At 45.6% G+C, this 102,567-nt stretch overlaps 3 protein-coding genes across 12 annotated transcripts; 1 reads left to right on the top strand and 2 right to left on the bottom strand.

Annotated features, from left to right (window-relative positions):
• Positions 1-2,780: 2,780 nt before the first annotated feature.
• Positions 2,781-5,034, bottom strand: LOC119442689 (polyubiquitin-C). Of its 3 annotated transcripts, none has more exons than XM_049662314.1 (3): positions 4,879-5,034; positions 3,620-4,289; positions 2,781-3,391 (listed from the first exon to the last, which is right to left on the bottom strand). In XM_049662314.1, exons 2-3 carry the CDS (start codon positions 4,277-4,279, stop codon positions 2,906-2,908), a joined length of 1,146 nt encoding a protein of 381 aa, XP_049518271.1. In that variant the 5' UTR covers positions 4,280-4,289; positions 4,879-5,034; the 3' UTR covers positions 2,781-2,905. The 3 variants fall into 3 exon arrangements, with proteins under 3 accessions (XP_049518271.1, XP_049518270.1, XP_037563585.1); XM_049662313.1 differs by having other exon boundaries at positions 2,781-3,547; positions 3,776-4,289; XM_037707657.2 differs by having other exon boundaries at positions 2,781-4,289.
• Positions 5,035-6,510: 1,476 nt separating this feature from the next.
• Positions 6,511-64,821, top strand: LOC119442687 (major facilitator superfamily domain-containing protein 12). 6 transcript variants are annotated; one of them, XM_037707651.2, is made up of 14 exons: positions 6,511-6,623; positions 7,819-7,980; positions 23,672-23,829; positions 25,223-25,372; positions 27,408-27,649; positions 30,736-30,943; positions 32,736-32,871; positions 40,558-40,734; positions 45,776-45,868; positions 46,853-46,945; positions 48,113-48,295; positions 52,260-52,354; positions 55,948-56,093; positions 60,063-64,821. In XM_037707651.2, exons 4-14 carry the CDS (start codon positions 25,308-25,310, stop codon positions 60,185-60,187), a joined length of 1,563 nt encoding a protein of 520 aa, XP_037563579.1. In that variant the 5' UTR covers positions 6,511-6,623; positions 7,819-7,980; positions 23,672-23,829; positions 25,223-25,307; the 3' UTR covers positions 60,188-64,821. The 6 variants fall into 6 exon arrangements, with proteins under 6 accessions (XP_037563579.1, XP_049518266.1, XP_049518268.1 ...); XM_049662309.1 differs by lacking the exon at positions 7,819-7,980; XM_049662311.1 differs by lacking the exons at positions 6,511-6,623; positions 7,819-7,980 and adding an exon at positions 23,286-23,362.
• On the bottom strand, positions 16,947-22,967 carry LOC119442688 (uncharacterized). 3 transcript variants are annotated; one of them, XM_049662315.1, is made up of 4 exons: positions 22,221-22,966; positions 20,862-21,248; positions 19,995-20,458; positions 16,947-17,308 (listed from the first exon to the last, which is right to left on the bottom strand). In XM_049662315.1, exons 1-3 carry the CDS (start codon positions 22,455-22,457, stop codon positions 20,051-20,053), a joined length of 1,032 nt encoding a protein of 343 aa, XP_049518272.1. In that variant the 5' UTR covers positions 22,458-22,966; the 3' UTR covers positions 16,947-17,308; positions 19,995-20,050. The 3 variants fall into 3 exon arrangements, with proteins under 3 accessions (XP_049518272.1, XP_037563582.1, XP_049518273.1); XM_037707654.2 differs by having other exon boundaries at positions 19,995-20,455; positions 22,221-22,958; XM_049662316.1 differs by lacking the exon at positions 16,947-17,308 and having other exon boundaries at positions 19,993-20,458; positions 22,221-22,967.
• Positions 64,822-102,567: the final 37,746 nt, after the last annotated feature.

The following is a 102,567-nucleotide window of genomic DNA, read 5'->3' as shown; positions in this document are numbered from 1 at the left end:
CTCAGTGAGAAGCTGTGATGGCAGAGGCTGTTTCACGTCATTGGTGTTACGGGCCGTCATGAAGTTCTTGTTTGGCCAGGCAAAATTAGCAAAGGACATTCACACTGAGATGTTACAAACACTGGGGGAGAAGTGTCCTACCTACAGCACTCTCAAAAACTGAATATCTCGTTTCAAGGCTGGTCATTTCACCAAAAATGATGAGCCCCACCGTGGACACCCCCCAACATCAACTGACCCTGTAACCTGCAATTCTGTCCATGAGCTCATTATTGAGGACTAGCGATTATCTACACAAAAGATAGCACAAACACTGGACGTCTCATGGGAGCATGTTGCGTTAGTTACTTCCAATATCCTAGACATGCACAAGCTTCCAGCGAAGTGGTTTCCGAAATGATTGAACAGTGATCGAAAGAAGGAATGAGTTGAAGCATCTAGAGCCATTTTGGCCCGTTTTGAAGATGCACAAGAGAGAAAAGATGCATAGAAAGGCTGGGAGGTTAATCAGAGGTAGTACCGGTTGGCTATCCTTGAAGATGCACAAGACTTTTTGGCTAGGTTAGTGATCGAGGATGAAACCTAGCTCCACATCTATGATCCTGAAACAAATATACAGTCAAAAGTGATGTCACAGTGGGTCACCGCGAGCGAAGTTTAGCACTCAGAAATCGACCAAAAAAGTAATGGCATTCCTCTTTTGAGATTAAGACAGTATTGTTTGCGGACTACCTACCTCAGAGCTCTAGTTTTACCGGACAGTATTATGCTAACCTGGCAAACCAGCTGCAGGAGGCAATTAAGACAAAACATCCTGGAAAGTTGACCAAACGGATCCTTTCCTTTTTGCACGACAATGCACCTGTACACACGTCCAACATTGTGGCTTCCAAATTGAACAACCTGGGTTTCCAATTGGTCCACCATGCCCCCACTCACCTTACCTGGTCATTTGACTATTATCTGTTCTCGAACTTGAAGAAACACCTGAAGGGGCAATGTTTTGAGGAAACATGCTGTTGAGAGCGGGTTTGAGGCCCAACAAAAAGAAATTTTATAGCCTTCCGAGACCCAAACACAACTATGTGATATAACTGGTCTTCAAGGCGGTATATTTTCTACTGTTATATTATGAACTTGAAAAACTATTTTAAAAATTGAAATACCACGGTTAGATGCCAAAAACCCTCCATGTACATGAACATCTCCTCATGTTTGCTATGGTAAAAACCATTTCATTGCTTAAACGCAGAGATGAAGATGGAACTACGTGTAGTCAATTACCACGTTGCTGGTGCATCTGGCATTTTTACGCAATCTCAGTGATTTCGAAACACGCCTCAAGGCTGCTTTCAGCCGTCTGGGACAACACAGAGGTGTAGATCAAGTGAACATCAAATTCCTCGAAAACAGATGACAAGAATACGAGTAAACCACTTCCTTACATTTACACATGCACCATACTTTATACCCAGAATGAATATTTTGCGTAGTCACTTCAGAATGAGGTTATAAAAAAGTGTAGAAGGCAATGTGCAATGTATTGTACAAGGGGTCTTAGGAGGATAGAAATGCTGCAACTGGGCTCACAAGCAGGGGTCGCAGGATAATTTTTTTTGCATGGCATTTGATTTACAAGTTTTTTTTTCATTGCCAAGCTGAGGATGACGAAAAGGAGCAGTTTGCATTGTCCCCTTGGGCAGAACCGCGTACAAAACTATGGACCAGTCCAGAGTCACATGACTCGGACACCAATGAATGCTTCAATTTAAGCCAGCTGTGGGAACTACATATGCTATGAGAAGAGGCTAAATTTATATTTAATAAACTTTATACGTAATATTAAAACATGGTGGCCATGATATTGCTTCTAGCAGCTGCGCCATGCAAAAGCATGGCATTCAAGATTGGTTTTCATTACTCCAGGGGAGCCGGATGTGGAAAGTATTGACATCACCTATTCCAAGGTACTGTGTACTTTTGAGTTGCTTTTGACTATTTTAATTAAAAGCAAAGCTTTCTTTACCTACCTCCACAGTATTCCATGTGGCAGCTGCGTGTTGTGGTTCGTTTCCCATCGTCATTCTGTGTCATAGCACCAAATGGCGCTAGACAAATTGGTGCAAGCTAGCACACTTGTTCTGCACGAACAATAAATCACTTGGCTCAAGGGCACCATCAATGAACGATTTCTTCAAACTTGTATTTGGGGTACCTCAATCTTTGGACCACTGGGTATGTTTCTAAATACTAGGTCGAATCCCAAGAATGCAGCATACGTACCATTAAACACAAGGGGTATCAAGCCTTGTGTTCAGTCCTTCCTCCTAGATACAGCTAACAGCTTTTATCCTTCAGGTTGACAGAAGTGGTGCTGGTACTTTTAATTTCTTTATGCAAAATGCACTCCCACCTCAGATGCAAGATAATGCAGCAAAGGTGCTCACGCAGTCCTGTTGGGAACGATGTGAATTACCATGGAGCAATTTCACGATCTATGCCTGCACAACAAATCAATATTGTCATGCAACCACTACTGCTTTTATATATGCACAGTAGGTGAGCAAATCACCAAGATTTAACTGGCTAAACATCTAAACGACAGCAACATTAATCTTAAGCTTGCTATTGGTCACTTAATCCTAAAGCAAACAGTCTCATGTCCGAAACGAGGGCCCCAACGGATTGAGCTGGAATATGTAATACGCAAAACATGCCATAGCTCAAGCTGCACCGTACACGGCTCTGCGAACTTGGCAGTAACAGTGATACAATGCAAATGTCCGGCAAGAAATTTTTATTGGCAGACTTTCACGCCCGGTTCACGTGGACCCTGGTCGGCACGGAACCACCGATTCAAAAGTTCACCGGACCATCGCACCAGCAAGTAAAAAAAAAAAAAGTTCTACTGGCCACCACGGAGCCGCAGGACAAGGTGGAGGGTAGATTCCTTCTGAATATTGTAGTCGGAAAGAGTGCGCCCGTCCTCCAACTGCTTGCCTGCAAAAATCAGACGCTGCTGGTCTGGTGGAATACCCTCCTTGTCCTGAATTTTAGCCTTCACGTTTTCAATGGTGTCGCTAGGCTCCACTTCGAGGGTGATGGTTTTGCCAGTGAGCGTCTTGACGAAAATCTGCATACCTCCGCGCAGCCGAAGGACAAGGTGAAGGGTCGACTCCTTTTGAATGTTGTAGTCGGAGAGGGTTCGGCCGTCTTCCAGTTGCTTGCCCGCGAAGATGAGACGCTGCTGGTCCGGAGGAATGCCTTCTTTGTCCTGGATTTTTGCCTTCACGTTCTCTATCGTGTCGCTCGGCTCAACCTCGAGTGTGATCGTCTTGCCAGTGAGCGTTTTCACGAAGATTTGCATACCTCCGCGGAGCCGCAAGACGAGGTGAAGGGTGGACTCTTTTTGAATGTTGTAGTCGGAGAGTGTGCGGCCGTCCTCGAGCTGTTTGCCGGCGAAGATGAGACGCTGCTGATCGGGCGGGATCCCCTCCTTGTCCTGGATTTTCGCCTTGACGTTTTCAATGGTGTCACTTGGCTCGACCTCCAAAGTAATTGTTTTGCCGGTGAGAGTTTTAACGAAAATTTGCATGCCTCCGCGGAGACGCAAGACGAGGTGAAGGGTGGACTCTTTCTGAATGTTGTAGTCCGAGAGTGTGCGGCCGTCCTCGAGCTGCTTGCCGGCGAAGATGAGACGCTGCTGATCGGGCGGGATCCCTTCCTTGTCCTGGATTTTCGCCTTGACGTTTTCGATGGTGTCACTTGGCTCGACTTCCAGTGTGATCGTTTTTCCGGTGAGCGTCTTGACAAAAATCTGCATTCCACCACGGAGTCGCAGCACCAGGTGAAGGGTGGACTCTTTCTGAATGTTGTAGTCCGAGAGAGTGCGGCCGTCTTCGAGCTGCTTGCCGGCGAAGATGAGACGCTGCTGGTCAGGCGGGATTCCCTCTTTGTCCTGAATTTTCGCCTTGACATTTTCAATGGTGTCGCTGGGCTCAACTTCGAGCGTGATGGTCTTTCCGGTGAGCGTTTTCACAAAGATCTGCATGCCACCACGGAGTCGCAGCACGAGGTGAAGCGTCGACTCTTTCTGAATGTTGTAGTCGGACAGCGTACGGCCATCTTCGAGCTGCTTGCCGGCGAAAATCAAACGCTGCTGGTCGGGCGGGATGCCCTCCTTATCCTGAATTTTCGCCTTCACATTTTCTATTGTGTCACTTGGCTCAACTTCGAGCGTGATGGTCTTTCCAGTGAGAGTTTTCACGAAGATCTGCATAATGGCTGATCTGTAAAAGAAATTAAAAGGCAAGAGTCAGGAAAGTAACGAAACAATGGGGGTGTCGGCAGATCAGCAAAGATGGCGCGTAGGCCTAGCTGACCCCCGTTCGAACAGGCTTCAGCGGGTTCTCAGACGCATAATTTAACAAAACTTCCATAAATACTAGCCACAAAAGCATCCAGTAATGCCCATATCACCACTCATAGAAGCCAAATACATGGTAGATACGTCGAAACTACATGCGCCTTTACAACCGCACCCATAAGGCGAACGGCGCAGTAGGCCTAACGAAACACTGCAATTCTGACAAACGGCGCCGTAATCGTTCTGCAGTACTTGCGAATTATCAAGAAACGAGGACACAATTAAATCGAACCAATGAAAGATTTCGAAGCTATCGCGAGAGCCGAGTCTAAATCAGCATACAGTTAGCTACCACATCGGTCTGGTCTAATCCGTACCTGCACGTCCAGCGAAAATTTCGAACGCTCGCACCGACAGCTCGCACCAACAGCACGCACTACGAGCCTCGAGCCCGCAGTATGCGTCAACTTCGTCGCTGCAGAAGAACGCGCTAACACAAAAGAGTTGCTTACCTGTTTGCAGCAGCACACAAGAGAACACACGGGCGCAGTCTCAATGCAAAATGTCGCCTTCCTGCGGGCACGAAGGCTAAATAGGCCGAGGGAGAATACGTCGCAGCCTACGATTGGCCAGACGAGGCCAGCAACAACGCGGTTTTTCTGCCACCCACCAATCAGAGGACGGAGCTGACGCAAGTTTGTCTGCGTGTTCGTTTTCGAGAAAGATCCAGCAACTTCGATGACGTCATTTGCGGTTTGTGCGCCATCTCTTGGGATGAAGCCAGAAATTTCTGCACATTGTTATCGCGAGGTTTGAAGACCAAAAGGCTACTTTATGCGTTTTTATTTTTGAAAATGAGCTGACTTAATGTAAGTGACAATTTATTTTGCCAGATACAATGCGCATTTTGCATTTATAAAGTTGTATTGTAACACAGGGCGCGCTGTTGGCGTTGTTGCTGTTTATTTTTGGCGGCGTTTCCGTGGCTTCGCTCCCGGTCAAGTCACTCATATTCATATCTTTACCGTTCTTTCTTGTCCTCAAATTATAATTTTGATTGTGATGTGCTTCTATAGAGGAAGTGTGTGATCTCTGCTTCTTGATAGCGGAAGCTAGGTCAAGTTATACCAAGACTTGTTGCTTAGCTAAGTGTTGGGCTTGCTTGCTTGCCCAGCGGTTTTGATCCAGCGGCCGTGGTTAAACGAAAACAAAGGCTGCATGCGATGAATCACCTCTGTTGACACCGCTGAGTGTTGCACTGTCTAGCTGCGCACGCCATAGAGTTAAAAGAACCAATGGCACAAGCGGCCGTTTCTGTCATTCTTTGAATCCAATAAACTAGGAAGCCAGTTTCCTTGAAACAATGCGAAACGACAGTGGCCTCACGCGGGTGCATATTGCAACAGTAGGAGTGCGTTTGCGCAATTAGCCCAGGACAGTAACGAGTTTTCCTGCACTTCGCGTGAAGGTGGCTACAGAAAATTTGAACAATGAAAGGGAGGTGTCACACAGAGCGAGACAAAGAAGTACAGTAACATGCCCGATGGGACTATACATGCTGTTTTGTTGTGTGGTTGTGAATACCAGTGTTTTTGGTTTTGCTTGAGTCTTTAACATCGTGTTAACAGAAAACGACACGCGCAAGTTTGTTGTGGCCTTTGCCATGCCGTCCTCTGTTCACTCGCCCGTGTTTTCTTCTGCTTGTGTCCCCGAAAACATTTGAAGTTTTACTCGTTTAAACACAATTACAAGAAAACGCTCAAAATTGCACTCCAGTGTGTTCATGGATCCGCGACACAGTGTTGTGCGTTAGCTCAACACAATAATATATTTCAATTGGAACGTCGGACAATGAACGTTCGAACGCAATACAAACGTGGGTCGCTCACGCCAGGGGCGCCAGGGTGATTCATTCGCACGACGAAGCAAGGTGGACGAAGTGTCAGTGGCCGAACGGCCGATTATCGGGCAACGTTTTGTATCGGGCGCTACTTTGAATCTCGGTTATTGGCCAGTCATGTATCCTCTGTCATTGCATCGCAAAGTAAATTCCATCCCGCCAATTTAGCAAGTACTAGACGCATAGAGTAATAGAGTTCGTCACGTACACGACGATGCGAAACCGAAACTGTATTAAAGCTTCAGAGCAGCACCTTGGATGGCGTCATGGACGGCGTTAAACGTCATACTCCACATGCATGCACTTTTCCGCCCCTTTCGCCCTTTCTATCAAATCGTCTGCTATACCTTTGAATGAGTAAGTTCCCTGAACCAACAAATTTTGCACAGTGCGAGTATGCCTTGGTGAAGTGTTCTGCGCGTAGTTATTTAGTCATGTGTAAGTGACAACGTCGCATCTCCGTAATACCATTTTAGCCTGACACGTTGAAGCCTAAAAAATACTCGCTCAGTACCTTGCTGAGAATGGCACGGAGTTTAGTTAGCACAAGCGTATGTCCTTGTGCTTTTTTCATTGCTTGGCTACAAAGGCGTTCGCACGATATAAGCTTATAAGTAAACGTTGCCATAGGTATCTACATAGGGACATCCGGTATGACAAATTGTGACTCAGCGATGAGCCGGTGCTTCATTAGTAGAGTCAATTTAGCGAGAATACTTCCTCTGGGTTCCAGTAAAGGTACAGCTTACACAAGCAGCGCTCTGCTTTGTAACGCCTTATTAGCGCAACTGTTACTAGCATATGCATATTATGTACGACAATCTGCTTCCGCTGATAAGGTTCTAGCTACACTGACGTTTGTTGGGCGTTTGGTCTGGGCCGGTATTTTGTAGCGATGCCTTATGACTTATTCTATAGTCTTACCATCCACCGCTCATGGCCGGCTTATCCCGTTGATAACGCGAGCGGACCGTCGCTCTGACTACTGACAAAGCGCGATAAGCCCGAAAAGGCATTAGCACCGGAAAGGCATCTCTACAAAATACCGGCCCTGCTGTCTCTTCTCAAAGAACAAGTCTGATAGCGCACATAGCACACGGGGTACTTTCGATCGCGATTGAGCCCGATCGGGATCGAATACCTCGATCTCGAAAGGTTCCTTTGCGCAAGCTGCTGAAGGGACCCAGTCGAAATCAAGAATTTGGATCAGGTTCGAGCGATCGAAAGTGCCCCGTAGGACAGGAGTATATATATATTTCTCGGGACGACGCAAGATGCTCTCGTGTTTGCGAGCACTCTTGTTTCCACCTGAACTGACATCCGCATTCCGTCGTTTTTTATTCAGTAGAACACAGTTCCTAGCTGCAATCGCGCGGTATTGAGCGCTAGCTTTTGCTCGCGTGGCTTCGGTATCGGCGCGCATGTTCTCTATCTGCCGCACTGCGAAATGTCTCGTGTCGCGTCACGCGCGCGCGGGGCTTTATGGCGAATATCTCGAAACGCTTTTGTCTTTTCGGCGAGATACGATTCTCACCGGAAGCCCTCGCCTCAGATTGCGAAAAGTCTGTGGCCACGATAATGATTGGTGATAGGAGGACACATCACCAGTCATGTGCTTGGAGCTTGCCTGTGCACATGGACCATTCATCTGTGTAGAGCCTGGCACCGCAAGGAGCTGCACAATTTTGAATGCTTGCGACCACATGCAACTGTGGTGAGTTTTTTTTTTTTTTTTGTTAATTAACTTATTCTATATAAGATGCTGAATTAAGCTTCGCGTGTCTAAAACATGCCCTGATAGGTTAGCTGCTAAGCAGTCATAATTACCGTATCACTCATTCAGACGAATTGATGGAAACTTGTCACGTGAATCCAAGTGTACATTACCTGCCGTGATTAAATGTTATTTAAGGGATAGAGAGAGAAAATTCATCTAACAACTAATGGTTAATGAGGTTGGACTGAGCACAAGGTATAGACTCCTCAGCTTGCCACTTTGCTGTACTGGGGATGCGAAAGAGATACGAGGTGTGATGATGATGGCAGGCAATATATGATGGGAAGTTGAGAGCTGCACTGCTCAGGAATTCCGGCAGTGTGTAGATTGTTCTGCGACTTAAGTAACAGTCTTGCCAGTGTCTCAATAGAACCGCTTCTCTCACCCGCCAATTTACATGTTTTGTTGTTGAAGCAGGCAATGCCTATAGCACTCATACACATGCATATTGGAGGTAAACACAAAGAATGTGATGAGCAGTTTTGGCATTGTCAAAAACATAACAGCCTGGAAGGTGTGCTCATTAAATATAATGCAGAGGTCATTTTACAAAAGGTCTTGCTTAGTCATAATTTATGTACAAGGCGTACACGAATGTGCTGAATGCCACACAGCATTCAGCCGCAAATCGGGAACTTAAAATTAGGCCGCATACAGAATAGCATAGCTCAAAGACGAAAATGCTCAGCAGCAACTTAGTGACATTTATTTCAGACCTGGGTGGGGCTGTGATTTGTATTAAATGGTAACGAGACTCAACAAGTGCAATGTAATCTCTATGCGAGAGTTCTCTTTATATGACCAGAGATCTCACACATTTCACAGTGTAGTTTGCATCGATTGTGTGACAGTGTATCCAGTGACAGCACTTCCGCAGTTTGCCAAAAAGGAAACGAAACAGGTAATGATAAAATCACGTAAGTTGCCACCGGAGAAGAGCTTAAGGTTCGGACTTCATGGCACTCATTGTCCAAAATCATTGCGTAATAAACTTTTACCAAGATGTCTTACTTCAAGGTAGTCATTGCCCTAAACCGTTACATAATATACACTCACCAAAATGTCTGACTTCAAAGCACTCACTGTCCTGAACCTTTACACAACAGACATTCACCAAGATGTCTGACTCAATTAAAGGCACTCATTTTTCTAAACTATTAAGTAATAGACGCTTACCAAGATGTCTGCCTCAAGCCGACCAAAACACACTCACTCCACGAAACCAACATTAGTTTCGTGGGCACGAATGTGACCCAAATTCTTATTTTAGTTTCTCCTTCAATTAGCCAGAATGTAAGTGCTATCAGGCATTAACTTGCTCTGAACATATTACAACTCGCAGCTGATGCCTCGAAATCTCTTATTTCTCAAGGTGGAGGGAGTTCTATGAAAGATAAAAATTATACATATCGAATGCACATCTTGAAAACTATGTGAAGTGAAGCTTTCGTGAAGCGGTTAATAAAATAATGTAATGTTTGCCCATTTCATTCCTGCATCTTTGGCACAAACAAACCTGGCGTGCGTGCATCTGCTCTTGTGCACCCAAGCTATGCAACGTGACACATGCGGCGATCATCTCAATGGGCTAGGTGGCGTTGGCATGATAGAAGTATACATACGATTGAGGCCTACTGGTTAGATAATTGGGCTGCTGTGCTGGGAGATTGAGTTTCAGTCCCATCATCGGGCACGTAATTCAATTTTTTAAAAAGTGTGAGCAATGTGGCAAGACAGCTGCAGCAGCCATGGTCATGAAAGTCCGGGAGGGTTTGCAAAGAAAGCTTTCCTTTAAAAAATTGTCATCCACCTAACAGTAACACGAAGCTACGAAGGAAACCTATACAGGTTTCTCAGAAAGAAAGCTTTGCAGCTTACAAAAAATTTGACCTAGTCTGGGGTTTCCTTTGTAGCTTTGTGCTAGTCTCAGGTGGATAGCAATTTTTCCCTTGCATGAAACGATGGTTCATGCTAAACTGGAATGCGCATCCCTGCTTCAGAGCCCTCATCAGACTTGCCTAACAATATTCATGAACTTGTTCATGAATTTGTTCAAAATCATGCTGCCTGGTTCATCATACCTATTTATAATACTCGGTATTCTTAAGATAAAGTTGTGTCTAGAACTTCCCACATTATCTGACAGACGCAATATATCATAACTTGTTCTATTCTACATATACGCATGCATACTTGTTTATCTGTGTTTGTTGGCCGCATTTCACCGGCTGACAAATATCAAACGTTATCGCTTGCCGCAGGATTCGCCTGCATGTATTGGAAGTTTTGCAAATGTTATTGATGGTTTTAAATTTTATCCATTGTATGTGGTTGACGAACCTTGTATGATCTGATTGCATGCACGGCACGAATTGCGTAGTAGTTTCTGGAAGGCACGCGGGTACCAGCGAATATGCTGGAACTTTCGACGACTGATGTATAAAAGCCGACGCGCTTGACCCGCAGATCAGATTTCGCCGATCGCCGACTGTGCTCGCCTCTATCGTTCTGCTTTGAGTGTCAGCTTGCTTTTGTGGGCACAAGTTCGCCCAATAAAACATTAGTTTCATCATTCACAGTTTTACTGCTGTGTTCTTCGCCGTCACTACTTTGTGACAATATATTACTACAAGGTCGATTCAGAAAGTAATGCCTCCAAGCCCACTACTTCGCCAATAGTACTGCAAGCATTTTGAACTCTTTATCATTAATGCACTGATGTTTAAGCTATAGAATGTCACTTGCCTCACCTTCATATCTCTTCTCGTTCCAGAGTAATCGAGCAATCCATGGCATCCAGTGGTGACATCCGGTTGAAACAGCGGGCTGTTATTGAATTTCTGACTGCAGAAGGTTGTGCGCCCATCAACATTCATCACCGTCTGACTGCAGTTTACGGGGATGCCTGTGTTGACATCAGCACTGTGCAGAGGTGGGCAAGGACTGTGGAAGACCATAATCCAGCCGCATCAAATCTCCACACAAGCCACAACCTTCCGCAGTCAGAAATTAAATTACAGCCTGCTGTTTCAACCGGACGTCACCACTGGATGCCGTGGATTGCTCGATTACTTGGGAACGGGAAGAGATAGGAAGGTGAGGCAAGTGACATTCTATAGCTTAAACATCAGTGCATTAATGATAAAGAGTTCGAAATGTTTGCAGTAATATTGGCAAAGTAGTGGGCTTGGAGGCATTCCTTTCTGAATCGCCCTCGTATTATACACATTTACACAGGCTGACTTCTACTTTCACTCCTTTGCATTTCTTATCGTCTTTTTATTTCATGAACATTAAATGTCATTCTGATAAGACTGTTGCGTTCATCAAATAATTGTTGCCCATCACTATGGAGGAATGGAACAGCTCTCCTGATCGCAACATTGCTAACTGCAAACAGACTAAATTCATGACACTTTTAAGAGTGCATTGAAGTTTATGAATGCCACCTCAGCTTTGTTTTTATGAAATCTCTACGTTCTCTTTCTTCGTGATTTGTATTGTTCATAGTTGATTATTTTGTTCTTATTTACAAGATTGTCCAGTTGTGACAGTGAGTAGTGTTACACTGATGCCCTTGCACCTTACATATTGCTTTAAATAATGATGATGATGACAACAACAATTATTGCTGTACAAAGAATGCGAGGTGAGAAAATAGCTTCGGTAAGATTGTTCGAGCCAGAAGGATGAAGTTTGGACAAATCTGTGTGCCACTGATCACTCCCATGCTGGTTTAACAGCTGTGCTTGCTACAGATGCAGTCCCTAAGTTCCTATAGTACCAAATTGCCCTCTAGTATTCTTCGTGCATGGACTCGGTAGCAATAGTAGTACATCTACCACTGCCTGTCTGGAATGTCTGCAGCAGCCATTCCTTTGCTGCAGAAGGGATGGGGGATTTTTGCCCCTTTTTCAACTTAACTGAATTTATGAATATCGTCGGATTTGTCATGCTTCAGTATAGCATTTGATTCAGTAGAGATACCAGCAGTCATAGAGGCACTGCGAAATCAAGGAGTACAGGGAGGGATACGTGAATATCTTGGCAAATATCTACAAGGATTGCAGCAACCTTGGTTCTCCAGAAGAAAAGTAGAAAGTTACCTATCAAGAAAGGGGTCAGGCAAGGAGACACAGTCTCTCCAATGCTATTCACTGCTTGCTTAGAAGAAGTATTCAAGCTCTTAGACTGCGAAGGCTTAGGAGTGAGGATCAACAGCGAATATCTAAGCAACCTTCAGTTTGCAGATGACATTGTCCTATTCAGCAACAATGGAGACGAATCACAACAAATGATTGAGGACCTTAATCGAGAAAGTGTAAGAATGGGGTTGAAGATGAATATGCAGAAGACAAAGATAATGTTCAATAGCCTGGCAAGAGAACAAGAATTCAGGATTGCCAGTCAGCCTCTAGAGTCTGTAAGGGAGTATGCTTATCTAGGTCAATTACTCACAGGGGACCCTGATCATGAGAAAGAAATTTACCGAAGAATAAAATTGGGTTGGAGTGCATACGGCAGGCATTGCCAAATCCTGACTGGGAGCTTACCACTGTCGTTGAAAAGAAAAGTGTACAATCATTGCATTCTACCGGTACTAACATATGGGGCAGAAACTTTGAGGTTAACGAAAAATCTTGAGAACAAGTTAAGGACCGCATAAAGAGCTATGGAACGAAAAATGTTAGGCCTAACGTTAAGAGACAGGAAGAGAGCGGTGTGGATCAGAGAACAAAGTGGGGTAGCCGATATTCTAATGGACATTAAACGGTAAAAGTGGAGCTGGGCAGGCCACGTAATGCGTAGGATGGATAACCGGTGGACCATTAGAGTTACAGAATGGATACCAAGAGAAGGGAAGCGCAGTCGAGGACGGCAGAGAACTAGGTGGGGTGATGAAGTTGGGAGATTTGCAGGCACAAGTTGGAATCAGCTAGCACAAGACAGGGGTAATTGGAGATCGCAGGGAGAGGCCTTCGCCCTGCAGTGGACTTAAATATAGGCTGATGATGATGATGAGTATAGCATACAAACATGAAAATGTTCTTAGTCGCACTAACAGCGGGATATGCAGCAGGCCTTATTTCTTAATTATGAATGAGTGCTATTTTTGGTGACTGATATTATGGGGCATGTGCTTGCCACAATGCAGGTTAATCTTGGAGAATGAGTGTATGCAATATTGCCAGGTAATTATTTGCACTGGAACTTTAAAGGCCACTAACCCACCCTCCTGGTTATGCATACCTTGGTGTCAGCCAATGCTGCTGCATAATTGTCTGAGTAATGCAGTCGCACTTGCTGGGGTTGTGTATTGGAGAAACATCCAACTTTATATAATGTCTGGCATGATGTAGTGTGACACGTATATGTGCACTTTTATTTTATTGACATGAAAACAAATAGAAAAGTTGTAGTCACCTTATAATGGTAATACCAACTCCTTTTCATGTAATAGTAATATGTAATAATAAAATAATTGTATGTCATGTCAGGCTCACCATTGAGGGCAGTGCATTTCCTTGTTCTTGATATGCAATAATTGATTGCGCTCGTGCGTTGTGGAAAGAACATGCATGCTGTTATCGCCGCTGCGCCGCCCAGTAACAGATGAACAGCTTGCTTAGAGTGTTTGATGGCAGTGCTACCCCATGTGCACAGTTGTGCAGTCACATGGTATATTTCATATTTTGCGCTATTTCTCTCTTTGCCGGAAAAAGAAAACACGTGATGTGTACCTTGCAGGAAACACCTCATTTTGACGTGTCTTACAATTACCTACAACCGCCTAATTGACATCTTGACAATTACAAGAACAATTAAAAAAAATTGTCCCAGTTTCACCCGAAAGGCGAATCATCAATTGCGATAGCAAATTAGTAGAGAGCTATACGGAGTAAGGATAGTAGTTTTATGAGCTGTATAAACTTGGACATGCAGCAGCACCAGCAACGCGCAGAACTGTCGTCGACGCCGTCGGCGTTTTGCCCGCGTTCAGTGCGAACGCGCGCGGCGTTGGTGACTGTTGCCGGTTCCTCTGGGGGCAGCTTGGAGGTTTTCGACAAGATCAGAACGGGACACTCGTCAAGCAGCGTCGGAAGCCTTTACCACCTTCTCCCCTCGCAACGTTTTTATATAAATAGGCATTTGGTGCTGCAGCTAAACGTCGCCTCCCCTCCCTCCCTCCCGTCCCCCCACGGCCTTTCGCGCGACGGAAGAAGTCGTGTTTGCTCTATATATATGGTGATTGTAAAGGAGGAAAGAGACGCTTAATTCTGCAGCCTTTCATGGAGCACTGCGCAGAACGCGCGTTCGCTCCCCGTGAAAGCGCGCGTCCCTCGCGCCCTTTCACTCGCACATACGGTGCGCGCCGACGATTTAATCGCCGTTGGCGTCATACGGAACCTCATGGCGACGCTGATGGCAGAAAACGGCTTTGGAGTGTCCATATAATTGTTATCGCAATAAACGGTCAATAATTACCTTTAAATAAATAATTGGATGTCAAGCGCTAAAAAAATTACTGGCGGATTCTCAACAAGACTCTAAACAACATGCACATGGTCTTATTCGCATGGAATAATTTATGTTTTCTTTAAAGCTTGGTGCATGGTATGTAGTTTAGACACCCTGTATATTAGACAAGAAGTGCACTTAAATACAATTGATGAAAGCAGGTCGCGATTGCATGACTCTACTCACTTTCTTGTTGTGTGTTGCTCTGGTACTAGCAAGTCTAGTGTGACTGGTTTCTTAATACGGTTGGGGGCCAACTTGACACATATTTCAGGGATTGCATTTCTAATAGAATAACGATGGTCACTTAATCTTCACATACGATTGTGTTCAGCCTTGAAATGATAGAAGTATACTCTAACATAAATCGTTAGAGTGCTTATGCATGCTGGCTCACCACTGCAGCTCACTGGCTATTTAATTTCACTGTGCGGCAATGATGATGATTTTATTCTCACTAATTACACTTGCAGTTGTGGATTAGACTTAGAAAACGAATTCTGGAGGGAGCAAGGACACACAAATATACTCATGTGGTGACATTTTGATGCACATATAATTAAATGAATACAGACAGACAAATCAGAAATTGTCTGATCAATTTAATTTTCACTTCTACAGTTCCTGCACAGCCCAAGGACGCTGAGTTCAACCTGTTAGGCAATATTGGCAGATTCACTCATGTGTTATTTGATCTAAGCTTGGCCAAATATCGCAGTTGTGAAGATAAAGCTGGTGCGAAGGCCTTGAGAAAAGTCCACCACACAAGGTGCAGGCACGTCATTCTGCTTGTATACAAGTTTGCAGTACTTCCTGGTTCAATACAGACTGCTAGAAAAACATAGTGCAGGCTCTTGTTGTTGCTGCTACTGCTCAAGAGGGGAGCTGCATTTCTCTTTTTTCTTTTACACATGCACAGAAAGCACATTGTGGAAATGCAAGGCCCCTGTTTGTGTGTGTCTTGCACAATGTTATCTTAGTGTCGTATCTTGGCTTTTGTCGCACGAAAACTGGCGGTAACTGACGTGAATTAGAGTGTTTGGTGACCAGTCACAGCCATGCACATATTTGGCCGTCTGTACTTTGTGGTGCCAATCTGCTGCATCATGGGCAGTTTAATGTTGCACTGGAAGACTTTCTGGACATATTAAGAAAAAGTTTCTAATCAATGGTGCTATGACTATGCGAACCAGATATTACTCCACTGCATCTAAAAGTGCTTACAATCTTGCATAAGAGATCCCTTACTCACTCCTGCTTTCCAAACCCCAGATTGTTTTCCATTTTAGGCTTTTTCAGCAAGAACGTTTCATGAAGCACAATGGCCCATAGATGCCAGCCATTGAACACATGCATGCTCAATTCTGTGAAAAGAGGGAAGTGGCTGTTAACGCATCCCGCTCATATTGTCACTGTCTATTTGGTGCTCCTGTGTGCCTTTGTCAGACACCATCCCTTGAAGGTTACCGCAAGTGCACCACAGGAAGAAGAGAAGAAAGAAGTAAGAAGGGTATCGCTTTTGACGCGCTGCCCCGCCTCTGAGGAGCTGATGACGAGGAATGGGCAGAAGAAAACATTGCATTTATTATATCTCCACTCATATTAGGTCCTTTCTCAAAATCTTTTCAGGAATATATTCCTCGAAAGGCATCACACTAAATCGTACATGTTTGGCTTCAAGAAAGGCTATTTGAGACCCCATTAAGGTAGTTGACTATCTAGTTTATTCCCCAGATATTTTGTAGTTGCGAGTAGTTGCACAAATGCAGTTGTTGGCAAACTCGTACTTAGCAGACTTGCAAAGATGCCATTTTTGGGTGCTGGTGGCAGCACTCCAATGCAGCTGAAGTGCAGAAACACTCGTGCACTTGGATTTAAGCGCATATCAAGCTACTCATGGTAGTCATAATCCTGGAGCGCTTTACTTTGGTGTCTGTCAAAGCCTACTGTGCAAGTATGGGGTGTAAAACAGATTTTTGGTGAAGTAAGTAGCTGGTCCCTGCAGATATGAGGCTACCATCCCAGCGCAGCTTATCAATACAAGAGCCAAACACCGAGAGCTACCACCACCAAGATGGCAAAATGCATCAGCATTATTAATGTGCAACTTGCTGGTCATGTCATATACATACAACGTGGTTGCTACGGTAACATGCACATCTTTCCTTTCCTCCGTCATGCCTCGGCATGGTTGCCACTTGACACTCCATGGTTTAGCCTGGATTGAACATGCATAAGATCAGTGTGCATCAATCAATGCATGAAGATGTATTACCTCGCGTAAACTGCGGTTTTGCCTCACCTAAACACCTTTCTCGAGGTTTTAGGCAGGTGAATTGTCTCGGACCTTGCTCAGAGTACAGCCAGCTAGCAAACCACACATGTGAACTCGAAAGTAACTTTATTTGCACACATTATTCATTACTGACAGCGGGATGCCGGCTCTTGACAGGCAGGGTCATGTACATGTGCAGCAGAGAGAGTCCGTGGTGCGCGGCCGTGTCCATTGCGTACTAAAAGAATATGCGCAGAAGGAGTCGCACCACGGCCACTTGCGAATAAAATGCTGATCGGTGATGACCCTGCGCCGTTTCTCCTCTTGTCGCTTTTTTTTTTTTCCTTGGTGTTTACAAAACAAAAACTGTTTTTGGCAGTGGTAGACCAGGTCCTGTCACTGCCTTTCTGCTTTTTTTTTTTCTTTTTTCTTTCTTTTTTTTGGGGGTGAGGTGGGCGCTGCAGCAGGTACCTGCGTAGAACAATTGTAGTGAAAAGTGTAATTAATAGCTGCGGACATGAAAACCAATGAAGTGCTGAAGTCTGGGAGTACAGAAAGATTTCAGTTGCGAATGAACACAAACAGCACAGTGCCCATATTAACAGTCTTTCTGTGGTCCTGTAGCAGGTGCCGTTTCTTCAGAACATCTATGCTCTACCAAATAATGAACATTGCACTTTTGTATAGCATGATTTTTTCTACACTGGACACCTCCTTTCACAGCAATCGCATCTGTTTCTGTCTGGTCCTGCAGCTAATGCTGTTCTTTGGAATGTTGTAAAATGAGCAATCGATATACATAGCTCTTCTGATGATTATATACAAAAATGACTAAAGGGAGGTCTGGTGCTGCAAGTTTCCTGATGACTGCTCTAATCTCTTAGTAACAGACTTAAGATTACTGAGTCACTGGGAGTGTATCAATTGCAACCAACTTGGCTAATATGCTTTTTAGCACTCCTGGCATGACCACACACTGGTAACGTGTTTTCCTAACAGACTTCTGAAAGCAAGACTGTTCTGACCACGTAAAGCAGATTGTTAGCTTGACGTCATTGGTCATAATGGGCAATTTGTGCCACGGAGTCATCATTCTATCTAATAAAGGGATTTAATATTTATTCTAGACATTACATGTTGCTTGTCCCGTTATGCCAGCAGTTTATGACAGCCTTGAAAGCTTAGATGACTAATTACTCGAACAGTACAATGAATAAGTAGCAACAAATTATCTTCCACTCGGCTAAATGAACCTTGGCCGCAATTTTGTAGTGATTGCCCCTTCCTGCCACTCTTAGCATCCACCATTCACGGCTGACTGACCCCAGTGATTACGCAGGTGGTGTGTCACTCTGACCACTGACGAAGCATGAAAGGGAATAACATTGGAAAAGGCATCGCTACAAAATTGTGGCCCCGAAGTTCATTCAATTAAGAGGAAGCTTTAGCTCGGCTATCTAAATACATGTAAAAGGAGAATTCGTTTTTCTCAGCAACCACTGCACCAAATTTGACGAGGTTTGTTGCATTTAAAGGAAAACATTTTAAATCTAGTGACTGTTGGTTTCGAATTTTTGATTTACATCGTCAATTTTTTATTAAAAATTGGTGGAAATCTCAAATTTTCAGAAAACGAAACTATAAAGTTTACAACTCTAACTCAGCAATGAAAAATGATATCACAATTCTGCGAATTGCATGTAATAGTATATCTAAAGCGGACGAAATTGATATTAAACATGAATCTAAGAAAATTTAGCAATATGGAAATACAGCTTTTGCAAAACTCTTACACACAACGTAACGAATTCACATAAGCGGACATATCCAATTTGTCCGCTTTGAATGATCTAGTGGATTCCACTTACAGAACTGCGATATCTGCCTTGATGCAGAGCTATTAATTTGTAAACTTCGTGCTTCTATTTTTTTCGAACTTTCAAATTATTGAAAATTCTGTTTAAAAATCCAGGCCTTAAATCGAAATTTCACTTGCAACAGTCACTAGAACTTTCTCTCTCAAATGCAACAAATTTCATTAAGATCGGTCCCGGAGTTATCTAAGAAAAGTGTTTCTGCTTTTTACATGTATTTGAATAGGCCGTGTCGGAGTTGGGCCCGAGCTAAAGCTTCCTCTTAAGACGACTTTTCATTGCCATGGTGCTGACTAAACCAGCACTTTCACAGCTCCTGCAGCTGCAGATGTCAGATTTTTGCATAGAACAGTTGTTTTGTGCTTCCTATAGTAATCACAGACACCCCTGTGCCTTTCTGAGTCCTGATGTCTACCAAATGCGTTATACCAAAGCACAATGGAAAGTTCCAACTAGACAAATTCGTAACACTTTTTACTAGAGCCTTCTCTCTGCAACACATGAAATTATTATACCTGGACTTTGCAAATAAAACGTATCTTGATGTCAAGTGACGAAGAAAAACTCATTGAGATAGCCATGAAAAATAAAAAGCATTTGTATGAATCTTGGAGACGGCACCCTCCTTCCAAGCAACATCTAGAAGCAATGGCTGTTGCACTTAGGCTATGTAAAATCAAGGACAAGAGATTAAACACCAGCATGTCGGCCTTGACTCCCAAGAGTGAAGGACAGTACTGCTTCCTTGGCTGAGTCACTGTTTCGCTAAGATTTTTCTGTCAAGCTTTCCAAATGTGCTCAAGTGGGAGGAAGCTCTTCAATCAACTCCTTATCAGAGAAATTGCTGAGGAGCATTATTGTGTTGCATGACTATTTCAGAACTAAGTGTAGGGATACATAAGAATGCAGGAGGCATCGCAGTACACTCTCTATTGCAGGACACTGCTTTCAAAGTTGCTGCAAAGTAATAAGGTGGCACCCAATCCAGCTTTTCTTTTCTGTACATTCTTTTCCCGCCAAGTCTGCGCAACGTCACTTTTGCTTGCTTCTTTGTTGCACTTTATAAAATCTTGAGGCATTTAAAAAACTTCTTCACTGGCACAGAAACCACATAGGTAAAGCTTCATTTGAAGGTACAAGGTTCCAATAGATGCAAGACCATGGCCAAGTAGTTTACAGAACTGAATCCCTGGCTGCAGACATGGAGGCCACAAGTTTAATTTCTAGGAATGGGACATCATATCCTTATCTTTCCCTCTGCAAATGAGACAGAACACACTCACCTGATGATGAGGATGACAGATGTGAACAAGATGAGAGGGAAGGAGGTCAGGCTGCATCATCGTACCGCCGAGGAAGGCCACTCCTGGATGAGGCGCGACACTTCCTCGCGGATCTCGCTGATGCGGAGCCCAGTGAGGCCACCGTTTTGCGAGCGCAGTGTCTCCAGGCAGGCCACCAGCCGCTCCTCGGGCACCTCTGGCATGCGCTTGTGCAGCGTGCGTGCAAGACGCAGGTAGCCAGACTTGCGCACCGAGCCGAAGCAGTTGGTGTTGCTCACAGAGCTGCCACTGCCGCCTCCACCTCCATTGCCACTGCCACCGCCACAGAGAGTGCTCGCTGGAGACAGGTTGCTGGCACAGCGCAGATACTCGAAGTCCGCCACACTCTCCGACCGCGAGATGGGGGAGGACAGGCGCAGCCTCACCAAGTCCAGGATGCGGTCAAAGCCATAGTCAGGCTCCTGCTGGCCATGGCAGTTGTGATCAAAGAAGGAAAAGCAAGCGGCATGGAAGAAAACAGAACAAAGAACAATGGACATGTCCACTATTAAAACTTTGTTGAAACCAAGCAAGGCACAACAAAGCATGGTACTTAGTGATTCTTTTCATTGCTGCAAGCGTTGATAGCCAAAATGCAAACATTAGATTTGCATCTCCTGCTCAATTTCTGCAAGTCTTTATTTGTGCACTGTGTTCTGAGAATCTCTGCTGCAAAAATATCCTAAAATACAGAGCATCTGCAATGACCAGCATGTGGAATGACCTGTAATAACACTCAAACTGATTCTAAAGAAGCTGGTTTAACAAACCACAGTAGCTGTCCACTTGGGAAACCTTAGCTGCATGCAGTAAAAGAAGAAGACATACCCATGTGAGCTGAAAGCCTGCAGGGGCTGGCAGATCTTCAACTTCTATCTTCTTGCGGCGGCTTGCCCTTTCAAGGCAGTGCGTGAAGACACGGTCTGTGCGGTCCCGCTGCACGGCCAGCAGTTCAGCCCATCGCCTCCAGGGATCTGTGAGTTCACTGAGCAGCTGAACGTTGCCATTGGTCTCTCCAAATACCTCAAAGTACAGCTTTGACACTGCAGCATTGCGCCTCTCGGCAAGTTCAATGGCACTGGAAAGGTTTTCAAGTACTGTGGAGCGACAAAAGTGGAGAAGCTTCACCGCCTCTTCATGATTGTGTGCACATACTTCCAGTTCGTGGGATGCATCTTCAAGGTCAGAACGGTGTTTGTCAAGATCTACGTACATCTGAAATGGAAGAAAACAACATAGAAACAGCTCGACATTGCTTGCTATGCTACTGGATGTATGCAATGTGCAAGAAGCTGTATATGTGGCATGCAACCAAAGCTGTTTGAATACACAGGAGTGGGTTGAGTGTTAACCTGCGATAGCAATGGCTCAGTCACTACCTATGTGTTCTTGTGTGCTTTAACCACATTTATGTAGCTTTACAGCATGTAAACCAGATATGCTGCATACAGCTTACTTGCTCATATAAGCAAGAAGCAACCGAACCGGCACATTACAAATTGTTGCGCAGCAATCACATGCCACCACATGCATTGCTGAAGATGAAGAATGCTATGGTAATAAGAAAATGTGGCAGAAAGTGCATATGCACACCAATTATGAAATGAGGCAACATTTAGCTCCAGTCAGTGGCATAGCCGGGGGGTGGCACACCGGTCATGTTCCCACCCTCCCCAATATTTGTTTTAGTATGCAGCCTTCCAAACCCCTTCCCCCTTTCCTGTCCCCAGTCAAATGGGTGCCCCTCGCGAAAAAAAATTTCTGGCTACGCCACTGGCTAGTGCTTTCACTGCTGTTGGATTACTTTTACTTCAGTGCTCCTTCTGGCCCTCTGCAATAAGCTGTAGGCAAGTGCATAGAGGACAGGCGAGCATTAGCAGGACACCGATTTGTCAACCATGCCGCCAACCTTTTCCTTGGAGAACAAAGCCATGGTGTCCTAGGAATTAACTGTCAATTGACCCCGTGTGGAGCAGCTATAGCTTATATAGATGGAATGTAGTAGCACGAATTCCAATGATGATACTGGCAAAACCATTTTATTTTTGCTTGTTCCACGTGAATTCCACTTGAAAATTATTGACCAGTGTTGGCCATAGGGCCCGGGAAGATATAGCTTGAAAGAACTAGAGAACTGTATGTATAAGGGGGGTGGGCTATGTGAGAACTCAAGTGATCGCTGCTCACCTGCGCCTGGCCCTCGCGCGTCGCCGACGTGTCCTCGAGCAGCCTGGTATCGCTCTTGCTCGCCCGCGCCCTGAAGTCGGCCAGCTGTCGCTTCAGCTTGCGCTTCTGGTTCTCCAGACTGTTGAGCTTGCGCTCGAGCTGCTCGACCACGCCGAGTTCAGCCACCGGAGCGGCTCGCCGCAGCACCACGCCGATCAGGAGCGCCAGCAGGAACAGAACGATCTCGTAACTGGCCATCGTCGCGATTTCGACAAGGGGGGTGCTTACGGGGTTCGCGCGGTGCGGTACTTCCAACTAGTGCGCAGCGAAGTTGGGGACAGTCGTGTAGCGTCGCTGCTGGTCCACCGGGACAATCACGGTAGTCGCAGCGTTTTATATACTAATACTACAATCGAGGAAACACGACGATATCGCGCGACGGCTCTTTTGCAGCTAAGGGTCGCTTGGCCAGGTATAAGTCAACCGCGCTTCGAAAGAACTCCCGCGAGGCGCTGCTTCTTTTTGCTTGGCAAGAAAGCACGGCACGCTGGCGTTCGGCCGTCGCGCGGCTGGGATTGGAACCGAAGCTCGAGCCACGCGCGACGCCGGTGGCGCACTGCATGCATTGCTTGCTTGCATGGCGCATACCCACTACGGGGGCAAAAATTGGCCATGAAGCGGTGCGACTGGCACACGTACAGTGCCGAACCTGAAGACGAAATTTCTGCAGCCGAAGTGGCCAAACCAAAAGACTGCACAGTCGAGGATGGAAAAAAAAAAAAAAAAAAAAAAAGTGACCGACACAACTTTATTCGTCCACGTGTTGCATATTTACTTCTGGCCAACGTCACTTGAATGGGTTTGATCATTTGGCACGGCAAACGGTCGCTGGCTCGGGTAGTTAAAGCTTTCGTTGTGGTACAATGCGCCTGCAGATGTTCGACTGTTGGAAAGTGCCGTGGCGGATGACGCCGGCGGTCGAGTCATGTATCCTCGGACAGCGCCTAGTTGCCCTCTTAGTTATGCGCTCGCATCTCAAACATCTCAAACGTGCGTAGACGCATTCTAACCAGCAGCTGTACGCAATCTGTTCCTCGGCGTTTCGAGCCTCGCAAAGCGAAGGACTACGTCTGGGTCGTGCTCTTTTGAAGTATTCCGTTTAGGTGCATGACCGGCTGTTTGAACATTTGTGATACTCGCGTTAACGCATGCGCGCCGTACAATTATGGTCATTTTAAGTGATCGTAATTTCCTACCGGACATGTCTACGTGTTCCGGTTCGGTTGCCCACTCGTGAAGGTTTGAATGTATACATGTGTATAGTTCAGTCACAGTGGTACGTGCTGATCGTTTGTGTGCGCAGCTGTAACATCCTTTTTGCACAAGCAGACCGCGCGTAATTTTGTCGCGCCAGATGTGCCTGTCTGGTCGTTTTCATTCGTGTTCGTCTTCCCTTCCCATTTGTCACACAGAAAGAAGTACTGCTGCTCGGAGATCCTACTGCATCATGGTGAAAGTGTTGAGTCATCTTTCCCGCACGGCGCAATCGTCTCAACTGGAGCCTACTGTCGCCGGCGGTCGGTCCTGCCGCGTTTGATCGACCGGGCCACTTCGCTTCCTTCATTGCTAGGTTCGAGTTATTTGTTTTCATTGTCTTTTTCTATGATTTTTTTTTTTTTCATAAGTTAGCTCTAATGAAAATGTGACTTGAAAGTGATCATGATCGAGTCATCACGTCATACCACGTCACAGCCTTTTTGCGACTGACAACTTTTCTAAAGGAAGTGTGCTCTTTAGAAAATTCGCTCTATTAATTATGCATGGGTTTGTAATAGCTGTGCATTAGTTTGTCTTGCATGAAATGGTTTACTTTGCTCACTTGAGTTTTACATGCCATACTCACAAAACTGCTGTATAATAATCAGTTTTGCCCACAGAATAAATGCAGCTTACAGCATTTATGATATCCTTTTTTTTATATATCGATTTGTTAACTTGCAGCATCCTGAACTTATTAATATATAAAAGTATATATCTTCAAAAATTTTTGTCTTTTTGCAATTTTAACAGTTAAGAGAGAGAGAAAAAAAATTGAGTGTCAAAAACTGCTCCTAACAGTTATTTGAATTTATTCTTTGCTTTTAAGTACAACATATTTGTTCAAAATGGTGTAGGGCTCTTCCCCCCCCCCCCCCCCTTTTTTTTTTTTTTTCACTGTGAGTGTGTCATGCAAAGTTTCAGCCTTTGAGTGAAGCTGAAGAAAGAGAACATTCCATTCATATATGAAAGCCAACAGACTGTCAATAGTCTCTTAATATCTTCTGATTTGAAATATAATATGGTAAGAACTCCCTTTCCTTTAGGCCCGTCAAGCTCCAGTAGTTTCACTTAATGGGCAAAACTAGGCTCAAAAGTGTGAACTAGATTAGTCAAGCACAAAGAGTGCGGCTCCCTTCACACTTGTCTGGAGCATGCAAACAATTTGCTACAGCTGACAAAAGACATTAACATCTGGCAATAAATACTATGTTTTTCAGGCAAGGTATATGTTTCTGTCTAGCTTGTTGTATGTACATACATGTAGCAGTATTTGTGTGCAATTATTTCATCTTGAACTTATCAACTGTGGCACGATGTAAGCTAATAATATGACAAACCAAATGTATAGTCATGATTGTCTTTGTGACATCCTTGTGTTGGCTTTCTATTCCTTAGCTTGGCAGAAATTCTGAAGGCCTTCGTTGAAATGATCATGACAGCTGGTGTGGTACTGTATTAGCTGTCATGTTTTCCTCTGATGTTTAGGCATTGACACAGCAGCTGCATTCTCAAAATTGCCATTTTTAGGGTTGTTATGCTAGTTACCGCAACACTACATGTATTTTTTCTTGCTCAGCATAAATAATTTTTGTTGCTTAGTTTGGCATCAACTGGCAACTGTATGCACACAAGATGTAGAGGCCTATGTTACCTGAGATTATCGGTATATAAATTTACATACTTTTTTTTTTCTTTTGTTTTAGGCTGTGCTTTCTGGTGCCCCTTGCTGAACCCAAAGAAGCAAGGGAAAGCGAAGCAAGCAGTCAAGTGCCGTTTCAGCTTTGAAGCATGGGGGACCAAGTGGTTGCTAGCTCTGGGGGCCCCACTCCACGAACCCACCTTCTGCCTCTTCGGTAGAGCTTCATTCGCTTCATTAACGATAACAGATGCTTGAAGACATTGCATTGGTTTCATGTGCTGTCAGCATGAATTCAAACGTGAACAAGTTGAAAATGACAAGAATGCATTGTGTTTTCAGGCTCACCTACATTTGTAGCTGTGGCTTAATTCAGGTTCTGAAAAATACATTTGGGATTATACTGTTATGAGACATTAGTGCATGAATGCGCTGACAGTGCAGCAGTACTTTGCAGCACAAAGAAGACAAGAGAGAAACAAACGCTGTGCGAGCTGTTGGTTGGCCATACTGTTTTGACAGCCATGTATATATTGTGAAATACACCCTCTTATCGTGTTGACGTATGTGTTATCCCTGTGACATTTTGATGGAGGTGGGGGTTATCGATCTCCCTACCTCCTGTATGCTTAAAAATTTGGCCACAGGGGTACTGCACATCACACTCTGGTGTATTTATGCATGACAGACATTCTCATATTTTTTTTCTGCTTGCACTTCAATTTATGCTGTTGGTACCACCATTTTTAAGCGGATTTGAAGGAGTGTTCTGGGACATTGAGGTAGGGGTGAACTAGTAATTGTTTTGACAACTCATTGTCAGCAGTGGCATTGGACATTGAAAACTGCACATGCTGTAAATCAGTTTGACTAATAAGTGCTCCGTAATTGTCATCTTTATTAGTGACTTTAGTGCACATCTTTCTGTCATGGAATTGAGGGTAGTCTGCACACAGTAAGTGCCCATTTTCTGAGAATCTGAAGGTTAGTACTAGTTTCAAGAAAAGGCGTGAGAAGAAGGCAGTCAGTGGTTCAGCAACAATGAAGGTGGTACAATTATGCACAATGCACTTGAAAACCCTAGGGAAAGTTAGGTCTCATATCAAGAATACCAAAAAAGTTTACAAATGTCAACTGCGTTGTTCTCTTGTATTCTTCTTTTGTCTGCACCAAGCTAGAGTTTAGTTCTGTTGTATGGAACTGTATTAATTTGACCAATGTGGCTATAATTGAGTGTGTTCAGCGGCGTTTCATTCGTATCCTGTACAATCAATTTCTGGGACGCCGTGTATTTTATGCCCATGAGCGTGTACTGCACATGTTTAATATTACACCCCTAGAAATAAGGTGAAAATATTGTGATTACTTATTCTTGCATAAACTAATTCATAACCATTTTTCCTGTCTGCGGTTACTGTCAGCTGTAACGTTCTGCGTGCCTCGCCTAAACTTGCGTAATCCCAGCACTTTCTACGTAAAATCCTCTTGCACTATAACGCTAAACATGTCTTGTGACACAGCAAAATACCTTACGTTTTGATGTTGATATTTTCAGCTCTTGTATTTGCTCATTATCTGACTTCTGTCATTGACGCAATTAATCTTTTTGTTGCATTTTCGCACTGTTCTTTCAGGTGTTCTGTTTTGTTTGCTGTTTTTTGTTTTCCGTTCTTTGTTTAACACAAGTGCACCAATATTAAGGTGTAGAGCTGTTCTTGGGCACTTTCAGAAATAAATGAAATGAAATGAAAAGGCAAGGGGGGGGGGGGGGGGGATTGACCAAAGAGGAGACACGAAAGACGATTTGCACTATAAGCAGAAGCACTGTAGAACAGTGAATATTGAAAAGGGGTGAAGAGAGTGATCACCTTCACCTCTCATCTAAAGAATTTCTTTACCACCCACTCTGGGAGCATGAACAGGTCTGTGCAGCTGCCAAAAAGGTGCACAGTGAAAGGCAGAGTGGCCCAGTTAATTTCTTCATAGAAGTGGACATTGCAACTAATGAGTGAGCAGGCCCCTTGCCTCCCACCAGGGTTAGGAGGTTCACAGCACTGTAATGTCTGAGTAAGGCAAATGAGGGGCTGTGGACAGTAAGAAGGAAACAGAGGGAGTAAGCTACTGAAGGGATTGGCTAGCGCACGTGTACCTGTCGCCTATGAGAGACATTTGCCACTGGCATTCTTGACCTGTCACTGAATGTAGGAATTTTCTTAACCCTCACTTTCCCTTGTCCTTTTCTTGATCTGCAGGGTTCGGATAGCTTACAGTGTTGGCCATGTGCTCAACGACCTATGCGCCTCCATGTGGTTCACCTATCTGCTGGTGTACCTGACGTTCGTGCGACAGCTGCGTCCAACGCTGGCTGGTGCGCTACTGCTGGTTGGTCAGGTAGCAGATGCGCTGGCCACCCCATTCGTCGGCATCGAGTCGGATAGGGATGATGACTTCTGGCTCTGTCATTATGGCCGCCGGAAAACGTGGCATCTTATTGGTATGTCTGCACTTCCCAGTACCATTTCCTTTATCATCTGCTTTTTTTTTTTTTTTAAGTAAGTGTATAAATGTGCATAAATGAAAGAGGATTGACCACAGAATCCCAAGCTTGAATGACACTGAAGCACCATAAGATCTGGATTCAAAGCCAGCTACAATTAGTGCATTGTGGTGCATTTCCCTTGTGGAACCACTGCGGTTTTATTCAAAGAAGACTTGCACAATGTGTTATATCCTTTGGCGCCTGTACTTAGCACAAAAGGTTGAATTTCAATATGACATAATTTCAATGTACAGTTAAACCTCGATGTAACAAACTTCAATACAGTAGACTTCCAGAAAATTGACACCGGTAATTAGATTTTTTTGTTAATTCGACCCTGGCAGAAGGTCCCAGCCAGCGCCCATACATTTTTATGGGCCCATACTTCCGTTATTTCGATCTCAAAATTGGCCTTCCCTGGATAATTCACTTAACTGCTCAGCTTCTGTATTATACGGTGAAGCATACCAAGAATAGAAAGGGACCACTATCACGGGACATTATTATGAGGTTTTTAATTATACAGGATAATTCGTCCAGTTTCGTTGGTCCCAGTCAGGATTCAATTAATGGAAGTCGACTGTATAACGAAATTTTCAATGTGATGAAGTAGTTAACTTTTTATAGCTTTTTGTCCTTAGAACATTGTGAACTTCGAACGTCAATTTAACGAAGTGTGTTTATACACAATTTCAATATAAGGAAATTTCACTGCTGCCGTGAAGGAATATAACTAGACAATAAATTGTAACCCGCCGAGGTGGCGCGCATCTCCTTTTCTAGCGCGGTCATGGCTATCAGCATGGCTGAGCGCATGCGCAGCTCGTGCGCCCTGTTTTAAAGGTAATCTGCCGCATGTGCGCAATCTCAAGTTTCAGAGATGCAACGAGAGGCAGACAAAGCATTGGCTCCTCGCTGCCAGTGCTTTTCATGATAGCATCGTCCCACTGCAAGCGACACTATCAGCCGCGAGAACAGAGTGGATGTGAAAGCATGGCTGGCTTCGCATCGCGAAAATATCTGATGTGAAGATATCATCGACACGGCATGAAACCATTTATTTCATCGAAGACTCTCAACCAGATAATTTTTTTCTCAATCATACTTGCTTTTTTCCGGTTGCCCAATAATTTGGAAAATATTGTGGCCCCTTTCATGTAAGAAAAACCGATCAGCGACTGTACTTACTTGCATAAAAGATAGAATTTCAATATAATAAAATTTCGATACAACAAAGCAAATTGCCGATCTTGCCGACTTTGTTATATCGAGGTTTAACTGTATAATGAAGTAAAGTGCCAACCGACATCGTTAGATCGAGATTTTTCCCTATTAGCTGTACATTTCTCAACTCTACCTAGTACAGTATAGGCCACTTATAATATAACCGTTTATAGTGCAGAACTGGCTACAACGCAGCCTTTTCTGACTCCCGTTTACCCTCCCATAGAACTTCATGTATATGCATACCGCTTACAGTGCAGCCGCGTGAGATGAAATACCAGTTATAATGCAGCTTCCGCGGGAAAATCTCGCCGACAAGGACGGCAGCGAGCACGCTTCTCAACAAGGTGCGTGCTCCCGGCTGGCATATGCATTATTCAATGCAATCAAACTCTTGTTAATTCGGACTTATTTGGCCGCACATCGGTTAATTCGGACTACTTTTGAGCTTGCTGAGCGACAAGCGCCGCAAATGTGCGACGCAAAAGAGCAAGAACGGCGCTTGCGTCCAACCGAAACGAAGCGGCGGAGTCCGCATCGCCCCAGCCTTCAGTTGAAATCGTACGTGAATGACAGCAATGTCGGAATGCTTCGAGCCTATTTGTGTCTTTGAAGCCTGTATTCTTGTGTTTACCACCGCGCATAACACTGCGTTGGCCGCGGGCTTTCGTAACTGAGTAGTCGTCATCCACAATCACGTCGATAGCGGCCGTGGTTTTCTCCGCAGCGGTTGTGGCGAACAGTAGTTTCGTTTTTACTCGGTACGCGCATCGGCCGCGTGCCTAAAAAACTGTGTAGTCGCCATCGATGATCGCATAGATAGCGACCGCGGCAAAAACGTAATCGTGATGTGTGCGCGATAGTACAAAGCGTGCCTACAAGCTTGGTCTACATGTTTTGCATACGTGCAGGGCTTGAAAATAGTTGTTTTGGTTATAGTGCGGTACCGTTTATAGTGCAGATATTCGCGACTCTGGCGACTTACGTTATAAGCGGTCTACACTGTATATAGTGTTTGTCACTATATACACTGTATATAGCGTTTGTCAGTTGGCACGGAGGCCGCATAATGTCCCGCATGCTGCACAAGCTTTGTTATTTGGTTCACCGAATTCTCTGTCAACATGACAGAGAATTCGCTATCTTATCTGGAACATCTAGTAACAGTTGGGAGAAGAGGCCATAGCCTGTATGTGTCCCCTAATCTTGAACTTCTGGTGGTGTCTGCTCATGTCCGCATAGCTTGCCGAATACCATGCTATCCTAATGACAATCAGCACTAAAAGCTGGTGTTATCTGTGCATGGCAGGAGGAAAACAGAGCCACTGCTGCTTCTAAAATGTTTATGGTAAGTTATTTATGCCTACACTTGTCACCGTAAGTGCAAAAGTTGTTTTACTTTGGGTAGACAAGTGAAAATGGTGGCACTGCCAAGGTATAGACAGGCTATCCAGTGTGATGTCAATGAGATGAGGCTGTGTTGCTGTTGCTTCGAGTGCAAACAAAAGATGTGCCTGTGCTCATGGAGAGACTTTTGCAAATGAGCTTTCAGCCCAGTCAAGACGAACTCTACCGGTGTGAGTTGTCTCACAACACTAGGTTAAAGAGCCAGTTGTCAGAATCTTTGTTCAAAATGGCACATAGTGAAGAAGGCGTTGAGAGCCAATACATTCATCTGTCCTGCTTTCCTAGAAGCACTTTTTCTACACCATGTGTAACAGTGGACCCTTCGTTTCTTTGGACATGCAGCTTGTCTATTACCTGTTGGCCTCACTTGCTGGCTGTGGCAAAAACTCAGCCACCTCTTTGTAATGCAGGCACGCTGTGTGTGGTTGGAAGCTTCCCATTCCTGTTCTCCAAGCCCTTGGGCAGCCACCCGAGCAGCCAGGAGGCAGAGTTTGTTTACTATGCGGCCTTCATCATCATCTTCCAGTTCGGCTGGGCATCCACCCAAATCTCCCACCTTTCTCTCATCCCAGACATCACGCCCATTCCCCATGAGAGAGTTGAGCTCAATGCGATGCGGTGAGGACACCTATTGCGTACTGTGCAATGGCGAGACTGTTAATAATTCATGTTGCCTAATTTTAATTCTTTCTCCTCTGAAAGAGTGACGGAATGGAAACACTTTTCTCAGTTGTGATATGAAAATTTCAATTAAAGCTCCTGCTTTAATTGAAATTCAACATACTTCTATTCAGTATGCTTACTGTATATTTCCTTTATATCATTGCTGCTATGTATTGCTTTAGTATATTGTACAGTATAGACCACTTATAGCGTAACCACTTATAGTGCAGGACCGGATATAATACGGTCTTTTCAGACTCCCGTTAATTTTCCCATAGCACTCTATGTATATGCGTATCGCTTATAGTGCAGTTGCGGGACAGGAAATACTGGTTACAGTGCGGCTGTCTGGAAGTGCGGCAGTCAACCTAGACGGCTAACGCTCCCCTCAAGCCACAAATACCGTATTTACTCGAATCTAACATGCACTTTTTTTTCCGATAAAACAGGTCAAAAATTGCGTGCGTGTTAGAATCGAGTACGACCCTAAATCTGCGTTACTATATAGCCATCGGCATTTCAATATGGCCGCCTCTCACGCGCGTCGAGCCTAGCTACTCTCAAGCCTAGCTACTGCAGCTTCCTCCATGTGCTGCAGTACACGTGTTTAGGCAATAGTCTACCGTCTGTCTTCACGTTCTCTGGGTCTACTCTATCAGCATGAAGTACCGAGTTCATCATGATGCCGCATTTAAAAGGAAAGTGATCATGTGTGTGGAGACGGACGGAAATTAGGCCGCATCCCGGGCGTTCGGGCTTTTGGGACTGGTGCAAACAGAAGGAGAGGATTTTCGCCAGCAAAGCAATGCGGAACGGTTTCAGTGGACCGAAGCAGGACGTAATCTGCGACGATCCACTTCGGCGATACGATCGCCTTGGCCCTATTTTGAAAGCAATCTGTGACGGGAAAAGTCCGCCGCGCGCCGTGTTTTCGCCGCTTGTAGGTCGCGTTGAAGCGAGAGGCATGATAGCACGAAGGTCAGTTCGCTCGGCGCGCTTCGTCACTCGAGCGTTTTGACAGTTCGTTTCCACGGTCAACGAGCGAGATGTGTTCATGTTTGCTTGTGCGGGCGTGACACCGTGCTTGTTAATTTATTGAGTAAGCGAATACAGAACCTAGATCGCGGTGACAGCAATGGCAGAAATGCGCCTGGATTGTCCATTATCGCTATAAAATAGTTGTTTTGGTTTTAGTGCGGTACCGCTTATAGTGCCGATATTCGCGACTCTGGCAACTTACTGTTATAAGCGGTCTACACTGTATGTGTATATATATGCCTAGTTGTGTAGTGCATGTGGGTATGTTTGTACATGAGTGTACAGGCATATATTTTCTTCTGCTTGTGAAACGGGTGTTGCAGTGCACCAGTTTTATGTATCACTTGTACCTTTAGCAACGCCCTTGAGGCCATGTAGATATTGTGAAATTAAATAAATAATAAGATAGCACTACGTTGCGGGTTCGGTTTCTGACATCGACTGGGAACTTGCAGTGGTCATATTGTGATGACAGCATGATGCAAGAACACTTGTGGAAATTAAATGTCCCCAGGCAGTCAAAATTAATCCAGAGCCCTACATTGCAGTGGCTCTCGTGGTCTTCTTTCAGGACATTAAGCCCAATTGGTCGCTCATGTTCATGATGTGGATTTGTAGCATGGTGATGTGCTGTATCTGCTTGTCATAGAGTATTCACTTTGGCTTTATTCTGACCAATATTACTGCTCACTTTTCTTTTGGTTTGCAGCTATGCTTGGACAGTGGCGAGCAACATAATTGTGTACACGGTTACCTGGGCAGCCCTGGGCATATCAGGTGCAGACCACGAAGCCCAAGTGGGGCCCCCCGATGGCCACGTTTTCCGAGACATTGTTCTCATTGTGGTCAGTGCTCACCTTTTGACTTTGCACACATTCATTTTACCTTTGCTTTGTGGTATTACAGATGCACTATTAAAGGGGCACTCACCTGAAAAAATATGACAGTTTCCTCCTACAGGTGAAGAGATGTACAACTCATACCCGTTTTCATACGTAGCAGGCAATGTTGTAGAGGCTAGAGCAACTTTTCACACTATCTGCATGCGCAGCCAAAAAATAGTGCCTGCTACGTGGCAAGAATAAATTGCGACATTCTATGTAATTTGGCACAAGGTTAACTTCATATGTTGCAGTCACAACATATGAATCAATTGTCACACAAAAGGCATTGCCCCAGCGAGAATACCACCCAGCTGCATAATTGGTGTACCGTGTTGTGTGCCATGTGCTGCTTGAGCACAACAGACTTGTTTGCATCGCAGCGTGCTAACTGTTCACTTTGACTGCATTGTTGTTTCGCCGGTTTCACACCAATCAGGAAGTGAAATCGAAAGACCAACTCATTGGAACGGAAGGAGGCTATCGTATCAGTACTTGTTTCTGGGCAAGTTGGTTCATTTTATTACGCAATATTAAGACGCAACTGAGGGCGGTTGTGTCTTAAAGACTGTTGCGTCTGGGGACAGAAAGTTGCATGTTGCACACACCGGAGATTCTTTTGCTGTTGTTTCATGAAAATTTCACCACATATACAGCTACATGTGGTTTGGCGGGTTGTGGAACTGTAGTGTTCTTTGCATGTTAATGTTGTGCACACCATTGGGCATATACTGCGGTAAAGGGCGATAATCGAAAGAACAATGTAATGGACACAACAAAGTTAATTTCAGCTACCCTTTCAACTTTGTTATAGAACCCCGCTGTTACTTTCCTGGATGCTGCGTTTTCCCGGCTGTTACGTCGTTTTCGGCCGGTCCCGGCACAGCTCCCATAGAACCCAATGCATTGGTAACCCCGCTGTTACGTCGCAACTGTGGGACCGTTCCCGCATCATACGTTGCGAACTGCCACACCACACCGGCCCGAGTGGCCATTTTGACTTTTCATGTCACTTGGCTTGGTTGCTTGACAATGGCATTGGCCACCCAAAGTGCCGGGGGCACGGAGCAAGAAACCTTTAGGAGTGGAAACTCCGCCAGTTGCGGCGACCAGAAAATGTCACAAGGCCGCGGAGCCACTATCATGCTGGCGGCACCTCGTGGCCGAGAAAGAAATTATTGCCGTATTGGGTTGCCAGGGCAACCGCTCACGTGTGTTACTAATTTTCGCGGCCGCGCACATTGCTCCCGTTCGGCCGCGCGTCTCCGCAAGTTCTACTGAGGGCACTTGCGCGTCCCACCTGCGTCCCATCTTAGGCTAGCAAATTGCGAACAAGGGTACACTGCATGTATGAGCGCTGTAAGTATTACAGCCCTCGAAAAGACACCGACAAGAACAGTTGCTGTTTCACTTAAAATCCCATGAGAACAACGTTAAGGCGTGCACGCTGAAACGAACGCCCGTGTCGTCTGCTTTGAGCGGGAGACACGGGCACCACCGAAGAGAACGCACCCGAGCAGCACCACCAGGCTTCTGCTCTTTTTTTTTTTTCGCTGCTGCTTGCATGACGCGCCGCAAGGTTCTGCCACTGCATGCGCCCCCGTCGGCGCATACTAACGTGACATTATCTGGTCGCACGCGAGCGCCCGTGCTGACGGGAGTTTCTACTCCTAAATAATCTTCCTCCGTGGCCGGGGGCGACACTTATTACGTATTTTCGGTTTCCGCCAGCAAAAGTATGGCCCTTGAGATCCGCATTTGCTATCTAAAGATGGTGTCTATGACGCGTTATGGCCCTAAAATTGGTTTTGGCTCATAGATGTTCCCTATAAAGTCCAAGGGCGATAACGCCGTCGCCACGCACCGTATGCTGTATGTGCGAGTGAAAGCATGCGAGGGCAGCCGACGACAGCATCTCGCGCGCGAAAGAAAGAAAAGCAGGGAGGAAGCGCGCCTTCTTCAGTTGCGCTCGAGGCACCAACGAGGGGGGAGGGATAGCAGGCAGCGTTGTGCTCTGGCATCATACTGCGCGGCGACGCGTGGTCGTGCGGGCCGTATCTTGAAAGCGATCTGCGTGGGGCAGAGTCTATGCAGTGTCGGTGCGTCAGTGGCTCGTAGCTTTGTGCGGGCTGTGTGTTCTCGGTGCTCAGTTTGCGTTGAAGCGATAGACAACAACATGAAGGTCACTTCGCTGGCTTCTGCAGAGGCGCTTAAATTCCTCACGCCAGCGTTTGACAGCGCATGTCCGCGCTCATCGAGTGTGATGTGTTCATGTTTGCCTGTGGGTGCTGACACCATGCTTGTTAATTAGTTAATAAGTGAATATTTACTAGTTTATACGGACGATAAAACTACTATTCTCACTTTGTATAGCTTATCGTAATTGATACTTCGGCTGTCGGGTGAAACTACTTTTTTTCACACGTAAGAATTAAAATAATATGTGTGCTCCCAACACTACTCCCATTTCTCAATTTTTCCTGTTTCCCGGCTCTTACGTTTTTTCTTTAAGGTCCCGTGAAAAACGTAACAGCGGGGAATGAGTTTCCAGTGTAGTTCGGATACATCAAGAATTTATGTCAAAGTCAAGTAATATGTCAAGAATTTATGCCAGAATGAGACATTTCTGTGACCGTGCTATTTACGTAGCTTCCGCAGTATTACCTGCTAAGTATGAAATCGAGTATACCAGAGGCAGATTACGTCGATGTCTGTGTTGGGTGTGATGCGTTTTGCTGGGCCACTGTGAACCTTCCGAACGCATGCAGCAGAAGGGCCAAATCTAGGGCTGCGTCAGTATGTTGCACGCATGGCTCAGATTATGAAGCACGCATCATAACACACGCATCTGGCTATTTTTCATTAGCACAATAGGTGTCTCAAGTGAACAGGGCCAGTTTGGTTTTGCAGCATAGTGGTTCGTTTACAAGCCTACATGGCAGCTTGTCACAGACCCCGGTGAACGAGGCGCAGACGCCGGACTAAATTCCAAAGCTGACTTATCAGCTTCCGAAAATAATCCCACAAAAGCAAGGACAATGAAGGGGGGACGCGGCTTTCGCATCGCGATATTTGGCCAAAAAACCGATTTTTTGAAAATCACATTTTCAGTTTGTATGACTTCTTTTCTATTTTATTTCAAAATTTCGTCACGGAAAATCACGCGGAAATGATGTAAAAAATGTTTATCGAAGCTAAGGTGGCGAGGAGTTTCTCGAAAATAGCGAAAAAACGGCATTTTTCAAGCCGCGATATCTCCGCAACCGCGTAACCTAGCGCCACCATCTTGGTCTCTATGGATAGCGCGATTCTCCGTCTTCAAATCTGGCGCCTCGGCAAGCTGCACCAGGCAAGAGCAAGCGCACAGCAAGCAAAAGTTTCAAGGTCTCGCGGCGGTTTCTGATCGGCAGCGCGCGCCACGCGGCTCCGGATTGGTCTCCCGGGCGGTTGCCCTTAGCAACCGGCGGAAAGGTCGTCTGCTCGCCGCGCTGACGGCGCTGAGGAGCCGATTTCGCGTCTTTTCAACTCGTCGCGCCGTGGTTTAGAGATCGTATCTCACTCATGATAACGGACCGGCGCTTGCTTGTTAGAGAAACGAAAAACGTTGTCAAGCTCGGCCCTTCTTAGCTTGGAGAACGGCTCTCGTCTGTTATCATGGGCCGGCGATTGTTCATGATGAAACGCAAGACTGCGCATCAATTTGGTGCTCGTAAGTCGAAGCCACCGATCTCTAAAACAAAGTTTGCTCCGGCGACTTCAGCAGTGACAATGACGGTGGCATGCAGCGCGACGCGGACGTGCAGCTGAGCACCTCAAGCACGGATGGAACATCGTCCGCGCGTATTGGCGAAACTGTTCAGGAACCCAGCCGAAAAAGATGCAATGCGGAAAAAGAAAGCTGCAAAATCTCATCAGACCATCAGGTCAGATGGTCAAGCGATGCCGCATCGCAAAGGACACAAAGGACTATAACCGTGGTGCCTATTAAATTTTGACAACTTTGAACCTTGTTTTCTCAGTACAGTTTTTTTGGCATGTTGCTCAGCTCGTGGAGCAGGTATCTTGGTAACTACTTTACACATTTTGATTGCGTTTGTTTTGTCAGACTCACTGAACTGTACTTTAGGGGATAGCGCTCTTCTTTTTTTATCCTAGTGTTTTAAGAATTCGTAGTAGGGTTCCTTGGTTGCAGTGTAAGCGTGCTCACTGCAGTGGGACTGGAGAAAACATAAACTACAAATTTTAGTGTTGAAAAAAAATTATTTCGAGAACGCTATTCCCTTCTGCATACATTTGGCTGTGCATACAGTATTTAACAAACTTTTCACTTGATTTCGTAAATCCTCCTGTCCCTCCACGAGGTTCAAGAAAGAAATAATTTGTCTAGCAAAAAGTTTTCATGGTACCGCTTTGAAATTTTTATGAAAGCATCAGAGAGCCATTCTTCTTCTATGTACCAATTTTCATTGACATCCACCAAGAAACAAGAAAGTTGGTACCGAAAGCCGCGTCCCCCCTTAAGAGTGGGCCCTCTGGTGCGCCAGCGAACGCTGGTTGCTGTCCAAAGACCGAGTCAGAGCCCAGAGTTGTCAAAAACACAACAAAATATATTCTTCACACAAGGCAGTTACACACAAACTTGCACACTTAGGCTAGACACAACACAATACAAATCAGATGGGTATTAACAAACGCAAGAAAATAACGACAAGCACTGAGAGTCCAACACATAAAACACAAAATAAAAAGGAACACTAAGTGTCCAATCGTATTCACCAGTGTTGGTCTTGGAAGTCAGACGATCTCGGCGTAACTTGGGGGCAAATCTCGAAGAAAGAACTTCTTCTGGAAACGCAGACGCTCGATGAACTCGTCGACTAGCTTGCCGGGGAATCCCCTTCTTCCGCAGACGCTCGGTCTTCGCATTACATCACTTCACCGGTGCGAACTGAACTCCTGAATTCCTGGATTCCACCCTCTGATTCTCGCACGGCGGTTATATAGCTTCCACAGGCGTTCTCGAACATTTTTATCGGTGTCGTGATCTCGTAGCATGGCCAATGCTTGGGGAAGCTCCGAGTCATTTCTCGTACCTTCGACCGCCATCTGAGTGTTGCGGAGGGGGGGGTGATGATGACTCATGCTGTTGGCGCGCGCGTACATGCTGTGGTTATCTCTCTCTCGACCCGCCGGGTGAGAAGGTGTCTCGGCGCGCGCGCGTCTTCTCTCTCTCTCTCCGGTTAACGTCGCTCTGTCGAGTCTCTTCCAAGTTCCAGACGTCTCGGCGCCGTTGTTAGCGTTGTTGCTTGAGCGTTGCTTGAGTGTTGCTTGAGTGTTGCTTGAGCTTTAGCGTTGCGCTCTCCCCCTCTGTTGAAGTTGCCGCGGGACCGGCGTGTTCTTTCGCTGGCTTACGTAACATGCGGTGCGCGCTTGGATTACGCGCTCTTTTGTGACACAGCTGTTGAACGCTCACCCTTCCATGCTCTCATTCTGCTAAATTTATCTTGCAGCAATGAAATCCTTTGACAATTTCAGCCACATGTCACAAGTCTGTCAGATTTTTCTTTTGTAGCAGTAGAGGGACACTTGTGACAGTTGACGTCATGCATGCTCCTCGGAGAACTTTGTTAATCATTTTACTCATTTGAGTACATCTTAAAGGAATTCAACTGTGAACTGCCTAACTGAGGTTCTTTAGCTCAGCATTTTTTATTGTTGTTGTTATGCAGAACTTTGAAAAAATTAGGAACCTCGATTATACGACCCCCGGTCATGTGACGACCTGCATTTTACGGCGAATTGGTTTGGTCCCGGCAAAACGCTGATAGAAATAACGTATTAAAAACCTTGATTATACGACGCAGTTTTACGCCGACCCTGCCTTGTACGACGCCTCTCTGGTACCGTTCGAGAAAAAAGAAAGAAAAGAAAAAGAAAGCGCTAAGCAGACGCAGGCTGGCACGTGAGTACACTGCAGCCGGCTGATAATGGGTGTTCAATACTGCGTTCACCCAAATGCAACGCGACCACGATTGCAACGTGAGGGGCGACATTCCAGTCACGCGAAATAAAAAAAATAAAACTGAAAATGTAGCGCGAGATGAATGGAAAATAAATGCTACCTTTATTTAAGGAATCGCAATTCGGAAACCACTTCTCTTCACTTATCGTCGTCTGAAGAGAAGACGGAGCTTTCCTTGGGTGGTATTCTCAGGCGATTGCTTTGTGAAATTTTGCATTATTCGGCAGTGAAATCGTCCCAAACAAGTGTTTCTGGCACTGTCCTAAGCTCGCTATCTGTGCCAAGAGAGCTGTCGGCCGTATAAGGGTCCTGATTATTTCGCTGCGCCTGTTCGAAAAAGATTTTGCACTCACAGCTGCACTGTTCTTGCTCAAATTTTGCAGAACGATCGAATTTTGGAGTCTGCTTCATTTAGTGTAACACTTACCACAATTAATTGCCTGGTTTTTAAGAAAAAAGTGCAAATTTGCTTTCACTTATGGGAAAACAAGCTGCTGCAGTGACGGCGCTAGCATAAACTTGTGTTGCCGCCTGCCGGCAGCTGCAGAAAGCAGCCGGTCAGGGAGGCTTGCCACATGTTGCGCACTCCTGGAGAGAATTTTTTTTAATAACCCATGGGGCCTTTATTGCTGTTACAGTGGCACTGTTTCTTAATCTTGTGCTTAACAAACACCTAAAAAAATAAAAGCAGGAGCAGACCTGCTAGTTAGAACGAAAAAAGGGGTTTGAATTGTGATTGAGACTTCTCTTATTTGAGCATGCAGCTGTGCAATTGGCTATCGTCACAGTGTGGCCATTTGCATGTATCGTATTTTCTGGTCTGTAAGTCGCACCTCCCTCAAAACAGCAGTTTTTTTCAAAAAAGAAACGTATATAAGTCGCATTGGTAGACAAGATGCACCTGTTCATTCCGTAAGTGATTTAAAAAAATTACAGTGACGTTTTACTTTGTGAATGCGGGTCATGTGCAAGCGTATGGATGCCATTCCTATATAATTGCGATAGTAATTATATATAGACACTCCAGGCGCATTTCTACCGTCGTGGTTGCTGCGATGTTCTGTACGAAGTCCAAGGGCGATAACGTCGTCCCCGCTTGCCATGTGCTGTATGTGCGAGTGAAAGTGAGCGACGGTGAGCCGAATCGCACACAAGGGAGGAAAGCGGGAAGGAGGAGGGATGACAGGAAGGAGGATGGTAACTTGTACTCTGGTAGCAGCTGTGTAGTTTGCACAGCAGCACCCGGCCGTATCTTGGAAGTCATCTGCAGATGCGACGACTTCGGAGTCGGTCGACTCGTGGTTGGTCTGCGACCGCTTCCGTTGCTGCTCCGTCTTTCTAGCACGGCGCTCGGTAACTCGATCACGAGAACCCGGTGCCTCCATAGCGCGCACAACTCATAGCAACTGCCAGACACGGTCAACCCAGCGCTCTTCGCGTGGCCATAGCATCCAATCTGATTTTGACGGCAGTTTTCCCGAAAAAAACAAAACAAACTTATATAAGTCGCGCCATTATATAAGACACACCAATGAAAAATTCTGAAAAAAAAAAACGCAGCTTATACTGTGGAAAATACGGTAAGTTATTCGTGACATTCAAGAAAATACTTTTGTCTGGGACCGCAGGTTGCCATTGGGGCCTTCTTCTCGCTCATCTTCCATTTGGTTGTTCGTGATCCATCACGAGGTGGACGCCGGGAAAGCTGCTCTCGTCATACGGACGAGTACATCCGGTCATTAGTGCTTGACCGCTCCCACCACTTTGTGTGGAAAGACTGGTTCAGGGAGAAAGGCTTTTACCTGGTGTGTACTTTTTTGGCCCTTTTATTTATTTATATATTTGTTTGTTTGTTTGTTTTTCCTCGTGTGTAACTGCATTTAGCGTAGTGAGAACACCTGTTAAGGAGCCTCTATAACCCAGTCGAAACAATGACGTCCATATCCATGTCCTACTGCTAGGACATGGATATGGAGATGCAGGTTGTTAGTTGCAACGCACTCTGTGTGACAGATGCAACGGGTAGAGCGTCCTCGCATCAAGAACAGATACATTGTGTGCACACGTTATGTGCGCATCATGTGTGCAGAAGTACAGCATACTCCTCATTCTTCTAGGCCTTCCGCCAAGTGCAAGTAGCTTATTGAACTAATTGAAATTTGCAAACTAAATTGCATCAGAGAATTTATAAAGTACGGCGTAACACTAGCTGCAGACGTGAGAGCTTCAGATAGTAATTCAAACATGCGAGAGAACATAATTCTGCTATGAGGAAACTCAGACAAAGCCTCAGTCGGAGGAAAAATATTCACATGTATTTTCAAAAAAGGTCCATGTGAGATAACCTTGGGAAATCCTTGGTAGGATATCCTAAACAAGTCCATGCGCGATATTATTGGGACATCCATGCTAGGATATTCAAAACTGGACATCCGGCGGGTATCCTGTCTATTTCCAAAATGATGCTTGACCATTGGGAAGAGTTTTCACTGGGAAGTGGCCTTAATGCTTTTGGCTGTGTAATGAGGCGGGCTGTGTAAGGAGACAAAAATATCTTTTAACATGTGCTTATTTGAAGAACCCCACAATATTTGCTTTTGTACAATTATTATTCGGAGACTTTGTATTGTAATCATATGCTATAAATGCCAATCACGAAAATAGTATTATTTTTAACAACCTAGTTTCACTTTCCAGAAAATTATGTGGGTGCCATAAGACATAGCACGAGAGGCAGAAGGTATTAAAGCTCAGATATGTGCAGAGTAGAAGGAAAATGTTCTGTGTAGTACAGATGAACCTTGTTGATACGATCCTGTTATGTACGATTTCCCAGTGCCAACGTTTGCGATTGAGAACACAAAAAATTACCCAATTGAGTTATGCTTATTTTTTACCAGTTCATACATTCCTGGAAAACATGATCTTTTGGCACCAACATTCAGTACATCGCCAAACTGCGATTGTATGATACGTTTTTGGGCTGCTAGATCGCATGTAAACAAGAAAATGTGTGAGGCGAGCGCGATTGAAAACAGTAGCCACCTGCTGTGGCACGTTCACCGCAATACTCATCCAGCCATCTCATGTGAAAACGCAGGTGCGCACTCAGTTTCCTATTCCGGTACCAGCAAATCTTCTCCTGGGTCATCACACGCCGCCATAGTTATCGCTGCCAACCCTATTGTGATAAGCATCTTCACTTAACTATTTCACAGCGCATGGTGTCGGTGAAAGCGTACTGCATGCTTTTAATAGACGATAACCAAAATGCACTGTCTTTCCCTGCTGCAGACTGCGATTGTATGATATGTTTTCCGCCCGTTAGATCCCGTGTAAACAAGAAAAGACGCGAGGCGTGCATAATCGAGCACAGTAGCCGCCCGCTGCATCAGTTTTCCCGCAATACTCGCCTGCCTGTCTTACATGAAAATGCCGGCGCACTCAGTTTCTTATTCCGGTACCAGCAAATCTCCTCCTGGGCCATCGCACACTACATTAACAGCTATTGCTGCCAACCCTATTGCGATAAGCATCTTTGCTTATCTGTTTTACAGCACGTGGGGCATAGTGCCACTGGAAGCGTACTGCACGGTTTTAGTAAGCGATAACTTAAACGTGTTACTGTTTTCTGCAGCAGGCGGCGCGATGTCAGCGTCACGTTTTGCTCCAGTGGCATCCGGCGTCACCCACCAACTCTATTTCGTTTCGGTTTCCCGTCGACATCTTAAAACACTGCACAATAAAAAAACAACAAAACGTGACTCAAGCGCGTTTTGTTGTTTTCTATTGGGTTCCACCAGCGTGACTCACATCAGGGTCTTGTGCCTCGTGCCACAACGATTCGCACAACGTTTTGCATTACGTAGATGTCAACTACAGTTGAGTCTGTCAGATTTTTTAGTTACTTCAGATCGTACACTTTCCCGGTTAGTGCGTGTTATCTTGCATTTTCTTTCCATAGCATATGGACGAGGTTCTACTGTATACAGTCGAGTCCTGCTACAACAAAATTCACGGGACATGCGCAAAATTTCGTTGTGGCAGAACTTCATTGAGGCGAAATTGGTATGTATATACAGTCGAATCTCGTTAATTCTAACTCAAAGGGGCCCGAAATTTTGTTCGAATTAAAAGAAGTTCGAATTAAAAGAAGGACTTATTTTTGAAGTATTCGTGCACCATAGCTAGGACATACGAACGGTGCGAGTCGTGAAATATCGCGGCGCGCAAGCATATAGCGAGCGAGGGCCGTAAAACTGCCCACGTCGGCCAACGCTCGCTTCCTGATAATGGCAGAGAGCGAAACTTCAGGGAGCGGGCGACGCCAGCACAGCGACGGGCTCGGGCGGGGACCATCGAAGGTGAAGGAGGAGGGCGGCAGGGAAGGGGATTTGGCCTCGGTGCGGTTAGCCCCCGTAGCCTCGGCAACCCCGTCGCTTCGGTGGCAGAGGCTTTGGTGGCTCCCCTCGTGCTCCCTCTCAACTCGCTCGTAGCTTCCTCACCCTTGACTGCCTCCGTGCGTATCGCCGCCGTGCCGGCGCCGCCGCTCCCGCCGGCCCGGCGTCAGCTTAGTCCGCTCCCTGAAGTTTTGTTTTCTGCCGTTGAAGCCAACGTTGGTTGAAGCAAGCGTTTGGCTGGCGTGGGCAGTTTCGTTGGCCGGACTGGGCCTCCGCCGTTGCTTCCCTATGCGCTGCAGCCGCAGCGTTGGCTGAGACGTCGGCACGTACATGCCTGTTCCGGCGCAACGCATGTGTGAAACGGTGACCTTGCCATTTGAGAGAGTGAATCTTCCGCCACAGTTCTTTTCCTTTTTTTTTTCTCTCTCTCTCACTCTTTTCTTTTTCTCCGCACGGTGTTGAGGGGTCTCGCCTCCTATGGCGGTGTCGGAGCAATGCCGGTCGTAGGCGCCGCCACGTGATTTGGTGCCCTGCTGAGAGCATTGTCGGTGCGCGGTGTGTTCGAATTAACCGCCGCAAATGCTTTCGCGTTCGAATTACCGGGCGTTTTCGCCCATTAGATTAAGCTTAACTTTGACGGGACGACAGCGTCAGTTCGAATAAGCCGGAATTTTGAATTAAGCGTGTTCGAATTAACAAGATTCGACTGTATGTACGCTAAATGGCAAAGCCGAAAATGGAACCGAAACCATCGTCCGGGAAATCTTCGCGATGGCGTGGGTGCAAAGGTTGAGATGTACTGAAGGCAGTCAATAAAGTGTCACCTGCACGAGAGAATGCATTTCACGCTGCTGTTACAGCATTTTTCATACATGCGCGTGCCTGGCCGTTCGCGCAACACTCATTTTGGGCACATACACCGTCACAATGAAGCGGTTTGAATTATCACAATTTCACTGCATATTTATAACAAAGTCGGCAAGCTTGGCAAGCTTGCGCTTACCGGAAGTTTTATTCAAGAAGTCGGTCAGCCAGGATTTCTTACGCTTCACGGTAAGCAAAGGCGTTACACGAGTCTCACAGTCTGTTAAAAGAGCCATCACAATGTCTTTGTCATGGGTTCTGATAACTTTTCTGATGAGTTGAAAAGGATCCATTACTTTCAAAGCAGTCGCCGAAGTCGGTGTGTCTAGCGGATTGTCATTTTCCCCAGACGACGAGACGTTAGCATCTTGTTGACAACAGCGGCTGTAGGTGCGGCTGCTCGGGCCTCATCTTCAATGTGATCTGCGATGTGGGTAAAGTGCAGCTAGTGCCAGTAGAGTCGTGTGCGCTGTGCTTTCGACATTTAGTTCGCGGTGAAGCGAGAGACGGCACGGAGGCCAATTCGCTCGCTACTGTTGCCGCGCCTTCTCACTCCAGCTTGTTGACACCGAGTTTCCGCGGTCATCGAGTGAGATGTGTTCATGTTTACCTGTGCGCGCGTGCCACTGTGCTCGGTAATTTAGTTAGCGAATGTTTACAAGTTTATGCGGCCAATAAAACTACTATCCTTAGTTCGTATAGCTGTCTACTAATCTGCTATCGCAATCGATGTTTCGCCTTTCGGGCGAAACTGCACAATTTTTTTCCTTCCGCTTTCTGCCTCAGCGATCATATGTGCCTTCTCCTAGAGAGAGAGAAATTTACGCTTCTTCGTTGGCGTAGCCATTTCGACCGGACACAGATCACAGAAAACAGCAACGATTGCGGTGATCCCCTGCAGTCTCGTGCAGGCGTATGATGACCACGTGTGGCTATGGATTGCAGTGGCTTAAATCGGTACTTTTAATTTGATTTTGTTATCGAAAACCTTGTTCAAGCAGACATACGATCGTCACAGCTTTCGAAGGGCCTTCTAATTTGACTACTCGGCAGTTCCAATTTCAATTCAGTCCCAGTTTTGTTCTCGAAAAGTTCGTTGAAGCGGAAATACGGTATAAAATGCCTTCGTTATGAAGGGACTTTTTTTGTATTACTTTCTATGGGCAGCTGACGGAGAATCGGAAAATCTTCGTTGTGGCGTAAATTTCGTTGTAGCGACATTCATTGTAGGAGGATTTGACTGTATAACCCTTAGTGTCATTAAACAGAAACTTCAGAGAATCGTACTAATTGTGACTGATCAACTGCACGCTGTCTTGTGCATAATCTTTATAACCAGATATTCAGGAGGTTCGTAGCATTGCATATAATGTACACTCTGGTTGACCGCCTTTCCCCTTGGGCAGTTCATGCTTGAGCCTGGAGAGACAGAACAAGTTACATACTGCGCAAAATATGACAAAGATAGGACAGAGCGCAGGCTGCCAATTTTATTGCACAAAAGGCCTAGGAAGTCAGGAATGTAAAGGCACACTTTATATTTGGAGACTGTGCTTTGCCTTATTTGGGGCTGTTGTTTTAGGTGGCCCTCCTCTACATGTTCACTCGCCTCTACGTCAACCTGAATCAGGTGTACATCTCCATCTACATTCAGGACACACTTTTGCTACGAAGGGTGAGTAACATATTGGTCTACTATTGCGTTCAATGTGAGCTGAAACGCGGTGTGCATGGTCGAAGGGGAACCAAGACTGCATGGCAGCACCGGCACACGAAAAATTGGAAAACTAAACAATGTTCCACTTACTGGCATTTATTAAACCAGCTCTTGGACAACTAACCTACTTGTCTTTTAACAGCGAAGCTGTTTATACTAGCCATAAAAAGTATGGTGTTTCACAGAAAGCCAGCCGTGCCATAGCTATGGCAATGAGCGTCGCCGCAGCTGCTAGAACACATGGCGTGACCTACCGCCTGTGTACTGCGCATGCGCCAACAGCGAGCAACGGCTATGTATGCTCGTGCGTGGCAGCGCTCAATCAGATGCAGCCATGGGACTTTTCCCGCTTTCGTGCCGGGGAAACGTCCCACTCCCGCTAATAACAGCCACGCAGCATGTTGCCTGTGCCCTCTCAAAACACCGACAACACTGCAGGCTCTTAATTGCGGCAGTTGGCCATATCGGGCCCTTTTTTTTTTCTCTGCATATGACGAGCGAAGAACACACTACAGTGATGCAAATTTTATATAACGCTGTCGTATTGACAGGACCTGGCAGTTACTGATCCTTCTTGTGCACTGGTTTTTATTTCCTGAAGAGAGCACTGTGGAAAACTAGGTGCAATGTGTTGCTGAGACATTAATTGAATGCACTGTATGCATTGCAAGATAGGCAAGTCAGTGTCCCTGTCTGTCTCCTGCTCTCTCCATTGTTATACATCTGACGGGGCTGTCATCACGGCTTGTCAAAGATGCATAACTGACAGAATGTCTCAGTGCTGTTAAAGGGATTGTTGATGTGCTACAGCTATTTTCTCCTCCACCTCGCCTTTCCTTCTTTTCAAGGTTCAGTACAAATGTAAGTGATGCCGAGTTGGTTCTGTTCATCCTTGAAATAATGTTGCTTGGTTCTCGTAGTGATAATCACTTGTGTTTGCAGGAAAGCATAGCAATCATTCCACTGGTCATGTATGTGAGTGGCCTCGTGTCATCGCTGCCCATAAAGCTTGCTGCAAAGCACATAGGAACAAAGGTAAGCAGTCATGTGTTTACGCATAAATCATTAAAAAAAAATGTTATGAGCTTTTTTTTTTTGCAGCAGCAGCAACGTTGAAAAGTTTAGTTTTGTCTTCCAGGCTGATGTGAAAAGTGCTGGTTTGAAAATGCAGCATGCAAGTTCGAGAAGGCAGCATTTTCTCGAACATAAAATGTTGCTTAGGTTTAAGCAAACACCCTGTTCACTACACAGCTGCTGGTAAAGCTGAGAAAACTTCGCTTTCTTACCGGTTTCCTTGCTTTCAGTGGCCGTTGGCATCTTCATTATCTTTATTTTAACTGGCCACTGCTCCCCCCTGATTTGTTTTTTTTTTTTTTCACAGAGCATAATGAGCTTATAATCATAATGATAAATTCATTAGCCTGAATTCTTCATTCCTGCAATAAGATTTGATTACACATAACTGGAGATAACGCTGCAAGGAGCTCTACCGTTTGCTCTGTTGGCACCACCATGCCAATAATGATGAGCAACTGCGATGTAATGCGAGATTTGTGGGAGAGTCCATTTATTGAGCATTTGTCATCTCAATTATGCAACAAAGATAGTGACCATTCTTCTTTTGATAGACAAGTCTTTTCTGATGGTACACTGAATGTGCAGCCTTAGTGATGAAATCCATAAGCTGCACACATGCAAGCTAACTAGGCCATTTAGCTTGCAATTACCCCGCAAATGAAGAGATGGACAATGAACTCAGTGTATAGTATTCACATACTTATATGTTGTAACTATTCATTAACACACATTTAAAAAAGCTGCACTGTCTCCATCTTGCTGCAAGCAGGTCATACCTGATATGATCAGGGTACTTAGTTGTGGTGGCATGTTGGTTTTCACAGCAGCATTACAAACGTGGGTGATCACATCGAGCAACTTTGGTGCTCTTAGCGGAGGGCTCTATGCAGGCCTGTAATAGTTGGGGTTCTTAGCTTTAGTAGTGTGTTTGTAACCATTGCAGCGTTCATGCTATGCTTGTAAGCGCCATTGACTTTTGTCATATTGATGAATAGGAAGGGTTAAAATATAAACTTATTATCTGGAGGGGGGGGGGGGGGGAGAGAAAAAAAAAGGAAGAAATAAGAAAGCTTTGGCATAAGTTTACTAACAGTTAGCTCTGTCTTTACTATTTTTCTTTCACAGAATGTGCACATTCTTGGTGGTGCATTGGGTATCAGTGGTTCCTTGTGGATCCTTTTTGGCCAGGTGTTGCCTACATACAAAGATTACCAGATATATGGTGTTGCCGCTGTTGTGGGTGCCGCGAGCACGACCATGCTGCTTGCCAGTCTTGCCATCACAAATGAACTCATCGGCGGTCACACGGTGAGCATTGCATATTGGCCTGGGTTGGCGAGTGGTGATAAGGTTTGATTTGTGCTGCCTTTGAGTGCCTTTGCCATGTTGCGTGACAGTGGATGAACACCTGTTTACCTGTGGTTCAGTGTTGCATAGCTTTAAGTTACACTTGTGCGTAGGGGTGCCTTGGCTCAGTCAGCCAAAAGAAAAATAAGATCGGGCGTTCATAAAGTTTGTGTTATCGGTACCATAAATTTGAAGGAGTACATGATAGACATCAAAATAATTGCACGTATCTGTAGCTTTAGTGGAATACAAAAATTGTGTTCTATATAGTGCTGAAGAATGGTACCTACTAGGCAATAAAACAAAAACGGCAGCGTCCATCGGCAAACTTTGTTGAAGCACGAGCAGTAATCCACTTTCTGCATTTGAAGGGACACAATGTTAAGGAGATTCATGCCAAGCTGGTGGCAGTGTATGTTGACAATGCCCCAGCTTATGACACTGCTGTGAAATGGTACAGATGATTTAAATATGACCAAACAAACCTGGACGACAAAGAATGGAGTGGCCGACCGTTGCTTGATGAGGAACCACAAATTGATGCACAGGTGGAGGCTCTAGTGCTTGCTGACCGGCAGATAACTGTTGAACAAATAGTGCAGCAAGTTAACGTCATTGTGGACTCTGAATAACTCCAACCAGAGTCTCATTGCTTTATCTCTGTTCCTTCTTGACAATAATAAAAACTTTGTGAATGCCCCTCGTATGATATCCTCAGTAGCTTCTGGGTGGTGTGACATTCTCTTCTCTTGTCCTTGGACATAGGTTTGGTTGTATACAGTAAAATTGTAAAATCTCGATGATGCGAATCTCGCGGGGTCGCGTCAAATATTTGTATCACCCAAAGTTCGTGTCATCAAAACATACGTAAAATCAAGAAAAAATGTATTTTTCGCAGAAAAAATTCCTAATAGTGGAACGCCGTTGAAGCGTTTCTCGCTGCTGCATTTTCTCGGCTGCTACGTCGCGTTTTTGTGGTCCCGACCTAAATCCCATTGACTTCCATGTAGTAAGTTCCCCTTGATACGTCGCCAATCTAATTTTCCCGCATCTTATGTTGCATTTGAATGTGGCGGTCACGTAAATTTAGTGGTGCAGCCAGCTTGAATGTTGCAACAAGTGACCGGTGTGTTGCAACAAGTGACCGGTGTGTTGCAACAAGTGACCGGTGTGTTGCAACAAGTGACCGGTGCATTGCAACAAGTGACTGGTGCATTAAAACAAGTGACTGGCGCGTTGCAACAAGTGGCCGGCATGTTACTGATACGGCGCGGCCATGCGGGCCTAGTGCCAAATAGTTTCGTATGCGCTTTGCTTTCGACGTTTACTTCACATTGAAGCGAGAGACAGCGTGAAGGTCAATTCACTCGCTGCTGCTCTCACGCTTCCTTACTCCAGCGTTTTGAGAGTGAGTTTCCGTGGTCATCGAGTGAGATCTGTTCGTGTTCACCTGTGCGCGAGTGACACCGTGCTTGTTAATTTAGTTCGTAAGCAAATGTTTACAAGTATATACGACCGATAAAACTACTATCCTTACTTCATACAGCTGTCTACTATTTGATACCGCAATCGTTGCTTCACCTTTCGGGCGAAACTGCGCTTTTTTTTTTTTTTTTTTGTGGTCCCTTGAAAAACGTATCAGCGGGCCTCTACTATCCATGTGCGTTTTCTTCTTGCCCGAATCCTCAACGATCGCCTTCTGGAAGGCATAAAAGTGCGTGCACGTGATCTCACGAATGTTTTCACACGCCTCAGCACGTCGAGTGTAGGAAGCATTTTGGCCATCATGTCTGCTGCCGCGGTCGTCATTGCTGCAGTGGTCCTCGTCTTCTTTCTTGCTGGTCGAAGCAACAGCTAGGCTGTGATGTGGTCCGGTCCGCTCGATGAGGGAACCAATGAGAGATTGCGCAGCCGCGTGACATAGCCGGTTGCTTGACGACTATGGATCGCCCCCAGATCTCGCTGTGCTGATCGCTCCGCTGGCTCGGCCGCTGCCACCGCTGTTGCTCACGCGTTCGTATGATTCGTAGCGATGCGGCAACGCGTTCTTAACAGCCGATGTTTTTCGTATTGCGAGCGATGTATTTCAGCTGGGGAATGTTACGGATTCGTATCACACCGAAATTTGTACCAGCCGTGATCGTATCACCGGGGTATGGCATGCTTCATTGCCTTAATTTAAGCAGTCTTGAAAAGTGAATACTACAGTCTAACGTCCCTTTAATGAAGTCATGTTCGACACAAGCATATCTCAGTTATAACTTATATCCGCTTAAGCATACATTTGTTACATGCTGATATAAGCGAGAAACATTTTAGATTTACTTTGTTATCTCTGATAATTTGTTACATCTCTGTTCGTTATGTTAAGGTTTGACTGTACATATTTCAGTGAAGTGAATTCTGAAAGTCACAGGCGATTCATACGAAGTCAATGTGGCTTCTGGGGAAGTTGAAATTTGGTGTGAATGAGTGGAGGTCAATGGTTATCTAGCGAATTTCAGTGTACAAGGATGCTGCTAGCTCAACCTCCCTCCCTGGTAATCTCCCCCCCCCCCCTCCCCCCCATCTCCAGTCACGTGCGTGCTGCCTCCTCCCAAAAAGATTCCTGGATACGCCACTGGTCAAGTGCCACGCACAAACTGAACTCATGTGCACAGCTTCGTGATAAAAAACGTTGAGGACAAACTACCGTAAAATTCCGAGCAAGCGCCCCCACCCGTGCAAGAGCCCCCCCCTAACTTCACTGCTAATTTCAAATTTCCGCGCCGTTCCGGGAAAGCGCCCCCCCCCCCCCCCTCACCCCGCTCCGCACCAACACTGGCCTGCCACATCCAGTCCACGAAAATGATGGAAAATTCGGCAAATCGCACCGGTGCGCATCGGGCGCCCGGATGAGCCATTTCATCGAATCATGGTCGTACCTGGACGCCCCAGTGGGCACGCGAGTGCATCGGGGCGAACTGCGGCTGGCGGTCTGTAGTTCACGGACCGCCGGCTGACGGCGAGATCTGCCTCTCGCACGGCACAAAGGAGTTCCCTGCGGCACAGTGACGTGACCACTCGGTGACTGAGGAGTGGTCGCGGCTACGCTCTGGCATCGCCGGCAGCTTCACCGCTGCTAATCACTCGCCACCGATATCGTCGCTAGGCCTTTTTCAGTTCACTTCGAATCTGTAGCAGACGGCGCTTCAGAACGACCCGCCAACGCTCCCAAGCAGCAATGTTTTGTTACCGTCGTTGCCGCTTTACCCTCTCCTCGCAATAATTTCACACGATAAAGAAAACATGCTGATATTTGCGGCGCCACCAGCTGCGATGCGAGCATGGCCGAGCCGCGGTTCGCTGTCCGCCGTCGGTAGCCATGCACTGCAGCTGAGCTTCACTTGTATCGGAACTCTCATTAGTGCTAAACGTTTCACCGTGGACATGGTTTTTAATAAAGTGAACATTACGCGTCACTTTACTCTCGCGGACATAATTTTGCCTGGAAAAGAAGTTGCATAACCAATGTTCGCGTCGCCGGTCGCGGCGACGCGCCGGTGCAGCGTCGATGCGCTTTCTGTAGTTCTTTTGGTGGTTTTGAGTAACGGTGGTGTTGAGAGTGATAAACACCACTAACAAATCTTTGGCTTAATAAAGTTCATGCTCAATAAAATTTTAATGCTATTCCAACTGCGCTTCTTATACTCTTTGTATTGTGTGTTGTAAAATAGAAAAAAATGCTTCAGGGAGTTGGAATTTCACCTTCCTGAATTTTTGCCTGTTTGTGAGCAAACAGCAGCAGAGTAAAATAATTGGCACATAATGCTGCTTGGTGTGCAGAGAGTAAAATGGTAGGATGTGTGAAGACTGCGGACTTGCAATTAGTAAATGCTTGAAACTTGCCTTTAGTGACAAGGTCTTTCTTTGTTCTTATTCTCAGACAAGTGGTGCATTTGTCTTTGGAGCTATGAGCTTCATGGACAAGATGGCCAATGGCATTGCTGTGATCATTATCCAGGATGTGCACAAATGCAAGTAAGTAGCACTAGTGTCATATTTCTGTGACATCAGTTAAGAGCTTAAAACTAGGTTTGCTCTAGCTGTCCTTGCCGTTACACTATCAGTAAAGTGCTTCAAGGGGGGCTTTGTGGTTTTCTATGACTGTTCTTCTCTGATGTTTTCCTTCTCCTTTTCTCGTCCTTAGCTTTAGTGAATTAATTTTAGTCAAGGCAGCTGATCTCTAAACAAAAAGCTGATTTAATTTCTAACGGAAATAACAGGAACAGTGAGGAAAAAATAAATGATACAAGTAGTGTCAGTGACAGAAAAGTACAACTGAATCGTGGGGATGGTCCATTGTCCCAAATTTGTGGGCAGTCTGTCACCGGACAGTATGGAGGGCCTCCGCCTTGACTAACTTTTCAGGTGCACACTTTTTTCCACACATACCTGTGAAGGGGATTAACAAAACAACAACAGCATCGAAAAGTGCAGTGAATACAAAAAAAGAAGCATCCTGCAACTGCCCCAGGTTCATGGACCAATATATATGACTGGCTCCATCGTGGGTGACATACAATGGTAGCATATACAGTAACTCTAGCATACAGAAGATGCTTGCGCCTAGATTTGTACATGTACAAAGAAAAAAAAATAACCAATTACAATTGCAATTATATATCATTTAAAAATGTAATTGATTACAGTTACCAATTACTACCACACAAAAGTAATTGAGGGATTACTCAATAGTAACCGATTACTTATGTTACTTTCCTCCAAACCTTTTTTAACATTGCATGGATTCAGTAAGCAGAGCAAGCTGGCCTGGCCCTTTCAGTTAGTCCTCTGCAGCCCTTCATACATAGATTATCTGCATGACAATTTCTCTTAAAACATTTCATTGGTCATTGCCCCTTGTTTTTGTTGTGAAGAAATCAGCGACAACCCTGAAAATTTGCTTGAGGAGAGACAAAAAAAAAGAGGGAAAGGTAGGTAGGTTAGCCAGTTCGCTTGATGTGCACGCTGGGTGGTAGGGCAGTGTTGTAACGTATATGGATCTTGCACACAATATCGTGGTTGCTCAGCATCCGAGTCCTCAGTGAAGCACAGTGCTTCTTTGTTGCTGGCACTTTGAAAATACGCTCATGGCTGGGCCAATGGAAAGCTGAAAAAATGGTCTGGTATTTGATTTCCTGACATTACCAGTGGCCTTCACTATCAAGACATACCAGCAGCTGTTCAATTCATTGACATACATCTGGACCATTAAGATGAGGAAACAAATACTGAGCCCTTAGGTGTGCCTGTCGGAATGTGCGCATTTGCGAGGCTGCTGCATGGCACAATCTCGGGCATTCTAGTGTCATTTTTGCCAAATTCAGGTTCTCAAAGCTGCATTGCTTGTTACAGCTTGTTTTGTGAATAAAGTAACTGATTGCATGTAATTGATTACTGGAAAAAGTAATTCAATTACAGTGAGCACTACCGAGTAAACAAAGTAATCATTAAATGACAAAATTACAAAAACATGTAATTGATTACAAGCAATTAATTACGTGTAATTTGTTTCCTACAAGTCTGCTTGAGCCACTTTGTGCTGGGACTCAATACTTAGAGGACACAAATTGGCCCTGTGATCGTTGGGGATAAACGAGAGGTGTGTTAATGTAAATCGTCACTCGGGCCTTAAATACCAGGTGTTCCAAGTAGGGATGTGACCTGGTCAGAAACCACAGGCATGTGCATACGAAGAGAAACACTTAATGCAACTTGAGGGCCATACACCATTGTTGTGTTGTCGCCATCATTGTACACCGCCTTCTCGTGCTCACCAGCATTTCATCCACAGCCCCATCATAATCATTGTTATGAATTTATGTCCACTGAAAGACGAAGGCCTTTCCTAGTGTTCTGGAACTACTCCTGTTCTTGTGTCAGTCTACTTTATCCTATGCCTGCAAATATCCTTATTTCATCACACTGTCCTTTACTGCGTTTCCCTTCCTTCACACCCATTCCGTCATTCTAATAGATCAACACATATCTGCTCTATGCCATTACATGGCCTGCCCAAGTCCCATTCCTTCTTCTTAATCTGAACTATAATATTCTAGTTGAATAGAAACTCAACTAGAATAGAGCATCTATTTGCTCTTTAAAGGGGCCCTGAACCACTTTTTGTCGAAGTGGAGAAAAACATTTGAGGTGAAAATAGGCTATTTGAGAAATACTTTGCTGCAAAAAGTACTTCAATGCGTTCAGCAGAAGCGGTGTTATTGGCAATCAAACACAGCCTCCGCTGTGCTCCCCCTCCCTTCTTCAATGCCTTGCACTGCGAAGGCTATGGCGGAGTGGGGCGGGGCCACAACGCTACGCCTTCAAGACGTCGCCGTGACGCGCAGTTAAAATTTTTGATTTTGGTGTCTACGCCGCGCTAAACGTAAGCCAAACACGGTCGTCCTCAGAGAGCCGCAGTGCGCTTAGCCAGTGGACTCGTGGCGGCACCCCGCGGCGGTCGCCGTACAACCGACCGCAGCGACAAATAGCAGCCGCGTATTGGAATGTGCTTTATTGCGCAATAAAGCACACAGAAGAGAGTCAGGATCATGGCTCTGTTGAAACAAGGGTGTTTGAGAAAAAGGTGACTTCGCGCTCCACTTGCGAGCTCCGCGCACCGCGTACGACAGCAAAACTTGGCTGAGATGTTCAGAGCAGCGTATGCTACCCGCGGACTATGTTATTTCACCAAGCCCAAGAGGTGGTTCATCATCATCATCATCATCATCATCATAATCATCATCATCAGCCTATATTTTATGTCCACTGCAGGACGAAGGCCTCTCCCTGCGATCTCCAATTACCCCTGTCTTGCGCTAGCTGATTCCAACTTGCGCCTGCAAGTTGGAGAGGTGGTTCAGGGCCCCTTTAATCCACACCACTGTCTTCCTACCTGTTATCATTACGCCTATCATCTTTGTTGCGAAAGTGTCAAATGGCCGATTGAGCGAAAAAGCCAGCGGCGTCTGTAGCAGCGAAATTTCCCATTGGCTGTGACGCCATGTCACGAGTGCACCCCGCGCGCATGTTATGCTGGCTCGCACTTGCTGGTTCGGGTCTTGACTGAGCAGAGCGGGCGAAAGGGAACACCTGCTGCCGTGTTAGCACGCCAGGTGTTGCGTGAGGGGAGAGGGCATTGCCGCAATGCCACGTCACCCTCGCTCTCGCTCTCGGAAGCCTGTGTTATCCGTGCGTTCTTTGTCCACGCAAGCTCTCGCCTGCATTCTAACTGCACCTCGATAAGGCCAAATCGAAACACGCCAAGCGCCTCAACGTGAGGATTTCATAATTCGATGGACCGCTCAGCGGCGTTCAAATGGACATTAATGCTTTCGCATTCACAACTCATAAGTGCTTAGGTGTCCTCAGATTTTTTTTTGCTTCACGGCTCGTTGTGCACTCATTAGCATCTTCTCAAGCTTGTTTGTTAACCTCCAAGTTTCTGCCTCGTATGTTACTACTGGTAGAATGCATGTACACTTTTTTTTTACACCTTGGTATACACTTAAACAAACGTGCTCTGTTCCCATGTTGCCAGAGGTGCAAAACTGCGTTTTCTTGTCTTCTAGCTCATGCACTGGTGTGCGAGACAACTACTACCAGAATGTAATGGTGTACATCTGTGGTGGAGCTGCCGTGGGTGGAATCCTCTTTGCTCTTTCGCTATTCGTAGTCAACCACGACAGCTCAATGAACACCAGGAATGGTGGTGGAGGTAAGTACAGCTGCCATTCCATTAAAATAGCTATGGCTCATCCATTTAATATATGTGGCCATCTGAGGCAGCTTTGAGACTTAAGAGGAAGATTTAGCTTGAGGCCAACTGTGACTTCCCTATTCAAATTCAGTTCAATTCAATGCTTTATTTGTCTTTCTGTGAACGAAAGAAAGGAGCAGTCACAAAAAGCTACTACAGCGAGTAGCTTGACGAGGTGGCTGCCCCCTCCTAATGACAGCAACGGGCAGTTTGCAGAACAAAAGAGAGTACATAGGGAAAATATTACAAAGATAATAAAGATAATTGAAATATTTTAAACCAAAGAAGTGAGAGGCAACATTTATGTCTAACAAGCAATTTTAGGGAAATGAAAGAAATTCTCCAGAAATCGATAACGCGACAATGTAATATGTTAACATATGAAACAGTTCAACAGTGAAAAGGATGAAATACATGTAAAACGAGAAAAAGGGAAATACATGTAAAACGCAGAAATGATTTTGTGAGAGAACCGCTGAATCAATTTGGACTAAGTTTGTTGCACTTAAGAGAGAAAGATAAACTCCAGGAAACATAATTTTGATTTAGGGCCTCAGATGTTTTTTTGTTTTTTTTTAAATTGCCTAAAATCAGTAAGATAAAAAAATATATAGAAGCATGAGGTAACTCTGCAGCGAAAGCAGATGTAACAGTTTTGTAAATTGCATTTGTAAATTGCAGAACCTCAAGTGAACAAATTTACAGCTCATGTGAAATTGTTGCAGTGTTTACGACGGTCTTTCAAAAGTCCTACTCACAAATTAGTGGCATATTTCACAGCATTGTATAATTAGTTTACAGAATTGTGATATTGTTTTCCATTGCTGAGTTGCAGAGTTGTAAATTAGATAGGTAGGTAAGTTTGTTTTAATTTTGCAATTTGCTAAAGTTTTTCTAAACATACATTTATGGCCTAAATAAAAAACTGTGCTTTCTGCAGTAACTAGATTATAAAATTTGTATATATATTTTTTAAATGCTATGAACCTTATCAAATTTGGTGCAATGGTTGCCGGGAAAAATGATTTCTCCCTTCCCATGCATTTAGATAGAAGATCCCAAACTAAGTCTTCCTCCTAAATACTCCCAGTCAAAAGAAAATGGACAATATATAAAAATGCAGCAGGGTTCTGTGTTCAGTATTTTAGTAGCACTATCTTTGTAATAAATGTGAGCTTAAATGGGCACCAATGGGCAACTGTGCAAGGTGATAGGGCCCAAAAGTGATTTTGATGGAAGTGAAGGTACATGTCAATGTTGTTGACTACATGACTATACTAGAGGGTAGTGAAAGGACAAACTATATCGCATATAGACACTATTTAAAGGTACTACAGTTTGAAAAAAAAAAAAAAAAGATAACAGGTCAGGATAAAGCAGAACCTTGGTTTGGACATGCTGTTACTCCTGTAAAAGGAGTCAGTGTTACTCTTTTTACCGATACTTTCTTCAATCAATAATATACACTCTAAGAAAAGTTTGCACCCTTTGAGGCGCATCTTGTCCCCAAAAAATAATCGTCATCTATCTTGCGGGCCTTTCATTTCTTCAACGCTGTGTGCCCAGTACTTCCAGGTCACAAATGCCATGTCAGCATGGCATAGCATTCTTGACAGGAAAGTAGCGAGCGCCTAGTTTCCAGGAAAGGAAACTCAATCTAGACAGATTAATTGTTGTTTAGGGACAATATATGCAATGAAAGCAGGGGCGTAGCGAGGGGGGTGGTTGGGGGGGTTCAACCCCCCCCCCCCCCCCCCGAATTTTTTTGCTCACCCCCCCCCCCCCACTTACCCCCCCTTTTTTCTCGTCACTGCGTGCTGACATGATTCAAGAAACCGGTGCTACTATCACAACTTCATTCCTGGGCGCTTCCGTTTGGGTTGGTAATTTACAGTGAATCATGTCTGCATATGGAAAAACGTGTCGAGGTGTTTGTCAAGGCTTTGGCACTCTGTGAGGTTATGGGCGAGAATGCGCAACAAATGAAGCAACAAATGTGGCGGCCGCATTTTAGATGGGGGCGAAAATGCTCGAGGCCCGTTTACTTAGATTTAGGCGCACGTTAAAGACCCCAGGTGGTCTAAATTTCCGGGGCCCTCCACTGCGGCGTCTCTCATAATCATATCATTGTTTTGGGACGTTAAACTCCAACAATACACAATTAAGATCTGTGTTTTTAAGACTGTTCGAAAAATCTCAATCCCGGAATAATTTTACTTGACTTTCTTGCTTGATTTTCTTATAAAAGGGGGCTTATGAACACAGAACACGAACTGCCCAGCAGTACGTGTAGGCAGCGTATTTCAAGGGGGCGACTTCACATTGCGAGGAAGCGAAGCACTCGGCAGAGTTCGGGCGGTGACACTGGATGCGAGAAAAGAGAACTTTACCGACTATACATGTCCGCTGGTAAAGTTTCGCCTTAAACACAATCGTTCATTTCTCCCCTGGCGGAAAGGTTCGCAGGTATAAATTTCCAGTGCTTCCCTTCAGGGGTCGCGCTCGCGCAATAGTCTGTGCGTGAAACATCTCTTGTTTGCGATTGCACCCCTACGGAAGGCTGGTAGTCGCTGTTGTGTTGTGGAATCCCAAACCAGCAATGTACAAACGAAGGAGTTGATGCCAGCAGTGAAATTCCACCGACTCGCAACAGAATGCACGAAACAAACAGCCGACAAGCATGGATTACTACTATGCACAGTACAGCGTAAGTAAACCCTTGTTGCATGCGCTGACAGTTCTCGTCGGAGTTCACGCGTCCTGAGAAATTGATTATGTGCACTATGCACTGAATAAGGCCGGAGTTCATTCCTACATCACTAGTGCACCGATCGGTCGAGATTCTGTGAGGTACGAGGCCGCTTTCTGTTCGCACCGGTGTAAGTGAAGCAGAAATGAGTTGCACGTACTACTTAAAGCTGCGTACACATGCCATATCTATGCTGTGCAGTGAAATATTCTGGACAATTCTGAATCTGTTGACGTAAAGGCAAATGACGGCTGCATGCTCGCACACACCGGAAAACACAGTGGCCTATGCCCTTGCCGCAGGAAATGCAACACTCTCCTTTCAGGGAGCAGGGCGACGAAAGCTTTGAAAAAAAAAAAGGCATTAAGCGTTTTTGCGCGTATTTAAGTTTTCTAGCGCAAAGACGCGGCGAACAAGCTATTGCTATGTGAGCAGGTATAGCCTGGTCACATGTGCATTTTCACGTGTATAGCCGTCCTTGACTTGTGAAGCCCACTTCGCCCTGATGAGGACGATGCCATCTACGCTTAAGAGAGATTAGCGATTAACTATGTCTTCTCCGATCGGGCGGGTCGTCTCAATGATGCGTTTTCGAAGACTGGTCCATTCAGTGGTGCGATGAGAGGCCGTTACTCCAAACGCCCACGGTACCTGTCGTACTTACCTGTATTTTACTGCGCTTACATTACTTTTTACCCAATTTCTTCACAAGCACACGCGCACATGAGGGGGCGGGGGAGGTCCCATGTCTTCGATATACATGTATAGAGTCTGCTCAAACTACCAATATTTATTATAGATCACGTCACATAGGGGAGAGCTGACACTTGTCCCCCCCCTCCGAAAAATATTTCTGGCTACGCCCCTGAATGAAAGGGTGTTAAATTTTTTTTAGACTGTAGCACTGACCATGGTTGTGAGTCTGGCTCTAAATGTGAAGAATTATGAGGAGTGAAGTTCTCTGTTTTTTTTTTCTGTTTCGCATGCATCCGGGATTGACCCAGTAAATGTTTTACAAAAGTGCAGTGGTGCGAACTGCACACAAACAACACAAATTAGCTAGCTCACACAAAGTCAGGGGGCTTTGAATGTAATGGTCCCATTAATACCGTTACGGTACAGTAAAATGCCCTATCGTGCAACTGACCCCTGTGTTCTAATTTTTTTTCACTTTCCAGTGTCAACGAACACTAGACCAGGTGACGTTGTCGACGTACGGTCTTCTAGTCCAGCGGAGTATGAAGAGAGCATTGGCAACTTTTTGCCAACATCACCACTTTTAGGATCAACGTCGAGTGCATAGGTCCAGTGAGTGTGTGACTTGCACCGTGCACGTGTGACATTTGCTCATCCAAGGACGCACGTCTGTGTGAAGCATTCCTTCGGGTACATTCCTAGGGACACTTTTCTCATTGTCTTCCATCAGCGCTTCAGGCACATCTGTTGTGTGCAGAGGGTGGTAAACCCAAAATGAAATGTGACAGAGCCAAGAAACGGGGTTTTGACAGGGTTACTGACAAATTTATTGTGTTGGCCAAGGCATTGTGCAAAACATGACGCTGCTTGTATTGCTATTTCATTTCTCTTCTTTTTTCTTTTTCCAGGCTGGTTTCAATTCATGACAACAAATATTCAACCAGTTGGTTTTTCAAAGTGTTGCAGTTGTGTTTACGTTGAACTGCATACATTATGCATGTCACTTTATTCCATGCATCCCTTTTTTTTTTGTTTCTCCATGTTCATAAAAAAAAAACCTCTTTTTATTTTATTTTTTGCTGCTGTTCATTTTTTTCACTTTTAATATCCCTCCCTTTCACTTCTTAGACATCTGTTGTCATGGGAGACTATGGCATCTTTAATGTCCTCATTTATTAGGTTCGACAGGTTCGTTAACTTCAAAGCCGACCTTCAAAGCAGCAAACGTACCTCGGTGTCTGTGCAATTTCTTTAGGTAGGGTAACATAGTACTATAAGTGTTTAGCGAACGTTCATTGTATTTTTTTTATTGCAAGAAACAAAAATAGCAATGAGCTTTATGCTTTAGCATTTTTTTTAACTTTGGTGTGGACTGGCACCTGCCTATCTGTTTGCGAAAATATTTTTATGGTAACTAAATACACGTTTCACTGATTTAAAAATGGGTTCTTCGTGTGGTGGTTGCGATCAACACGACTCCTGCCTCAGGACATGTTTTCATCTTTCAATCTATATAGCTTTCTCTAGCCAACTGTTGCTAAGTAAAAAAAAAATGAACAAATGCTCCTTGCCACTGTTTTCATTTTTTTCTTGCAAGTATTTCGCTGAAGTAAAATTTGGAACCAGCTTGAATACTCAAAGTATTCTCGTCAGTCCACCAAAAATCTGCGAAGAGTAGCATTAGATGGCCGTTTTACAGAGCAACAGCATCAACTAGTGGCAATGCTGCAAATGTTAAAGGTTATGTGACACATAAATTTCTATTGCATTATACTTTTTACATTGGCAGCGAGGCATTTTAAAATTTGCAATATGTGCATTTTAAAAAATGCACATATTATGAAGAAAAACATGCCATAAGGGCTGCGTGAACAAACATTTCATCATAAAGTCGATGGCCATTGGGTGAACTTTAAAAAAAAAGCAATAAAGAAGTCTATGTCGTGAGAAACGCCTGCTGCAACTCGGTGCTCTCAGCAGTGCCACATGTCGCGTGTGCCGTGGAGCCCCTTGTGCTCGATGCTGCCCAAGTGAGAGTGCGAAAGTTGGACTGCTTATCCGATAGCCACGCAGATCATGTTGTATACGTGTCGACGAACTTCACGCCGCCTTCAACAGCCACCAATCTAACGCACATGCGTGTCCTCAGGACCAATCACAGATGAGCCACCCCTGCGAACATATTAGCGGCAAGCATTCCGCAACTGCTTGCAGCCCGTTACCACATCGGCCAGTGGCGAATTTTTGTCACGGCTACACTGCCTAGGCCATTAGGCCTAATCGGCACTGTTTCACCCGGTGCCGTGTTTCTATTTGCACCCAAGCCCAGTGCTTGACCGCTGGCGCCGCCATGCGCCGCTCGCGCGTACCATGTTTCTAGCCTGCCATCGTTGGAACGGAGAACACGCTGGGCTGGTGGTGACTAGGCATGACTGTGGCTGCTGTTAGGGGATCGATGGTAATCCTAAATAAACGCATCACTGTTTTTATGATCCAAGTATAATCTCACTATCAGGGAGGGAGCAGTCTACCTGACTGGAGCAGTATTTTTTTTATTTGGGGTGTTGCGGAGCGTAGTGTAGCAACACCCCAACAACCGCCGCTTCGCATCGGTGCCCGGCACCGCGGCGGCACCGGGGTTCAACCGACCGCGCTGGCAAACAGAGAGAGAAAAAAAAAAAAGAAAAGCGTGATACCAAGAAAAAAAATTCTAGCCAAGGCGGTATTCGAACCCGCGTACGCCTTGTCTCAAAGCGAGTGTCGTAACCACTAGGCCATACAGCCACGCTCCCAAAGCATGCATTCATGCGAACCATATGATTGCGTTCGAGCGCCCTTGGCGAAAGAAACCACCTAGAAACGCAGTACGCGTGAGCAGCGCATGGCGGCGCCAGCGGTCGAGCACTGGGCTTGAGCGCAAAATAAACACGTCACCCGGTGACCACGACTAAAGTTATTCTTTGGTGCCGAATACGCGCAGATCTATTCACAGCAGCTGCACGATTCTCGGAGAGCCAACAAACCGCCTCGCAAACGAAAGCGAGTGTACGGGATGGCAGTGTACGGAAGCTATTCACAGCCGCCATCTTTGCGATACAGTGTACGGCGGCCTCTCGTTCCCGACGCCATTCGTAGGTGTGCATCGGTGTCCATTTGTCGTGCAAACTTGCCCTGACCCCTCAGATTTCAGAATATTTGACAGGTGGCAAATCACGCGCCGGACCTGACAGTGAAACTGCGTGGACGACGCCTGCTCTTTACCGTCGGCACCATCTATGTGCGGAGCTGTGACGAGTCACGTGATGCACGGTAATTTCGTCTGTTGCGCAGATTGGCCTTACGACAACCCACATGCCATAAAGTTGGGACAGATCTTCTGTATCTTGGAGAAAAACTCGAAAGCAAAACTTTCTATGCAATAAATAAAGGATTGCCGCAAAACACTGGTCTACTACTAAACTGAGACCCTCATTGGTATTCAGTACAATAGAACGTCTCTAATTCATTAGTTTCAAAGGAAAAAAAAGCACTTGATTCTGTTCAACAGAAATTCTATTGATAAAAAAATGTTTGTTCCATACCTTCATATACTAGAACTGAGCTGTAAACAGTGCTAGCATACTAATTTGGTGTCCCCTTTAGCAAACGTAGACCAAACTGTATACATTGATTTCTGTGTAGCTAGGTTACTGATAGCTTGCTACATTCTTGGTATGCAAGGCTAGGAGATTCCCTAGTGTGTACGGTACCGTGTTTTCTTGCCCAAAATTTGAAAGCATTAAAGTTAGTGAAACATTTTTGATATTCGATATTAAATTCGCTATTCGGCTTATTTCTTGATTCGATTTGATATTCGATTCGAAATGTACAATTCAGTATTCGCACACCCCCACTATCACTTTTTCTTGCAAAGATAAAGCATTCAAATTTTGCTAAATATTTTTCTGAATCTGCTAATAAAAAGTTGTGGTGTAAATGTGATAAAAAGTCTATTGTCCAATTAAGCTGCATATTTCCTGCTAAAACCAGCCTGAATGTTTTATAATATGTCAAAAAGGCAGCAATGGTGGTTGCCACATGGCTGTCAGCCTCTATTATGTATAATACACAAATGCAGTATGTTGGCAGTTGTGCTTATTGACTTGCAAAATCATATTTGAAGACACCACCAACACTTCATGTTATCATAAGAACCATCTTGAAATGCAGCGCAACGGGACGGCACAACCGAGAGGAAGACGAACACTCGGTTGTGCCGTCCCGTTGCGCTGCATTTCAAGATGGTTCTTATGTCAAAATACCAACTAGCCCAACATTCAACTTTTTAAACTTCATGTTATATCTATAGGCAGAAAAATTAGCCGTTCACATGGCAATCCATCTTTTTTTATCATCATGGCCACACGTGCTGCTTAAGACGTAAGAAAGGAGAGGTTAGAGGCATTTTCTCTACAGGAGAGTTTTTATCTAATTCACCTGATAAAACATGCACACAGTAAACTTGGCAAGTAATATTGTTGTCTCTGGTGTTCAGGATTTTTTAAAAGTCTGAAGTCGTGCTTTGCAAACTTGATTTTAAACTAGACGTAATCTCTTAGCAATGTGAAGGTTAGCCTTGTTTGCGCAATTGCACACCATGACAGCTTTCTCATGTCATGTCCTGAAGTGCCTGTGAAAACTGTGCGATGTGTGCTTAGTTTATGTGTGGCAAACTCGTCAAACAAGTCTTAATTTACTATACTACCAGCCTTTCTTTTTTGGTCAATGACATCTAAGTTAACCAGTCAGTCAATCCATAATTTAGCTCTCTATTTATGGAATTAGTGTGCGAGTTATCAAACTAGTTCTTTTACTCACAGCAAATGAGATTATTGAGCCTCCCACTGAATAACAGTCCAGAAAATGACAAGTACAAAGATAGTTTGCAATGTTTCAGGCATTATGTGTTACATGATTTTTGCCCTTATTTGTACTGGTGGCCCTCATTTTCCTGTTACATTGTCCCATTTTCTTTCTTTTTCTGAAAGGGGCATTTGATTCTATTTGTTGGCTTATTTTCTCTTTTGGTACACCATTGTTTAGGGTGTGAAGTATTTTTACTGTTTCTAGTTGAGTATGTGATAATCTCAGTATATTTATAAAGTGTACTTATATAAATATATATTGATATGTATATGTACACGTATATACATATTATTTACCCCAAAATGTGATTAATAAATGTAGGTGCTTCTCATGGTTTCTGTTGCTTGTTTTTCCATCTCACGATGGCCTGCACTGAACTCTGGTGTGACAACGAAATTATTGCTGTGGAGGAACTGCAATTTTTTAGACTTACGGGAATTATGTTATATTGACTCACCACCTATATACAGCTTGCATTTAGATTTTAGAGTATTAGCATCACAAACTTTGTGTTATCCAGGTGCATTTTCTACAAAAATAATTCCTGCAGATACATCAGGTGACACCTTGAGCTTGTAGATTGCTAGGCTTTGCAATGTTGCACTTCGCCTTTCTTATTCAGTGATGCTTAGCATTGTTAAGATCACATATCTCTCTGCTAGATCTACACTGTTTTGATTAAATGGCGAAGCAGCCATACCAAAGCCTCCAGTTCTAGTTGTGCCACTGTTGAGACCCTAAATACTTGACCTCACCGACCTGGTGGTCACAATTTTGTGGCATATTCCAAAGCGTCTAAATTGGAATGGGGTACTTACGCGAGTGAGTGCTTGATTCTGATGTCATTTTTAGTCGTACAATAAAAAGGCGCGGTTCTGCCCTCAAGGCAAAACAGCGCCTCCCACTAGCCTTCACGCGAGCCTAGAGCTGGAGGTCGTGTAATAAAGTTTCGGAGATGCGTGTGTTGAAGCCAGAGGCAGCACGAAGCGTCACTCCCCTTTGCGTTCTTCACTGCAGCGTTGTTACAGCGAGCGTTTGCGGTCCTTGAGTGACATATCTGCGCATGTTTGCCTGTGTGTGCGTGACATCATGCTTGTTAATGTAATTAGTAAGAGAATGTTTGCTGCAATTTATACAGCCGATAGAACTACGAGTCTTACTTCGTGTAGTTGTCTAATACATTTTTATCGCTATGTAAGCTTCGCCTTTCAGACGAAACTGCAGCTTGAAAAAAATTATTCACATGTGCAAGCTTCTTAATTGACTGGACGTTCAGTTCTGAGTGGCATTACTTGTATCAGTTGATCTAAATAAGCCTTTTTCTTTCTTCTTTTTTTACCTGACGGACTCTGCTCAACATTCGTATTTCATTTTGGGGCTTGGGCTCACTTCACCATGTCATATTTCTCGTTGTAAAAACCCGGGCTTGATTTACCCTATTGAGAAAACAGAGCGGGGGGGGGGGGGGGGGTAGAGGGGGCTTCCTCCTGTACTTCTAGCGTTAATATATTGATGAATGAATAATGAATGATTAATCAATTAAATGCATCCCACAAGACAATCTTCATCGATGTCCACCTCTCATTTAATCGAAATTCGGTTGTGGCCTCGTGGTTAGAGCATCGAATCGCTGCGTGCGGGGCCGAGGTTCGAACCCAGCCGCCGGATGTGCTTCATTTTTTTTTAAAGGCGAAAGCCTTATATGTATCGTTTTGAGGTGACCTTGAAAAAGTGGAGCCATAAATTAGACAAAAAATCGGTAAAAGATATGTAAAAAAAAGCGATAACTCAATAAGATCATTATGAACCCCGTACTATTATATATCAGTTGATAGGTAATTACATGAGGATTATAAATAACAATAAATTATCATGATAGCCGTTCAATTATGATGAGCATGACAAAGCAGAAAAATGGGTCAAAAAAACCCAAAGTGGCAAAGAATCAAGAATTAATGATGGTAATAGGTGCAAGTATGGTTATCGTAGTAACGATAATGATAGTAGGATACAATAATGACTCAATAACGACCATGACTCAGCAGAAAATGACAATGACTCAGCGAAAAAAGATTAATACTCAAAAACCACTGGAATGGGTTCGGATGTGGGCACTAAGTGGAGGAAACACTAAAGGATGATGGTAGAACTCAGTCATGAGCATGGCTCAGTAAAAATGACAATGACTCAGCGAAAAAAGATTAACACTCGAAAACCACTGGAATGGGTTCGGACGTGGGCACTAAGTGAAGGAAGCACTAAAGGATGATGGTAGAAGTCATAGTCATGAGCATGACTTAGCAAAGTGACAATGACTCGGCGAAAAAAAGATATACACTCCAAAATTACTGAAATGAGTTCGGACGTGGGTACTAAGTCAGGGTGCGTACAGGTCCTTGAAATCCTTGAAAACCCTTGAAATTGAAGTGCATTTTCAAGGCCCTTGAAAGTCCTGGAATTTTTTTATTTCATTGAAAATCCTTAAACTTTGTGAGCAATGCACTCTGATATCGACATTGCGACCTTCTTTCTGTGGTAGATTGGCGTAGATCTAACAAACTCCCCATTTCAGAAACAATACGCCGGTGCGAGCGCACATCGTTTTGCAGAACTGCGTGGAAAAAATAAAAGGCTTTACCGCGTCGAACCGCGAGGCACGTGCCGCGCTTCGGTGCTGGCATCTATTTGTTGTAATACAACGGATGTGTAGCAAGACTACATTGATAGTGTTGGAAATGTTCGGTAGACTTACCCAGTTAACCCTGGAGAAGTCAGAGTAGCTGTTAGGAGTGTTCATTGTGTTTTGTTAACTTTTTTTTCGGTATTGTGATCTTGCAAAGTGATCATGGCTAGACATTATTAACATCATTGTGATATACATTTATTTATTTTTATATTGGTGCAATGACACTATACTGAATGTTTTCAATATGTTTGGTGAACTTTACCCAGCCTATACTGGAGAAATCGCAGTCACTGTTGTAAGCGTTCATTTGGTGTTGTGACCTTGAGGAGTTATCAAGACCAGTCATTTTTATTATAATTGTGATATACATTTATTTATTATAAGTGCAATAAAACTAGTCATTTTCGGAAATTTTAGAGTGAAAAAAAATCCTACTTTGGATGCCACTTTGAGTCCTTGAAAAACCCGTGACAGGTCCTGAAAAATCCTGGAATATGCTTGAATTTTTGCCACGGAAACCTGTACGAACCCTGTAAGTGAAGGAAGCACTAACTCTAAAGGATGATGGTAGAAGTCATATATAGTCATGAGCATTACTCAGCAAAAATAACAGTGACTCAGCGAAAAAAAGATTAACACTCAAAAACCAATGGGATGGGTTCGGGTGTGGTACTAAGTGAATGAAAAGGCTAATGGTTGATGGTCGAAGTCTTAGTCATGAGAATGGCTAAGGCTAGCCAGGTTCATGACTGCTGCAAGCTATTACAAAGTACAGAACATCTACGGTCCAAATTAAGCCTTGTGCGCGGCAAGAACAAACCTATCGCAACTGCGCACACCCGCCAGCGATTAGGCAAAAAAAAAAAAAAAAAAAAAAACACACAATCAGATAGTGACCGCACCGAGGAACTTTACTGAGTCAGAAACATTACAAACCGCTGCTTCGAAGTTTTTGCCAAATAAAGAACGAAGAGCAAAACGCACTGATCTTGATTCAGTTCACAAGCAGAAGGTTTGGACCGCTAGAATGCATTTATATAGCCCCGCTTTTAGTACAAGCACCGCATACGCTGCTCGTGCCGTTTGGACAAGGCGTAATGAGCTCCGAAAGCGCTTATATGCCCACTGAAGCTGTATTCAAAGCTTCATGTCGTTCACCCAGTCATATCCACCGAAATGGAGGTTTTCTCAGCCGTACCGGGCGTCATGCAGAACCATTGTAAACACGGATTCAACGGAGGCAGCTGGGGTAGCTGGGGCAAGCAATGGACGCTTCACCACATGATCAAATACGGTGGCGCCTATTGGATCGCTGTGAAAAGGTTATATATGCTTGTTTTTGCTTTTAATGTATCAACATGCCTTTTTGGAGCTCTCATTGCGTTTTCAAAGTACAATCGGTTACTGCTTTCCACAGGAGCTCGTGTCATTGGCAGACGCTGTTGCTAATGGAAACAAACTTGGCAATGTGCACATAGCAAATAAACAGGCGTAACCATGAAGTTTTTTCGGGGGTGGGCATGCACTTGACCGGGGACAGCGCAGAAAGGGGGGGGGGGGGGGGGGCTAGCTGTGCAGGTGGTAACCTGATGCACAGAAATTTCGGCGTCACTTTCTCGTTCTCTTTCTAGCTACGTACGCCACTGCAAATGAGCGCTCCAGAGCCTCTCGCCATCTACTTCACACGAACTGGTTGGCACTGCCAAATAGAGATCTTCAACTCTTCACCGGCATTGGACACTCCACTCCGTGTTGCACTGCAGGCGGGGATTTGAGATAGCAAGGCGCATCATTTTGAGAAAGGTGTACTGTATGCAGATCGCACCCGCCGTGGTTGCTCAGTGGCTATGGTCTTGGGCTGCTGAGCACGAGGTCGCGGAATCGAATCCCGGCCACGGCGGCCGCATCCCGGCCACGGCGGCCGCATTTCGATGGGGGCGAAATGCGAAAACACCCGTGTACTTAGATTTAGGTGCACGTTAAAGAACCCCAAGTGGTCCAAATTTCCGGAGTCCCCCCCTACGGCGTGCTTCATAATCAGATCGTGGTTTTGGCGCGTAAAACCCCACAATTTGACGTTTTTATGTAGATCGTAGCTTGCAGATATTGTTGATTGTAGATTGCGCTGCGCGTGGGTTGGGCTCTAGCCTGCGGAGTCCGCTGGAACTCACTTTTAACTGTAGTCACGTTTTTCGTCGCTTCCACTACTGTTGGGGTTGAACAGGCACACCAACCGATAGCGTCTTATCTAAACTCCGCAACAGTTCAGCAATGAACTCTACCGCTCAATCCGCCCTCTCCTGCTTTTTTTTTATATTTAAATAAGTGTACGCAAGGAGGTATTTACTGACATTACTGTTGTGACCCAACGTGTGCCAAAAATAACGTGTTACTGTTGTTCCAACTTTTACAAGAATTTGTAAACGAACACTATCCAGCGCTTCTTTTCTTATTGAAACATTTGTTGACTTCAATTCATTAGACACGGAATGTAGCTTGTCTTACTAACCGTTTAGCAGCTTTCCTAGCGTATTTCGTTGTTTTTCGTGCCTGCTCCACTTGATACGCCATTGTAAGCTGGAAAGTTTGACTATAAAATATGCACTATCTGCATGTAGCGTCGAGCAAATGCATTAAGCGTGTTAGCAGCAGTATGCGAACCGACAAAAGAGCGGCCTCCCGTGTGCCTAGAAATGGTCTGTGAAGCCATGGCTTGCGCAATATGGTTGTTTCCTTTCAGTCTTCACAAGTGAACGCTAACTCAGTTTCTCGGCTTGAAAATGGGTTGTACGCATTCAGTACATAAACCAGTTCGTGGTTTGCGTACAGTTTATAGTACGTGCCTATTGCGGCTGCTATTGAGCCTAAAATTAAACTCCAAGTGCTTCTTGTAGGCACCTAAAACCGAGCTGTTTAGTGCCTACATATCCAGCCTCTACTGACAAGCATGGATAGATTACCTGATAACTTCAAGCAAGCTAGGTGACTATCTGTCACCGCCCCGTTTCGAAGGGGATGCTAATAAATCATCATCATCATGGAATTAGTGAGAACAATTGGGCTAATGACATGTTTCTTTTTTTCAAGGCTGAGACGTAATTAAGCGACAGAGGAGGCAATTTGTATAAATTGTCTTGAATAATGAATGAATGAACAAGAACAAACAGACTGGACAGAGCGATAATGCCACTTTCTTCTTGTACATAATTTATATGTTATAGTTCTGGTTCTGCGCGTTTTCTGAATATTACGACAGAACGGGTAAAAGAAAAGAAAAAAAAATCACCGCCCAAGCACTCTGTACAGATGGGTAACCAGCGAAGCTGAAACGTGCCCGCAGTCCTGCCGTTGTCGCACTGCCGCTTGCGATCCTTGAAAATTAAATCTGTCCTTCACGTAACACAATGAATGGCTCACACCCCCTTAGGCAATGACTCACACCCCCGTAAACCCGGCCTCCCGATTACGACGACAGAAGAGAAGTGAAATTCTACGCTGGAATGATGAGCGGCAACGGAGCCAGCTGCGGAAGAAGACGACGAAGACGAACGCGGGAGCAATGGCACGGGCGCGTTCGCGCGGTTGCGCCGAGGGGCGTCAAGGTACGATCCAGCTGTGGAAGAGGACGACGCTCGAGCCATTGCTGATGATGATAGTTTCTGCGCACATCGGACGGACGGATTTTGGTTTCGCCTAGCCATATTGACCCTTTTCGCGGCACTCCCGTGGGCGCGGCCATGTTTGATCACGTGGTGACGCATCCATTGCTTGCCTCAGCTACCTCCGTTGCCTCCGCGTTTACAATGCAAGCGCGTGACGCCGGTGCGGCGCATTAAACCTCCGTTTCGACGCATATCGTAGACGGTGGCTTTGTGCACGACACGAAGCTTTGACCACATCTTTAGAGGACATGTAAGTGCTTTCAGAGCTCATTACGCCTTGTCCACATGGCGCGAGCAGCGTATACGGTGCTTGTACTAAAAGCGGGGCTAGAAATGTATTCCAATTAAGCTGTCGAAACATTCCGCTTATGAATTAAATCGGGATCGGTGTGCTCTTCGCGTTCTTTATTTGGCAAACATTTTTAGGCAGTGGCTTATCATGTTTCTGACTCAGTAAAGTTCCTCGGTGCGGCCACTATCTGGTTATTGATTTTCAGCCTAATCGCTCACGGGTGTGCTCTGCTGCGATAGATTTGTTCTTGCTGCGCATAAAGCTTGGAAGACCCGCCGGGGTGGCTCAGTCAGTTAATGCGTTGCGCTGCTGAGCACGAGGTCGCGGTATCGGATCCCGGCCGCGGCGGCCGCATTTCGATGGAGGCGAAATGCAAAAACGCCCGTGTGCTTGCGTCGTGGTGTACGTTAAAGAACCCCAGGTGGTCAAAATTAATCCGGAGCCCTCCACTACGGCGTGCCTCATAATCGGAACCGGTTTTGGCACGTAAAACCCCAGAAAGAAGAACATAAAGCTTGGAATGTAAATGTTCTATACTTTACGGTAGCTTGTAGCAACGACGTTTTAACGTTAGTCCCTCGCTTACTCTGTGGACTGTCACGAAACGTTCAGCTTCGAACATTCGTGTCTTGTCGGTGTAGTCACTCATGCTTCGGCACATTGGTTCAAGTGTACGCTCATTCACTTATTATTGATACGTTGGCGATAGGGTGGACGTACGTTTGCATGCGAGCAGGCGTGGATGAGTGTAGATAACGTACGTGCGAGAAGCTTACTATGCCAGTAATTGGCGCTACTTCTTTTTCTAACGAGCGGTACTCCCTCTTATAAGTGCCGACGCTCCGGAGTTGAAGCGCTTTCTTTGGAGGTTAGCTATACAGCGCTGGCTGATGAATTATCTTTTTTGATCCTCGAGGAAAGCCGTGCATCGCGAAGGGCTGGCAACGCAGGCAGTCCATATATGCAGCAGGGGTGTCACAGGTTGATTCCATTCCGTGAATCACTATTTTTACAGCGAACTACCGCACATGTCTTCCCTTTATCGTTACACATTTTGTAGCATGAATTGGGCACAGTGCATTAGCGAACACCTGGTTGGCATTTCCGACAGCTGATCGCTCAGTAGCAGGACAGAAGCAGTAACGGTTTTGTATTCGTGCGCATTCGCTGAGGCAACGTATGTCGCGCCGCCGAAAGCGCCACCTCGTTCCTCTAGAGCAAACTGCTCCGCGAAAAGGGTCAATACAGGTTCGCTGTAAAAAGCCCTCAATTGGGATCACGTGACCGTGCAGTGAGGAGTACGTTTGTGGGAGAAAGTGGGAGAAGCTAAAGGGCGTTCGTCGTGGCAAACTCCTCGCACAACCTGCTTATCACGTTGAGATGAGTGAGTGAGTGAAACAACTTTATTGAGACCAGCGGATTGAGGCCTGGGCCCAGGCCGCGCCTGGGGCGGTAGAGAGACCCTGTCTCTCGGCCGCCTCTCGAGCTCGCTGGATGGCCCATAGTTGATCTTGCGGATCTGAGCTGATCAGCGCGGCTTTCCACCGTGCCCCAAGCTGTACTGGGGAGACTGAATTTTTATCTTGAACATGTGCGCAATCCCATAGAATGTGTTCTAGGGTGGCGTGTTCTGTCCTATATAATTTGCACAAGTCATCGTTCGGGGTAGATGCGATGTAGGTGTACCGGGTTGGGGAAGGTTCCAGTTTGAAGTCGCCTCCAGTCAACCGCGTGAGATCTGCCTAATTTGGAGCAAGGAGGTGGGAATATGAACCTCGACTTTTGGTAGAAGCGGATGATATCGCAGGATCTGAACATTCTGTCCCTCTCCTTCCAGGTCTCCCCTCCCGTTCCTTCGGGCATAGCCTCAGGAGGCTATGCTTCGGGGGAAGCTTCTTCGCGAGCGCTGTAAATGAGACCTCGCGCGACGCGGTGGGCTTCCTCGTTGAGGTTGGGAGCGGGGGACTCACAGGAGGTGTGGGCTGGGAACCAAATAATATATCTGTCTTCGAATTCCTCTGATGATATGAACTGGGCTTTCCCGTGGAGTATGTTAGCGGCCTCGGGTGATATTCTTCTTCGCGCATAGTTTCTGATGGCCGACTGCGAGTCGCTTGGTGACGTATCTACATTTGGGGAAATTAAGGCCTGAGCGATAGCTACTTCTGCAATTTCACTGTTATTAGAGCGTATCGAGCACGCGCTTATGCACTCGTGGTCGGAGTTTATTACTACTGCGACGTGGGATTCGTGAGATTTCCCAAAAACTTCGAAGGAAGTGTAAAGGAACTAGAAGCTGAGTCTATTCTTTTGCAAGATGGTGTGATGTGTACCTGCCATGCACCTCCAGGCGCTGCTAGTTAAATCGATGAAATGACGCATTTGAGGCAACATTTGTGCGGATGTCGACTACATGCTTTTTTTTTTCAATTGATTTTTATTCTAGTTTCCTTATACAAGAAACCAAAGGGTCCCGGACAAAAGGTGCTTCCTTGCACCTGACTGGGTCCGGGGCCCTATACAAACTGTACACGGAGGAAACAGCGATATACAAATCAAGAACATATTTCAATATCTACTCACATAAAAAAATGTGCATAGAAAGCAGCAAACAAACAGTAAACAGAATTCAAAACACTGACGGTATCCACGTCTTATCTCGCGACACACAGGCACAATTATGAGGAACCAGTAATATGACGCCAAAAAATTGATCTGTCACAAAAAAAGGGGGAAAAAAGGAAAGGGTATGTTTAAAACAACACTCAATAAGTTTACCGAAGAATTGCTTCGGTTAAATCACTCTTAAAGCAGCTACTGACGAGTGCCGTTCTATTATTGTGATAAGATCCTTATTCTCGTTCAAAAGTTTAGGTATTTGATATTTTAGACTTTTTTCACCGTAGTTTGTTCGCAATTTTGGCAATCTGTATTTTATTGTTCTGAGATCAAAACTCCAATTCATTACCGTGAACGAAAGTTCAAAACTTTGACGGTCTTTTTTGATTTCTGTATGCATGTAGGTCGCAAACTTGCGTTTGTAAAGCTGGTCTACCCTCAATATTCCGTGGCAGTCTCGGAAAGACTGCGTGCTTTCGCTGTGTTTTAAACCTTCTAAAGCTCTAATTGACTTTTTTTGTGCAATAAAAATGTTTTCAATATTAGAAGCAGTATATTGGTACCCCATATCAGGAGACAATAATAAATATGAGCATGCAGTAGCGCACCCAGGATCTCTGCCAGGGGGGGGGGGGGGGGGGGGGTTGACAGTTTGCTAATACCATCTAAACAGCACTAATTTCGATTTCTTCACTGGAAATTGTCAAAAAATGCGCTTTTGCGAGTGTGCAGACGATTGCGCGTCTTATTTTAGTTGCAGTACTCAAATGCGTAAGGAAAGGGGTTAAACAAAAGGGGGGGTTATGTCGGCCTCAGGGGGGGGGGGTTACAACCCCCGAATTCCCCCCCCCCCCCCCCGTCGTTGCGCCACTGTGAGCATGTATCATTGAAAAGTAAAGAATTACTCTGAATTTCCAGAGAAATAGATTTCTTATTTTCCACAATGCTCCTATTACTCTGGATAGTTTTGATTTCAGGTAACTAATATGTGTATTCCATGACAGGTTCTGGTGAAAAAAAAAAAAAAAAAACGCCTAAGCATTTAATAGAATCCACACGCTCTATCATGTTGTTACGAAAATGTAAGGAAAGATTGTTAGCGACGGTCTAACGAGCTCTAAATAGGACGCACTTTGTTTTATTTGTATTCAACTCTAATTCATTTGCATCTAGCCAGTCAGAGAGTTCAAGTAGCCATCTGTTTCTAGTCTTGACAGATTCGTTCCAGAAAAAAAAACAAAAAAAAAAAACGGTGTCGTCGGCATAAAGGAGTATTTTTTTTTTTTTTTTGTTGTGGGATAGAGCATATATCATTTATGTACGGAAGAAAAAGTAGTGGCCCCGTTCGATAACTTTTCGAAAAAGAAATACCTAGCACTGATATCGGCCGGTAATTGTTGAAATCATTCTTGGCGCCTCCTTTGTGAATAACACTTACCTGGACTAATTTGAGCTCATCGGGAAACCGCCCGTCTTGAAGCACGCTGTTGCATATGTGAGTGAGCGGGAGAACAATCATGGAAGCAACTGATTTTATTGGTTCAGCTAATTAATCTCATCAAGACCCGCTGCACTACTACTTTTCAAGGAGTTAATAATGCCCATAATTTCCCTCTCATTCGTAGGCTCTAAGAAAACGCTATCTCTTAAGTGTATATGGACGTAATCCAAGGGATCCCTTGCTCTTGTCGTGGGGTTCTTAATTTGCCGGAAGATAAGAAGTGCTCATTAAACCTATCCAGGCAGCTCATTTGCAGAAAGGGTTACTCCGTCGATAGTCAATTCTCCCGGTAACATATCAATGCTGCATGTACCGCAAACCTCTTTGTAGGCTTTCCAGGATCTATGCTGTATTCCAGAATCTATGCTGTATTCCAGAATCTATATTCTATTCTAATTTATTCCAGAATCTATATTGTCAAACTTGTGCAAATAATAGGCATCTTCACTTTATTTAGAAATTTCTTATATTCCTTGAACTTTTCAGCATCCTTTGTTTTCAGAATCTCCACGTATAAATTATTTTTTTTTTTGTATGCAACTATAAAGTGCCGAAGATATCGAAGGCTTGCTTGCCTTATGTTTTTTCCAAATGCGGAGCGGAAATGCGCGATCATAGCAATCGACCATTATTCTGAGAAAACAAGAGAAGGAAGACGCTGAATTACTGTCACTAATTACCTCAGACCAATCAGTGTGCATAATCAGAGATTTAAACGAATTTATTGTTGCTTCATTAATTTTTCTTGATCGAATCGATGGTTGAGATACGCGGCAGCAGTCCAAAATGCAAAAGATAGGCAAATAGTCATCGATCGCTAGAACACCGGAATCAAGTTTTCCACTTGTATTAGAAAAGCAAACATTAATTTGCGTTTCAGTAGATGGGTTAATCCTTGTAGCGGAGTTAATAAGGCTTTCAAATCTATATGACAACATCGTACGAAGGCATTCACACTGAGCACGACTGACAGACAGTAAATCGATGTTTACGTCTCCAATAATCACTGCCTTCAACGCCGAGGTAGATACCAAGGTGAGAACATTTTCCAAATGTTTTGGAAAACTTTGAACGTTTCCGGAGGGAGGCCTGTATACAACTATGACCACTACATCATTACACATAACTGTGAGCATTTCGCAGTCATAGGTGACCAAGGAGTGCTCGGGTAAAACGGAACATTGCAAAGTACACTAAATTCACATACATAGACACGCCGCCCCTTCGCATATTTTGTCTATAAAGTCCCATGTGTTAATAACCTGGAAAGGAATACGCTGCATTTGATGTGGAGTACCATGTCTCCGTGAAGCATAAGATGTCGAATTTCAGTGCTAATGAATCAAGGTGCAGTTCAAGCGGTTCACCCTTACTGCGCAAGCTGCACGCGTTCAGGTGAAAAACGGACAATGAGCTGTGCGTCATTTTCTTAGCATTTAGAAGATCGTTGAATTCTTGAATCGTATAAGTAATTCGCTTCATGATGTTTAGCATACCTATCCAAGGTCTGTTCCTTTAAAGTGGCGTTTATGTTATTTTGTTGAGGTCGTCCTCTGACGCATTTCTGATCGCGCGTTCACCAGATTCTTTCCTCAAGTATTTTACCGTTTGTTTCCCAAGAAAACCGGTAGTTTTTTTCTCGTGCTCGAGCACGTGTGGGCCAGAGAAGTCTTTTGTTGTAAGCCGTCAGATTCTCAAAGAACCGGAGCCCACTGTGGTTTGTGTCGTCTTTAAGTTGCTTTGCCTTGCTTCTCCATTCATCCTTCGTTTGTTTGGATTTGAAGCGAATGAGGAGGGGGGGGAGTCTGGTCATCACGTGCAGGCAACCCGTGAATGGCTTCAACATCGCTTTGGGTTAGCTGACGCAGTCCCAGTGAAACACCAACTTCATTTATTACAGCCAGTAAGTTTTCCTTATTCTTTACGGAAATGCCATGCACCTCTAGATTCAGCCTCCTTCATACTGATCAAGTTGGTTCAAGTCCTGTCTCAATCGTTTCATTTCTTTCGTGGGGTTTGCTTGCTCTATATTTTCAATCCTTCCCTGAAGGTTCTCTGCATTGTAGGCGAGGGGAACCACTGTGAAGTCATTAACAAATTCTGAGAGCACTACGCTTTTGTTGCCGAAAAGTGGATACGCGCCGTGCAGCGAAACATTCCACACTTCTTGAAGTACACCAGCGAGTCATTCTGATACCGTGCCCATGTAGATTGAGAGCCCGAACATTACGGCAGAAGTGCCGGCAGCCTATGATGAGCAGCGTATGTATGAGCAGGATTTTTCCGCTGTTTTACCACCGTGGCATTACCTTGCTGGCAAGAGAGTTCTCAGAATGTCAGGCTTATGTTGTTAAATAAATAATTGATTTCCCAATTTTTTGGGAAATCTTTTTGGGAAGGATGCAGGCATTTCCTGCATCCAATATGCGAACGTTGAAAGAGCGTTCTGGATGCTTCGTGCCCTAAATTGGAAAGAGCGCGCCGCAGTGACCGATTCTAACATTAGTAAATGTGCATGTATATATTACTGTAAATTGTAACAACGATAAACTCTATTGTGGATGTTGAAAGAGCGCGCCACAATGACCAATTGCAACATTAGTGAATATGCATGTATAAATATTACAGTAGCTTGTACGGCAATAAACCCTATTATAAATGTTGACATTAATCTGACTGTTGACTGTTTACAGCGTCTATACGACCTTTTTTTCCCCCTTTTTTGCCATCAAGGTTGTCGCCGAAAAAATCCGAATTCCATCGCGCCGTAAAAGAAAGCTCGAATAAGCTCCCAGCTTTGGAAGCGCTCGCCGTGTTATCTGGAACTGTCGGAGAGTGTGTCAGTGCTCTTGCTTGACAAGGCAAGAAGTGGATTTTCTTAGTGTCAATTGAAGTCAAAGCCATGTGGTCCACGTTTACGACTGCTTTTTCATCTGTCTTTTTGTTTGTCTTTGTTGTCTTCTCCCATGCGTGTTAAAATAAACGCCAGTTGATAGTTTGCGCTTGACCTGTACAGTCCCGTTTCTTTTCCTTCGTCCTTGTCCGAGTTGTTTCTTCACGCTAGCGCAAAGAAAGATGTAACTTCACCAACTATCCCAATTTCGAGCTTTGCTGAAGCACGTGCGGTGAGAGAATAAGACGCGCGCGCCGCCTTGCGTGCGCTCCGCGAAGAACTGGAGTCTATTATTGCTAGCACTGGAACTAATTTGACTTGTCGCTTGTAGCGCATTTTTTTTCTTTGTGAGTGATGAGACCTCAAGCCACGAGTCGTTTAAAGCCAGAAAGAGGAAGTTTAGGCAAATCCATGAACTAACCACCATTCCCTTGGTAGCTGAGCTCCCGTGGACACTAGCGCCAGAGATGCGTCTGGTGATTTTTATAGGAAACGCAATATTCCGCTCCACCGTCGTTCGAACTGAGTTAACATGCTGCGTGCTAGGTTAACGGGCTCATGAACTACTTTCGTTAAAGAAAACAAAAAAATCACAGCATATCCACGGGGTGAATGATGATGAGTGGGCGAAGCTCCGGAGGGAATCATCGGATCTCCCGCTTAAGGGGACGCTAGCACAAACGCGTTAGAGACGTGCAGTACTCTCTAGTAAGGGGGAGCGGCCACAGCGTCTTACGCAGCCATTTACACATGCCGGAACGTGCACCGCGTTTGCCGACGCCATCACATGACTGCTGAGAGAGTATACCCCCCGTATTCATAAACGCTCCTCGACTTGAACTTGACTTGCCACCGCTTTGGGCAGCGCGTTCGAAACGCGTTGAAGGTAAGGCGGAGAGGCCACAGCGTCTTACACCAGCTTCTTACACGGGCCGTAACGCGCTAGCACAAACGCGTTAGAAACGCGCTAGAAACGCGGCCTTTCGTTAATGTTGGGTATTTATAGCCATCGTGGTGCGTTTGTCCATGTCCGCTTCGTGGCGTAGTGGGCTAACGCCGCGCGCTCGGAAGCGAGGGGTCCCTGGTTCGATTCCGCGCTACGGACACAACTTCGGAATTTTTTTCTCATTTTTCTCAGACTGGTTACACACTACTACTACTACTACTACGGGGACGGAACGGGTGCCGCCATAAGGAGCTTCGCCCCTAAAAACAACCCAATTAAACTAAAGGAATGCCTTAGAAGCAAAAGCGGACTCATTAAAGGCCACGAGACGGATGACTCGCTAATCAGGCGTGTCTTTCTGCTGCATGCGAGCTGCATGCGTCTTGAGATTGCGCTGGGGCCTGTTAGCGGCTTGCACTACGTTGTCCAGGAGTTTTTTTGTAGCGAGAGCTACATTGGCCGTATTCTCGCCGTTTCGCTGTGGAAGGTGGCCGCACCGCGAGCTGAGCCGTTGCCTAGCAACCGCTGCAGCTGGCAGCGCCGCTCGCCGCGCCATCTGGCGTCGTCTGCTCGAGTTACCACGGCGCGGCGACGCGCCGCCGCAGTTGTGTTGCAAGCGTTCGCCGCTTGCATCTGGCATGACTTCAGAGGAGGAGCCGGTGAAACCACGTTGAAACAGAGGAGGAGCCGGCGTTGCATCGTATATATAGAAGGGGCGGCTCGGTGGGATTCGTCGGCAGATGTGGAAAGTGAGTCGGAGAAACTGAAAGAAGCCAGGCTTTGTCGTCGGAACGAAACCAAGAGGAGGCAGCGAGCTGAGGAGACGGAGGAAGAACGAGCCGCACGCCTCGAGAAGCGTCGTAAGTACGAGGCGGCCAGGCGAGTGGATTCAGATGAGGATAGCACCCGAAACGTGTTCCAAGTCACTGGACGACAACCCCTTATGCTCCCGCCTCACCGATTGTCGGGCCGTCTTTGTGGCAATTGAGAAACAACAAGATGAAGACTTTCGAAATAAATGCGTGACACTTTAAAAATGTTTAGTGTTCAATGTAACCATAACTTAACGAGAGGTAACGACCAAACCTAAACACTCAGACGTATGCTAAACAATAAAGATGTAACCGCAGAGAGAACCAAGCTAAACAATAAGATTCACCGTACCTCTCGCTACGCACACCCAGGCATAACTGAGTTAAGCCACAACCATTTTTTTTTTTTCAAGCGGCGCTGGCGTTATCTCTAGGTCTTCCAGGAGTACCGGGAGATTATTTTGCACATAACGTGAAAGTCTTCATAAGCATTCAGGACTCGGGGGTCCTCTTAACTATTGCTGTCAGTAAATCAAATAATCATTGGCGTGCATTTTCTTTGAGTGCTTTAAACACGATGCGCATGTTGTCCGCCGTATGCTCATCTTATGTAAGTGCTCTGTCTGCCAAAACGGTTGTAATTCATCTTCTTTCGTAAAGATGGCTCTGTAGCAACGTATATGTATTAACGGTAAAGTACGCTTTACAGGAGAAACAAAAAAATTTGTTGAGGGATCGAAAGCCAAGGAGCTGGCAGTTTCGCCGGCTATCTCGATACGATAACAAGGTGGATAACTATAAAAAGCAGTGAACGATGTCGTGAATGAGCTTAGAGCGAACTAATGCGCTGCGCATGGGCACACAAGTTTCAATTCGGTACGTTTTTTTTAGAAACTGCGCAGTAGGGAGCTTCACGTGTTGCAGCACAAGCTGCGTAAATTATTTTTCACCCTACCTTTCTTGATTAAAACTATCGGAAGATTTCTGTTAGTTATGATTAATCGTGAATTATTATTATTATCAGGGTTTCAATGAAGTGGACTTTAACAATGACGCACTAGTTTCATGTTATTTGGGAGCGTCATGTTTCTAGCTCCGATCTCGCCTGCCGCTTTGATCCCCTCGCACGTTTAGTTTAATGAAAACGTGGCTGACAGTAAAGCTATAACCCACATAATTATCGTGATTGTTGTTCTTATGTGTGGAATCGCATGTACTTAATCAGCGTTATTGCCAATGCTCCTCTAAGAAAGATTAATGTTCATGTAGAACATAGTGGGTGGTGCAATGGTTTTGACATCACTGTACCCCTTGCTCTGCATACGAACATTTGCGAGACTCAATGAAATTACTTAATCCATGTTTCGAGACTCATAACGAGATTCCAGTTCATTTCCCAAGCGAAATCGCGAAAGTGCAGGAAACGAAACGAAAAGAAACATCTCGAACAATTAAGCACCTTGCAAACCAACACGATTTGTTCCTGTGTTCGGCATCATTATACGCGCATGAAACTTTACTTTTCTCTTTCTTCCCCGCCTCGCATATCTTTCTTTTTTTTTTTTAGTTTCTCCAGTCGATGAAGAGGAAATTACTCCGCTCCCTTCTCCAGTCGACTCAATGAGGGCTCGATTTGCTTTCTTCCACGAGATTTCTCGAACTTCTGGATTCGTTCCTTCTTATTCAAAAGAGTGAAATCAGGGGTTATTTCATTCACTTCACCGCGCGCCGTCGTGTATGTATCGCTTTTAAGCGCACTGGTTGTTTGATAGGTCGATGCTTAAGACTCGTCGGGACGTCTCTTCCTCGCAAGGAAACACTCCCGCAGCGCGCACTGACGAAGTAAGCAGCAACAGCAGAGTTTTCTATCCCTCCTTTCAGCCAGTTCGCCAAGTTTAGCGGAGAACCAAAATTGGAGTCTAATGAGACGGCAGGGGCTCCCCCTTCCTTCTCCTTCCCCTCCTGGGGCGCCCTAATTGAACCAATCACAGGCCACCTAGGCCGTCGTCTGCGTCTGACGTTTTTCTTGCAGCAGCGTTCTCTCCCGGTGCGGGGCAAAAGCGGACTTGCCGCCGCACTCCCCCAATTCAATGTACCCAGACCCTAATTATACCGGTATTCAGTCTGATTTTTATCGTTGTTATGCTCGGGAAATTACGCCGCTCAGCCCGCCGGTAGCCTGCCTTTGCCGAGCACACACTGTGCGCCAAGAAGCAGTCTCGTTAGCGAGTTTGCCCCCGTCACCCGTTCTTCGTAATTGAAAGGTTGCCCGTGCTCTCGACAGGTGGCGACTCCGGCGCGGAGAAGGAAGCTGTCGTCTGTTCTCGACGCGCGCTCCTTTCTCTATCTCCGCCCGTGAGTGTAGCACGCGGTGTTACGCACTATGTATGTTTCGTGCTCTCCCGACGTCTGCCGCTGGCCGAGTCGGCGCCTCCAATTAAGACCTCTTGTTGGGCGCACTTGTGCTTGTTAGTTCTCGCCGGAGACCTATGACTTTGGCTCGGGTGCATTCAGACTCGCGGTTCGCGAGATCGGCACTCTGTTGATTCGCGCGCGGGTCGTTCCTGTTCTTTACTCTCGCGGCAGTTACGGTGCAGCCCCCTGGCGTCGTCCTTTCATTCAGAGTACCGTTGGGGAAGCGCGGGCGATGTCGCAAACGTAGCTTTACTGGGTGTGTTCGTCGCTTTTAAGCAGAACCTCGTCTTCTCGGAATTATGAACGCAGGTTGTACTCCACGCAATGCAGTGAACATTTGTTCAAATATTTTGTTGCATCAGCGCCGTCAAGTGCTGCAACTGTCAACAAAGCGTGTTCACAGTTGCGTTTGCACGCTAGCTAATCTAGCGCGATGTGATTCCCTACGTCCACGGCCACTCGAGCGGCCGTGCTACGTTACTGGCCATACGCATCTGGCTATCCAGCCAACTTGATCGTTCGGCAACAGGTGGCGCCACGGTACGCTAGAAAGTAAAGATCCTTGATAAATGGGCTTTACTCGAAAGCACAGGCATTTTACCCAGGAGTGCTATGCAGGACATTGGCGAATTGTCAAGTTGCCAAATTAGCACATCGTGTTAGCTCTGATTAACACAGAGGGATGTTACGGCCTCTCTCATTGGCTTAAAATGCCGCCATTACGGAATTCGACAGTATGGCGGAATTCGCCGATGTACGGAATAGCACCCCAGTTCTCCAGAGCAGGAGACATTCTGGGCAGCTTTATAGTTTGAAGATAGTATCAGTCCAACATTGGACCTAGATAGGAGTGGTGAACAAAACTAACTATCAGCGCATCAGTAGATTTATGCAAGATCACTTTGAGAATTTATTACAACAAAAATAAAGCATTATCGCCGCAATACAGTAGCACTCTACAAAAGTACAAGAGATCAACACAGTGGAATAAAGCAAGAACACAGTAGCACATAAATAAATAAAAGTAACACATTAGCGCTTCAATGTACTAGAACAATCCAAATACATCCTTACAAGCAGTGTGGAACAAGGGTTGGAAATAAATCGAAAGTTCCAGCATGTACAACGTGACCAGGAAGATGGTTCAATTCGTGCGCGATGGACAAAAAAAAAAAAAAAAGAACTATGTGAAACAGTTATTTGTGAACTGTGGTTCCCTCACGTGTTTGTTATGCCATTAATTCGCGTCATATCATCATTCTTCAAGGCTTTTTTTCTTTCCTTCTTTTTACTAAATGTTTTATGTCCTTGTCGAAGCACATTACCACGTTGACATAACGACTACAACGTCTGGCGCGTCGATTTGTCGCGCTCACGGAACTGGCTGACTCAGTCTATAAAACACTCTGTATTCCAGCTATATTAGGAACACTTTGGGGGTTGCACGTGATACAACCAACCAAACGTATCAAATGTGAGCAATTCATGCTTACGATGATTAGAAAGCGTGTAGGTGCGGATGCTGCGCATAAGCCATGTTGCTCTTTGACTTATGACGTTGCTGAAGATAACCGCAAGCTCCGATGCCTCATTCAATACCAGCAGCGTCATTTTCTGCCGTGGCTCCCTATCATACGTTTGGAGAGCAGCTATTCAAGGAAGCTATCAGATATGACGAATAACTTATTTCCGCGATATTTTGTCCATGCTTACCGCTGACACATTATTGGGCGATGTCAAAACTCCTGGATACACGACTAGTATAATTCGCGGATTTTCGACAGATTATATCGTCTCAAATCTCAATCCTTAAAGAAGTCACCCTCGAGCATGCACTAAAAAACAAAACAAACAAACAAACAAACAAACCAACAAACAAACAAACAAACAAACAAACAAACAAACAAACAAACAAACAAACAAACAAACAAACAAACAAACAAACAAACAAACAAACAAACAAACAAACAAACAAACAAACAAACAAACAAACAAACAAACAAACAAACAAACAAACAAACAAACAAACAAACAAACAAACAAACAAACAAACAAACAAACAAACAAAAAAGGTCAAATTTAAGCATGTATATATGAAAAGCTGCGCGATTTCATCCACCTCAATGTTGACCGTCGTTAACCTAGTTGGCCGCATCAAAGATGCCGCCTGTATCGCAAACTGACATCTACAACTACTGAATCGTAGGCCATTCACAGTCCACACATTTTGCAATCACCGCCTCGAGCGTGGAGATTCAAATTAAACGTTGCGAGTACGCGGATTTATGACGCTGAGAGGATTATATTATTTTGTGGCTTTAGGCGATGCGAAACTCCACACCTTAGCGTGAATAAATAGGCGGCTACGTTATCTTCAAGTGGCTTATTTCACACTAAGAACCATAAGGCGATCTTTTTGCAGACTATTGGCTTGTTCTCTTGCCTTTAGCCAAACCTGACACCGACTCCAGCATGACCGATGGCTGTACATAAAGTGGCGGCAAGAAACTGAGCACGATTACCTGCCGTGCTGCTCAGTGGCTATGGTGTTGGGCTGATGAGCACGAGGTCGCGGGATCGAATCCCGGCCACGGCGGCCGCATTTCGATGGGGGCGAAATGCGAAAACACCCGTGTACTTAGATTTAGGTGTACGTTAAAGAACCCTAGGTGGTCCAAATTTCTGGAGTCCCCAACTACGGCGTGCCTCATAATCAGATCATGGTTTTGGCACGTAAAACCCCATAATTTAATTTAAACTGAGCACGATCAATCAATCGCCACAACCTCTTCCATATGTTTGATTCTAATATGACACAATGGATAACTAATGCCGAGTGATTATGTGATGAAGTGTGGCTTTAAAAAAACGATATATATATATATATATATATATATATATATATATATGAACAAATTTTGCAGGCCGTGGACCTGCAATAGGTATGCGAAGGTACGCGAAGGTATACGAGATACTTGAAGGTACGAGGAAGGTACGTGGAGGTACGCGAACCAGTGCGCCACGTTCTTCGTGTTTGCGAACTAATTTCAAAGAGCGCTCGAGTGGCCGGTGCTGGCTGCTTCCTGGGACGACAGGACAATGTGCCGTGGTAACCGAGGATTCCTTGTTAGAACATTGGCCAATGTCTAAGTCAACTTGCCGATCCAGTCGTGAATTACTCGGATTCTACAGACCAGTGCGCGTGTTGCCGCAACTTGCTATTGCGATTAGGCCAGTCGGCCTTGAGGCTGTACTTATTCGACCCCAAAGCTTTCTGTTCGCAAGCAACAAAGAGACGCGAAGAAGCCCAAGCACAAACAACTAAGAGATAAAAGAACACATGGTAGAGCGGTAACTCGCAACGAAACTTCATTATAAACGAAACAACGCGCCTCCTCATAACCTTCTTCATTGCTCCGAGGTATAGAGAAACGAGTTATACCCCGTCTCATAAATTGCGTGCAGTGTGGTGAAAGATATGGAATGCGTCAGCCGAACAAAAGCGAGAAACAAAAGAAAGGGCTCGTCCATTGACTACCCGTTATCCTCCTGTGCATGTTGCTGTTGCCGATTGAAAAAAAAAAAAAAAAAAAAGATTAGAGATGGTTTTTCTGTATGGCATAAAGGGTATAAAGAGTATAATTTATAAATTAACCCCCCTCGCTCCTCTCAAAGCATTTTCTTCAAAGCTGAAAACGTACCGGAGAGACTGTGATGCCTTTCAAGGAATATATATATATATATATTCCTCTAGAAATTTTGAAAAAAAGACCTAAAAATAACGAAGATATAAACAGCGCAATGTTTCACAAGTTCCTCCTCAACGAGTTTCCTGTGAACTGCAATGGTACCGAGAGCAATGACCTTCATATTGCCCCCTTCTTACTTGTTCATACACCCGAATACTTTTTATGCTTTGACGCGTACCCCAGCGACACGTGCCCCTCGTGCGGATACACGTCGACACTCGCACACATGCTCTGGGAGTGTAGAAACGCTCATCCCGACTCTACCTCTGACAAGTGGGAGAAGTCCCTCAGAAGCTCGCTTCTCACCGACCAGCAATGGGCCGTCCAGCAGGCCCACGAAACGACCGCCAGGGATTCCCTGTCGGTCCCGACGTGGGAGACGCCCACTACGCGCTAAGCGCGTCCTGCAGGACCTAAATAAAGTTTTTCCAGTCCAGTCAGAATCTCAAGCTCGTATGCACTAGTGTTCTTCAGCGCACTTCCTGCGGCAGCGACCAGTACTGAACACATTGACGCGAAGGCTGATAGTGTGGGCGGTATCATTAGTCAGCAGGGTACTGGCACCTTGGGGTATTCTAACATAGTGTTGAATAAACAATCAATCTGTCAGGCAGGCCTCAATAACGTCGCAGTGGTGGACGCATTGGGTTTTTCCCACTTTTTTAGAGAGAAAGTCGATTTATTTATTTATTTATTTATTTATTTATTTATTTATTTATTTATTTATTTATTTATTTATTTATTTATTTATTCGCCGGGTTTAACGTGTCAAAGCAACATCTGACTATGACAAACACCAGATTTCGGACTAAATTTGGCTACGCGTGCTTCAACGTACAGTACAAATATTATAAAATCGCGTGCGATTTTTACATTTTGCCTCCATCATTAGGCCACCGTGGCCAGACATCGAACATCGTGGTTCGTGGTTTTGGCAGGTAAAACCCCATAATTAAAAACAACAACAACAACAACAAAAAAAAGCATGCGACCTTTCTTGCTCGGCAGCGCAACGTCACAGCCACCACGCCACCGCAGCGAAAGATGCCAGATTTAAACAGCAACATGCCGAAGTAAACACTGCCTCAGTCTCTCCACAGTTGACTATATTGAGCGAAACAAAGGGACCCCCGCCGTGCGGCGGCCGCTCCGTATAAGCGCTTCCTCTCCCGTCAATTCGGTCTCGCAAAAGAGGGAGGGGGGAGGAAAGGGGAGGTGTTGCGCCGGGCTTTCAGCGCGCGCCAGCCCCAAACAGCCCTGGCGCGTCGCGGCAGCGAACAAACCGCCCGAGGGCAACGTATCTCAATCCGGGCCGGCCGCGATTCCCGTCCCCTCCGCACTTGGGGTAGGCAGGCCCGGGATGCTTTCGCGCACAGCTCCGGTCCAAGCACCTCCTAACCTGCGCGCATTTGTGTACCTAACCGGTCAATCGCCTAATAAAAATGGCCGTATAGCGCTTCCTCCCCCCCTCCTTTAACGCTGGAGCCGAGTCAAGCCCGAGCCGAGGCTTCGGGCGAAAAGGGACGGGCGCGTGTATGTGTGCTGCAGTATAGCGCGCCTGCGCCTTTCAGTCTGTACTACTATGGTGCTACACTGCCTCGCTTGCGCAGCACACGAGTACGTGTGCGGTGGTATAGCCAAAAGGGCTGCAGATATTGAAATTGGCCTTCTCAAACCGGCTTTAGTGCCCTTCCTCCCAGCTTCCCCCTCCGTCTCCTTCTTTTCCGCCGGTCGCCGCTGTTCGGCAGCGTTCTCGCCGAGTTTCCCTCGAGCATTGTGATCCCCCCCTCCCCCCCCCCTTCCCCACTATGCACTCGGGGTTGGCGGCGTGCGCAACTCCCCCCTCCCCGCTCGCTCCTCTTTTGCTTCCCCGCACCGCGGCGACGGCGTTGAGCGGCGGCGAATGCACTGTGTAAACATAATTTCGGAGGGTTTTTGGACGGCGCGGTCCTTCCGCCACTATTGCCCAACTCAGCCGGGTCGCCGTCGACGCCGTGGGGTAGAAGAGAGGCGCCGGCGAGCGGGGGGCTGCCGAAGAAGACAACACGTGCGCACAAGTGGCTGAGGCAGGCAGGCAGGCAGGCAGGCAGGCAGGCAAGAGAAGGACGAGCGGCTCCTAGAGCTGCTGCCGATGCTGAAAGAGCCACTGTTTGAGCGCCGTGCGCGCGCCCCCGGTCGGTAAAGCGGGACGCGCACTCTCCTCTCCGGGCTGGTCGCGGTGGCCGCGTTTTTATTAGGCGGCTCGATTGGCGCGTACGCGCTCGCTCGCAAGCGTTCGCCACTATACACCGGACTGCACGGGAGCGTGTGACACGCGAGAGCGCTGTTTGCCGCGCCTGTTTGCGGCGCGATTTACGCGCGGGGATTAGGCGTGATTAGCGGGGTCCGAACAGCGCGCCCAGATATCACGTGCGCCAACCGCTGTTGCCCTCGGGCACCGTCTGTGAGGGCAGTTGAGATGCGGAGAGGTGGAAGGATGGTTATATAGGTATGCGATGGGAAACAATTGAATGATGTCATTTCCTGTCTTCTTTTAAAGACGGCAGTGAGTCGAAGCTGCAGTGCATGTAGCTATAGCTGGCTTCGCGAAGGGGCGCAGTTGGTTGTATCTTTGGTCTGGAGATCGAGATAACGGTGGTTGGCGACTACCAAGATAGCGCTTTGCTAGCATTTGGATGAGATCAGACGACGCTGATGGCGTCTTTAAAATCCTACAAATTGGTACACCCTTGTGTTTTCCTAAGAATCGTTTGAAGGGAGACAACTATTGGTTTATGTGCTGCATCAAAGTACCCTAACTTTGCCCAGGACTCATGGGTTTCTTTATTTTTTGCGATAGCAATTATATAGACACTCCAGGCGCATTTCCGTCGTCGTCGAAGGCGTCGGCGTCGCCGTGATGTTCTGCATAAAGCACAAGCGCGATAACATCGTGGCCGCGCGCGTATAGTGTGTGCAAGTGAAGGCGTGCGAGGGTGAGTAGACGATGGTGGCTCGATATCGCGCGCGCAAAGGAGGAAGGCGGGGAGGAAGCGCACCGTCTTCCATCGCGCGCATGGCTACTGGGGTTGAATGAAGGGGGGGGGGGGAGGTGTTCTACTTCGGCGGCGGCGGCGGCGTATGGCGCGGCCAAGCGCGATCGTGCGGGCCCTGTATTGAAAGCGACCTGCGATGGGGACAGATTGGGCCAAGTGCTGATAGCTTCGTTTGCGCTGTGTTCTCGCCGCTCAGTTCGCGTTGAAGCGAAAGGCAGAACTCGCTGCGATTCGCTCGCTGCTGCCGCCGCGCTTCCTCGCGCCAGCGTTTTGATAGCAAGTGTCCGCGGTCATCGAGTGAGATGGGTTCGTGTTTTCTTGGGCGCGCGTGACACCATGCTTGTTATTTTGTTAGTAAGCGAATGTTTAAAAGTTTGCACGGCCGGTAAAATCCTTGCTTCGTATAGCTATCGATTTTTTTGCTATCGCAATCGATGCTTCGCTTTGCTATCGCAATCGATGGGCGAAACTGCGACTTTTTTATGAGAACGTAGATATTCCAAGTGAAACTCCTTTCGCAGGGCAACTGTTGACGATGCACGTGCTTATACTGTACTGGAAAAAAAAGTGGTAGTTTCCCCCAGTTTGACAAATCACTGACAGAGATAGCAACGTTGTTCAGACGGTGTTCTAAATATACGCGGATGCGACATATTGGCGCAACGCAGCACGCAAGGCAACTCCTGCTAGCTAGAAGGAACAGTATCCTGTTAGCTATATATATATATATATATATATATATGGGCCCCATGCTTATCTAACTCTGCGCTGACGCTAACGCCTCTAGTGGCGGCGAACTCGTCCCCGTCGGGAAAGCGGCCGCTCTGTTATAGCGGTAACATGAAGTGCTAGCTTGGTCAAGTGTGCATCTCTGCGCGCAGCATTCTTTAAAAAATTCAAGCACTTCCACTACTGTGCAGATGGAAGCCAGCGAAGCTGTGACTATGGTGGGTCTGCTGTAGTGAATATTTCTTTAGTGAATTTATACGTTATCATTGTTGATAGTATTGAGCATCCTCGGCATGTTCGTCAAAGAGCAAGAACACCGGCGTCCTGTTGTCGTCCGGTGCGATGGCCGAGTAGGGCGTTTGCTGCGCCAAGTCCGCCACATCGTGATAGACTAGCCTATGAGCCACAGCGTTCATAGCCGCGATTCACTGCACGGCAGCGTTAGGATCCTGTGAGATCTCTCCCGCTCCTGCTCTCGGCGGCTCATACCCACATATCCAACGCGGGTATATGATACACACGTGATTTCTTTCTTACCTTCCTTTCTTCCTTCTCTCTTTCTTTATTTCTTTCCTTCCTCCTTTCTTTGTTGTCCCTGGCTCATACACGCATATCCCTGGCTCATACCGCACATACAATGCGGGTATGCGCCACGCGTGATTTTATTATTGCTAATCGTGACGTAACTGATGAGCATGTGATGTTATTGATGTCATAACCCATCAGTCATGTTAGTCATCCGTTTTGACACATGTGCTAAGGCACAACTGGCGGGAAACCGCCACGCACATGGAGCAGAAATGGTGATAGTTTTTTTTTCTACACACGGACGCGATCTCCTGGAACCTGGCCCTTAACAGCTTCGCTGTAAAAGTTCTCCTTATTTATTGTGTCGGCATGAGTCCGAGTCGAAGTCATGGAAACTTCTGTATGTGGGGATGCAACAGTACCTAAGGCAACGGGGCGGGGACTAAGTTTTATGGTTTCTGAACGTAGCACTGGGTGACGAAGCGCTGTGAAGTCCGAGTACAACTGGTTCGCCGGTAGAAGTCCGGCTGTTCTTTACATACTGAAACTGTGATCATTCTGACTGGCCATCCAGTTGTTCGAGGAAGTTGCCAAATGTCAATGCGTCTATTGTTGATATACATTTTAATGAAAATGGCACACTAATCAAACAACTCCATGCATTGTTTGAATGCCGATTGCTTTTTACGATATGGTATCGTTTTATTATTTTTTTGCGGAGCAATGACGAGAAAGGTGGCTTTCCGCAAAGAATTAAAAAAAGAAGATGCATTGAGCACTTTGTCGGCAACGCTGTTAATTTCATCCTGCTAAAGAGCCCATCTACTATTTTTCTAGAGATGTACAAGAAGAAGGCTGAAAGTGGCTCGTATGAACGGTATGAAAGATAATGTCAGGTGTGCATCTGCCGCTTGATATATTGTCAAAATTATGGTGCTGAATGGGAGCAAACTTATTCATTCTAAGCAGCGGTGTTTTTCTTCCATTCTGTATATATAAATTAGAAAATATATCAAGCTACTGATACAGACCAAAACACGGATATTTAGAAGGAAGAAATTTGCTCCCAAAACTGTTGTATGGATGCCCTCATTATAGTGTCGCAGACTTAGACAGCGCCTTTATCCGTGTTTGAGGAATGCAACGGCTTGAAATCTCGACGACGGCCGTTGACACATCCTCTTTTACGTCGTGGACACGGCCTGCTTCGTAAGAAAACGCACCTTTTGTTATATTTACACCTCGGGAAAAAAACAAAACAACGTCTCAGTCCCATCCATACACAGATTGAAAACCGGCTGGGATGAACAGCGTGGCCATCACAGTCGCCATCACCTTGGTTTGGTGCCGTGCTAGCGTGACCATCTATGGCGAGGAGCCTCCGTGAAGCGTTCCCGAAGCGGACGACAATGTAGCTACGAACGGCGGTATTCGCAAAGCGATGAAAATGCCTCCTGGCTGATGAAAGGTGCCAGGCGTTTGACAACGCTGGCGTGACGAGGAGAGTCACCGGTGGCGCTGCAGGCGTCGCACCTCGATGATGCACGAGGTGAGACCACGTCGGCATTACAGTCAGCGTCATGGTAGAAGAAAATAATGTGCATTATCTTACACCGTGGCCAGCGCCTAACTATATTAGATAACGTAAGCTTCAAGAAGGTTTAAAATATTCCCGACCCTTCCACTCCGTGAAGATGGTCGAACAGCGAAGCTGTGCATTCGCGGCCGCTTGGCTGGCCCGAACGGCGCTATACTTGCGGGGGATGGGTAGGGAGCCTGCATGCAAACGCTCTTGCATGTAGGCTCGCTAGGGATGGGACGCGTCTGCGTCCACAGGCGATGGCGTTTCTAGCGCGTTCCTCACGACGTAAGCAAGCTTTCGCTAATGCTCACGTCGGGCGGCTTCTTCCTCCAGTCTTGGAAATTCTCGAAGAACGAATGCGGAACAAGAACTGATTTTTTTATTGCGATAGCAATTATATGGACACTCCGAAGCAGATTTCTGCCGTCGGCGTCGCCGTCGCCGTTGCCGTCGCCGTCGCCGTGAGGTTCCGTATGACGTCAATGGAGATGAAATCGTCGCCGCGCGCCGCCGAACGCTGTATGTGCAAGTGAAAGGGGGCGAGAGACGCGCGCTCTCACGGGGAGTGAACGCACGGCGGAGAACAAACGCGCGTTCCGTGCCTTGCTCCCTTAAGGGCTGCAGAAGTAGGCGCCTCTTTCCTCCTTTACAATTACCATATATGTAGAGCAAACGCGCCTTCTTCTGACGCACGAAAGGCCGTGGGGGGGGGGGGGGGGGGGGGAGAGAAGGGAGGGGACGTTTAGCTGCGGCACCAAGTACCTATTTATATCAGAGGCTCCGGCAACAGTCACCAACGCCGCACGCATTTTGTGCGAACGTGGGCAAAACGCCGATGGCGTCGACAACAGTTCTGCGTGTTGCCGGTGCTGCTGCATGTCCAAGTTTATACAGCTGATAAAGCTAATATCATTACACCGTATAGCTCTCTACAAATTTGCTATCGCAATTGATGCTTCGCCTTTCAGGTGAAACTGCGACAACTTTTTTTGTTTATACCCCACCGACCCTCCCACTGACCTACTTTTCGCAAACGCTCATTGGCTTCCTGACTCACTTGCCCCCTTCTCGGCGTGGCGCAGCTGCCTGTCTCACTCTCGCCCCTCTCGCTCCCAGGTCACTTGACCAGTGTGACGCCAAGCAGCACGACGACACAGGGTCGACCAAGAACAAAGCTCCTTAGGGTGTGGGTCTGTCCCTCCTCTGTAGTAGTAGTAGTAGTCGTCGTCGTCGTCGTAGTAGGTAGCCACGTCTACTTTTATGAGAAAAAAATTCACAGCATATCCACGGGGTGAATGATGATGAGTGGGCGAAGCTCCGGAGGGAATCATCGGATCTCCCGCTTAAGGGGACGCTAGCACAAACGCGTTAGAAACGTGCAGTACTCTCTAGTAAGGGGGAGAGGCCACAGCGTCTTACGCAGCCGTTTACACATGCCGGAACGTGCACCGCGTTTGCCGACGCCATCACATGACTGCTGAGTGAGTATAACCCCCGTATTCATAAACGCTCCTCGACTTGAACTTGACTTGCCACCGCCTTCAACGCGTTTCGAACGCGCTGCCCAAGGCGGTGGCAAGTCAAGTTCAAGTCGAGGAGCGTTCATGAATACGGGGGTAAGGCGGAGAGGCCACAGCGTCTTACACCAGCTTCTTACACGGGCCGTAACGCGCTAGCACAAACGCGTTAGAAACGCGCAGTCTTTCGTTAATGTTGGGTATTTATTGTCATCGTGGTGCGTGTGTCCATGTGCGCTTCGTGGCGTAGTCACGCCACGAAGAGCACATGGACACACGCACCGCGATGACAATTACAAAAAAAAAAAAAAAAAAAAAAAAAACTCTTCGTGGCGTAGTGGTTAGCGCCGCGTGTTCGGAAGCGGGGGGTCCCTGGTTCGATTCCGCGCTACGGACACAACATTCGGAATTTTTTTTTCATAAAAGTAGACGTGGCTACCTACTACGACGACTACTACTACTACATGCTACAGAGGAGGGACAGACCCACACCCTAAGGAGCTTCGCCCCTAAAAAAAATTCCGAATGTTGTGTCCGTAGCGCGGAATCGAACCAGGGACCCCTCGCTTCCGAACGCGCGGCGCTAATCACTACGCCACGAAGCGCACATGGACACGCGCACCACGATGACAATAAATACCCAACATTAACGAAAGACTGCGCGTTTCTAACGCGTTTGTGCTGGCGCGTTACGGCCCGTGTAAGAAGCTGGTGTAAGACGCTGTGGCCTCTCCGCCTTACCCCCGTATTCATAAACGCTGCTCGACTTGACTTGCCACCGCCTTGGGCAGCGCGTTCGAAACGCGTTGAAGGCGGTGGCAAGTCAAGTTTAAGTCGAGGAGCGTTTATGAATACGGGGGTTATACTCTCTCAGCAGTCATGTGATGGCGTCGGCAAACGCGGTGCACGTTCCGGCATGTGTTAACGGCTGCGTAAGACGCTGTGGCCTCTCCCCCTTACTAGAGAGTACTGCACGTTTCTAACGCGTTTGTGCTAGCGTCCCCTTAAGCGGGAGATGGTGCAATTATAATGAAGGGCGCTGTTATAAAATAGGAATGACGTCACATATGGCGCGTGTCATTGGTGGAAGTCAATCGTTCGATTTAGTGCGGCGAGACTGGGCGAATTACACGGAAGATTCACAGTTTACCGATGATTCCCTCCGGAGCTTCGCCCACTCATCATCATTCACCCCGTGGATATGCGGTGTTTTTTTAAAAAAGAAACCTTCGTTAGCTTGACGTTTATTGCCCGTTCCGCTCGTGAGCAACTAGTGCATACACGCATCAGCACAACGCTCTTACCAGCAGCAGAAGGCAGAACACGGTCCTGGCTCCGCCACCGAGGCAAATGCGAGCCCTCGACTCCGCTTGCAGTTGAGCCGCCACTCTCGCCTTTTCATCTATAGCGGGCGCGCCGTTATCAGAAGCGACCGTTATCATCCATGGCTAAAGAGAGAAAGAGAGCGCGCGCGTCGGGAACGACCGCAGCGCCCCTAGCGGACTCTATGCAAACCAGAGCTACGGACGACGAGGGAGGGACAAGGCTCGGCCCTAAGGTGCTTCGCCCCTAAAAAACGGACTCTTCGTCCCGGCCCTGCGAAAGTAGATGTCCAGCGAAGCGGTGGAAAACAGCCACTATTACTGCTGAAATGGGTATTCTTTGTAAATGCGAAAACATTATATGGCCAATGAAGCGAAAAATCTGGTCTTAAAATCCGTTGGTACCAAAATTAATGTGGCAAAGTGGTGACGTCAAGTTCGACATGATGACGTAACGTGACTACGTCACCGTGTCAAACGTCGCGTGAGGATGTCATCACACCAAATTCGCGTGATGGCATCACGTCAAACGTTACGTTACGCGATAACTTCATCGTCACGTGACGATATTACCTGATGACGTCGTCACGTCAAACGTGATGTCACGCGATGACGTCATCGTCAAGTGATGATGTCACCTGATGATGTCATGTGGTGCCTCTTCGAGAAGCAGCACACTGTGCCCTTCCCACTTCTTTGCACTGTCTCTGCGATCGGCCCACATGTTTGGGTGAGCATGCCACCACGAAAAATCCCAACAAACTAGAGGATAATAGCTTCGCTGTAAAAGAAACATATTCCATTTTGCTTTATTTTCTGGCGCTAACCTCTGCCAGAAGATAGGCTTACTGATAGGCTTACCGCCCCGAAAGTGCCTGAGGTATACTGCTTTCCACCAAAAGTGCAGTGTGTGTACGTCCGAAGCCATGGCCGCTCGATCAAAACGCGTTTTGATCGAGCGGCCGTGCCGACACGTACACATTCACGCGTGCCTGTCAGCAAATGTGAGCATTATGGCAAGACGTTTGGCATTATCGCCACTCTGCAACATTGCGTGCGTCGGTGCGTCTGATGGAAGGTTCTCACAAGAAAAATAGACCACGGTCTTACGCGGAAAATTAGGTGGTACACGTTTTGTTTCTTCGTAGGATTAAGAGTAACTTGATGTGAACTAAGCGCTTTTATAATGGTGCGTAATTTTGTTTTGTCAGATAAATTTAAGGAATATCTAGGAAAGAACCACAAAGATGGCCAGAGCGACCACGGAGGTTACATTAGACGTTATAGCCGGACATTTAACGCTACTACATTTGAACGCTATAAATTTCTGTTTGGATGTCTACGGGCGCTGGATGCTTGAGACCCATGCTGTTCTCAAAATCTGTAATGCGAGGCAGCCACTGACGCAACTGTGAAAAGAAGCGACGTGATTATTAATTGCTATGAAAGAGATTTCTCCACAAATGAAACGGAGTTGTCTGAAGGATATTGCTTATGCTTACATACTGCCACTTCAGCCCTAGCTAACCCATATATGCCTAGTACATTTAAGAGCGAAGCTGTTTAAGCCAGCCGTAATTTGTGGTTTGTGGTTCCTATCAAGAAACTATCACGAAATAAAAGAAAAAAAAAGTTTTGTCGCAGTTTCACCCGAAAGGTGAAGCATCAATTGCGATAGCAAATTAGTAGAGAGCTATACGGAGTAAGGATAGTAGTTTTATCAGCTGTACAAACTTGGACATGCAGCAGCACCGGCAACACACAGAACTGTTGTCGACGCCGTCGGCGTTTTGGCCGCGTTCGCGCAAAACGAGCGCGGCGTTGGTGACTGTTGCCGGAGCCTCTGGGGGCGGCTCGGAGGTTTTCGACGAAATCAGAACGGGACACTCGTCGAGCAGCGTCGGAAATATTACCCACCTTCTCGCCTCGCAACGTTTTTTTATAAATACGCATTTGGTGCTGCAGCTAAACGTCGCCTCCCCCCCCCCCCTCCCTCCCGTCCCCCCATGGCCTTTTGCGCGACGGAAGAAGTAGCGTTTGCTCTCTATATATATGGTGATTGTAAAGGAGGAAAGATAGGCTTAATTCTGCAGCCCTTCAGGGAGCACGGCGCAGAACGCGCGTTTGCTCTCCGTAGTGCGTTCGCTCCCCGTGAAAGCGCGCGTCCCTCGCGCCCTTTAACTCGTACATACAGCGTCCTAGCGCCAACCTTTCCCTTTCCCTCAAAAACCACTTACCTACCGGCGACGATGTCATCGCTGTTGACGTCATACGGAACCTCACGGCGACGGCGACGGCGACGACGACGCTGACGGCAGAAATCCGCTTTGGGGTGTCCATATAATAAACTTTCTTGCCGAGGCGGGATACGAGCCCGCGTACCCACGATCCCAAGGCGAGCGTCGTAACCACTAGGCATTTTTTTAGATTGCCGGGCTTCGACACAGTACAACAAATGAACACACAACAATAGATAGTGCGCCAGATCGCTCAAGTGGCCAAATTGCCACTGCGGTCAGGCATTGTCATAATAAAATTCCCTGAGCACCACCAAAGGCTTGACAGCCACTCAGGAACATCTGTTTGCGCTTTCAATGTCTCTAGAAACCCGTGTACGCTTTCGCGGAAATACATGCGTGCTGGTCTTGCGTCTTGGTCGCAAAAATATCCAGCCATTCGGGAGCGCCATCGCCATATACTGTTCAGGCCCATCATCATAATCTGGTGAAACGGAACTCCATCCTCAATATCTGTTGGCAGGTACCTGATCCCGTGAGAGTCGAGCGGTAATTCTTTACGCTTGCAGAACATGCATTTATGTTGTTGTTGTTGTTGTTGTTGCCTCAAAACATGGCTCGTACCCACGAGGGGGATTGACCACACTGGATAAAATAAAACATGCACCTAACAACGAACAAAATGGTAAAGGTGAATAATCAAAATTAAGATTTTGGTAACTCCTTAACACAGATTTTAAGATGTCCTATACTTAAATTAACTAAATAAAAATTAAGAGAAAACTAACTACAAAAATAAACATAAAATAACATGTCCCACGGTCGGTGCCCTAGCAGCGTAACCTTCCGGATGCTTCAATAAATTTGTGAACAGCAGTGATCATAGAGCCCTGACTTGTGCCTAATTGACAGGCCCCAAAAGACAAAATGTTTGGCGTTGTAAGTGCCAAACCCAGATTACTGCTTGGAAATAACAGAAACATTCTACGGAGGGAGGAGAAGCGGTGGCAAGAAAGAAAGAAATGGTCAATAGTCTCCGGTTGATTACAAAACGAGCAGAGATCAGTGATTGATAAACCGGATCTATGAAGATAAAAATTTAGGCGGGGAACTCTGCAGCGGAAAGTTGACAGCGTCACCTCACATTGGCGTGAAAGGCACTTGCTCGTGTTCCACCGAAATTTTAAATGTTGAAAATCGTCTGAAGAAAGTATGGACGAGTCATGGCAACTCAGCAATAAAAGGCGTTTAAATCTAGCTCCTGTTATAAAAGAGAAATCAGGAAGAATATTTATGACCGGACCATTTAGTGATGTCGAAGCGAGCGAGTCAGCTGATTCATTTAAAAAGATTCCACTATGTCCGGGGACCCAGACAAAGCGGACTTCGGATAAATTTTCTGGGGCAAGAGTCGAAAATATACTCAGTAGGTGTGACTGATTATTGGAAGTTAAATGTGTACAGACCGAAAGCACATCTGTAACAACTATTACCTTAGAATTCTGTGGACCCAATTTTCGGATGGCAAGAATAACTGCCAGAAATTCTGCAAGAAATATTGGAGTGTAATCAGCGAGACGGAGAGCAAAAGACCAGTTGAGTTGATTCGAAAAGATGCCAACACCAGCCTTCTCTAAATTTTGTGATGCGTCCGTAGAAATAACCAAATGAGACGGAAATTGACTAAGATGGTCTTGAAGGAGACCTTCAAGTATGCGCGCAGGAAGAAGTTTTGCGTGTTTTGGAAAAATATCATCAAAAGTTAGTTTTATCTTGAATGAATTAGATTTTGGAGAAATCAGGCGCGGTAGGCTAACTTGAAGTTTAGATAACAGCGATTGAACAAAAATAACTTGTGGCTGTCGGTAACGCCGCCATCCTGTTCTGAAAAATGATTCTGGTGAATTGATGAAAACGGGTTGCAAATTGGAAAGGGGTGTATCATAAAGCTTCAGGAAAGTCAGGACAGTAAGTTGCTTAAATCTGGAATCAAGCGGAATAATTCCAGACTCCAGATAAAGAACATTATTAGCCACAAAACTTGGCAGCCCGAGGCAGAGACGCAGCGCTTGCCTTTCCAGTAGAATTAAAGGTCTTAGTTTGTATGCTGCACATCCTGAAAAAAGAACACAACCAAATTCTAGGATGGGGCGGACGTAAAGCTTATAAATCATCAGCAACGTAGATCTACGCATCCCTGTGTTTTTATTGCTGAACCGGCGCAACAATGCCATTGCACGTTCTCCTTTATTAGCATTTGCTTCTATTTGCTGCTGCCAGTTTAGCTTACCATCATAAGTTATCCCTAAGTACTTCAAAGTTGGAACTTGCGGAATCGGCTGATTACGATAATGAAGAGAAATAGAGACATGATTTGACAATGGAAACACCAGTAGAGCGCATTTCTTTACGTTAAGCGAAAAAGACAGGCCGTCCAGCCAGGACTCGAGTTCAGACAAATAAGATTGCAAAATTTGGTATAACGTATTAATATCCCTTGCTGATGAGAAAAATGCAATGTCATCAGCATAGAGATAGAGTTGTACATCCTGATGGATTGGCACAGAAGATAACAAAATATTGAACAAAAGTGGCGAAAGAACTGATCCCTGTGGTACGCCTCTCGTCTGATTATACGTATCCGATGTCACCCCATCCTTGAAACAAAAAAATTCTCTATCGAAAAGAAACTCTTGTATCCAGGCTACTAAATAGTCTGGAACAGAACAGCTAACTAATCGAGAAATTAAAATTGCATGTTCGACACTGTCATATGCTTTTGCAATATCTAAAGTTACCAATGCCGATATATCTCCTGATTGTCCTGCGAGTCGAATGCGGCTTTCTAAATCAACGTGAGCTGACCAAATGGAACAATGAGGCCTAAATCCTATTTGTCTCGAGCACAGAATACCACGAGAAGAAGTAAATTCAAGGAGCCGGACATGAATTACTTTTTCTACAATTTTGACTAGATTCGATGTAAGTGCAATTGGCCGAATGTTGTCCAAGATATATCCGAGGTTTTCTTTTTTAAGCAAAAGCACAATTTTTGCAATTTTCCAAGAGGTCGGAATCCATGTATATTGTAGTGAACAGTTAACTATATTTAAGAGCTCATCTGGGAAAGAGTCAAACAATAATTTAATCATAGTAATGGTGATACGGTCCGGTCCAGGAGCCGATTGATGTGCAGATAAGATGACATCGGATAATTCTGTCATGGTAACTTCTACAAATTCAGATGTAGAAATTTTGAACCTCCTCGGTCTGGGACACAGCGAAGAAAAGCGTGCTTCAAGCCCTTTCGCGATATTATTTAGTGAATCCGCCGCTTCTTTGGGGGATAGAACAGCAGAAAATGACCATACGGACTGTTGAACATCTTTTTTGTTGCGTAAGAACCTAAAAAGTGCCGATCTTCTTTCTCGTTTTGACAAAGACGTATGTATTGCATTTTTTTGTTCATCTTTAGCTTTCGCCACAGTTCGTTTAAATAGAGCTGCATAGAATTTATAGTCCATCCAATTTTTCGGTGAATGATTATGTTGGAGACTTTTCCACGCTGCTTTTCTTCGCCTATAATCCCGTGTGCAAGCATCGTTCCACCATGGTGACTTCGACGGCGAGCTGCAAGACATAACCGTAAACTCAGCAGGCTGAATAGAAGAGTTTAAAAGCGATACGACAGAGTCAGCCCTCCGTTGTTCATCATAAGTACTCAACGCTGATAAGCCTGCATTTATAGTTGATTTATAAGTTGTATAATTAATGAGTCGTCTTTGTCGTATAATAGGAGCCTGACGTGAAAGCATAATTTCAAAAGTGATGGGTAAGTGATCGCTACTTGTTCCATTGTCAAAGGTGTCCCAAGATGAAATAGACATGTTAGCAGAGGAGAAAGTCAGATCTAATGCAGAAGAGAATCGCCCACGTAGAAAGGTAATTTGTCCTGAATTGTGACATTGAAAATTGTTGTCATGCACCCAATTCCACAACCTCTTTCCACAACCATCCGTTTTAATTCCCCAAGAAGTATGATGCGAATTAAAATCTCCTGCCAGGAGCGTTGCATTTGAACAGTTTCGGAACAGTGAGTCCAGGTGATCAGTGTTCTTGACTCCGTTCGGGAAGTACGTATTAACCACTGTAAACACAGAGCAACCTGGCAGCAAAAAATCAAATCCTAAAATTTCGCAGTCTGAACACACATGTTCAAAAGTTACAGTTACCTTATGATACATTTTTGATGAAACTAGTATTAGCAGCCCACCGCCCCTACCTGGACGATCTAAACGAAATGTTCGAAAATTATTCATAGTAAATCTTTGATGTGACGACAGCCATGATTCCTGAAGTAAAATAACATCTGGTATTATTTTGTGTACTAAATAAAGAAGGTCAACGTAACCTGTGGATATAGAGCGGCAATTCCATTGGAGAACCTTTACTGATGCTATTATGCGAACCATATGATTGCGTTCGAGCGTCATCGTCTTCATCCACAGCTGGCGCGTTCGCATGCTCGTGCTTTGCGAGTTGAAGAAGAGGTTTTGCGCGCTATGCTCGGGAGAGAGATAAAGAAATGAGAGCGAGCGAGAGAGAGACGCATTCACGGAGCGGGTCTGCTGGAACGCGCTGTCGGCATTGCAACGTGGTGGACCGTGGTGTCGGCATTGCAACGAGGTGTCGGTGTTGCAAGCTGCGCTATGCAATGCGCAGTGACGGCCGTAAGTCCGAGACGCGCGAAAAGAAATTATCACCATCATGAGTAATAAGATGAAAAGTTCGCGCGCACTTCCGGAAATTGCTGGGCAACGATCGCTCAGCTTCGCTGTTTCAAGCGTTGCGCGGCCGAGTACAAGGTTAACCATTTCTTTTCTTTCGTTCACAGTAACTCCTACAATTTCTTAACGAAAAGCTACCGGTTCCAAGTCTGTTTTCATAAGGCCATAACTCTTCTCGGTGCAAACTTTGATAACCGTGTATCTAGACCTTTCCGTCTAAAAACAGCTGCAACTACGTGAATTGTGAGACTTCGAGCAGGGTTCCTTCTCACGACAGAAAAATATAACAAAAGTGAATCAAATATAATTGATTGTTGCCGAGAATCTGATTAGCTGTTCGTAAGGGAAGAAATGAATATACGACAGGATAACAATGCTCTGCACACAAAAATTCGTCACTTACAATGTTTGAAACAGCAGCGTACTATATGTGGGGCACTAGACAGATTGAGTCTGGTTTCGAGAGCCTACAGTATTGTGTGTGCCTGACAGCCTATCAAAAAAAAAAAAAAAAAAGATACCAAGAAAACCATGAATTCGTGTTCATCGCATAAACGGTTTTTACAGCGAGGCTGTCTATGGCTTGGATCCGGGATTTTATGGCGTCCGCGTGGAAAAACTCTCCCCTAAAAAGTGAGAGTGAACGAGCCAACAACAAAAGCAAAGGCATATCGCCGCTCGCGTTGGAGCTTGGTTTAACGGCCACCTGCGTCTAAAACGTTGTGCATCTGTGAATGTATGACGTAGTTCGTGACGCAGTGTGTGCCTGA

Source organism: Dermacentor silvarum, chromosome 2 (genome assembly GCF_013339745.2).
Source record: "Dermacentor silvarum isolate Dsil-2018 chromosome 2, BIME_Dsil_1.4, whole genome shotgun sequence".
Classification (NCBI taxonomy): domain Eukaryota; kingdom Metazoa; phylum Arthropoda; class Arachnida; order Ixodida; family Ixodidae; genus Dermacentor; species Dermacentor silvarum.
This window is presented reverse-complemented; position numbering and strand designations above follow the sequence as displayed.

What these genes read in the sequence shown, in the direction of transcription:
- LOC119442688 (XM_049662316.1), bottom strand. Translation starts at nt 22,457, where the DNA reads ATGGCCAGTTACGAGATCGTTCTGTTCCTGCTGGCGCTCCTGATCGGC. An exon ending in CGCGCGAGGGCCAGGCGCAG is followed by an intron (nt 21,249 to 22,220) that starts GTGAGCAGCGAT and finishes CTTCCATTTCAG; the next exon opens with ATGTACGTAGATCTTGACAA. An exon ending in CAGGCTTTCAGCTCACATGG is followed by an intron (nt 20,459 to 20,861) that starts GTATGTCTTCTT and finishes TGCCATGGCCAG; the next exon opens with CAGGAGCCTGACTATGGCTT.
- LOC119442689 (XM_037707657.2), bottom strand. Translation starts at nt 4,279, where the DNA reads ATGCAGATCTTCGTGAAAACTCTCACTGGAAAGACCATCACGCTCGAA.
- LOC119442687 (XM_049662309.1), top strand. Translation starts at nt 25,308, where the DNA reads ATGGGGGACCAAGTGGTTGCTAGCTCTGGGGGCCCCACTCCACGAACC. An exon ending in GAGACATTGTTCTCATTGTG is followed by an intron (nt 32,872 to 40,557) that starts GTCAGTGCTCAC and finishes CTGGGACCGCAG; the next exon opens with GTTGCCATTGGGGCCTTCTT. An exon ending in CAAAGCACATAGGAACAAAG is followed by an intron (nt 46,946 to 48,112) that starts GTAAGCAGTCAT and finishes TTTCTTTCACAG; the next exon opens with AATGTGCACATTCTTGGTGG.